We start from the raw sequence: 144,179 nt of genomic DNA, 5'->3' as shown, positions 1-144,179 counted from the left end.
AACAATGTATCCAACTTAACGCTAGTCTGTGTAAGGACTCAGATATCGATACTAACAATCTCAGAGAGAAACATCGGAGCGTGACTCTAAGCATCGTTGTGAGACGAGGTCTGTCTGCGATAGTGGAAGTACTAGTGTCAGTCTACAGGTGGGAGACAGAAGACGCGTCACGGAATTCAAGGTACAAGTCGCAGGCAATACGCAAAAGCAACTGCAGGGTTAGGATAGTGATTGGGGACGAGTTTGCAATAATCACATGTTTTGCTTGTCAGTGAAAGAATCCCCCTGATCCACCCAAATAATAATGATTATTCTCCACATCTAATTAACATATAACTGCCTTGGTTATGAAATGTTAATGTAAATTTGAAACTGAAAACATTTTGTTAATCTGGAACTCAACCATTATTGGTACCACGTCTCTGTAATTGTCAATGTCTATTATTTGTTATGGGTTATGATGATTCTGAAGTTTCAAATAGACTTAATTTATGAAATGCCTTCTCACAAGTTATTTAGTAGGTAACAGGGCCCGAACAAACTGTTTTTCATTGAATTAATTCTTAGTTACAATACGCGTTAGCCACTGCTGTTGCATGCAGCTTCGAATTTCTGTTAACCATATGGAAAAAGGCAGTCATCTAAAGCGGTGTGTGCAAAACTTAGGACCAGAACAGAGACACTGACAAACCACAACATGTCATGTACTCTAATTCACTAAATTCCGTTGTACTCGTACATGCCAGATTCTGTAGCACTTGTAAATTCTTTTTTAAATCGCAGTCAAACATTGGCTGCACATACGTTACAACAGCCAATCACAGAGTTGCGGCAAGACGATGCACGTCGAAATAATGTGTCAAGACACTAGGTTACATGATTCAGATTGTTGTTATGCTGAATGATTATAATATTTACACAGAATTTTCGATCAATTTCCCATAAAATATGCATTATTTTTGCGTAAAAAGTAATTAAACTCCAAGATTTAGTGATGTATTGTAAACTCTGTTACTCGCTGAAGCTATGGAGACGTCGCAGGGTAGGAGTTAGATGGCACAATACCTGTTTTATAGAAGTATTACCGGAAGTTACTAGTGTTTCTCCCTACAACTTGCAAACATATTAGTTGTTTAGCATTGGAAAACACATAACAACTTTTAAGTAACAATGGAAACGAATTGCGTGAAGACTGATAGTGGCAGATTTCCGTTACTGTCTCTTTGGTCTTCAAAAATAATCGAGAAATAAGAAAAGTGAAAACTGCATTCCATGGCGATTGAGACGGAAGTACCGTAACAGAACAATAAGTTGCAGAATTGTCTTAAAACCAAGGGAATCAGGAACGGATTATTTTCTTGGACAGTGCAGAAAAGGTTTTCCAGGGCGACTTGTGAAAGCCTTCAAGCAGTTTTCTGTTCCTCCAGGACATTAATTTAACCAGAGGAAAATTATGCCTCTTTAAGTATGCAGCTGACGCAGTAGAACCTTCAGGTACCTGTTATTCTACTGCATACTTAACAGCTGCTGAAACACTATAATTCAAAAGTGCTACGGAGTGAGGTGGTACAGTGGCTTGCACGCTGGACTCCCCTTCGGAAGGACGACGGTTCACACCCCTGATGTAGGTTTTTAGTGCTATTCCTAAATCGCTTCAGCAAATGCCGGAATGGTTACTTTGAAGCCCGCCGGGGTGGCAGAGCGGTTCTAGGCGCAACAGTCTGGAACCGCGCGACCGCTACGGTCGCAGGTTCGAATCCTGCCTCGGGCATGGATGTGTGTGATGTCCTTAGGTTAGTTAGGTTTAATTAGTTCTAAGTTATAGGCGACTGATGACCACAGATGTTAAGTCGCACAGTGCTCAGAGCCATTTGAACCAGTTTTTTTTGGTTCCTTTGAAAGGGCACGACCCATTCTCTTCCCCATTCTTCCCGCATCCGATGGGGCCGATCTCCTCGCTGTTTTGTTCCCATCCCAAATAAGCCAACGAATAAAATTTTATGAAATTTTCTCGTAGGTTGCAAACAATGATCAAGCGTTCTCCGCCAAATTGATACAGCTTCACAACATGCTAAGTGAAGATAGTAGGAAGAGGCAAATTTCGGCTGTAACGACTTGTTTGAAATGAATAATATGGTCGGAAGTGTTAATTTTTTTTATTTTTTTTTTACTTTTTCTCAGTAAGAGCTATATCATTCTTGAAGTACAGTTTCTTAACAGCCTCGCTGTGATTCATCACAAATTGATCAAGTGTAAAGTGAAACTAATAAATGAAACCTCATATTAAAACTAAAAATATTATAGAATTTAAAGCTCTTACATAACTGTGTTGCGAATAAAGTAAACTTTAGAAGACAGCAGTATTAAGCGAAGAGCAGAGGATGGAAAAAGAAAAGAAAGAAACTCTTATGAATGAGAACCTATCTTGAGAACATTGTATTAGAGATCCAGCAGCCATACCTATTACGTTATAAGCGTCAACATGTTCATTTGGAAGTTTTACTTACATCACAATTATTCTCTCACAAATAAATACACGTAGTGACCGCTAAATCATTTGTATCTAGACAAAGGAGGTGCAACGACATTTTACTCATCTTCTCGTTTTTTGGAAAACAAAAATTGTTCAAATGGCTCTGAGCACTATGCGACTTATTTTCTAAGGTCATCAGTCGCCTAGAACTTAGAACTAATTAAACCTAAGTAACCTAAGGACATCACACACATCCATTCCAGAGGCTGAATTCGAACCTGCGACCGTAGCGGTCGCTCGACTGCAGACTGTAGCGCCTAGAACTGCACGGCCACTCCGGCCGGCTTTGGAAGACAGGAAAATAATTTTTCCTGAGTGTTTATAAATGTATTTGTACAACTTGGCACTACGCTCCATTTGTAACCCCTATATTGAAACGTAAATTCGAAAGCATTATATTAACGTCACATTTGCAATAGTGAGAGAAGCCTGCTAACCGGTGACATCACAGGCATTTCATGACTCAAATGGAGCATTTTAGCGGTGTTACAAATACAGTGGATTTAATTTTTTTTTAAATATACTGAAATTGATGATGAAAAGGATATTACACGCATAAAGCGACGCAATAAACATTTATGACGATTTACAGAAAACAGTTAAATGCCTGTTGTGTCATATCTGCGGTGATAAAATAACAATGTGCATTGTGTACTGGAACACAAAGAAAATAAATAGCAGGCTTATTCACAAATGTTAATGAGATAAATGAAGTAAATGTATGGCACCTTATACGTAGCCGAACTTTGATACGGGAAAGGAACTATGTCTCACATAATGTGCGAGCTCTGTCTTGTGAATTCCATTGTCATAAATAATAAATTGTCTCTTTCAGTTCACGAAATATTATGTATTAATGTAACCTGTGCGTGCTTTACGCCATAGATCAGTCTACCACCACAGTTTTGATTGTAAGAAAACCTAGACACATCGAGCAATACTGATTCACTTTACTCTCATTAGAGATCACAGCAGTTTGAATCAGCGTCTGGCTAACCAAATCCTAGTTTCCAGTGGTTTCCCTGGATCGCTAAAGCAATGCCGGGTTCGATGCTTGGAAATAGACATGATCGACTTCCCTCCTCGATCCGAGCTTGTGCTCAGTGTCTAAAGAACACCTCGTCGACGGTAAACTGCACTCTAAACTTTCTTAAGCATTTTCCTAATCCAGACATCGGGACATGCAAAAAATCAGTCTGTTCCCGTCGCCTGTATTCGAAAGGAAAAGTAATATAAATATGAGACACGCGAAGAACGTGTAATGGTTCCATTTTTTACTTCCGAGATACATCGCCTCTTTTCTCATAGCTTATGGGTTATCAAAATTTATCGTCTAATTGTTTACATAAAACTGACATGTTGCTGACATATGTAATGTAGAAAAAAATCACTGTTACGACATTGCCTCTCTTTAGGCTTTCAGCACTATGTAACCTTACGTGAAAAATATGACTTGTTGTCTTCTAGCAGGTATTTAAATTTGTGATGACTGTATAGTGTCACGTCTCCACCTCAAATTCTGTAAATTATTTTTGACCACGTATCAGCAATTCTGTATTTGTTTCCTGGTTTGCCTCATTTAAGACGGACTAGGATGAGACCCATGTCTTCACCAGAAATTGTCGTAATTTGGTTATTCAAACAGCCAACAAAAATATTATTGTATTGCGACGCTTGGTTAAGTTCTGTGAATAGCTGGGTTTCTTTCAGTGTAATTCAAAGAAGAAATTTAAAGTTTTCCATGTTAAGAAGCTGTTGTGCGCTGGGGGCGTCCACTTTGATGAAAATCTCGTTGCCAGTGAATGAAACTAATAAAGCAGTCTTGCAGGGACGGATGCTTGGGTTCTAGGGGAACACACAAACAATGAAAGTAACACAAAACAGTGAACAGTAAAATACATTCCTCAGGTTTGGTATCTCTGGTTACAGCAATTGCAGGATGCTGGTTTAGCCTGTCTGTCCTGCGTTGGTTACAGTTCCATGAACACAAAATAATTTTCTCTCAACTAATGTCTGGAGGAAACTAATCTTCTGTCCTGATTTACTATTCGATGAAGATCTCCGGACTAGCAGTACTTAGTTAAATCTGTAGACAGACTGTCGTTGTCCATACACGATAATTCTATTCAGTGTTCTGTTTGTACTGAATAAAAACCACTGTCTATCTATCGACCACTGCTTCTGTCCCAATCGACGAGCTGAAGACTTGAAGACACGGCGCACGTTGTGCAGGAACTCCCTAGCGAAACTCTGACTTGCGTAAGACTTTTTCTCATTCACTGTTTCTTAAGCGCGCCTCTCTGTCCCTGGTGCCGCACCTACTCCAGGGGGCGAGCAGTGGGGTTCGTGCGACGGACGGAGGTCCACGGGAGTTCTGGTAACCGTTGTCACAATCTCTTCTTGTGTGGTGTCGCAAAAAGTGGCTCTGAGCACTATGCGACCTAACTTCTGCGGTCATCAGTCGCCTAGAACTTGGAACTAATTAAACCTAACTAACCATTAGGACATCACACACATCCATGCCCGAGACAGGATTCGAACCTGCAACCATAGTGGTCGGTCGGCTCCAGACTGTAGCGCCTAGAACAGCACGGCCGCTCCGGCCGGCTGTGGTGTCGCAGTATGGTTCAAATGGTTTTGAGCACTATGGGACTTAACATCTGAGGTCATCAATCCCCTAGAACTTACAACTCCTTAAACCTAACTAACCTAAGGACATCACACACGTCCATGCCCGGGGTAGGATTCGAACCTGTTAACGTAGCAGCAGCGCGGTTCCTAGAACAGCTCGTCCGTAGCGTCCGGCCGGTGTCGCAGTAGAGCACACAATTAAAAGCTCACTTTGTTCTAAAACCAAACACCGTTTTGCAAAAAGCAGTGGTGCTTCGCAGCATGAAAGTTTCACGTCTCTCAAGCAGGACTTGGGCGATACGTTGCCCGGTCTTGTGTAACCATGTGCACGAACAAGATGCGCCCTGTTCCAGTGTCGGTAGTGAATGACAGCCGCTACATCGAGCATCGTCCGGGTGTGAATAATCCGATTTTACACGTGTATATTTCTCAAACTAATAAACATATACAATGAATTTTGTTTTTTTGATGAACCGGAAACTCAAAAACCTTTTTCATACCTTTTCATTGGTGTTCAATATGCCCCACCCCCTTTGAACACACGGTATAGGTCAAAGCGGTATTCAAGTCGTTCGCACACTCCAGCGAGTATGTCTTGAGTTACAGCTTCCAAGCTGCTGATATGCGATGCCTCAGTTCATTTATAGCCGGCCACTGTGACCAGCGGTTCTAGGAGCTCCAGTCTGGAACCGTGCGACGGCTACGGTCGCAGGTTCGAATCCTGCCTCGGGCACTGATGTGTGTGGTATCATTAGGTTATTTAGGCTTAAGTAGTTCGAAGTTCTAGGGTGACCTCAGATGTTAAGTCCCACAGTGCTCAGAGCCATTTGAGCCATTCTAAATGGCGTCCAATGATCGAAATGGTGGAGGCGGAACTGAACCTGCGTAATTCTTTGTTACATTACTTGATTTCCCTACTGCTCGCGGTTTTATTCTGCTTGAAGCAGTTATTTTGTACAGGGCAATATTTCTTTTGTTAGACGACTCTGAAACTACACAAGCATCGTAACTTATTGTCCACCACTGAGAACCATTTTCACACCAATATTCAGTTATATTAAAGTACACCATGTGCAGTGAGGCCCAGCTATTTGAGACTCTAAGACCGACAGAAAACAAATACAAAAGAAAAAAAAAACATTGTTTCAAATATGACGCTCCGATCTGGAAATAGTTAGACTCTTTTTCCTACTTCTGCTGACTCTTTGTTGCTGTTAGCGGCGGGTTTCATATGCATGGTTACAAGTTAATTGTCACTGCAGTTCTTTTGTGACCGACCGGTTCTAGGCCCTTCAGTCTGGAACAGCCCGACCCCTACGGTCGCAGGTTCGAATTCTGTCTCGGGCATGGGTCTGAGTGATGACCTTAGGTTCGTTAGGTTTAAGTAAGTCTAAGTTCTAGGGGACTGATGATCTCATATGTTAAGTACCACAGTGCTCAGAGCCATTTTTTGAGTTCATTCATTGTTGTTGGTAACAGAGGCGCATAAACAGAATCTTTTATAAACCCCAATAAGAAATAATCACACTCAGTCAGGTCCTGTGAACTTGGAGGCCAGTAATGTAAGTCTGAATCATTTGGTCCGGTACGACAGATCCACAGTTCAGTAATTCATTGATTAAAAAATTCCAGCTCTTCCAGATGCCAGTGTGGCGGTTGCCCATCTTGTTGGTAAATTAAGTCTTTCTAATCAGTCTCCAACTGTAGGAAAAGAAAGTTCTCAAGCATATCGATATACCAGTATGTGCTTCCTGTAACAGTGTTCTCGGCAAAGAAAAATGGACCACACAACTTTTTCCGTGAAACTACACGAAACAAATGAAATTTTGGAGAGTCCCCTTGATATTGTACAACTTCATGTGGTTGGTCCGTACCCCATACTCTCACATTATATTTGTTCACCTTTTCATTTAAACTGAATGTTGCCTCGTCACTAAACGCTAAGCGTGGAAGGGAACTGCCATCTTCCTTCTTGCCAAGAACGAAATTATAGACGCACACACGCCAGACAGACATCGGGCGTGTTGAGTTGTAGAGCTGCACGGGGAACGAATTTGTGCGGACTCCTTGTGAAACTAGGGCATATGCGTTTGAAGCAAAGCAAGCGCTGTATCATGTATAAGATACAGAGGCGAGCGAGTGCACGGGACTTACCCTAGTTCACTGCTAGTAGCGTCACGTCATCGTAACGCGCCTGCATATAGTATTGCACCACATTTAACATAAAAGTAAAAATTAAGATTTGTGTGTAAAACTTTGTTAAAGTATAGTTCTATGTAATAATGTTTCAGGTAACAAATCTTAATGTTATAAAATTAGTAGTTTACGTAAAATTCACGTTTTGAAAGAAAAATAGGAGGCGCTAAATAATGACGCTAGGAAGCCAAAATTTGGTGAGAAGGTGCAGTAAGAAGTCATTAATGAGTGGTGCTGGTTTCCAAAACCATAAAACTAAAATTGACTCCAGAATCCGCGTTTTTCGGAAAAATCAGAGGCGCGAAATAATAGAGCTACAATATTGAAAATTGGTAGGATGCTTCAGTTCACCCTAATAATAATAATGGAAATACCACAATCAGTTACCTCTTCTAGTTTTTTAGTAATTTAGTAAAAACTACTTTTGTGAGTAAAATGTACATAAGCATTATAGATTAAGTACTTTAAATTTTAATGATAAAACAAATTCTTTAAGACCAATGATCAGAAAGGACAATTAACAAAGCTACACCAAGTTTTAGTCTTGTAGCATAATTAACAGCTGATACAAGTCTTGATAAAGCTATGGTTCAGAGGTAACAATCTACCATTAGTTCCATTGTAAAAATTCTAGAGAGTAAAGTTTTAATTTTAGCGGGCTGAGATTTTCTACGTGCTTCTGTACTGCTCAGATGTATGTATACAAAAATTGAGAAGTTTGTAAAGCTATTATTAAATGTGATATTTAAGATTATGTGCCTGAGATAGCGATCATTTGGAGGCTGCAGGCATCTGCATAGGAACGGAAAGAACAGATGCTCTCTTGGCGGTACGCGCCGGAGCTATATAAAAAGAGCGGCAGAGGCAGTAGTAAGCTCACTCCGCATTAGACCAACGCCTAGTCCACGCGAGCTTAACGTCCGATCGCGCCTCGCCTCCGGTGACGTCATAGCGGGCTGTGACATGCGCGTACTTAGCTATGTAAACGGACATTGAAAATCGCGAGGACTGTACACCGTCCTGGATCGTTTAGACTTCGGTAACAAACTGTTATTGTGCCGTCTGTGTGAAGTATAATTCCGCGTGGCAAGTGGTGACTAACTCCACTTTTAAGGCGAGCATTAATTTTTTTTTTTTTAACATTATTGCGAACTATTAATAGAGCACCGTTAGTTAGAGTAATGAACTATTCGGGAGGAACTTGCTGTAGAAGTCGCCTCTGAACTATTAAACGATTGGCTGAATTAACAATATTTAATGTCTTTAGCATTTTCAGAAGTTTCGAGTAATGTGTGTGAGCCTTTAAGATAATAAAATCTTGTTTGGAACTTTAAATTTTATTGAAGCAGCCCTAATCCCGTGAAGAACTATGGATATTTTTCGTTTAGCTGGGCTGTACAGGAATGTGGCCGTGCAGACTGGGAACTAAGGTCAGTAAGTTTCCCTTCGCTTTCTGACTGGCCACCAAATTAGTTGCCAGGCTCGCGTGATTTAAGGTGGCAATGTTCAACTTTCATTCAACATTAAACAACGACTTCTTCGCCGTCCCACATATGTTGCATCGGCAATAGTCTGTTACGTGAAATGAACATTCAAACAACTCATTCGACAACTTCTTCGCCGCCCCACATATGGTGCTTATCGGCCGGGAAATTTTGAATTAAAAGCAAATAAAAGTGCTCGATGTGTGAAAGCGATTGGTATAAATTAACGAACTCGGTAGGCAATAACAGGACACTGAATTGAACTAGTGTGGGAACAGTGTTACCAGTAAAGGCGGGTGTAGTGTATAAACAATAAGTGTCTACCGCTGTACGTTGGTTAGTGACGATGGTGAGGAAGGCGACGATGCTGGATCGCGGCTGCCGACGGCGCTGAGACTAAAGGAAGACGGTGCGTCATCGCGGAGCTGCGCTGATCAGCGAGACAGCTGCCGGCTGCGCCGAGCGGTCAACGGTGCCTTGCTGCCCCCCCCCCCCCCCCCCCTGGAGCTATTGCAGTAGGCGATTCCTGTGGCGGTACTCGACGCTACGGCTGCTGCTGCTGCCTTCAATACGTCGCGACGCGTCGCATCACGATTGCTGGTACACCGCGACGACATCATTCGTCGAAATCAAGCATTTAAGTTAAGTCAAAGACTTTTAAAATATTTATTAACTGCTGCTAACAAACTAAAAGATATGGAAAGTAGTGTACATTTCAGAAGGGAACCGGTCTCTGACCAAGAATCCTCAGGATCAGGAATTGAGTTTAATGAGGATGGTTCCATTAATCCCTCAAATATTGAACTAGAACGTAATTTGTCACCAGTAAATTATGACTTTAATTTAAATGAGAGTGCAGGGATGCAATCAATAAGTGAAATAGAAGTCAAAAGGGAGCCAGTAGAGTTGCTAACTTTGTCAGGTAGTGAAACTGAGCTCAATATATATCCAGCTCAGTCAAGTCAAGAGATACAAAGTATCAAGGTAGAAGCTCCGGATTGGATGCAAATACTGTTTGCCAAACTCGAATCAAATCAAAATAAAATTGAGGCTAAAATTGAAAATAGTAATAAAGAGTTGGAGAATAAAATTGAGGCTAAAATTGAGGATAGTAATAAAGAACTAAAAGAAGAACTGCAATCAAAATGGAATAGTTTGAATTATAAGATAGATGCTATTCATCATGACGTTCAAGTAAAAGTAGGGCAACAGTTAACTAAAATGCATAGTACTTTCAAATGTGAAATAGATCAAATTCAAAAAAATTATCAAGAGGCAGATGAACTTTTGGAAGTGAGGTTGTCCGAAAGATTGAGCAACGAGTCCAAACTTTGCTCTGACAAAGTTAAAGAGGTACAAATTAAAGTAGATACTTGTCAGAAAAACATTGAGAAAGTAAAAGAAACCTGTACCGAAATTCGTGGTGCAGTGGAACAAAGATGTTCTGCCAGGATAGAAGCAGTAGAGTCACAAGTAGAGGAATTAAATACTAACATTGCTAACCTAGAAAATAGAGTAACCTCTGTTAATTCTAGTCATTCTACTGTACAGCATGTGACTTCAGTTGACGCCGCTTTTATAGGGTGTCGACAGTTTTTGCGCTTTGATCCTGATAAGTACATTCACCCTCTTGAATTTTGGAATGACTTTGAGGATGTTCTCCCCAACACTTGGTCAGAAAGAGAAAAAATTTCATTTATAAGAAGTCATTTGTCAGGTGATGCTTTGCGATGGTCAGCGGATGTAATGATCAAATGTAAAACTTTATCTGAATTTAAGTCTGCATTTCTCAACGAATACTGGTCACATAACAAACAAAATGATGTGTTAAGGGAATTCTGGAGTGGTAAGAAGTTTTTCCCAGGGCGTGAATCAGTAAAGGATTTCGCTAGGAAGTGGGTTTCAAGACTGTCACATTTGACAGAAAAGATGAAGCCAGATATGATCATTATGGGTTTAGAAGGTAAGCTGCCGTGGTACTGGCAGAAGAGGATCATTTCCGCCCCTAGAGATAATATAGACAAATTTATTGAATATCTGGAAAGAGTGGAAAGAGTAGCTGCTGCTGAGGAGCAGGTGCAGCAGAATAACAAATCTTCTAACAATCACGTACAAAATAATGGAAACGTGAACGTTAGAAATATGGAAGTTAGGCACACCAAAACAAACTATCGAAACCAAAGCCGTGGCAGAGGAAGAGGGGGTAGATACTCACCACGCTTTCGTAACAACTACTATGACGAAAGTGGAGAAGTAAATACTATGCCATTAAGACAAGAAGGGAGTCATGATGCTACTATATCTAGTGGTGTCACAGATGAACACAACAGGCCGCGTGTGGGAAACTAAATCCCGTCTATGAGGAAACTGGCGCTCACCAGGCGGTAACAGTAACACAGCCAGTAACGGAAACACAGACAATCAGCCAACATACACAGACAGACAACATGGATGACGAAATAAATACAGATAATACCAGTGATGTGTTAAGCCACTCTCACAAAATAGTGGATAGTATTTTGGATACACTAGAAAAATGGGTCAAGGAAGAACAGGAACTCAAGGTAGATAATGGGGAAGAAATAGATAATGGGTTTGAGTCTGATGGGAATAATGATGAAGTAAAAGCTTACATCTTCGATGAAAATGGCAATCTAAAAGCTGAAGTAGAAGTAGCAGAAGTAGAATCAGTACTGCAAAACTTTAGAGAGGAGGAAATGATGAATGAAGGGGGTAGAAATAGTAACGAGGTGAAAGAATCTAGTAGCTGTGTAAACGTGCCACAAATGGTTGAAGGTGACAACATTCTTATGAACAGCAATATTGCGCAGGGACGCAGTTGCTCAGAGGTAGAGGATAGTTTGGCTGATGTGCAGCAAACAAAAGTAGAAAAAGTCGTCAGATGCTTCGATTTAAAGTTAGTGGACAGATTAGAGAAAGCAGCTAAGATTATAGAGCATGATGAGCCCCAGGATGTAAATGTAAATGTAATTGCAACTGATCAGAATTACTTTAGCTGGAAGAACATAGAACGAGATTTATTAGACGAGGTGTGTGAGCAACCTGTTCAATGTAAAATAACTCACCCTGTTATCAAAGTAAACATATCAGGAGTCACTGTGCGTTGTCTGCTTGACAGTGGCAGTGAAGCAAGTGCTTTATCACAAACATTTTTTGACACCATACCCAATAAAGAGAAGTTAACAGTTATGAAAGTAAGTGGCTTAAAGATTATAGGTGCTACTGGAAAAGTCTCTAGACCAGTTCAACACGAAGCTTTGATACCCATTGGTATAAATGACGTAGTAATAGATCATCCTTGTTTGATTGTGCTAGGCTTAAGTGTTGATATGTTGATTGGTACTGATTTCTTATCAAAGTACCAGGGAAAGATCAATTTTGATCAGAACAACTTAATTTTAACTTTACCTGACTCTAAAGTGATAAGAGAGTCTTTTATAGGAAGTCATATAGGCGGTAGTAATGAAACTTGGGAACTGCCTATTAGAGTAATAAAGAATAAAGGATACTTGCAGGAAAATTTGGTTTTCAGTGAGAATGAGGAAAGTGCTAAGGTTGAAGAAGAGATAATTAATAATCTGAAACACGATGCCACAGGTTTTGCTCCATGTGAGCTGATGTTCAATCAGGAACCACATAATATCATTCCGAGTATGATTGACTTTCCAGTTCTAAGTCAGAGTACATTGGATGAGAAGAAAGCACAGGCCAGGGCAAATATACGCAAAAGAGCTTTAGATAGGAAAAAGAGGCATGATGCAAGGGCTTCCCCCACTAGTTTTAAAATTGGTGAGCTAGTGCTGGTCAAAACAAAAGAAAAATCAAAGAAAATTTCTGCAGAAACTAAAAAGTTTATGCATGTATATCATGGACCATTTAGAATAGTAAGTAAACCTCATGCAAATGCCTATCGTTTGGAATATCCAAAGAGTAAGAGAGAACTAGGTCTAAGAAATATTGTGGATCTAAAGGAATTTAAAATTAACAGTAATTAATTACTGTAGGGAGTCTGCCACTCTTTGGCGGATACACGGTTTGGCGTACCGTGCAGTCCCAGCTGGGTGAAACTTTATTTCCTTTTCAAGTTTCATTCCCTTCTTCTGGTCTATCATAACAGGTAAGAATCACATATGTCTTCATGTTGTATATATGCTATTAGGTTTTAAGTATTCTTAGTAAGGATCTACCTAGTGAATGGCAAAAAAAAGTCTGAGTACCAATAAGAGGCAAACATGGCTAAAATAAATAAATTAAAATATTTCATGTAATTGTAAAGGGTTAGAAACTATAACTAAGAGAGACACTTTGCAGTATACAAAGTACAGTATGAATATGAATAATCCATGAGATTATGCAGAAGGTAGTATGTTGCTAGAAATAAGGTTGTCTGAAGGAAAACAGCGTAAGAAGGTAATGCTCATAGAGGCAAGCAATGGCGTTTTAGAATTAAATAAATGGAGATGTGTGGAAGTGGTGTGAGGATCGCACCAAATATATAGAAACAGGACGTCAATAGGCTGACAAAAGGAAAAGGGAGAAATGAAGTATTTTGAATCTGGAAGAAAAGGGAGAAAATGAATAGGTGAAGAAGTGAAGTAAGTAAATTGAAGTAAATGATGTAGGATTAAAGAATAATTCCCTCTCGTCTCGTGAAATGGTGAAAAACGCTAAATCTTGCTTGAGGCAAATAAATAGTTAAACAGACAACAGAAACACACAAATATTGGAAAATGCAGAAATTTGGAATCGGTATACTGAAAATAACTAATTTCTTTAGTAATTCATACAATAAAGCAAAGTGCTGGTCAGCAAATGACTTCTTTGATGAACTAATCCATACGATAATTAAGCCAGAGTACATTAAAACTAAAAGGTTACTCAATTTTCTAAGTTGAAGCAAGATCTTAATATATTAATTTGCTAAAAGAATTTTCACTATTTAGGAACCTAAAAGATTATTTATGAAAGAAGAAAGTAGGAGCTATTGTATCAGATACGACTTAGTGCTAAATGTCTTTCTGACAACTTCACAATTAGTAAAATAGTGCCAGAATATAAACTATAAAATGTACTTTGTCCTACCTTAGATATAAGTTGAAAACAGAAACTTAGACTGTATTGTCTGTTTCTGAGGGACATGCAGGCTGCATGAATGACTGACGACAAGCGGTAGGGAGATTGGAAGTAGAGACGCAAACCACAGTGAATACAATTTCCTCCCACAATTTTGTCAATCAGTGAAGTTAAATGAGTGTTACAATAGGACACCCACCACAGTGCCGAGTATTATAGTAAAAGAAAAATGTGAGTGCGTTGCAGTGATAAAAGTCGTGTGTATTTTCTTTTTCAGGAAGAGACTGATTTTAAAGAAAAAAAAATAACTATTTTGTAACCATTGAAAAATTTATATTTCCATGTAAATGTATGTAAATAATTTGTGAATGTCTTCTGTACTAGGTTTTCTATGTGTATATGAGTATGGTTATTTTGTGTATGTAGTAATAAGGAATTTCCTAAGAAGAAGCAACTTAAGTTGAAAGAGGTATACTAAAGTAATCCATCGCTTGATTGTTCTTTTAGAAATTTAATTTTGTTCAAAAATAGATTTTCACGAAAATTAAAAAGGGGGTGATGAAGCAAAGCAAGCGCTGTATCATGTATAAGATACAGAGGCGAGCGAGTGCACGGGACTTACCCTAGTTCACTGCTAGTAGCGTCACGTCATCGTAACGCGCCTGCATATAGTATTGCACCACATTTAACATAAAAGTAAAAATTAAGATTTGTGTGTAAAACTTTGTTAAAGTATAGTTCTATGTAATAATGTTTCAGGTAACAAATCTTAATGTTATAAAATTAGTAGTTTACGTAAAATTCACGTTTTGAAAGAAAAATAGGAGGCGCTAAATAATGACGCTAGGAAGCCAAAATTTGGTGAGAAGGTGCAGTAAGAAGTCATTAATGAGTGGTGCTGGTTTCCAAAACCATAAAACTAAAATTGACTCCAGAATCCGCGTTTTTCGGAAAAATCAGAGGCGCGAAATAATAGAGCTACAATATTGAAAATTGGTAGGATGCTTCAGTTCACCCTAATAATAATAATGGAAATACCACAATCAGTTACCTCTTCTAGTTTTTTAGTAATTTAGTAAAAACTACTTTTGTGAGTAAAATGTACATAAGCATTATAGATTAAGTACTTTAAATTTTAATGATAAAACAAATTCTTTAAGACCAATGATCAGAAAGGACAATTAACAAAGCTACACCAAGTTTTAGTCTTGTAGCATAATTAACAGCTGATACAAGTCTTGATAAAGCTATGGTTCAGAGGTAACAATCTACCATTAGTTCCATTGTAAAAATTCTAGAGAGTAAAGTTTTAATTTTAGCGGGCTGAGATTTTCTACGTGCTTCTGTACTGCTCAGATGTATGTATACAAAAATTGAGAAGTTTGTAAAGCTATTATTAAATGTGATATTTAAGATTATGTGCCTGAGATAGCGATCATTTGGAGGCTGCAGGCATCTGCATAGGAACGGAAAGAACAGATGCTCTCTTGGCGGTACGCGCCGGAGCTATATAAAAAGAGCGGCAGAGGCAGTAGTAAGCTCACTCCGCATTAGACCAACGCCTAGTCCACGCGAGCTTAACGTCCGATCGCGCCTCGCCTCGGGTGACGTCATAGCGGGCTGTGACATGCGCGTACTTAGCTATGTAAACGGACATTGAAAATCGCGAGGACTGTACACCGTCCTGGATCGTTTAGACTTCGGTAACAAACTGTTATTGTGCCGTCTGTGTGAAGTATAATTCCGCGTGGCAAGTGGTGACTAACTCCACTTTTAAGGCGAGCATTAATTTTTTTTTTTTTAACATTATTGCGAACTATTAATAGAGCACCGTTAGTTAGAGTAATGAACTATTCGGGAGGAACTTGCTGTAGAAGTCGCCTCTGAACTATTAAACGATTGGCTGAATTAACAATATTTAATGTCTTTAGCATTTTCAGAAGTTTCGAGTAATGTGTGTGAGCCTTTAAGATAATAAAATCTTGTTTGGAACTTTAAATTTTATTGAAGCAGCCCTAATCCCGTGAAGAACTATGGATATTTTTCGTTTAGCTGGGCTGTACAGGAATGTGGCCGTGCAGACTGGGAACTAAGGTCAGTAAGTTTCCCTTCGCTTTCTGACTGGCCACCAAATTAGTTGCCAGGCTCGCGTGATTTAAGGTGGCAATGTTCAACTTTCATTCAACATTAAACAACGACTTCTTCGCCGTCCCACATATGTTGCATCGGCAATAGTCTGTTACGTGAAATGAACATTCAAACAACTCATTCGACAACTTCTTCGCCGCCCCACATATGGTGCTTATCGGCCGGGAAATTTTGAATTAAAAGCAAATAAAAGTGCTCGATGTGTGAAAGCGATTGGTATAGATTAACGAACTCGGTAGGCAATAACAGGACACTGAATTGAACTAGTGTGGGAACAGTGTTACCAGTAAAGGCGGGTGTAGTGTATAAACAATAAGTGTCTACCGCTGTACGTTGGTTAGTGACGATGGTGAGGAAGGCGACGATGCTGGATCGCGGCTGCCGACGGCGCTGAGACTAAAGGAAGACGGTGCGTCATCGCGGAGCTGCGCTGATCAGCGAGACAGCTGCCGGCTGCGCCGAGCGGTCAACGGTGCCTTGCTGCCCCCCCCCCCCCCCTGGAGCTATTGCAGTAGGCGATTCCTGTGGCGGTACTCGACGCTACGGCTGCTGCTGCTGCCTTCAATACGTCGCGACGCGTCGCATCACGATTGCTGGTACACCGCGACGACATCATTCGTCGAAATCAAGCATTTAAGTTAAGTCAAAGACTTTTAAAATATTTATTAACTGCTGCTAACAAACTAAAAGATATGGAAAGTAGTGTACATTTCAGAAGGGAACCGGTCTCTGACCAAGAATCCTCAGGATCAGGAATTGAGTTTAATGAGGATGGTTCCATTAATCCCTCAAATATTGAACTAGAACGTAATTTGTCACCAGTAAATTATGACTTTAATTTAAATGAGAGTGCAGGGATGCAATCAATAAGTGAAATAGAAGTCAAAAGGGAGCCAGTAGAGTTGCTAACTTTGTCAGGTAGTGAAACTGAGCTCAATATATATCCAGCTCAGTCAAGTCAAGAGATACAAAGTATCAAGGTAGAAGCTCCGGATTGGATGCAAATACTGTTTGCCAAACTCGAATCAAATCAAAATAAAATTGAGGCTAAAATTGAAAATAGTAATAAAGAGTTGGAGAATAAAATTGAGGCTAAAATTGAGGATAGTAATAAAGAACTAAAAGAAGAACTGCAATCAAAATGGAATAGTTTGAATTATAAGATAGATGCTATTCATCATGACGTTCAAGTAAAAGTAGGGCAACAGTTAACTAAAATGCATAGTACTTTCAAATGTGAAATAGATCAAATTCAAAAAAATTATCAAGAGGCAGATGAACTTTTGGAAGTGAGGTTGTCCGAAAGATTGAGCAACGAGTCCAAACTTTGCTCTGACAAAGTTAAAGAGGTACAAATTAAAGTAGATACTTGTCAGAAAAACATTGAGAAAGTAAAAGAAACCTGTACCGAAATTCGTGGTGCAGTGGAACAAAGATGTTCTGCCAGGATAGAAGCAGTAGAGTCACAAGTAGAGGAATTAAATACTAACATTGCTAACCTAGAAAATAGAGTAACCTCTGTTAATTCTAGTCATTCTACTGTACAGCATGTGACTTCAGTTGACGCCGCTTTTATAGGGTGTCGACAGTTTTTGCGCTTTGATCCTGATAAGTACATTCACCCTCTTGAATTTTGGAATGACTTTGAGGATGTTCTCCCCAACACTTGGTCAGAAAGAGAAAAAATTTCATTTATAAGAAGTCATTTGTCAGGTGATGCTTTGCGATGGTCAGCGGATGTAATGATCAAATGTAAAACTTTATCTGAATTTAAGTCTGCATTTCTCAACGAATACTGGTCACATAACAAACAAAATGATGTGTTAAGGGAATTCTGGAGTGGTAAGAAGTTTTTCCCAGGGCGTGAATCAGTAAAGGATTTCGCTAGGAAGTGGGTTTCAAGACTGTCACATTTGACAGAAAAGATGAAGCCAGATATGATCATTATGGGTTTAGAAGGTAAGCTGCCGTGGTACTGGCAGAAGAGGATCATTTCCGCCCCTAGAGATAATATAGACAAATTTATTGAATATCTGGAAAGAGTGGAAAGAGTAGCTGCTGCTGAGGAGCAGGTGCAGCAGAATAACAAATCTTCTAACAATCACGTACAAAATAATGGAAACGTGAACGTTAGAAATATGGAAGTTAGGCACACCAAAACAAACTATCGAAACCAAAGCCGTGGCAGAGGAAGAGGGGGTAGATACTCACCACGCTTTCGTAACAACTACTATGACGAAAGTGGAGAAGTAAATACTATGCCATTAAGACAAGAAGGGAGTCATGATGCTACTATATCTAGTGGTGTCACAGATGAACACAACAGGCCGCGTGTGGGAAACTAAATCCCGTCTATGAGGAAACTGGCGCTCACCAGGCGGTAACAGTAACACAGCCAGTAACGGAAACACAGACAATCAGCCAACATACACAGACAGACAACATGGATGACGAAATAAATACAGATAATACCAGTGATGTGTTAAGCCACTCTCACAAAATAGTGGATAGTATTTTGGATACACTAGAAAAATGGGTCAAGGAAGAACAGGAACTCAAGGTAGATAATGGGGAAGAAATAGATAATGGGTTTGAGTCTGATGGGAATAATGATGAAGTAAAAGCTTACATCTTCGATGAAAATGGCAATCTAAAAGCTGAAGTAGAAGTAGCAGAAGTAGAATCAGTACTGCAAAACTTTAGAGAGGAGGAAATGATGAATGAAGGGGGTAGAAATAGTAACGAGGTGAAAGAATCTAGTAGCTGTGTAAACGTGCCACAAATGGTTGAAGGTGACAACATTCTTATGAACAGCAATATTGCGCAGGGACGCAGTTGCTCAGAGGTAGAGGATAGTTTGGCTGATGTGCAGCAAACAAAAGTAGAAAAAGTCGTCAGATGCTTCGATTTAAAGTTAGTGGACAGATTAGAGAAAGCAGCTAAGATTATAGAGCATGATGAGCCCCAGGATGTAAATGTAAATGTAATTGCAACTGATCAGAATTACTTTAGCTGGAAGAACATAGAACGAGATTTATTAGACGAGGTGTGTGAGCAACCTGTTCAATGTAAAATAACTCACCCTGTTATCAAAGTAAACATATCAGGAGTCACTGTGCGTTGTCTGCTTGACAGTGGCAGTGAAGCAAGTGCTTTATCACAAACATTTTTTGACACCATACCCAATAAAGAGAAGTTAACAGTTATGAAAGTAAGTGGCTTAAAGATTATAGGTGCTACTGGAAAAGTCTCTAGACCAGTTCAACACGAAGCTTTGATACCCATTGGTATAAATGACGTAGTAATAGATCATCCTTGTTTGATTGTGCTAGGCTTAAGTGTTGATATGTTGATTGGTACTGATTTCTTATCAAAGTACCAGGGAAAGATCAATTTTGATCAGAACAACTTAATTTTAACTTTACCTGACTCTAAAGTGATAAGAGAGTCTTTTATAGGAAGTCATATAGGCGGTAGTAATGAAACTTGGGAACTGCCTATTAGAGTAATAAAGAATAAAGGATACTTGCAGGAAAATTTGGTTTTCAGTGAGAATGAGGAAAGTGCTAAGGTTGAAGAAGAGATAATTAATAATCTGAAACACGATGCCACAGGTTTTGCTCCATGTGAGCTGATGTTCAATCAGGAACCACATAATATCATTCCGAGTATGATTGACTTTCCAGTTCTAAGTCAGAGTACATTGGATGAGAAGAAAGCACAGGCCAGGGCAAATATACGCAAAAGAGCTTTAGATAGGAAAAAGAGGCATGATGCAAGGGCTTCCCCCACTAGTTTTAAAATTGGTGAGCTAGTGCTGGTCAAAACAAAAGAAAAATCAAAGAAAATTTCTGCAGAAACTAAAAAGTTTATGCATGTATATCATGGACCATTTAGAATAGTAAGTAAACCTCATGCAAATGCCTATCGTTTGGAATATCCAAAGAGTAAGAGAGAACTAGGTCTAAGAAATATTGTGGATCTAAAGGAATTTAAAATTAACAGTAATTAATTACTGTAGGGAGTCTGCCACTCTTTGGCGGATACACGGTTTGGCGTACCGTGCAGTCCCAGCTGGGTGAAACTTTATTTCCTTTTCAAGTTTCATTCCCTTCTTCTGGTCTATCATAACAGGTAAGAATCACATATGTCTTCATGTTGTATATATGCTATTAGGTTTTAAGTATTCTTAGTAAGGATCTACCTAGTGAATGGCAAAAAAAAGTCTGAGTACCAATAAGAGGCAAACATGGCTAAAATAAATAAATTAAAATATTTCATGTAATTGTAAAGGGTTAGAAACTATAACTAAGAGAGACACTTTGCAGTATACAAAGTACAGTATGAATATGAATAATCCATGAGATTATGCAGAAGGTAGTATGTTGCTAGAAATAAGGTTGTCTGAAGGAAAACAGCGTAAGAAGGTAATGCTCATAGAGGCAAGCAATGGCGTTTTAGAATTAAATAAATGGAGATGTGTGGAAGTGGTGTGAGGATCGCACCAAATATATAGAAACAGGACGTCAATAGGCTGACAAAAGGAAAAGGGAGAAATGAAGTATTTTGAATCTGGAAGAAAAGGGAGAAAATGAATAGGTGAAGAAGTGAAGTAAGTAAATTGAAGTAAATGATGTAGGATTAAAGAATAATTCCCTCACGTCTCGTGAAATGGTGAAAAACGCTAAATCTTGCTTGAGGCAAATAAATAGTTAAACAGACAACAGAAACACACAAATATTGGAAAATGCAGAAATTTGGAATCGGTATACTGAAAATAACTAATTTCTGTAGTAATTCATACAATAAAGCAAAGTGCTGGTCAGCAAATGACTTCTTTGATGAACTAATCCATACGATAATTAAGCCAGAGTACATTAAAACTAAAAGGTTACTCAATTTTCTAAGTTGAAGCAAGATCTTAATATATTAATTTGCTAAAAGAATTTTCACTATTTAGGAACCTAAAAGATTATTTATGAAAGAAGAAAGTAGGAGCTATTGTATCAGATACGACTTAGTGCTAAATGTCTTTCTGACAACTTCACAATTAGTAAAATAGTGCCAGAATATAAACTATAAAATGTACTTTGTCCTACCTTAGATATAAGTTGAAAACAGAAACTTAGACTGTATTGTCTGTTTCTGAGGGACATGCAGGCTGCATGAATGACTGACGACAAGCGGTAGGGAGATTGGAAGTAGAGACGCAAACCACAGTGAATACAATTTCCTCCCACAATTTTGTCAATCAGTGAAGTTAAATGAGTGTTACAATAGGACACCCACCACAGTGCCGAGTATTATAGTAAAAGAAAAATGTGAGTGCGTTGCAGTGATAAAAGTCGTGTGTATTTTCTTTTTCAGGAAGAGACTGATTTTAAAGAAAAAAAAATAACTATTTTGTAACCATTGAATAATTTATATTTCCATGTAAATGTATGTAAATAATTTGTGAATGTCTTCTGTACTAGGTTTTCTATGTGTATATGAGTATGGTTATTTTGTGTATGTAGTAATAAGGAATTTCCTAAGAAGAAGCAACTTAAGTTGAAAGAGGTATACTAAAGTAATCCATCGCTTGATTGTTCTTTTAGAAATTTAATTTTGTTCAAAAATAGATTTTCACGAAAATTAAAAAGGGGGTGATGAAGCAAAGCAAGCGCTGTATCATGTATAAGATACAGAGGCGAGCGAGTGCACGGGACTTACCCTAGTTCACTGCTAGTAGCGTCACGTCATCGTAACGCGCCTGCATATAGTATTGCACCACATTTAACATAAAAGTAAAAATTAAGATTTGTGTGTAAAACTTTGTTAAAGTATAGTTCTATGTAATAATGTTTCAGGTAACAAATCTTAATGTTATAAAATTAGTAGTTTACGTAAAATTCACGTTTTGAAAGAAAAATAGGAGGCGCTAAATAATGACGCTAGGAAGCCAAAATTTGGTGAGAAGGTGCAGTAAGAAGTCATTAATGAGTGGTGCTGGTTTCCAAAACCATAAAACTAAAATTGACTCCAGAATCCGCGTTTTTCGGAAAAATCAGAGGCGCGAAATAATAGAGCTACAATATTGAAAATTGGTAGGATGCTTCAGTTCACCCTAATAATAATAATGGAAATACCACAATCAGTTACCTCTTCTAGTGTTTTAGTAATTTAGTAAAAACTACTTTTGTGAGTAAAATGTACATAAGCATTATAGATTAAGTACTTTAAATTTTAATGATAAAACAAATTCTTTAAGACCAATGATCAGATAGGACAATTAACAAAGCTACACCAAGTTTTAGTCTTGTAGCATAATTAACAGCTGATACAAGTCTTGATAAAGCTATGGTTCAGAGGTAACAATCTACCGTTAGTTCCATTGTAAAAATTCTAGAGAGTAAAGTTTTAATTTTAGCGGGCTGAGATTTTCTACGTGCTTCTGTACTGCTCAGATGTATGTATCCAAAAATTGAGAAGTTTGTAAAGCTATTATTAAATGTGATATTTAAGATTATGTGCCTGAGATAGCGATCATTTGGAGGCTGCAGGCATCTGCATAGGAACGGAAAGAACAGATGCTCTCTTGGCGGTACGCGCCGGAGCTATATAAAAAGAGCGGCAGAGGCAGTAGTAAGCTCACTCCGCATTAGACCAATGCCTAGTCCACGCGAGCTTAACGTCCGATCGCGCCTCGCCTCGGGTGACGTCATAGCGGGCTGTGACATGCGCGTACTTAGCTATGTAAACGGACATTGAAAATCGCGAGGACTGTACACCGTCCTGGATCGTTTAGACTTCGGTAACAAACTGTTATTGTGCCGTCCGTGTGAAGTATAATTCCGCGTGGCAAGTGGTGACTAACTCCACTTTTAAGGCGAGCATTAATTTTTTTTTTTAACATTATTGCGAACTATTAATAGAGCACCGTTAGTTAGAGTAATGAACTATTCGGGAGGAACTTGCTGTAGAAGTCGCCTCTGAACTATTAAACGATTGGCTGAATTAACAATATTTAATGTCTTTAGCATTTTCAGAAGTTTCGAGTAATTTGTGTGAGCCTTTAAGATAATAAAATCTTGTTTGGAACTTTAAATTTTATTGAAGCAGCCCTAATCCCGTGAAGAACTATGGATATTTTTCGTTTAGCTGGGCTGTACAGGAATGTGGCCGTGCAGACTGGGAACTAAGGTCAGTAAGTTTCCCTTCGCTTTGTGACTGGCCACCAAATTAGTTGCCAGGCTCGCGTGATTTAAGGTGGCAATGTTCAACTTTCATTCAACATTAAACAACGACTTCTTCGCCGTCCCACATATGTTGCATCGGCAATAGTCTGTTACGTGAAATGAACATTCAAACAACTCATTCGACAACTTCTTCGCCGCCCCACACGTTCGACGTCTGTGTCAGACACTTGGAGAAGGACCGGCAATTTGTCTTTACACGAACAATCTGTTTCTCGAAACTGTTCATGCCATCGTTCAAATGGCTCTGAGCACTATGGGACTTAACTTCTAAGGTCATCAATCCACTAGAACTACTTAAACCTAACTAACCTAATGACATCACACACATCCATGCTCGAGGCGGGATTCGAACCTGCTACCGTAGCGTTTGCGCGGTTCCAGACTGTAGCGCCTTTAACCGCTTGGCCACCCCGGCCGGTCATGTCATCGTCTAATGCTCTGTACTGTAGCAGGATCCACATCGTACCTAGTATGCAAGTCACGCTGAACTATTCCTACAGATCAGCACCGCGCAAAACATAGAACACATAACGCTTTATATTGTCCTGACCATATTTACTAGAACTGAAGTGGGCGCTCACTGCTGCTACCTATCTGAAACTATGTAAAACTCGAGATTTTGCTCTTTTCAACAGTACAGTCGTCCACATATCTCCAAGGACGTAATAGTTATGATTTTTTTTCAAATCGGATGCCCCCCGTATGTGGGTGAACTGTTTAAAAATAGTGCGATAATTTCTCACATTTGTCATTTCACACAATTTCAATACTTTTTCGATTATATACTTCCTCAAAAAATACCTCAGAAATTATACTTCTTCCATACAAACACTAGGAAATATTGATAACTAAGTCATTATCTTTGTCTTTACAATAATTTCAGTTGGACTTATTTATCACCAGAGATTACATTATGATGCCACAATCAACATTAGCTCACCCTGAAAGCCAGGAAGATACTACAAATTGGGAGACGCACTTAAGGAATAAAAAATTAAAATTTTATCCATCCAAGACGCAAGATTTTCAGATGAGAACACTGGATATTGGAAACTAAAGACTGTAGAAAAGTTAAACAGACAAATGGGACCTCAAATGTACATCATATCTCATTTCCACAAGAATTTATGAGTTCCACAACGTCTGTAACGGAGATAAAACCTGTAAACAATAGACTGGTGACAATTTACTTAAAATGCACAAATAAAATGTACTAAGTGATTAATGCACGTATGGTTTCAAGGTCGGCCGAAGTGGCCGAGTGTTTCTAGGCCCTACCATCATGGTTTCAAGTAAGAAAATAAAAACGTCATGGAATGCGATACGAAATAAACTATATAAATTCCACAAAAATTTAGAAAATTTCTAATGGGTGATTTTCATGTACAGTTAACGAAGCGTGAAAACTCAGGAGAACTTAGGAAAATGAACAATGTACCATTCAGAGAGGAAAGAGACTAATAGAGCTGTATAGAAATTTCAGCACCAAAATTATGTCAACACATTTAAAGAACGAACGTGGTAATCATCCAAAGAGAGTACAGATGAATTCCAAATTGATCATATAACAGTCTCGTATCCGCATCACATAATTGTAAAATTGTGGGCAGGTCTTATGGTTCCAAACTGCTGAGGTCATCGGTCCCTAAGCTTACGCACTGCTTAATCTAACTTACGCGAAGGGCAACACACACTGATGCCCGAGGGTGGACTCGAACCTTCGACGAGGGGAGCCGCCCGCACGGCGACAAGACGGCTCAGACCGCTCGGCTACCCCACGCGGCCCGCATCACAAGCTCATTCTAAATCTTCATGTACGCAAAAGAGGTAATACTGGCCGAGACGCCTGTAAAAGAACTTAATAAAGTTGTTTCCGCGCTTCTAACTGCCTGTTGTACAGCAGTGACCTCTCTATCTGCGTTACGCCATCGCCATCGAGGGAGAAGGTGGCGTTAGCTATTCGCCGCACCTTTGCCACAGCAGTAAGAGGACGGATTCGCCCAGAAACAGCTCGTAAGATAATTAAACGTTCGCTGACACTTACAGCTAATATGTTATCTACAACATTCTTTCTACGTTTCTATGGAATACACAGTTCAAAATAAGTTCAAATTAATTTTATTTCTTATAACTACCGCAAAAGTGCGAAATATTGATGCAGTGGTCCAAAAATACTTTTTTTTATGCACCAAAAACATACAAGTAAAGACGACATATGACAACCCTGTGAGTCACAGAAGTTATTAAAAGTCCTTAGAAAACACTGGGCCGGTATCAGAAATGAATTAGGTCTAATATCAGTACATTTCGAGGAGTGCCACGCATATAAATCAAACGTCGAAACGGTGAAGAGGGAAACTGATAATATACTACTGATTGAAACTTGAGAGTGTCGTCATGGTGGTAGAATGGAAATTGCAGTGCTGCGGACAGTAATTTTCTCTCTTAGGTTTCTGTGAAAAGCCTTTCAGTGAAATTCTCTGTCTAGCAGCTGAAGTATGTTCGTTGTCCGGCTGGAATGTGCGCTTTACCTACTTCTTTGTCAGGAAGAGCTCAAAATACAAGTGTTAATGAATCAGAGCTTTTATGACCTGGCCGTGAATCTAGAACGAGAAGAGATCTTTTCCGGAAGAACAGAAGCAAGAATACATAAAAATTGTAACGTTTTCATTTCCACTTTTCCTGACTGCGATGCGTCTACCGCAAAATTGTCTGCGTAGAACATTGTTCTACTAACACGTGATCCCAAACGTCCCGTTGATTTTTGAAGACATAGTTTAGACAGTAATGAACCATCCAGAGTAATTATGTGCATTATAGTGGCTGAATGTGTTATTGTAGTCATGGCCTGCGCAGTCACCTTGTATATTTTTGACCTTTGAATGACAGTGTTCTTTTAGAACGCATTTCTTTCTGAAAACCGGACTGATCTGCATTGTAAAATTAATATTAACTGGAAATATAAAACTTAAGCTATACATTCTTAATAAAATCTTCTATTACTTAGATTAGAATCACTCCATTTTCCGACTAGTGCCTAGATACAAATTTGTTATTGTTCTTGCCACAATTGTATGTGATCTCTTGGAGCGACAAATCCAGCTTTGAGAAGCTGTAAATTTTTGAGCGCCAATCGCGTTGGCAATATCTGACACCCAATCACGTAAAGTTGTATCACTGACCCTAAATGACTTTTGTCTAGCTTTGGTAAATAGCTCAAAAAGTCGCGCATTTAACTCCATCGGAATTCCCAGTCTACTCTTATGTTGTCCAGCGGCTTCCTTTTTCCATATTCACGTTCAGAACGGACAAAGCGATATTTATTTATTTCATTCATCGCTTTTCCTTTGCCTGATAAGGTAATTTTAATTCCTGGTGTTACATTCAGAGAGTATTGATGATTATATGTGGCACTATCACGGGAAGAGCTTAAGAGTACAACTTTCTTCAGTTTCTTCACCGTCTGTGGATTCGCAGTCTGCAGTATCAAATGTTTCAGTCGTTTCTGGGCACATATCAGCACTGTTTACATACTCGTCTAGAAGTTTAACTATCATTTCGCACATGTCAATGTTTTCATGGATGTTTTCTGTTGATAGCTTCATTTAGCGTCTGCCGTTTATCTCCACAGCAAGCAGCCAAACATTGACAGCATTCGCCATCACCTGTGAGGGGAGACTGAATGCTCAGAATACAATGGCTTGCGGAGTACAGATGCAGATGTATAGAATGTGGTTCACAACCCGGTCTATGGTCATGACAATATGTTCGAAATAGGTACCACCAATCAAAAGAAAGTGCATCCCAATGAAACGAATATTAGTTTCCCTTTATAATGAAAACCTTGCAGCGATTTTAGTACTTCAGTGAACGCTGCGATAAGACGGCCACATTTCTTCATCACTCTCGCAGCACTCGCTATACTAACATCTCTTTAATAGCGGTTTTAAGGGTTGGCCAGCCTTCACTGCAAGCGCTAAGCAAGAAAACAGAGCCGTTTTCGTGATATTCTTAGGTAACATCCAGTCCATGTCAGCAGCTACTATTTTGCGTGCTGACTTTTCTCGCAGTTAACTGTCAACGTTTCAAAAATCAATACATGTTTCGGCATGACAAGTCTGATAATTCCCTTGTTAGAGAGACACAAAGAAATAATGATAATGAGTACGGCTAAATGGGCAACAGGCGTATGAGCGACTTATAGCGATGGTGGTAATTAGGTACATTTATGGGGGTGACAAGTGAGTTGCATTTTAAAAAGAGTGCGAATATGGTCGCATGTCACAATTTTTGGCAACATTTTTAAAGGCACCGAGGGAAGTGGGATAACGCAGCTGGACCCCACTTTGCTGTCAGTGTCTTCTAAAGTGGGGCATGTTCACCTTTCTTGTACTCCGATAGGAACATTTTCTCACTGGTATGTAACATGTATACACTTATTCGCGATTCATCCTGTTAGTGCGTTAGTCCTTTCAAAGCCACAATGAGAAACTGAGGACATGGTTTATCACTAGTTCTTGTTATACTAGATTCCAAATTACTTTTATTGCAATTGAACATTATTAAAGGCGTAACATAACAACTATTTATAGTTTTCTGAATTAATATATGCTACGAAATTAAACATCTTTCTTAATAAAGCAGTGTCCAGTAATGTGTACTGGGATAGAGGACACTGTGTAGGAGACTCATGACCTCAGAAGATAAGTCGAATATTGCTCAGAGGCATTTTTTGACACTGTGTGCCGATAAATTAAGGATAATGCTGATACATGGTGAAACAACGCTCTGGTGGGCGGTTTGAGGGGTTTAAATCTCCTCCGGGTATGACCATGATGTGCATTTGACCTACGGTCGTCGCACGGTGGCTCTTGCATCAATCCACATAATCAGAGGTGTGTTGATACACGTCAAAGTAAGGTGCAGCAAGTAAGTGTGCAGACGTTTTCACACGTGCTAATAGTGACTGTGTGTTGAAAATGGCTCAAAGAACACATATTGATGATAGAAGGGGTAGAATAGTAGGGCCACTGCGGACTGGTCAAACAGAGCAGGTCGCAGCACGGGCCCTCCGTGTGCCACAAATTGTACTCTCAAGGTTATGGCAACGATTCCAGCAGACAGGAAACGTCTCCAGGCCCTACAGAACGGAACGTGCACAGTGTACAACACCACAAGAAGACCGATATCTCATCATCAGTGCCCGCAGACGGTCACAGAGTACTGCAGGGAGCCTTGCTCGGGACCTCACCGCAGCAACTGGAACAGTTGTCGTCAGACACACAGTCTACAGACGACAGAACAGACATGGTTTATTCTCCTGGAGACCTGCAAGGTGCCATCCACTGACCTCTGGTCTTAGGAGAACTCGTAAAGCCTGGTGTCAAGAACACAGTACATGATCATTGGAACAGAGGTTCCAGGCTATGTTTACGGACGAGTCCAAGTATAGTCTGAACAGTGATTCTCGCCGGGCTTTCATCTGGCGTGAACCAGGAACCAGATACCAACCCCTTAATGCCCTTGAAAGCAACCTGCATGTCTTTTACAGAGGAACTGTAACAGGTCAGGTGTATCGGGACGTCATTTTGCACCAGTATGTCCGCCTTTTCAGGGATGCAGTGGGCCCCACCTTCCTCCTGATGGATGATAACGTACGGCCCCACCGAGCTGCCAGCGCGGAGGAGTACCTTGAAACAGAAGATATCAGGAGAATGGAGTGGCCTGCGTGTTCTCCAGACCTAAACCCCGTCGAGCACGTCTGGGATAGTCTCGGTCGACGTATCGCTGCACGTCTTCAAACCCCTACGACACTTCAGGAGCTCTGACAGACACTGGTGCAAGAATGAGAGGCTATACCCCAGCAGGTGCTCGACTACCTGATCCAGAGTATGCCAACCCGTTGAGCGGCCTGTGTACCTGTGCATGGTGATGATATCCCAGATTGATGTCGGGGTACATGCGTAGGAAACAGTGGAGTTTTGTACCACATGTGTTTCGGAAAGGTTTTCTGAACTTATCACCAATACTGTGGACTTACCGATCTGTGTCATGTGTGTTCCTATGTGGCTATGCTATTAGCGCCAGTTTTGTGTATTGCCAAGTTGTGGGGCACCACATTCTGCAATTATCCTTAATTTATGAGCATGAGTGTAGCAGTAAGAGCTGGACGTAATTCACTGCAAAACGAGTGTGAAATAGAGAGCACGATCGTAGCCGTGGCACATCACACAAGTGTGCTACTAGCTGTTTTCTTTCTACAAAATTACGAAAATTTAATCTAATCAGAATTGCAACTGCAGTTTTTCGAATTCTAATTAAAAATTTGTATGGAAGTCAGATACGCGAGTTCAAAAAATGTGCTTAGAAAAAAATACTGGAGGCAGGAAATGTAATATTTAGTTCAATTCCGTAATTTGGAAGGGCGTATTTCCGTACTTTCATAGAAAAACAAAGTTACGTATTTTAATACGCTAAACGAAGCAAACAAATTTAAGGAAGATGTTGTGAGATTTTTAGCAACTTTAGTGGTGCACTGTTTCCATGGTAAGAGTAACAGCTGAAACAAAAGCATCTACAATCTGAGTGATGGACACTGGCCTTTGTATGGAAAACGATGCATGTATTATTGATAAGTAATGTTTTTGTTCACGTCCTTTCAGACATCAGAAAATTAGGAATTGTTACTCTAATAGACCTGCACATAAACCTTCTGCTGTGTATCAGAATGCTTCGTAGATTTATTCGGGGGAGTCTGCCTTCATAAAGACACTGCAGTGACATCACACAGTCTGTATAATTTACTCGAATGTTCATAGGCTCTGTAATACAGGAGAACAAAATGGTTCAAATGGCTCTGAGCACTATGGGACTCAACTGCTGTGGTCATTAGTCCCCTATAACTTAGAACTACTTAAACCTAACTAACCTAAGGACATCACACACACCCATGCCCGAGGCAGGATTCGAACCTGCGACCGTAGCAGTCGCACGGTTCCGGACTGCGCGCCTAGAATTGCGAGACTACAGGACAACACTGCATCCAATATATCCAGCATGCAAACGAACATAGCGGTCTTAACAATGGCTCAGTCGTACACGTGTGTAGAAGATCGTCTGTTGTTATTCAATAGATTACGCAATGAACAACTGTTGCTTCTCTCGAATACCGCTGTTACTATCTCGTGTCATAGTATAAACTGTATTTGTGATGTCATGGGGCCCAATCGCACATCCTGCCTTTTGTCCAGTCCTGGCCGTCAGCGTGGATGGTCATGGCTGTTGCACGCGTTACTTGGCATGCTCGAGCACACTCAAATCCTCCTCACAACCCTGCTCTGCGCAATCCTGACCATCGTAGGGGACTGGTACCAGACTCCTGCTCCACGGGTAAGTTCAACCAATGTGGATTTGAGGCTGTTACACTGCAGTGTGGGGAGTAACTAATTGTTATTTATATGTTTCATGTCTTCGGTCAATATATTTCTGACTGATGTTCATCTGTAAAGGAGACCACTTATAAAACACTAATACGACCTATTCTTGAGTACTGCTCGAGCGTTTGGGAGTACATAGAAGAAATTCAGAGGCGGGCTGCTAGGCTTGTTACTGGTAGGTTTGATGACCACACGAGTGTTACGGAGATGTTTCAGGAACTCGGGTGGGAGTCTCTAGAGGAACGGAGGCGCTCCTTTCGTGAATCGCTAGTGAGGAAATTTACAGAGCCAGCATTTGAGACTGACTGCAGTCCAATTTCACCGCCGCCAACTTACATTTCGCGGAAAGACCACAAAGATAAGATAAGAGAGATTAGGGCTCGTACAGAGGCATATAGGCAGTCATTTTTCCATCGCTCTGTTTGTGAGCGGAACAGGGAGTGAAGATGCTAGTTTGCTAGTTGTGGTACGAGGTACCCCCCCCCCCCCCCACCACCACCACCACCACGTGCCGTATGGTGGATTGCGGAGTTTGCGGAGTATGCATGTAGATGTAGATGTAGACCAGACGTTTTCAGTTTGTGAGAGATCTGGAGACTCTGCTGGCCAGGGCAGCATTCGAACATTTTCTGTATCCAGAAAGGCCCGTTCAGGACCTGCACCATGCGGTCGTGCATTATCCTGCTGAAATGTAGGGTTCCGCAGGGATCGAATGAAGGGTAGAGCCACGGGTCTTAACATATCTGAAATGTAACGTCCGCTGTTCAAAGTCTCGTCAATGCGAACAATAGGTGACCGAGACGTGTAACCAATGCCACCCCATACCATCACGCCAGGTGATACGCCAGTATGGCGATGACGAATACACGCTTCCAATGTGCGTTCACTGCTATGTCGCCAAACACGGGTACGTCCATCATGATACTGTAAACAGAACCTGGATTCATTAAAAAAATGACGTTTTGCCATTCATGCACCCAGGTTCGTCGATGAGTACACCATCTCCGGCGCTCCTGTCTGTGATGCAGCGTCAAGGGTAACCGCAGCCATGGTCTCCGAGCTGATAGTCCATAATGCTGCAAACGTCGTCGAACTGTTCGTGCAGATGGTTGTTGTCTTGCAAACTTCCCCATCTGTTGACTTTGGGATCGAGACGTGGCTGCAAGATCCGTTACAACCATGCGGATAAGATGCCTGTCATCTCGACTGCTAGTGATTCGAGGCCGTTGGGATCCAGCACGGCATTCCGTGTTACCCTCCTGAACCCACCGATTCCATATTCGGCTAACAGTCATTGGATCTCGACTAAAGCGAGCAGCAATGTCACGATACGATAAACCGCATTCGCGATAGGCTACAATCCGACCTTTATCAAAGTCGGAAACATGATGGTACTCATTTCTTCTCCTTAAACGAGGCATCACAACAACGTTTTACCAGGCTACGTCGGTCAACTGCTGTTTGTGTATGAGAAATCGGTTGGAAACTTACCTCATGTCAGTACGTTGTAGGTGTCGCCACCGGCGCCAAACTTGTGTGAGTACTCTGAAAAGTTAATCATTTGCATATCACAGCATCTTCTTCCTGTCGGTTAAATTTCACGTCTGTAACACGTCATCTTGGTGTAGCAATTTTAATGACCAGTAGTGCATTATCGCTATCTATCTTTTTCTTCATCTATGATGTTTGTCCTCTACAGATCTTCTCCTTGTCAGTGTTTTCCACATATTCCGTTGCTCTCCGTTTCCGTGCCGAAGCTCCTCATTCCATACCTTGTCAGTCCACCTAATTTTCGACATTCGCATGAGTCTCACATCTCAAATGCTTGGGATCTCCTCTTTCTCTGATTTCTCTTAGTCCATATTTCACTACCATAAAATGATGTGCTCCAAAAGTAAATTCTCAAAAATTGCTTCCTCAAATTAAGGTCTATGTTTCATGCAAGTAGACTTCCCCTGACCAGAAATTCCCTGTCTGCCAGAGCTAATCTGCTTTTGATGTCCTCCTTTGTCCGTCGAGTGTTATTTTTCCGCCTAGGTAGCAGGATTCCGTAAGTCCATCTACTTCGTGTTCACCTGTCGTGCTGTTTAGTTTGCTGCTTCTCATTACTGTCGTCTTTCTTCAATTTACTCTCAATCCATATTTTGTACTGATTTCATTCAGCAGATTCTGTAATTCTTGTTCACTTTCACTGAGGATAGCAATGTCATCGCCGAATCTTATTATTATATCCTTCCACCTTGAATTTTAATTCCACTGTTGACGCTATTTTTTATTTGCTTCATTGCTTCTTCGACGTGTAGACTGAACAGTAGGGGCGAAAGAGTACTTCCTGCCTTACATCCTTTTTAATATGAGCACTACGTACTTCATCTTCCAATCTTATCATTCCTACTTGGTTCTTGTACATATTGTATTTTATCCGTTCATCCGTGTAGGATCTCCCGCATTTTTGTCAAAATTTCGAACATCTTACACCATTTCACATTGTCGAACACTTTTACAAACCCTATGAAATTTTCATGATTTTTCTTTCGTTTTACTTCCTTTAGTAACCGCAACGTCAGAACTGCCATTCTGGTGCCTTTACTTTCCTCAAAGCCAAACAGGTCGTCATCTGACACATCTTCAATTCTCTTTTCCATTCTTCCGTATATTATTCTTTTCAGCAACTTGAATGCAGGAGCTGTTAAGCTGAATGTGCGGTAATTCTCGCTCTTGTTAGGTCTTGCAATCTTCGCAGTTGTGTGGATGAAATTTTTGTCTTAAGTGAAATGGTATATCGACAGAGTCCAAAATTCTACGGACTAACGTGAAGAGTTGTTTAGTTGCCCCTTGAAACGTCCCCTTAAAACAATTATACATGACTGTGCTTAAACTGACACACAATATATTTAGCGCAACGCAATCTGACTTTCAATAATCCCTACTTCAAAACTCCGCCATCTCTCTCCCCACGTCCACCACTGCCGGCCGGTCACCTCCAACTGCGCAACGCTACGCACTGTTAGCATCCAGCTGCCACTGCCCAACACTACAATGGCAGACAATAATGCAAACCAGCCACTGACTGCACACAGTACAGCCAGTGATTTTTCATACAGAGCGCTATGTGGCGTTACCAATATGAAAAACCTTAACAGCCTTGTTACATAACCCCCATGCTCCCAACAAAAAAATTAAAAATTGTTTTGGGCAGTGGCCAATACAGATTTGAAAATTTTTTTCATAATTACAATAACAAAGAAATGAAATCCACACACTTATCGATACAATGTTGGTCAAAAACTAAAATTTTCTCACAGTCCATAAAGACAGTCCTGATCATTCATCAAAGTAAAATTGCAGTGTTTTTCTCAAAATCTGACTAGTAAAGGAAAATGCATATGGCAGTAGTGGATTTCCATGCAGTCTTGAAGAAGTAGTGTTGTCCTTCCAACGGAAAGACAGTACTGAGTCTTGACATTCAAACAGGTAATGGGCCACAACAGAGCAAACCCACAGCAGAGTCAGTCGAAGTTTTAAAGAATATTGGTAGGCAGGTCGTCACAGAGTAGACCCATTGTAGTCTTGGTAGAGATTACGATATTGGTGGGCCACCAGAGGTGCAGACCCACGGCAGTCCTTGTAGAAATAATGGTCTTGGTGGGTCATCCTTGTAGAGATGGCTAGCAGCCAACTGTTGCGACTGTGCAGGTGCACAATCACCATCGAAGAGTCTTATGGACAATATAGCAAGTTCATAACCACCACTTGTGCACTCACAAAAATTGTTTTTGAAATGTCCTTAGAATGAGCAATGCTGTTAACCAGTCAGTTACTGAATTATCAACACATGTGCAAACACTAACAGTCCCTACTTCTCACTTATTGTCCATATACTATGACCAACAGAAACGTGTGCAGTGAAATGTAACTTACAAATTACTTAACTTAATCAACTAGTGTCAATTACAATTTAAAAAATAAGAATACAATAAAAAAGGTACAAAATACATCATTAAAGAACATAACAATACAGATAACATTTGTAGTAATATAGGCTTTACAAAAGAATCGAAATAACAAATACATCAGTGTTACAAAAATTATGACATAAGTACGTACATAAAAGATCAGAATAACTTTTGAAACATCAACTTCACACATTAGCATTAGAACAAAACAGAATAAATAATGTGTAAACATCTTTACAAAGTAAATAACATGTTATTAATGCAAATTATATATGAGGATAATAGTATTCCTCATCATAGTGAATGTAGCTTAGTATTAGAAGAGAAAAAATTCTGTGAAACAGTACACAGAGACAGGAAGAAAATAAATACACAAGGGCACACAAACACATAGTGGGATAACACAAAAGGAAATGACAGGGTTTGTTTTCAGGGTAACATTGGTACTGCAGTCCAACCCAAGACTTCATGCCATCGATCGTCCCTCTTTTGTCAACATTTGCTCCAGCCAAAAAAAAATCCTATCCAAGCATGCTTTCTGTATTCTCTTCACATCCTCTTTCAAAAAACCTACTGAGCTCAGATGCTAAACTAAGAGACGACGCAATGTAGCAGCACAAAACAATTAAAACAAACAGCAATGAAAAAAAATGCGAGTTGTCAAAGCAAGCAGCAATATCACAACTAATATAAGGCAATGCGCAGCAAACAAGAAAAATAAATCCGTAGTAAAACCGGTTTAATAGAGTAATACAAAGTCCAATTCAGTAGCACTATGCCTGGCAAACAGCAGCAGCAAATGCCATAACTTATATCTAAACATGCCATAGCTCAAGCAGAAAAAATATTACAGTAAAAACAACAATGCAGATAAGGGAAATGTCTATTCACATCTTAATGTCTATATAATTAAAGTGGTGCACCACAAAAACTTATTCTATGAAATAAATTACCAAGTACTTGAAAAGAAAATTATGAATGCAGTTACTGTTACTAGTCGCATCTTATTGTTCTTTCCTTTCCAAGTGCTCCTTTTTTTGAAAAATATGGATCATAAAATTATTATTTAACAGATCTGTTGACAGAAAGTTTTCACATTAGCAAATGCCTTTAATTTTATTTTATAAAACCAATGCTGTAACTCAGTTGGAAAACAGATATCAAATGAAATAAGCAACTATGAAAGGCAAAGCATAAAAATATTATTCAATAGTCATGTGACATTTCATAAGTTAGTCCAAATTCTCTCAACTCTCGTAGAAAGACGCTTGTCATTATCAGGTGTGCATATGTAAGTAAATATCTTTTCCAAGTAATGAGCGTGTCGTTTATGCCATGCTTTCTACAAAGGACTGTCAACAGCGAGGATAATGGCCTCTTTCTTTTTTCACCTAATGGCTTTCTTTTGTCATGTGGCTGTCACGCAGCTGGGTGCCCATGACGCATTACTTACAGGTGGTCACTTAACTGTCTTACCGAAACATTTACGACACCAGTTTCTGCTACAAGTCTCATATAAAAAATTTCACAGGTCAAGAATTTGCGTTACACATCTGTAGAAACAAAATTCTATAAATATAATAGTGTCCAAAAAATGTTTGTCGGCATTGTGGTACATTCATGCATTTACGTACATTTCATAACTCTTAAAGCACGATTCTCGGTTTCCAACATCCTTTTTCACGAACCAGAGTCCCTAACCACTACTCATTATTCCTTACCTTATTCGTTGACACGTCTTCAATATTCCATCAAAACAGATACGTAGCATAATCAAATAACTCACACAGCATCAGCTTATTAATCATAAACATACCGCAACAGCGTAATACACATCGTCATCATAACATCATAAAACCTCAGGCTAATCTCAAAATCGTCGTAGCTTCCTCCAATAATTTCAAAACGTAAAAAAATTCTCTGCTCATGTCAAAAGTGTCATCTACCTCAAACGTACTTTAAAAATCATGATCCCATACCAAATATGTCATTCAAAGCTCTCATAGTATCACAATGGTTCCGAAAAAATATGAACATTTCACAAAGTACAGACAAAATACAATTTCGTAAGTGTGAAGTTATCCAACTGTGTAATTACTTAAACATCTGTCACTGATGTAGTAATATGAATGTTTGTCTCTCCCAGTTAAATGATCAGATAGCTGTGTAATTTATATGTTAGAGAAATATGGTACCGATGTGTAAAGTTGTATAAGCAAATACCATATTAGCTAGGGCTCCTTGTGCTTGCCAAACACATGGTACACAAAGTAAGCGTGTACCTCCCTGAAGATTAATGTAATTATATCCCCAGGTGTTACAGATTACAGCAATGGAATGACATGTATGACGGAAAACTTTCTTTCTAATTCAAATATGTTGAAAAATAAATGGTTTAAGTACAAACTTAATCACTCAAATGCGTGTCCTGTAGCGCTAAATGTGCGTCTTGCTGTTAGACAATCTCTGTGGAAGTGTCGTAGTTATTGTCCTCCGAAAGCTAAGTTCTGCAGAAGTGAATGTACTTACCTCATGATAAATGAAAGTGAAATGCTTTGCGCATAGATATCTTCGTTATTACGCTTATTCCCGTGATGAAGTAAGTACTGTACCTTACGTATTGTTGTGCTACAGAAAAGGCTGTCTCATTGTAGCTATACCACAAACGTTACTACTAAAACATGTTTTACTTTCCAGAATAATACAGAAAAACTGTTCAGATATAAAACAGATACAGTGCAAAAGCAACATTGTAAATTGTCACTTATTAGTAGCGTCGTGATAAAATCGTGTAGCTACCAAAGAAACCAAATGCTAGGTCATCTTTAATCTCACAGAAAGTACTTCAAATAAAGAATGTCTTTTCAACTAAACCAAAATGTTGCATTAAAATCTCATTAACAGTATATTTTCTAAGTATGTAAGCCTTATAGTCGTTACGTAATCGTGCAACTAACAAGCAAGAATGTACAAACAACAACACTGTATCGTCTGTTCACTATAACAATGCATTCGTAATTTCTGTTTAAAAATGTTCCCTAGGTTCTAGACTGGATAGTAAACTTCAAAACATTGTTGCATGTTAACAGTTTCTCAGTGTGACACAGCATACTAGTAACGTGAAGTGAAAAGTTATATAGCAAAGACAAAGTTAAAAAAAAAGAAAAAAAAACAGATTATCTTTCAATGAACGGTTTTACATGTGAAATGTAGTACAGTCCTTTACTCTTCCTAGTGCTCAGAGTTAACTTGAACGCAATTATCATGCGGTATACATCGGTAAAGAATACTGGAATTTTTTTCAAGGTTAGCGTCTATGTTATTTTTCTCTGAGCCAGCCGGCGCACGCGACTGCCTGCGGTGCGAGTCATTGTCTGTCTCTTTGTTGGCGCGCGCCGTTATTGGGATTAGGAGACCTAACTACTACAAATTCGCCTTGCCGAGAAGGCCCAGTTCTGTTTGAATCCCGACAGTTCTGATGAAATTCCGGTCTGTCGTTATGATTATATCGTCTGTCGTCATGTCGGTAGTTCCTGTAGTTTCTTTCTGGTCGGTTAAGTGGTGGAGAACTTCTCCCTGAATTATCACTGCGCGGTGGACCCTTGCGTCTGAAATTATTCTGTCTCTCGTGATAATAATAGTTCTGGTTGCCATATTGTCTGCTTCAATGATTTTCTGTGTAATATTCATTACTACGGAAATGCGATCTTTCTCTGTAACTATTACTCTGCCACTGGTTGTCATATGGGTGGTGTCTGTTTTGGTCACGATTTGTGTTGTGAGAATAGCCTTGTCGTGTCCATTTATTATTTCTTACACCGCGGAATTGCAACGGATGTGACCTGTAGTAGTGATTGTTTTCCTGTTTTCGCATCCCGCGACTGTCTGTGTCAATTTCTAATTCTTGTAAGAGTCCCTGAAAAGCTTCAATCTCGTCTTTGCAACGCCCTGCCAAAATAATATTCCTTAAATGTTCCGGCAATTTCATTAAGCAAATGCAGATGAGTTCTGAAGGGCTGTATGGGTTTGAAAGATATTTATTCTTATGCAACATGTCTTCAAAATATTTGAGAAGACTGGACAATTCAGATTGTTCGAAATGTTTCATCATGATGATGCTATGTTTTACTCGGTCTTGTGTAGCTTGAGACCAATATGCTGAGAGGAAGGCATGACAAAATTCTCCTTCACTGTGGCAATCGTGAATGACCTTTCGCATTCTTACAGCTGGTTCATTCTCTAAGTAGCCACACATAAATTCTAATCTGTGTTCTAATGACCAGTTGGGAGGAAAATAATGAGAGAATTGATGAAGCCACGCTTGTGGATGAATGTCGTTGCCAGAATTCTTAAATGTTTTGAATATACATGCAGTAATGAACAGCTTATAGTCAAAATCATCATGTCGTCGAGTCGCATGTCGGTCATTGTTACGTCGTTTCGGCGGTTCCATTTCTAAATTCAGTGTACCTTGCCAATTTCTTTCATGATTTCCAAAATGCCCTGTGTTATTATTTTGTGGTTGTTCTGTATTTCCCCTCTTCCCGTACTGGGGCGCGAGTGTCCTCTGAAATATGTAATTCTTGTATTACTTGAGCCAACTGATCTTGTACTTCCCGCATTTCTCTTTTTTACTGTGTGTTAATTTGATTTTGATTCTGTTTGAATTTTCTAATTTGTTCGTACTCTTCAGTGTCAGTGAAGGCTACAGGTTTTGTGTCATTCATATCATCATCTACCTTTGTAGATAAGTTAGTGAACTGATCTGTAAGTTCGGCTACTTTATCCGATAGTGAAATTATTTCCTCTGTGTGTCTTTCTGAACCAATTTTCAGAGTATCTACTGTGTCCTTTAAGTTTTCCTGAGTTCTTGCTTGTTGAGTAACCGAATCGGTGGATGCAACTGCATCATCTTCACGTGTTTGTTCAAGTGTGGTGTCTAACTTTTGAAGCTTTTGGTGTGTTTGTCTCTGATTTTGTTCCATTGTGTCTAACTGTTGCTGTGTTTGTCTCTGGTGTTGTTCCATTGTGTCCAACTTTTGAAGATTTTGTTCCATTGTGTCTAACTGTTGCTGTGTTTGTCTCTGGTTTTGTTTCATTTGTTGCATTAATTGCAATAATAATGCATTAGTGTCAGGAATCTGTTCCTCTATGCTTTTTGGCAGTGCATTTGCACCAGCAACATTCACATTTTGACAAGCAGCAAATGTGTCTTGACTTATTTGAGAAAACGGTGAGGTCGCAAAACCTGAATGTACAGTATTTCCTAGATTGTGTCCTGTCATTTCGGATTCCTGACGCGAGCTGTTGCCGACCGATCGATCGATAATGCTTCCCTGTTCACTAGTTGTTTCACTGTCTACAACATTTTTTGCAGCCCGCTCCATTTTATGCACTATTACCAAATTACTACTTTGACCATTAGTTAATTCATTACATGGTGGCACTAACATACTGCTTTCGTCTTCACTGTCATTTCTCAGTTTACTTTGGAGCCCAGTATTACGTTTTTCACACGCCATTATTGTCACAATATTTCACACGACAACAAAGAAAAACACAATTTGATGAGCAAAAATAAGAGAACACATTAACATAGCACTGAAAATAATATCTAGTTAATTGCAAGCGCTGCTGCGAAATACTTGGTGCAAACCTACATGCTTGCCACAATGTTTTACTGTACCACAATGAAAGACTACAACTACAAAGGAGATTCTCTCTACAATTATGCACTAGCAATAAACAATATCTACACTAATTACACAAACTGCAAGAAAAAATTAGAAGATTCCAGTGAGGTATCCTCGGCTAAGGGTCGACGTATGAAACGTCCCCTTAGAAAAATTATACAAGACTTTGCTTAAACTGACACACAATATTTTTAGCACAACGCAATCTGACTTTCAATAATCCCTACAAAAGAATGGCCCTGACTAACATTAACCTATACCTTTCACAAATCACTTACCTCACCAAAAATCTTCGTTACTTGAACTACTGCAATACAGCGAGCGCCATTACTGCCAGCTAAGTAAAAGATTCAAACCACAGAAGGCACTAACTACTGATAGGCATAGTTAGCAAATGAAAGATTTTAATAGAGGACAAACAATGTATTTACCTTAATAGTCATATTATATATATATATATATATATATATATATATATATATATATATATATATATATATATCTCAGTTCATGACATCAATTCTTTCATATTTCAAAAGTCCGCCATCTCTCTCCCCACGTCCACCACTGCCGGCGGCTCACCTCCAACTGCGCAACGCTACGCGCTGTTAGCATCCAGCTGCCGCTGCCCAACACTACAATGGCAGACAACAATGCAAACCAGCCACTGATTGCACACAGCACAGCCAGTGATTTTTCATACAGAGCGCTATGTGGCGTTACCAATAAAAAAAAAAAAAACTTAACAGCCTTCTTACACCCTTCCCCCAAACGCTTTTAGAAATTCTGATGGAATGTTATCCATCCCTTCTGACTTACTTGATTAAGACTTCCAGAGCCCTTTTTATTTTGATTCTAGTATTCGATCTCCTGTCTCTTCTAAATCGACACCTGTTCTCTCTTCTATCATAAATATCACACAGATCTTCCCCCACATAGAGGCCTCCAGTGTACTCTTTCCACAAATCCGCTCTGTCTTCTGCATTTAACAGTTGCATTTCCGTTTCACTCTTAATCTTACCGCCTTTGCTTTTGAGTTTCAGAGAAGGTTATTTGACTTTCATATACGCTGAGGCAGTCTTTTCGACAGTCATTACGTTTTCGATTTCTTCAAACATTTAATGCAACCACTTCGGGTTAGCTTCCCTGCACTTACTACTTACTTCGTTCCTCAATGACTTGTAGTTGAGGTCTCAAGTTATAGATACTGAGATAAGGATTAGCTCAGTAGGCACTTCAGTTAAAGAGGAATATCTCTAAAATGGGGCATTCACAGAAGTTGAAAAAAAAAAGTCGGTATGAAGAAGGTACTGCCAAGAAACCAGGGAAAGCAGAAGACATACTTTAGTTGATTGATGAAAGAACAAGAATTTTCTAGAACAATGCTGTAGTTCCTTCTTTCATCTGTCAACTGAAGTATAGTCTGGGAACACTTCAAGCATATTTCTTCATTGTTTAGTACTGACATATCCCAGTTCTTTGCGCGTTGATTCTTCCAAACTAATCTCTTAGACTTCAGCGTGCTCTTCATCGCTAATGTATTGTTATCTGAGTCTATAGCTGCTCCTAGGTAGGCCTTACAATCCAGTTTCAGATTTCGGAATCTCTGTCTGTCTATAGTGTAATCTAACGGAATTCTTTCCGTATATATAATAACCCTTTCCAAGTATACCTCCTCCTCAAGCCATTTTTGAACAGAGTAAACTCAATTACTCACTGAAATTTTTTGCTGATCTCAATTAATATTTCTTCTCATTTACAGCACCAAGTCCATATTCCTCTACTCCTTCCCCTACAACCGCATTTAGGCGCTACAGTCTGGGACCGCGTGACCGCTACGGTCGCAGGTTCGAATCCTGCCTCGGGCATGGATGTGTGTGATGTCCTTAGGTTAGTTAGGTTTAAGTAGTTCTAAGTTTTAGGGGACTGATGACCACAACAGTTAAGTCCCATAGTGCTCAGAGCCATTTGAACCATTTCGAACCTACAACCGCATCCCAGTTCCCCAGATTTTCATCTTCCTTTACATGCTGAATTACAAGTTCAGTATCCTCAAAATTTCTGTATCTCTTCATCTTCGACATGAGACGTTGGCATGTATACCTGAAGAATCGTTGTCCATGTTGGTTGCTTGTCGATTCTGATGAGAGCCATCCTGTCACTCAACTGCACACAGTATCTCGCTCTCGGTCCTACTTCCCCATTCATAACGAATCCTACTCTTGTTATACCATATTGTGCCGCTGTTAATATTAACCTGTGCTCATCTGACCAGAAATCCTTGTCTTCTTTCCATTTCACTTCACTGAACCGAACTATATCTAGGTTTTGCCTTTCTGATTGTCTAGCTTCCCTTACAGATTCAGTCTAGTAACATTCCATGCCCCGACTTATAAAACGTTAGCCGTACGTTGGTTATTCAATCTTTTTCTCATGCTCACATCCTCATAGACAGTCCCCTTTCGGAAAGATCATCAAGGCCCTTTTCCAGTTAGAGGCCACATGTCCTGTCGATACACTTTATGTCTCTTTAATGCAGTGGTTTCCATTGCCTTCTGCATCCTCATGGCGTTGATCACTGTTGTTTCTTCCGCCTTCAGGGCAGTTTCCCACACCATGAGAAAGAGAGTGCCCTGAACCTCTGTCCGTTCCTCTGCCCTCTTTGAAAATACTGTTGGTTGCTTGAGGGGTGACTTATGCCGCAAGCCTTCGGCCGCCACTGCTGTTGTTTTTTTATTCATAATTTAATTGGTGGCGTGTTTCGAAGCCTGGACCAAGCAAGTTTTTATTGCTAATCAGAGATGCTATCCCGCTATACCACAGGTATATCTGCAGCCAGTGGAATGTCAGTATTGCCAAGTACCAGCGGAGTTGTAGAAGGCTTGGTCACGAGGTACATCGTTGCACATAGTCTGGCTGGCACATGATGCACAGTGCAGTTTAAGTGCACTTTATTCATATTTGTTTATCGTGTGTGGTCTTTCCGTATATTTCTTGTATAACGAAACGTGGAGGTTACAAAAATGCCTGACACACAGGAGCCGACTTTGATCGAAATGATGGAAGCCCTGGTTCAAATGGCTCTGAGCACTATGGGACTCAACTGCTGTGGTCATTAGTCCCCTAGAACTTAGAACTACTTAAACCTAACTAACCTAAGGACATCACACACATCCGTGCCCGAGGCAGGATTCGAACCTGCGACCGTAGCAGTCGCTCGGTTCCGGACTGTGCGCCTAGAACCGCAAGACCACCGCGGCCGGCTGGAAGCCCTGAATGGACAAACAGCCATGTTGTTGGAGACTGCAGACCTACATAAATAATTTAACAATGCTTTGAGTTTAAGGGTAGAGGAATCAGAATCCACTGGTGGGAAGCAGAAAAGAGCGTCTCAGAGACCAAGCTACGAAAGTCTGAAACCACTTGGTGAGCTGAACACATGAGAAAACTAGTACGTATGTCATTGCTACCCTTATAGCACGTGAGTACACAGGAATCCCTAGCATAAATAGCGTACCTTCCGAAATGAATGATCTCAGTTGCTGCTGACCAGTGCATCATGGGGTCTGTGGCCCTAAGCATTTACACTACTGGCCTTTAAAATTGCTACACTAAGAAGATATACAGGTGATAAACGGGTATTCATTGGACAAATATGTTATACTAGAACTCACATGTGATTATATTTTCACGCAATTTGGGTGCATAGATTCTGAGAAATCAGTACTCACAACAACCACCTGTGGCCGTAATAACGGCCTTGATACGCCTGGGCATTGAGTCAAACAGAGCTAGTATGGCGTGTACTGGTACAGCTGCCCATGCAGCTTCAATACGATACCACAATTCAACAAAAGTAATAACTGGCGTATGGCATCGAGCCAGTTGCTCGGCCAACATTGATCAGACGTTTTCAATTGGTGAGAGATCTGGAGAATTTGCTGACCAGGGCAGCAGTCGAACATTCTCTTTATCCAGATAGGCCCGTACAGGACCTGCAACATGCGGTTGAGAATTATCCTGATGAAATGTAAGTTTTCGCAGGGATCGAATGAAGGGAAAGCCACGGGTCGTAACACATCTGAAATGTAACGTCCACTGTTCAAAGTGCCGTCAATGCGAACAAGAGGTGACCGAGACGAGTAACCAATGCCACCCCATACCATCACATCCGGTGATACACCAGTATGGCGATTACGAATACACCCTTCCAATGTGTTTTCACCGAGATGTCGCCAAACACGAATGCGACCATCATGATGCTGTAAACAGAACCGTGATTCATCCGAAAAATTGACGTTTCGCCATTCGTGCACCCAGGTTCGTCGGTGACTACACCATCGCAGGCGCTCCTGTCTGTGATGCAGCGTCAAGGGTAATCGCTGCCATGGTCTCCGAGCTGATAGTCCATGCTGCTGCAAACGTCGCCGAACTGTTCGTGCAGATTGTTGTTCTCTTGCAAACGTTCCCATCTCTTGACTAAGGGATCGAGACGTGGCAGCACGATCCGTTATAGCCTAGCGGATAAGATGCCTGTCATCTCGACTGCTAGTGATACGAGGCCGTTGGGATCCAGCACGGCGTTCCTTATTACCCTCCTGAACCCACCGATTCCATATTCTTCTAGCAGTCATTGGATCTCGACCAACGCGAGCAGAAATATGGCGACACGATAAACCGCAATCGCAATAGGCTACAGTCCTACCCTTATCAAAGTCGGAAACATGATTGTACGCATTTCTCCTCCTTACACGAGGCATCACAACAACGTTTCACGAGGCAACGCCGGTAAACTGCTGTTTGTGTATGATAAATCGGTTAGAAACTTCCCTCATGTCAGCACGTTGTAGATGTCGCCACCGGCGAAAACCTTTTGTGAATGCTCTGAAATGCTACTGATTTGCATATCACAGCATCTTCTTCCGGTCGGTTAAATTTCTCGTCTGTAGCACGTAATCTTCGTGGTGTAGCAATTTTAATGTACAGTAGTGTACAATCTTCTATTGAGTTGCAAGTGTCTCTGGAGGGACTTTGCCACACTGCATCGCGCGACATATTGGACGGAAAATGCTCACCATAGGCGAAAGTAACATCGAACGTACTACAAAGAAGCTTAGTAATACGTCTAATGTTCTCATTATACGCAGATCAAAAAAAGTTTTGAACCACCTCGGTTCTCAGAACTCCTGAAGATAAACGTTGACTGTGGATATTGTATCACCGACACAGTCCCTTTGACTGTTCAGAGATGTCACTAAATCCGCCCAAAGATGTAAACAACCAGGCATGAGCAGCGCCTATTGGACGGAGAGAGTCCGGCAGCCGATCAGCTCCAGTCATTCCACCAAGAAAGAGGTACACGGCTCGTGTTTGCAGTTCAACCATGCCATGTCAATACCGCGGTTCGATCACGTCCCCTTTGTTACTTTCTGCCAGGAAGGGCTCTTACCAAGGGAAGTGTCCAGACGTCTCGGAGTGAACCAAGGCGATTTTGTTCGGACATGGAGGAGATACAGAGACACAGGAAATGTCGATGACATGCCTCGCTCAGGCCGCCCAAGTGTTACTACTGCAGTGGATGACCGCTACCTACAGATTATGGCTTGAAGCAATGCTGACAGCAACGCCACCATGCTAAATAATACTTTTCGTGCAGCCACAGGACATCGTGTTTCGACTCAAACTGTGCGCAGTAGGCTGCATGATGCGCAACTTCACTCCCGACGCCCATGGCGAGGTCCACCTTTGCAACCACGATACCATGTAGCGCGGTAAAGATGGGCGCAACAACATGCCGAATGTACCGTTTACGACTGGCATCCCGTTCTCTTCACCGATGAGTGTCGCATATGCCTTCAACCAGACAATGGTCGGAGATGTGTTGGAGGAAACCCGGTCAGGCTGAACGCCTTAGGCACACTGTCCATTGAGTGCAGCAAGGTGGAGGTTCCCTGCTCTTTTGGGGTGGCATTATGTGGGGCCGACGTATGTCGCTGATGATCATGGAAGGTGCCGAAACGCCTGTACGATACGTGAAATCTATCCTCCGACCGATAGCACAACCATATCGGCAGCATATTGGCGAGGCATTCGTCTTCATGGACGACTATTCGCACCCCCATCGTGCACATCTTGTGAATGACTTTCTTCAGGATAACGACATCACTCGACCAGAGTGGCCAGCATGTTCTCAAGACATGAACGCTATCGAACATGGCTGGGATAGAGTTTATTGACGACGTGACCCAACAACCACTCTGACGAATCTACTCCGAATAGCCATTGAGGAGTGGGACAATCTGGACAAACAGAGCCTTGATGAACTTGCAGATAGTATGCCGCGAGGAATACAGGCATGCATCAGTGCAAGAGGATGTGCTGCTGTGTATTAGAGATATCGATGTGTACAGATATGTAGACCACCGCCTCTGAAGGTCTCTCTGTATGGTGGTACAACAAGCAGCGTGTTGTTTTTGTGAGTAATAAAAAGGGCGAAATGATGTTTATGTTGATCTCTATTCCAGTTTTCTGTACGGGTTCCGGAACTCTCGGAACCGATGTAAAAGGGTATGGAGAAAAATTTTCATTTGTTTGAATGAATGGCAACTGTCTTTAAATGTGGATAAATATATGATGTTGCCCATGACAAAGAGAGAGAACCAGGTAGTATCTGATAACCATATTAAAGCGAGAACGTTTTGAGCAGGTGACATCGTGTAGACACACAAGATTTTAAGGCACTGCTAGCCCTTAGCACGCTTCCAATCGTGACATAAGACATCTACTAGTCTCAATCCTTTTCATCCTGTACCCTATGATGCAGATGCAAGGGGACCCCATGACCTTTCGGTCACAAACCTGTTAAGCATGGGAAAACGCTAGCAAATGAGTACTGTGGAAATTAATTACTAGTTCTTAATGGCAGTAATGAGTAAGCTGTGGTGAACGGCAAGGGGTTCTATAATAATGTAGGTGAAATAAAACTACTGAATGAAAACCATGATACAGATTCTCATCTTTTGTTCTACTAAATGATTCAAAATTGGGGGTCGCCACAAGAGTCACAGGCGCTTGAATGACGAATCAGTCTGAAAGGCTTAATGAAAGGCGTCCGCAGCTCTTGGTCTCGTGGTAGCGTTCTCGCATCCCGAGCGCGAGGTTCTGGGTTCGATTCCCGGCAGGTCAGGGATTTTAACCTGCCTCAAGATGACTGTGTGTCGTTGTGTTGTCTTCATCATCATAATTCATCCTCATTTACGGTCGGAGGAAGGCAATGGCAAACCACCTCCACCAGGACCTTGCCCGGTACGGCGGTGTGGGTGTTCCGCATCGTTCCCCTACGGTCTGACAAGTAGTATGGGACTTCATCATCATATCAGCTTCACAACCGTGTGAATAGCTACCAGTTGACAGGGATTCGTAACTAGCACACAAAAGACTGAGGATGAACTAAGAAAATGAAACTGTTTGGTGGCTCTAAGCGTCACGCCACACGATCTCTCAAGTCTAAGTCATTAAATGAGTGACTACGCATCTCTGACACAGTAAGGAAGGAAAGAAATAACTTCCCTGACTAGACTCTGTTTCCCACTCTACCCGTATTACACCGCATACGGCAGACCTAATCGTGACTGCCTCGCTGATTACAGCAGCCGGCATCGGACTGCGACTGCAACTCTCGCCTTCCTCTCACGCGCCGGTAGACGAAACTTCGTGCCCCAACAGCCAGCCTCCGGCGTTCAGTGAACGCCTGAGCATAAATTTGCACCTACACGTGTACACAGAGTTCGACCTCTCCCAAAGCCCCTGGCAAAATGGATTTACATTCAAGACTGCTCTTCTCCGCTAGGCGTTCTCGACTAGCCTCCCATCAATCGCTCGGCAGACATGAGATGCAGCTTCTAGTTAGAAAATTTGCAATAAAATTTAAGCCCCTACGTGCGTCTGCAAGAGGAAAGATCCAATCAGATTCACCCTCGCCTAAGGCAGGGAGCGCGTCCAAAAACTACCCATCCAGCGACACACCAGCAGCAGCCTCCTCTCTCACAAGAATTCAGACAAATACCAACCATGTTATTCTATGTTGCTTATCTGATCTCCCGAGGACGGAGAAGACCCGATCAAGCCCTTAAGGTTCTGCTGCTTCCATTGTTCTGTCCTGGGTCAGACTCGAAAATAGCTTTAACTAGCGCCTACCCATCCAGCCTCTACAACTGAAAGCTAAAGTTAATGTCCCAGTTAATCAATTCAGCACTCTCAATGCTTGTGTCTAAGATAAGTTCTGGAAGTCGGATCGGCCGACCAGAAACAAAACAATGTACCCCGTTGCCTGCGAGGCTCTCGGCAACGCTGGGGCTGATGCCAACTTACACGGCTCGTTTCCGCATGCCCGCATGGCGTTACTTTTCGGGACATCTGCCAAAAAAGAGAATCAGTTTCCTGTTTGTCTCGCATGACAGAGCTAAGTATTAAAAATGCTGGCCAGAGAGCTACTGCTGACTAACAATTGCGCTGTCGAAATCTTTACTCCAACGCAAAGTTATGAAAGGAAATTGGTAAAGGAACATTTCGCCTGAGCCTCGCAGCTACTCATTTAATGATCGAAAACAAAAGTGAAACTAAAATTGTAACAAAAGTTCATAAACACGAATGTTTTTAACATGAATATTGCATTTAATGGAAGGAAGAGCCCGATTATTGGAATGTGGCAATCACTTCAAATCATTGTTAGGGAAGAAAACTAGGTGATCTGATTTGTTGGAAGGATTGTGCAGAAGTACAATGTATCTGTAAAATAAATCGCATAAAATATGCTAGGCCGACCAGTTCTAACCATTCCTTTGTTTTGAGTTTTTGTCAATAAAACGTGACAACAGGCATGGACCGAACAGAGGAACTGAGGGAAACACTGTCCCACCAGGATAGCCGAGAGCGCTAAGAAGCTGCTTCCTAGACTCGGATCGAATTCGCCCGGCGGATTAACGATGAGGGCCAGTGTGCTGGCCGGCCTGCATGTGGTTTTTAGGCGGTTTTCCACATCCCACTAGGTGAATATCGGGCTGGTCCTCACATTCCGCCTCAGTTACACGCGTCGCAGACATTGGAAACACGTCCGCACTATTTCACGATTTACACTAGACGCACACAGTTGGGGTACACTGATTCCGTCCTGTGGGGTACGGGGTGGCGGCAGGAAGGGCATCAGACCATCCCTAACACTAACATTGCCAAATCCGTTGTAACTACGCCGACCCTGCGATCGCTGCGGGACTATGGCGTAAAAAAGAAAGAAAGACCATACGATAGTTTAAAAGGTATGTTCAGAGGAGTCACATGGGAATCTCTGGAGGAAAGACGACAGTTGCTCGCAAAATGTAGTTAGAAAGATGTAAAGAATCTGCATTATAAACAGAATATGCAACTATTATACTGCCAACATCGTATATCTCGCAAACGGATCGTGGCAACAAGATAAGAGAGTTGAGAGTACGTAAAACGCATACAGGCCGTCGTTTTTCTCTCGTTCAGCACGGGAATGGAACAGGACAGATAGTCGATAGTACTGAATAAACGTACCCTCAGCCATGCACTGTCGGAGTATACAGGCTGTTTCAGCAGAGGTGTGTTTCTCTGCAACTTGCAGAATAATAGATTGAAGGAATATTTATTTAAACAACCACAGTTGCTAACCCGGCCGACCGCCTGCCCGCGCACCCGCCAGGTCGCTTACATAAACGCAAAGTAATCGCTGGTTGTGTTGGTCTTATTTACCGCAGCTCAATAACCGTCGGAGACCGAACCTCGTATCTTCGTGTGCTCCGAACAGTGTTCGCTAGCGTAGTCTACAGTCTAAGAGAACATAGCTTGAAACAATGGTTCGAGGAAGATTGTTGCTCCAGGACCGAAATGAGAGAAACTCTGTTAGGACAATACGTCGGTATAGACCATACGATAGTTTAGCAGGTATGTTCGGAGAAAATAAATGGGAATCTCAGGGTGAAAGACGTTTATCACAAAATTCAGTTGGGATTATGTAAAGAATCTGTATTAGAAGCAGGACTGTCTGTATCCTCTCCACAGGCAAGTTGGTCCACAACTTCTGTAGCTGATTCTTGATATACTTGCACTAGGACGGAGTTGACATCTGAACTAGTTCCACACGTTTTCAGACGGTGACAGACCTGGGGATGTTGCTAGCCTCAAGAGTACCTCAGCATCTCACAGACAGTTCATAGAGATAATAGCCGTGTATGGACGAGCAACGTCCTGTCGAAAAATGGCACCACGGTACTATGGAGCGAGAGGTAACATGTGACGTCATAGGATGTGCGTGAAGTGGAGTCCCGGCCATGTCATTTAGTCACACGCTTGGCTTCCCACGTCACGAAGCCAGGATAACACCGCTGTTTCTGGGAAAGACACAAATGAAATGAAATGTCGTGTGACGAGGGCCTCCCGTCGGGTTCGCCTGGTGCAAGTCTTTCGATTTGACGCCACTTCGGCAATCTGCGCGTCGATGGGGATGAAATATGATGATTAGGACACCACAACACCCACTCCCTGAGTGGAGAAAATCTCCGACCCAGCCGGGAATCGAACCCGGGCCCTTCGGATTGACAGTCTGTCGTGCTGACCACTCAGCTGCCGGGGGCGGAATGGCCAAGACATAAGAAGAATGAAATCTCTTACCACGTCGCCGCCGTACTAACCGTGAAAGATCATCGATTCGTCACTGAACACCATCCGATGGCATTCGTCAGGAGTCAACACTTTCCGGCGGCGACAATCTCTCAAACACAGCTGCTTGTGTTGTGGTGTTAACGGCAGCCTTCGCATGGGACAGTAATTCCCCACGACACCTTCTCCAGCTCTCCGAACTATAGTGTAGTATGAAACAGAATGTTGCGGCGAGACCGTTGCCTGTTCTCTAATGGCTGAGGCAAGTGTGGAGACGTTACGACGTGACTGGTGCTCAACACTGCGATGGTCCCTTGCGGTGGTCATCCGTCGTCGAGCCTATAGTTGACGACGAGCATGCCTGACCTCACGTTTCCATGCAAACACTGGGCCAATGTGACGCCCGAAAGCCCCACAAAACTGCAAATTCGACGGTTAGAAGAGTCGCCGAAATGCAAGCTCCCCAGTGAGAGCATTTTCACCGTGTCTCAGATGTTGACAACACTGTCTCACACAAATGTGCGACATCTCACCCTCGACTGCTGTGATCACTCAACATATGAAACTGTTAACAGCCCCTGTAAAGCCAACCGGGGCTGATAATTGCAGCAAACCAGAACAACACGTGTTTTGGCTACACTTGCTGCGGAGGAGGTTACATTGACATCTGACCCTGTCTTCCGTGTGCTTCACATTTTTTGTCATGGAGTGTAACCAAATAAACTACACTATGGGCCATTAAAATTGCTACAACAAGAAGAAATGTAGATGATAAACGGGTATTCATTGGACAAATAGATTACACTATAACTGACATGTGGTTACATTTTCACGCAATTTGGGTGCATAGATACTGAGAAATCAGTACCCACAACAACCACCTCTAGCCGTAATAACGGCCTTGATACGCCTGAGCCTTGAGTCAAACACAGCTTGGATAGCGTGTACAGGTACAGCTGCCAGTGAAGCTTCAACACGACGTCACAGTTCTTCAAGAGTAGTGACTGGCGTATTGTGACAAGCCAGTTGCTCGGTCACCATTCACCAGACGTTTTCAGCTGGTGAGAGATCTGAAGAATGTGCTGACTAGGGCAGCAGTTGAAAATTTTCTGTATTCAGAAAGGCCCGTACAGGACCTGCAACATGCGGTTGTGCATTATCCTGCTGAAATGTAGGGTTTCGCAGGGATCGAATGAACGGTAGAGGCACGGGTCGTAACATGTCTGAAGTGTAACGTCCATGGTTCTAAGTGCCGTCAATGCGAACAAGACGTGACCGAGACGTCTAACCAATGGCACACCATACAGTTACGCCGGGTAATACACCAGTATGGCGATGACGAATAGACACTTCCAACGTGCGTTCATCGCAATGTCGCCAAACACGGATGCGACCATCATGATACTGTAAACAGAACCTGGATTCATCCGAAAAAATGACGTTTTGCCATTCGCACACCCAGGTTCGTCGTAGAGTACACCATCGCAGGCGCTCCTGTCTGTCATGGAGCATCAAGCGTAACCGCAGCCATGGTCTCCGAGCTGATAGTCCATGGTGCTGCAAACGTCGTGGAACTGTTCGTGAAGATGGTTGTTGTCTTGCAAATTACCCCATCTGTTGACTCAGAGATCGAGACGTGGCTGCACGATCCGTTACAGCCATGCGGAGAAGATGCCTGTCACCTCGACTCCTAATGATACGAGGCCTTTGGGATCCAGCACGGCGTTCCGTGTTACCCTCCTGAACCCACCGATTCCTTATTCTGCTAACAGTCATTGGATCTCGACCAACGAGAGCAGCAATGTGGCGATACGATAAACGGCAATCGCAATAGGCTACAATCCGACCTTTATCAAAGTCGGACACGTAATGGTACGCATTTCTCCTCCTTACACGAGGCATCACGAGGCAACGCCGGTCAACTGCTGTTTGTGTATGGTAAATCGGTTAGAAACTTTCCTCATGTCAGTACGTTGTAGGTGTCGCCACCGGCGCCAACCTTGTGTGAATGCTCTGAAAAGTTAATGATTTGCATATCACAGCATTTTCTTCCTGTCGGTTAAATTTCGCGTCTTTAGAGCTTCATCTTCGTGGTGTAGCAATTTTAATGGCCAGTAGTGTATGTCCATAACTCCACAGAAAGTATAACGTTTGTTATGTTAACCTACCTCAACAGATACGCCTTTCACAGTATATATTTTCAGTTACAGATAAAAAAAACCTTATCTGAAACATCCTATATATAGATATATTCACACATCTAAGTTCGCAGAGTAGGTGTAGTGACACTCGTCGTTACATCTACTCACGGCGTACCTGGCCGGTCACTGTTTGCTAGTGCGAGGCGTCTTCAAAGCGCGTCACGAGTATTTATAGCCCGGGGCGGACTGCAGCGTCTGGCGACCTAGCGAGCGAGGAAAAAAGAAGGAAGGCGCAGCCAGAGACGTGGCAAGGCCAGGCGGGCCGCCCGGCTCACCAGCTGTGGCTGTGGCGCTGCGGTGGCGCAGCGCCGAGATACGGCCGCGATAAAAGCGGCGGTCGGCGGCCGAGATAACGAGTCGCTAGTGGCGCACCGCACCAGCGCGGACAACACGCCGGCGCTACTAGCATGGCGTCCGCGGCGACGGGGCACCTCTGCGCTGGCCACGCCGAGTTGGAGGACCAGGTGAGCGCTGCGCTGCCGCCAAGCACGCTGGGGCGACGAAGGTCATGGCACAGTGCCGCATAATCGGCATATTAAAGGGCAGTGCATTGCTGGAGCTGTCATTTGTACTCAGGTAACTCGTGTGAAATAGTTTCCAAAGTCATTATCGGCGCACGAAATTAACAACTTTAAACAGGAAACGATAGTTGGAGCTGGACTCCTTGGACATTCGATTTCGAAATTCGTTAGGGCAGGTCTTCCCAACCTGTGGTCCACGGACCCCTTAGGAGTCCACCGGCTCTTTCTAGCAGGTCCGCGGCCACCTTTCACCAAATAGTGTAAAATAATGAGTAAAATGATTGAATAAATATGTGAAAATCAAATTCATCACTATTGTTTTTTTCGTGTGAAAAACATTTGTACTTTTACTTCAGATCGTATCCCCAAGAGACTGCATACACAGTTTATTGCCGGAGAATGCGGCTTCTCTGATCGACTGTTTAGCAACAATATGTGTGTCGTTTGTGCGCCGGCTCACTGCGCTACATGCCCTCAAAACCTTTTACGCATGCGCGGAGCGAGCTTTGTCGACCAATCACAGCGCTCGCTGGCACGTTTGCGGCCCCAGGCATCATTAAATGTTAAAGTTGCCTTGTCAGTGCACTACCTGTTTCATGAGTCAATTTTTGACCAGTTTATTACTTCCAACATGTCAGGGTCATTGAAGAAGGCTGCAGTTTCTCCATCGCCTTCACAACAAGGGAAGTTTCCAGTTGAAATGAATGAGGAGGGAGGACGACCAAAGGAAGACTACATACATTTGAACATTTTTCTTCGGATTTCACGAAAAACCACACACACACACACACACACACACACACACATACAAGCGCGCGCACGCGCGCCTGCTACGAAATATGCATGCTCCTTACACAACAGTAGCCAAATAGTGGAAGTGAACGGACCATAAGCAACAGCTTGTCAACAGCGAACATTTTGGACGTGACGTTGATTGCTCTTGGAGGAAGGAAGCTCCATTGTGTGAAATTTCAATTACCAAGTAATTTTAATCAGGCTATAGTGTATTGAACAAAGGGAGTAAATCCACTAGTAAGTGTCTGGATACAGTGTGCATTCAAATTGGATCGTTAATAACAAGTTGTTTTCATTCATCTCTAAACCAAAAACTATTGATACTGGGGGAGGGGGTCATTGGGAACATGGCACCTGCATTAAGAAACTTTCAGTTCCCATGGGTTTCGCTCTGAAATTTGAAGTTACTATGCTCTTGACTGACTAGGGGTCCGTCATGGATTTTCGACTGACGAAGGGGTCCGGCATCTGAAAAGGTTGGGAAGCCCTGCGTTAGGTAATTCAGTATTCTGAGATCCACAGTGTCACGTGTGTGCCAAAAATACCAAACAGGCATTACCTATCACCACACACAACACAGTGGCCGAAGGCCTCCTCTTAACGACCGATAGTGACGGTGTTTGTGAGGAATTGTCAGAGCTAACAGACAAGCAATGCCGGCCGGAGTGGCCTTGCGGTTCTAGGCGCTACAGTCTGGAGCCGAGCGACCGCTGCGGTCGCAGTTTCGAATCCTGCCTCGGGCATGCATGTGTGTGATGTCCTTAGGTTAGTTAGGCTTAAGTGGCTTTAAGTTCTAGAGGACTGATGACCACAGATGTTAAGTCCCATAGTTCTCAGAGCCATTTGAACCATTTGAACCCAAGTTGTTAACGAGGCACTGTGCAAGCTGGTGTTGGCTCCATAGAGGTGTGGGCTGTGTTTCCATGGAATGGACTGCGTCCTACGGTCCAAATGAGCCAATGATTGACTGGAAATAGTTATGGTCGACTACTTGGAGACCATTTTCAGTCACCCATGGATTTCATGTTCCCAAACATATCACTGGGCCACACATCATCACGACTGGTTTGAGGAACATTCTGGACATTCCGAGCGAAAGATTTCGCCACCTACATCGCCCGACATTAGTCTCATCGAAAATTTATAGGATGTAATCCCGAGGTCTGTTTGTGCACAAAATCCTGCACGGGCAAAGCTTTCGCAATTATGGGCGACTATAGAGGCAGCATGACCCAGTATTTCTGCAGGGGGATTTACGACGACTTGTTGAGTCCCTGCCATGTCGAGTTACTGCACTGCGCCAGGGAAAGGGAGGTTGGTCACGATACATCTACGTCTACGTGATTACTGTGCTATTAACAATAAAGTGCCTGGCAGAGGTTTCGATGAACCACCTTCGTGCTGTCTCTCCACCGTTCCACTCTTGAAAGGCACGCGCGAAAAATAGCGCTTTCTGTGCGAGCCCTGATTTCTCTTATTTTACTGTGATGATCATTTTTCCCTGTGTAGGTGGGTGCCAACAGAATGTTTTCGCAATCGGAGGAGAAAAATGGTGATTGAAATTTCATAAGATGATCCCGTCGCAACGAAAAACGCCTTTGTTTTAAGGATTGCCACTCCAGTTCACGTATCATGTCTGTGACACTATCTCCCCTATTTCACGATAATACAAAACGAGCTGCCCTTCTTTGTACTTTTTCGATGTCATCCCTCAGTCCCACCTCATGCGAATCCCACACCACACAGCAATACTCCAGAATAGGCTGGGCAAGCGTGGTGTAAGCACTCCTTTTGCTCCTTCTAAGCGTTCTGCCAATGAATCGCAGTCTTTGGTTTGCTCTACCCACAATATTATCTATTTTATCGTTCCAATTTAGGTTATTTGTAATTATAATCCCTAAGTCTTTAGCTGAATTTACAGCCTTCGGATTTGTGTGGCTTACCACGTAATCGAAATTTAGTTGATTTCTTTTAGTACTCATGTGAATAACTTCACACTTTTCTTTATTCAGGGTCAATTCCCACTTTTAGCACCTTACAGATATCTTATCTAAATCATTTTGCAAGTCGTTCTGATCATTTGATGACTTTACAAGACGGTAAATGACAACATCATCTGCAAACAATCTAAGACGGCTACTCAGATTGTCTCTTTTGTCGTTAATATAGATCAGGGACAACAGGGAGCCTATAACACTTCCTTGGGGAACGCCGGATATTACTTATGTTTTACTCGATGACGTTCCGTCTATTACTACGAACTGTGACCTTTCTGACAGTGGCACAACTGAGGCGATATTCCGTAGGCACGCAATTTGGTTAGAAGACGCTTGTGAGGAACGGTGTCGAAAGACTTCTGGAAATCTAAAAATATGGCAACAATTTGACATCCCCTGTCTATAGCACTCATTACTTCACGAGTATAAAGAGCTAGTTGTGTTTCATAAGAACGATATTTTCTGAATCCGTGACGGCTATATGTCAATAAATCGCTTTCTTCGATGTACTTCATAATGTTCGAATACAGTATATGTTCTAAGACCCTACTGCTAATCGACGTTAGTGATACAGGCCTGTAAATCAGCGGATTACTCCTACTGACCATAATCCCCATCAATCAATCAAGCAGCTCCGTAATCTGAATTGTTTCGATTTCGTCCTTCAATCCGGCGTGGTGCAGTTCCGAGACACTCGACCAGCACTCAAAAATGGGTTGAACCAGTGTCCTACATGCGGTCTCCTTTACACGTGAGCCACACTTTACTAAAATTATCCCAATAAATCGAAGTATACCGTTCGCCTTCCCTACCACATTTCATTTCATACCGCTTTGCAGAGCTACGCCCTGGTATTGACGGTGTCAAGCAGCACACTGCTGATGCTGTATTCGAACACTACAGGTTCGTAATCTGCATTCATCATACCAATTAGAAATTACGATTAAGTGATCCTGTATCCTACAGCCATTTAACTACGACACCTTCCCCTAAACAACAGCACCATCAGAACAGCATCATCAGCAAACAGCCGCAGATTGCCGCTCACCATGTCCGCCAAATCATTGACATGTATAGACACGGTGGTCCTATTAAACGTCCATCGTTTCTCATAAACGCTCGTCGTCTTGCACGCTGTAGTGGGTGTTGTTATTTAGGAATTCCTCGACCCACTATCTATATCCGGGAATCTTCTCTGTATGCTCGTACCTTCGCCAAAGGTTTCCACTGAGGCACCGTGTCAAACGTTATTAGGAAATTCATAAATATGCAATTTTCCTGTTGCTCTTCATTCATGCTTCGTACGATATCATTTGAGAAAAGGGCCAATTGAGTTTCGCATGAGCGATGTTCTCTAAAACCGTCCTCAATCGTGGTACGAAGCTTTTCTGTATCGAGTAAATTAATTATATTTGACCTGAGAGCCTGTCAAAGATTTCTGCAGCAAACCGACATTAAGGATATTCTTCCGTACTTTGAGTGTTCATTCTTTTTTCCTTCTGATATACAGGAGTCACCTGCGCGTTTCTCCTATCGCTTGGGCCTTTGCGCTGGGCGAGGCATTCTCGATAAAAGCCGGCTGTGTACAGGAGTCTGTTCAGGGGTCAAACGACGGTATGTTTGTACGATTCTCATGCGTGAATGATTTCTTAAATGCTATATTTAAAACTTCGGCTTTCCTTTTGCTGTCTTTTTACTGCCACACCAGACTGGTCAACGAGTAACTGGATAGAAGCCTTAGGCCCGCTTAGGGATGTCACGAATGACTAGGCGATGAGTGCAGAACCCCCTTTGACGTTCCTTAAAATATTCATAAGCGAAATTGTCAAATACGGCCTGATTCCTTCTGCCTATACCCATACTGGTCGCCGTGAAATCTGTTGGTGCTGTACGATTATCGTTGCTATGTCGGCGCGAGTGTAGCGAAATGGTGACTGACTTTGCGAGCACGCGGGGATGTTACTCGCTCGTTTGTATCGGGCCTTAGGGTCTAAATTAAGTCATGGCACAGAGCACTTTGAGATAAGGTATTAATGGTTATGAATGGATATTTGGATTTCTTATGAGGTAAACAACTTACATCTTATAGCAACAACTTAACTCTCATTAACTATTCAGACTATGTATTGGATTCGCAACAGGCGTATTACTATAAAAACTGTTTACCGAAATGTACTCAGGATTTGAAATCGTTTGGACCTTTTTGTAATAAAACTGCAATTCCTGCCCAACCACAACCCTCCACGCTGTGTTCTTCGAAGAGCAGAGTGACGGACAATGTGATGGCTGGATATTGATAAATGTTCTGCTATATAACTCAAAAACCATTCCCTTAGAGTCTAAAGAGGAAACAGTTCTTTCTGTGGCTTCAATGACAGTTCCTCGTTCGAATGTGCATTTAAAAATAAAAAGGAAGATTAGGTTTCCACTTACGATTAACAACTTACGTTCAACGACTGGGTCATTGGAGACGCAGCACAGGCTATCAGCCGTGTCACTTTCAAAGAAAGCTTCCTTTATTTGCGTTAAATACTTTGCAGAAACCATGGGAGACATAAACATTTAATGGCGAATAGGGTTTGAACCTCCATCCTCCCGTTTGCGTGTCCAGTGTCTTAACTTGTTCCACATTCAACAAGACCTTTCTGTTTATGATCTGTTGAGGGGCGCTAGCATATCAGTTTTTACTTACAGATATTTATAATCTATTCTTGTTATACGAGGGACGTTCGAAAGTAACTTTCGTCATTGTTTTTCACATGGAAAGTTTATTGCCAAAAGCAAATACACAGTGGCATCATGAACTACATATCTTGCGCCATTTTCGACATAGTGGCCACTGACATTCAGACATTTATCGTAGCGTGCAGTCATTTTGGAGAAATCGCTCTGGCAAAAGTCGGTGCCCTTCGATGCAAAGAACTAGTGCACAGACTACTCCACCTCAACACAATTTTGGAAGTGACGTCCTAAGACTGCGGCTTTCAGTGCAGGGAACAACTAAAAGCCCTTCTCTCAACACGCAACACCAGCGACCAACCATTTGACAAGACATGACGTCTTCATCATACACGGACGGTAGGCGTCGATGGATAACGAAAACAATAGTTCAACAATAGTCTTTCGGTCCAGATGGTATACCAATCAGGTTCCTTTCAGAGAATGCAGACACAATAGCGCTTTTCTTAGCAATCATATACAACCGCTCACCTGACGAATGGTCTGTTCCTAAAGACTGGAAAGTAGCACAGGTCACATCAATATTGAAGAAAGGGAATATGAGTAACCCACTGAATTACAGTCTCATATAACTGACCTCAATTTGCAGCAGGATTTTGGAGCATATACTGTACTCGAACATTATGAATCATCTTGAAGATAATGACTCATTGATATATAACCAACACGGATTCAGAAAATATCGTTCTTGTGCAACACAGCTAGTTCTTTGTTCTCATGAAGTAATGATGCCGTCGACAAGGGGTCGCAGATCGATTCCATATTACTAGATTTCCAGAAGGCTTTTGATACCGTTCCTCAAGGGCGACTATTAATCTAATTGCGTGCATATGGAGTATCGTCTGAGTTGTGTGACTGAATTCGTGATTTCCTCTCAGAGAGGTCACAGTTCATAGTGACGGACTGTAAATTATCGAGTAGAACAGAAGTGATATCTGGCGTTCCACAAGGTGGTGTCATAGGCCCTCTGACGTTCCTTTTTACAGAAATGATCTAGGCGATAATCTGACCAGCCCCCTTAGACTGATTGCAGATGACGCTGTAATTTACCGTCTAGTAAAATCATCAGACAATCAATTCCAGTTACAAAATTGATCTAGAGAGAACTTCTGTATTGTGCGAAAAGTGGCAATTGGCACTAAACAAAGAACAGTGCGAGGTCATCAACATTGGTACTAAAAGAAAAAGATACAGTTTAGGTATACGATAAATCACAGAAATCTAAGGGCTGTCAATTCGACTAAATACCTAGGAATTAAAATTAGGAGAAACTTAAATTGGAAAGACAACATAGATAAATTTGTGGGGAAGGCGAAACGAAGACTGCGCTTTGTTGGCAGAACGCTTACAAGATGCTACCAACCCACTAAAAAGGCAGCCTACATTACACATGGCCGTCCTCTGCTGCAAAATTGCTGCGCGGTGTGGGATCCTTACCATGTAGGATTGACGGAGGACATCGAAAAAGTGCAAAGAAGGGCAGCTCGTTTCATGTTATAGGGGTGCGAGTGTCACTGATAGGATACGCGAATTGGGGTGGAAGTCACTGAAACAAAGGCGGTTTTCTGTGCGGCGAGATCTATTTACGAAATTTCAATCACCAACTTTCTCTTCCGAATGCGAAAATATATTGCTGACACCGACCTACGTACGGAGAAATGATCATCTTAATAAAATAAGGGAAATCAGAGCTGGAACGGAAAGATTTAGGTGTTCCTTTTTCTCACGCGCCATTCGAGAGTGGACTGAGAGAGAAGTAGTATGAAAATGGTTCTAAGAACACTCTGTCAACTGTGAATTGCAGAGTAACCATGTAGATGTAAATGCAGATGTACCTTTGTTTCCTCTGGGTGCAAAGCTTTCAGTATTCCTGAGTGTAAGTATGATCTGATTGCTTCCTTGCACATCCGTTCCTTAGACAAATGTTGGTGAGTCCGTGTTGATACTCCAACATACGAGGGAACTCCATTCACGGTGTGTCGTCATGGGCACATTCTTTGAGTTAACTCCTTCCTGCCTTGTCACGTGTACAGGTCGGCGGGTCTTACTGCGCTGTTCCCACACGACTGGACGGCACGTACGCAACACTTAACTGTCATTACCTACGTTAGCACCGCAACGTCACACGAACGCATGGTACCAGTTTACACAACCGACAGCTCTCCAAAGCGGCCACCAGTGTGCTCTCCTAAGAGGAAGAATCATATTTGTATTAAGAGAAGCAGAACTCTCACTGAGAACCTGTTGACATGAAACATCAGAGCTGCGTCACGACAAAGCAAATAGTGAACTGCGTTTCGTACCTCACATTCTGAGTAGAAAGCGTGTAAATTCGTTGCATAGTGTCTGCAGATAAACATAGTGGATGAGCAGAAAAGGTCCCTTCGTAGTGCGTTCTCTGTTCCCCATATTAATATCTACGTTTCAAACGTTTAATAATGTCAGCGAATTTAGGAGGATAGCTACCACACTGTTCCCTCTAAGGAAACATTTATCGCCTGGCTCTTATTACCATCTTTTACAGTACCTGAATTCTCTAATGTGCTCACTTACCTCATTTCCCTGATTTAGATATCACAATTATTGCCTTCTCTACAACTGCAACCAATCCAAATTATTCCGTCGATAATTTAAGACAGACCCCATGAAACACGACCGGAGAAAGCAGTCATGTGCGTGAGGTGTGCTTGTTTGCCTGAATATGTGCGTGTGTTCCTTTTCAAAGGCAACGGCCTTGCCGCCGTGGTAGCACCGGTTCCCGTCGGAGCACAGAAGTAAAGCGCTGTCGGGCTGGGCTAGCACTTGGAAGGCTGAGCATCCGCTCTGCTGAGCGCTGTTGACAAGAAGGGTGCACTCAGCCCTTATGAGAAAAACATAGGAGCTACTTGATTGAGTAGTAGCGACTCTGGCCTCGTAGACTGGCATACCGTTGGGAGAGTTGTGTGCTGACACATGTCTCTCCATATCCGTATCCAGTGGGGCAAGTGGGCTGAGGATGGTACGGTGGTCGGACGCTACCTTTAGGCCTTCATGGCCTGATAGGCCGGAGTTCCGTTTTTCCATGAAACTGTGCTCCGTGATTTCTATAAACTTCCCGTGCCTATTACACCTACTACTCTCCTTTGCCTACAAAGTAGCATAGTACACGCGAACATGTCCGAAGAAAGTTTACTGAAAGGTCAAGCTGTTGAACACTAAGGCACTTCACTTCTTTGACATTACTACAGGCTTTAACAGAAATGATTCAGATGGAGTATGTCTAATGACGACAAGTATATTTCTGCCTGACACGTTTCATCTATGCTTGAGAAATGATACATTGCAATTGAAAAGTCTCCAAAGCTGCAATTGCAGTTGCGAGTATAATATTGCTCGTTGGAGTCAAATGGCGAACATTTTGTCATTTAGGAACTTTTGGATGACAGTGTCCATATACAAGTTGTGGCTATGAAATAATGGGACTGTTGCTATAAAACATTTTATATCAAAACCATACATATTTACTGATCGACACCCTTAATATGCTTGACTCCACTATCTATACAACGCCCCATGCCAATTTTCCGTTGGTGCAAACAGGGCTGGAAATCTTCCTCTATGAGCTCCTTGATTACGCGTGCCGATTATCCTTCCACTGATTGATCGGTATGAAATCTTTTTCCTTTGAATGTAGGTTTGACCTTGAGAAACAGATCAAAGTTATAAAACGTTACGTCGGGCGAATACGGTGGGTAGTGTTCCACGGGATGCTGTACTTTGCCAGAAACCTCTTAACAGACAATGTTGCATGAGTGCCTTGGTGCACAACGCATGACTTATTCTCCCATAGTCTGGGTTGATTTTCCTTATGTCCTCATGGAGTCGAGCACGAACCTCAAGATAGCAATGTCTGACCTTCAGGAACCGAGGGAAGATACGCAGTTCCATCAATATGTATGAAGTCGAGACCTTCCCATGTATGGATTGGCATTAGTTCCTGGATCATAAGTTCCAAACCAGATTCGCTGCATGTTATCACTACTTCCAAGAAATAAAGGTTATTTTCAACAGTATTCAAGGTGTCAGTACAAACATTTTCGTGAGCTTGTTTTTGTTCAATCTTTCGCCAACAGTTCCGCACACACTTTTCTCGTGTTAAGTTTGTTATGCGCCACATTCGACTCAGAAGACTTAACGCTTCGGCCGGCCGCGGTGGTCTCGCGGTTCTAGGCGCACAGTCAGGAACCGTGAGAACTGCTACGGTCGCAGGTTCGAATCCTGCCTCGGGCATGGATGTGTGTGATGTCCTTAGGTTAGTTAGGTTTAAGTGGTTCTAAGTTCTATGCGACTGATGACCTCAGTAGTTAAGTCGCATAGTGCTCAGAGCCATTTGAACCATTTTTTTTAACTTAACGCTTCACAGCTATTGGTCGTTGATCTTCGGCGCTTGCATACTTACTCTGTGACAGCATCAGTTCAGGTTATTTTACAGCGACACCTTGCCTAGATGGTTGCTGTCTAGAGGTATTATAATTATACGTAACAGCCAGCAGAGTAAGTAAATGGAAATATACGTAACCGCGAGTAGAACGTTGCGCAACTGCTTTCGAGGAAGTCGGAGCCTTACACTGCGCTATCATTCCGAGTCTTTTCCCTCTGCTCGTTACGCGGCAGACACCTGCGAGCGTCAAATGAAGAAGGTGTCATAAGCGTGCCTGGGACTGAAGGCCGCACAGTCATGTTTTATGCACGAGCACGGCGCAGCCAAATAGGTTCCCACGACTGCTGACTGAGTGCAATCCACTGAGCCACAAGCAAGTTTAACAGAGAGCAAAAATGTGGATCACATAACGCTGCAACTGTCGACGGTGCAGAAACGTCAATAATTCAAAGCAGAGACCCGTCCTCTTTCCACTACACAGTAATTTATAACACGGACATAAATTAAATGCCATGTCTGTGGCAGCGCATCCGTAACAATTGATATGTACTGACAGCTAGTTTGAGAGGATAAATCACTTAGCTATCGGTAACGTCACACTTAATGTATTGAATGGACTAATGTTTATTGACGGTTTTGGAATAACTTGAAGACAGACCCAAAATAAATTTCTTAATAAGCGAATTCAGTTTGTTGTACCAGAGAAAGCTTGCACAGATGAGCGAATTGAAGAAGAACGGAGAACTGACTCAGATTTAAATATTATTGTTAATTCTTCTCTTCAAGTTTGAGTCCCGCCAAACAATGATTATTTAAAAACCATAGTCTAAGAGTGATTCGAAATTTAAATGTAAAATCACTGGCTACGTTTTTTATTTGGCGTTAACATTTCAAAATGCAGTTAATTAATGACCTTTTGACTGTCTCTTTAGCTGGTGCTTGCCCTCGCCAGCGACAGCTTCAACGTTGCACGGCCTCCCGCCAACAATTCGTGCTTCAGATACGCTGTAATATTTTCCGCTTTGGATACATCGACTTCATAGGAAGGGCAATGCAAGGCTTCTCAATAAAAAAAAATTTAAAAAAAGGCTTGAAATCTCTTTCCTCAAGCAGAATTATACTATCCAAGCTGACCTTCCTACCACGAGCCACATAGCATTCTTAATCATTTCAAGAATTTCATTCGTTAATCTACTCAGATTCACATCACACCTTGGCTCAAACTTGCAGGCTACCTTCACATGTTAAACTCCGCTGTTTAGACGCTACTCAATTGGCTTGACAAACACCAATGAGAGAAAGAGCGATGAGGAAAATTTGAAAAATATTCTTAATGATTTGTGTCTCACAAAGCAACGTATGGCAGCTATTTTAATTTTAAATCTCGATGACATAACAGATGTTCGTCTATGCAGCAGTAGATTTTAGTATGTTACTGCACATACCGGTAACAAAAAGTGAATGACGTACAGCACAGCACGTTTCTGTCGGAAGAAGTAAACTCCAAAGGAAAAGAAGCAACGCCTGGCAACATACCTCAGCTGCAGTCGTTTTCTTCTTGTACGGAGATAGTCACTATTTATGTGTGAATCTGCTAATAAGGCATGTATATTTTCAACAACGAAGGTCAAACAGTTATTTCAAACATCAAACGGTGATTTGGCATAATGAGCTGTTAACTCATTAATTCAGTGATAAAGCCATTACGATAGTTTCAAAAACTAAACGCTTAAGACACGAATGCGTACACAAAGAGCGCGCTAATGATCTATACAGTAGAAAATTGCTGGAGCATAGGAAAAAAATAACGTCAAAGGAAGAATGAAGTATTTGATTTAAAATTTTAGATAATTAATAGTACATATTTGGAAGAGAGCACACGTGTCTCAAAACAATTCTCTTATAAATATATTATATGAATGTTGACGAAAGGAAAGAAAGCCATTATACGGGAAGTGCATTTTACAAATAATAGAAAAATTTAAGGAAATTAATTTAAATAGAAAGAACAAAACATACTTATACTTCTATCGCTTATCGGTGAAATTCAAACGGCTTAAGGAGAAAAGAAAATGAAAATATCCAATGGAATATGAAGACGAGTTGCTTAGTTCATAAGTTAGTTTCCAGTTCCATGGATCATTTGGACCATAAATCGTCATGGTAGGTTACGAGCTATTTCACAGTCAATAACAAAATAATTTGTAAACACAGCCACATGATGATCTTTTTCTTCTTTCAGTATACAGATGTGAGTTAGTAATTGCTCCCAACCACCTTCACACATTAAATAACTGAAATAGTTGTATGGAACAGAAAGTATTGTCAAGTAGAAACTTCTTCAGTTTGCTGACAAATTTTACTTTGCTGTCCGTCAGACATTTTACATCACTAGGCAAGTCACCAAAATTTTTGGTTGCAGTACGGTGCACCGCTCTTTGTTCTAAATATAGCCTTAATGTAAAGTAATGAGTGTAATTGTTATTCTTCATGATATTGTAATTATGTATATCATTGTTTCTTTTGAACTGCACTGGGTTATTTACAACATATTACACGAGGTAATAAGTACACTATGAAACAGTAGTCAAAGCGCCTAACTTCTTACACAGATTTCTACAAAATGACTGTGTGTGAACTCAATATGTTATTCTCGCATCACATTTTGGACCTGTGAAGACTTCCTTCTTAAAGATGAGTAACCCCAGAACATTACAATATGTAACATAATTGAATGAAAAATTCCAAAATAGTAAACTTTTTAATTAGTCTGCCCTGCGAAAAAGGAATATTCTTTTCGATGATGGAAGGAAACATACATTCTCAAAACTGTTCAAATGTTCAAAAGTGTTCAACTGTGTGTGAAATCTTATGGCACGTAACTGCTAAGGTCGTCAGCCCCTAAGCTTACACACTACTTAACCTAAATTATTCTAAGGACAAAGACGCACACACATGCCCGAGGGAGGACTCGAACCTCCGCCAGGATCAACCGCACAGTCCATCACTGCAGCGCTCCAGACCGTTTGGCTAATCCCGTGCGGCGAACATACGTTCTAACCATGTTTATTCGCAATATGATCACGATTCCGTCAGAAGATGCGAAGATAGAGTATACTTTCTGTTTACTAGCTAAGACAGGGAACCGTTTATAGTACCGGCACGCGAGGAAGGTATTAAACCGAGCTAATTGGCTCGGCGGTTTAAGGTGCCATGAGACGGATTGCGCGGCCTTTCTCACCGGAGATATGAGTCCTCCCTCGGGCGTGAGTGTGTGTTGTTCTTAGCATCAGTTAGTTGAAGTAATGTGTAAGTCTAGGGTCCGATGACCGCAGCAGTTTGGTCCCTTACGAATTTGCACACAGTTGAAAATATTAATATGAAAACAACAAAGATGGTAAGAAAATCCAGATTCGCTTCAGCTTTTCATTTATAATTTTTTCGGCACTATTTTCATACAGGTTCGATCTAAAGGCTCCGTTGCGTTACGTTAACCCTCTGCTAGGGTTTTAAAAGTACCGTCCATATATTAATACCGATAGAATTCTTACCTTGTGGTCATTAAATAGTTTCGCCTACATTTTTACCGAGTATATGATGAATACAATTTCTTTTGCTACTTTTAGATACGTTCGGTGATTACTTTTCATCTCCCACACCCCTCAGCACTTCCTCGTCTGGCAGTCTGTCTGCATACTTCATTTTTTCCTAATCTCTGCTAAGTGTACATTTCAAAAGCGCACAGCACATTCTTGACTGCCCTGCACATTGTCATAGCTTCGACAACGCACAGTGGGGAACTCAAGACAAAACTCTTTATTAACTCTTTCGTTAGTAATATTTCCATTGTTTTGAGTCATCAGTCCTATGCCCCTGTACGGTTAAATGATGTTGGCATCCTCTGAGGTAAATTATTCGTAAGGTAAAACTTTCCACCTTACGGATCTCCGGGCAGGAGCTATTTAGGAGGATGTCGTTACCAGAAGAAACATAACTAGAATATATGGTTCGGAGCGTATGACATCAGATCTCTTAATCATGTAGGTAAGGTAGAGAATTTAAATAGCGAAATGGATAGCTTAATGTCAGATATAGTGTTAATTAGTGACGTTCTGTGTCAGCATTAACAGAGCTTTAGGTCACGTCAGTACAGGGTTATAAGTGCAAAATAAAGTATGGGTAATGCAGGAGTAGGTCTAACAATGAAAGAGAAAATAGCAATGATGGTACGCAACTGTGAACTGCACAGTCATCCCATTATCGTTTTCAAGACAGTCGTGAATCCAACACCCACCACATTACTAGAAGTCTGCATGCCAACTTTGTAAGCAGATAATGAACAGAGTGAAAAATTTAAGAGGAAACTAAGGAAATTTTAATCGTGATGGAAAATGAAATACGGTAGCAGGATAAGGAGTAGAAGGAAAAATAGTAGGAGACCACGAAGTGCGGTAACGGAATGAAAGATGAAGGCGTCCAGCAGAATTTTAAACATAATTTAATTACCTCTGTTAAAAAAACTGCAGAAGTGTGGGACATTAAGGAGATGGGAAATGGATAAGTTGAAAGTAGCAAAGCATGTTGAGAGTTTCAAAACGAGTATTAGTAACGAGAGACGAAGGTAAGGAGCACAACTCTAAGCAAATTAACCTTGAGAGATGAAATAGTGAATAGACTGGAGAACCCAATAGGCAGACAGACATTCCTGGAATAACACAACAGATACTAGATCCAAATGAGGAGTGGGTAAACACAAAAATGCAGCAAATGAAGCTGGCAAAAGGGAATACAGGCGTGTAAAACGCTGAAATTGGCAGGAAATGGAAAATTGGAAAACAGGGCACGCAAGTATGTAGAAGCATGGAGAACGAGGGCAAAAATGGGTGAAGTATGTAGAAAAATTAAGGGATCTTTGGGGATAAATACAAGAATTGTACGAATCTCAAGAATTCAAAGGGCAAGCGACTACTAAGAAGGGAAGGAAAAGTTGAAGGGTGCAAGGAATTTAATAAACTGGCATACAAGGGAAATGAAGATGAGGGAAATATTGTAGAAAAGAAAGAGGAAGTAGACGAAGATGAGTTTCAAGATAAGATATTGTAACAAAAATTGTACAGAGCACTGAAAGACCGACGAAACTAGGTGCCTGAAATATTTCTGCGGCATTATTGCGTCCCTTAGGAGAGCCAGCCATGACAAAACTATTCCACTTGGTGCGCAGGATATAGAAGACAGAAGAAATGGCGTCAGAATAATGCAGAAAGTAATAATGCCAGCTGGCGCTAACAAGTGTGACTATTACCAAATTATCATTTAATAGGTCATGGTTGCAAAATATTGACATGTTTTTACGGAGGAATGGAAATACTGATAGTATGATATGAGCCTGGGTTCCGGAGAAGCGTGGGAATTCGTGAGAAATTGCTGACCCTACAACTCATCTTGAAAAAGCAGGAAACATATGCTTATATACAACTTGTACAGACGCCATACTGTGGTTATAATAGGAATGAAGGAAAGTTCTAGTTGCGAGAGGACTGAGCCTGTTGTACACCAACCACTGTATACTGAAAAAGGGGTAAAGTAAACCAAGAAGAAATCAGGAGATGGAATTAAAGTTCAGGGAGAAGAACTAAAGCTTTTGAAGTTTACTAGTGACACTGTAATCCAACCAGAGATAGCAAAGTCTTGGATGAAAAACCTGAGTGGTGTGGATAATGTTTTGAAAAGATGTTATGAGCTGGAATATAGCAAAAGTGAAACAAGGTGATGAAATACAGTCGAATTACATCAGGTGATCGTAAGAAATGAGATTAGGAAATGAGATACTAAATGTAGTAGATGACTTTTACTGTTTGGGCAGCAGAATAATTGATGATGGCCAAGGTCGAGAGGACAGAAAATGTAGACGGGCTACAGCACGATAACAATTTAGAAAAATAGGACTTCGTTAGCTTCCAACACAGATTCAACAGTTAGGAAGTTGTTCCTGAAGATATTTTTCTCGAGTGTAGCGTTGTACGAAAGTGAACATATAAGATTATCTATTCAGACAATAGGAGTATGCAAACTTTTGAAATGTTTAGCTGTAGATGAACGATGAGAAGGTTATAGCGATTAACTAATGAGGAGGTAGTGAATCGGGAAAAACTAAACGTCACTTATGGCGCTAGGTGACTAAAAGAAAGTAGCAGTTGATAGGATATTTCTGGGTGCGAAGGGACCGTCATTTTGTTTATGGAAAGAGGCCGGGAAGAATGCCGTGGGTAACAATTGGAGACTAAGGAATGAATACTGTAAACAAGTACAACTGACATAAGTTGCACTTTTTGAGTCAACAGTGTTCTGATAGCTTCGATGAGGCCCGCCACGAATTCCTGTCCTGCGCTAACCTCTTCATCTCAGAGTAGCACTTGCAGATTACGTCTTTAGTTATTTTTTGGATGTATCCCAATCTCTGTATTCCCCTAGTATTGTTAATTTTTACAGCCCCGTCTATTACCTTGGCGATTATTCCATGACGTCAGAACGCAAGTCCCGTCATCCTACTCCTACTTCTTGTCAGAGTCTCCCATATGTTCCTATCCTCGCTGATTCTTCGGAGAACGTCCTGATTCCTTACCTTACCTTACCTAACTTTCAACATCTTCTATAGCACCACTTCTCAAATGCTTCGAGTACTCTGATCCGATTTTTTCACTGCCCATGATTCACTATCATACGGCGCTGTGCTACAGAAGTAAATTCTAAGACATTCCTTCCTCAGTTTAAGGCCTATGTTTGATATCAGCAGACTTCTGTTGGCCTGGGATGCCTTGTTTGCTTGTGCTAATATCCTATTTATGTCCTCCTTACTTGGTCCGTCACGGGTAATTTTGCCCCCAAGGTATCAGAACTCTTTATCTTCGTCTGCTTAGTGATCACCAATTTTGATGCTGAGTATCTCGCTACTCTTATTTCTGTTAATTTTCATTATAACTGTCTCTTTCCCGTTCACTCTCAATCCATATACTGTATTCGTTAGACTGTTCATCTCATAGTAGTATTTAAACGGAACGAACTCAACTAATTGTTACATGTGTTACAATCTGCGTCTTCCTCCACAACTCTTGCATTCTGTGGTTCCATCTCGCACCACAAAAGTTGTTTCTTGTTGTGCTAACACGAGTTCCATCACCCTTATCCGTTCTCCTATTTCCCACACTTCCTTTTCCTGAATGAATTTACGAACAAAACCTTTTAATTCTACAACGCTAAAAAAAAAACCGGGAACACCTATTTTGCCATTGCTATGATCGATGTCCTGTTGTTGCTACACTTCTAACTATTTTTACTCAACTCCTGACATGCTTAAAGCATTGCAAACATTGCAGTTTCTCTCCATTGGGCACCATTTTTATTCTTTCATTATTTCCTGTTATTATTTTCGTTTTCTCTATCGTATTGTCCTCACATAATAGTTTGGTGTAGCTTCAATCTTCTCGACCATTCCTTGGAACTTTCTCGTCCTTGCCTAGTACCGAGCGAGGTGGTGCAGTGGTTAACACACTGGACTCACATTCGGGAGGACGACGGTTCAATCCCTCGACCGGCCATCCTGATTTAGGTTTTCCGTGATTTCAGTAAATCGCTCCAGGAAAATTCTGGGATAGTTCTTTTGGAAGGGCACGGTCGACTTCCTTCCCCGTCCATCCCTAATCCGATGAGACCGATGACCTCGCAGATTGGTCTCTCTGCCCAAACACCCCAGCCCCCTGCCTAGTGTTGTAACGAGACGAGAATACTTTCATCTGGTCGTAACTTCCGTTTCTGCTCTGGGAGAAGATACATCAAACTAGTTTACTTTGTTACATTACTGAATAAAATAATTACTTAACTTCCACATACTTCATTGTCACAGGTGTACTGGACAATTTACAACTATTATGGAATAGCAAAGCGTAGCTTGATACACTGATTAACGAACTTTACTCGTGAATTACAGTGTTCACCATTTTCTAAAGAGCCACTTCATCAGAAACTTTGATAACTTGGTGGTCCTACACTGTGATTTTGACTGCTTCGGCCGGCCGGTGTGGACAAGCGGTTCTAGGCGCTTCAGTCTGGAACCAGGCGACCGCTACGGCTCAGGTTCGAATCCTGACTCGGGCATGGATATGTGTCATGTCCTTAGGTTAGGCAGGTTTAAGTGGTTCTACGTTTTACGCGACTGATGACCTCCGATGTTAAGTCCCATAGTACTCAGAGCCATATGAACCATTTTCTGACTGCTTCGGACGAGGTACTGCATGCACGACACAGTATTGACCTCAACGTGAGGGTGCTGATACGCTGAGTGGGAGGGCGTGTCTTCTGGAGTGCCTCCCACTGATTCTTGCGGACTGCAGCGAACCCCCGCTAATCTCTGTGGTATTTATTTACGTTGCTGATTTTTGTATGGCACCGCGATTTCTGGACGATAGTTTACGCACAATACCATATTTGTTGAACTGTGAGATTGTGTCACATGGTCCTTTCGATAGCAACGCTGAATCGCAGCTTCTAAATATATAGATAAGGGTGATGATGATGATGTTTGGTTTGTCGGGTGCTCAAATGCGCTGTCGTCAGTGCCCGTACAGTCCCAATTTTTAACAGTCGAGTTTTTACACAATCCAATCAAACTACTGTCACGAATGATGATGATGATGATGATGATGATGAGTAGGAGGAGGAGGACAACACAAAAACTCTGTTTCTGGGCAGAGGAAATTCCCAACCCGGTCGAGAATCGAAGTTGGGCAGCAACGCTAGCCACTTTTTTTTTTTTTTAATAACTGACAATGCACCAGTTCCCAAGCGCACACATCACCCAACCAAAACTATCCCAAGGACAAACACACATACTCATGCCCGAGGGAGGAGTCTAAGAACCGTCACAGGTACCAGACTCACAGTCCATGACTGCAGCGCCTTTTTTTTTCTTCTTTGACACCAAAAAATTCTCGTTTTTTCCAAAAAACTTACTGAAGGCAATCAATTAAAATAACACAAAAGAAGTCATTTCGACAAAACCTAAAGAGTGAAATACAGAAAAAGGTATAGGAAGGAATTTTAACGTTCACATACATTCTTTATCCGTCACTTCTACATCGTGGAAGCTCTAAATCGATAGAAATGTCTACAAAAATAAAAATAAAAAATAAAAAAGGGGGGCATGGTAACTCATCCAACCCCTTGGCGATAAAAAACAAGATACAACATATTAGAAAAAAAATTCACGATAACGGGGCATCCGGAGCCACGTCCAATGTGCGGTGGCCATATAGTGGGAAAAGCCACACGGATCTGCGTCATATCCACTCACCATCCCGTAGTGGTCATAATGGCCAACAAGCCACATGAAGGTATTGTTCTTCGACCGAGGAAAGAAGGTTGAATCGGGACGCACGAGAATCTCTCCCGAGGTAGCCGCCTCCGACCTCCTGAGGAGAAAAGCCAGTTGTCGGCGAAACCATCTCCAATGGTCATGACCGCAGGAATTCAACCGATGAGATAATGTATCAGTTTCAGGGCAACGATTGCAGCGATCCGTTATACTGAGGCCAATACGAAAAAGTCGCACGTTGGTAGGTACACCACTAGTCCACGAGCTGCGGACAGAGAACAGTGCACAAGATAATGACAATACTTTAAATCTATCCCTTATGCTATCACTCTGTTTTATCGGAGCCTTTTGATTGAGTTGTAGTTAGTTATGCACATGTCTTTCAAACCAGTTGTTTACCTTGCAATGTTTTCTCAACAATCTTCTCCCAGTTTACATTGTGAAAAGCGATCAGAGCAACAAAAATTTCGACGTTAACGGTTGTAAAGCCTCGGGCTCAGAATGCACGTTGACAGAGGGCACTCCTTCCCCTGTGCAGAGCACCACCAGCAGACACCGAGTGAGTTCGCTGCATGCGGCGGCGCGGCGCGGGGACTGCGAGGCGCTGCGTCACCTGCTGCAGCAGGGCGCCTCGACGCACCAGAGGGACTCACTGGGCCGGACCGCCCTACACTTCGCTGCGGCTGAGGTGAGGACAAACCCTGCTCTCTCTCTCTACCGCTCCTGTGCAATTTGCCGTTTCTATTTACATACCTGTGTTACCTCATTATCTGCTGTAAAGATGACACGTTGAGTAGGAGATAGGAACTACGAAAAGGCTGCTACACGACCGGAGAAAGCAGTTATGTGCTTGAGGTGTGCTTGCTTGCGTGAATATGTGTGTGTGTGTTTCTTTCCAAAGCCAGCGCCCTTACCGCAATGGTAACACCGGTTCCCGTCAGATCACCGAAGGTAAGCGATGTGGGGCTGGGCTAGAACTTGGATGGGTGACCCTCCGGTCTGCCGAGCGCTGTTGGCAAGCGGGGTGCGCTCAGTCCTTGTGAGGGAAACTGAGGAGCTACTTGATTGAAAAGTAGCAGCTCATGTCTCGGAAACTGACATACGGCCGGGAGAGCGGTTTGCTGACCTACTGCCCTCCATACCCACATCCGGTGACGCCTGTGGGCTAAGGATGATACGGCGGCCGGTCGGTACCGCTGGGTGCGCCAGGGCCTGTGAACGGAGTTTTGCGTTTACGTTCCTTTCCAAAGAAGGCTTTGGTCGAATGCTCATATGTCACAGTCGTTTCGTCGTTTCTCTCTCCAGCTCAACGTGCCATCTTTGTGGTGAATAGGATTCTATCCTTTTTCATAATATTGGTGATACGACAACGTTGGCTTCCCTTTATTTAACCTCTACATCTGCAGTACATAAAAAAGTTCTATATGGTCTCAAAGATGTCCGTTTTGAAGTTGCCAGCAATGTAGCTAATAGAATATAAAAGTTTGTTTAGTGGGTAATCCTTCCTACGTGTTGGAGAATGGATCTGCACGAACTTGACACCTGAATGTGGGTTTTCTATCTATTCTCCCAGAACCGTTGTTCACAGTGAATATTTTTTGAGTTGAACTTGCATGAAACAGACACTGTAATTGGTTCCAGCCATGTTCCTAGTGGTTTAAATGAACGTTTGAGTTGTAATTGTCATACACAATGTGTTACTAATAAGAGTATAAATGCAGATATTTCGATTGCTGTCTGAGGACGGTGTACTGAACTGCGTTACATCAGTGTTTATTTCATTTGGTGATGGTGCTGGAGGTAATAATTGTAGCTATTAGGAGTATTATGTTTTTAACTTCTTAGGACTTGCAAGTAGGAGTGACAAGAAGAAGCCTTTAATTATTATTTTTCCGCTGGCCAGCAGGTCAGGTGTTAAACTTTGGACTCGTGGACGCAAAACGGTGAGACTAAACTCATAAGCGAAGTCCACCTAATGGTGCAGTTACGACCGTGCAGAAAACATCAGGTACTAAATTATGTGACGTGTTTGCGTGAAGACTATTGACGTAGAGAATTAACAACAAACACACGTAAGTGGATAACTGTTAACGTACAAATGATCATAATATCTGCACTTATACCCCTAGCGCTCTTTATGCTTTACATGTTATGAACCACAACGGAATGACTGGGTAAAAGTATTTCATGGTAAAACAGAAATAGTCAGATGTCTGTTTCATGCCCGAATGTCAGGAAAGTGGCAGTGTCCAAAAGTAATTACCAACACCTTAATTCATTTTTCCATTGACAACAGCAACGAAAGGAAACATTCATCAGCAGAGCGTCACACTCTCTCTGAAGAAATTCACTGTCATTGCAAAATACTCACTCCCAAGCACACTCGTCATTTTGCTGCATCGACGACTGCGTGTAATGGCTTCGTACATCTTCCACATACTAAAAATGCGATCGATTCAAACCATTTCGCGTTTTTTCACTTTTTATAAGTGAATATAGGCAGCAGAGCAACCAGAAAAACAGACTTATATTGCTTCTTTCAGAGATTGTCCTACTACTGATATGTGAAACTGAGCTGTAGTTTGTTTTCTAAAATATGTGATGGCAGTGTTTGTAGTCTGTTTCATGCTCTAGTTTAGTATTTCACCTGTTCTGGGAATAGTTTCGTTTATGCTATATTGTGGTTTTACAAAGGGACCCCAATACATAGTACGAAAACATCTCGCTGGACTATGATGCCACAGTAGACTCCACTAGTGCGACATTGTCTATGCAGTATGGGCACGCGGAGTGACCGCGTGGTTTAGGCGCTATGTCACGGACTATGCAGCCGCTCCGGCCGGGCATGGGTGTGTGTGTTGTTCTTAGCATAATTTGGTTTAAGTAGTGTGTAAGTCTAGGGACCGATGACCTCGGCAGTTTCGTCCTTTAGGAATTCACACACATTGGACGTTTATATGCAATGTGAACCACCACGTGGCAGGTCAACAAGGTAGAGCACATAGGAGAGCAGACGCAGCAATGTGACCGAAGGCATGCATGAAGAGTTTCTAGATTCTGCGAGAGTAATGGTAAGCTTTTCATTATTGTGAAGTGCTCTTAGAGGAAACGATGTTGCCAAATGTGCACTATTAGTGTAGGGAAATACACTCCTGGAAATTGAAATAAGAACAGCGTGAATTCATTGTCCCAGGAAGGGGTCAGATACATCACATGATCACACTGACAGAACCACAGGCACATAGACACAGGCAACGGAGCATGCACAATGTCGGCACTAGTGCAGTGTATATCCACCTTTCGCAGGCTGCTATTCTCCACTGGAGACGATCGTAGAGATGCTGGATGTAGTCCTGTGGAACGGCTTGCCATGCCATTTCCACCTGGCGCCTCAGTTGGACCAGCGTTCGTGCTGGACGTGCAGACTGCGTGAGACGACGATTCATCCAGTCCCAAACATGCTCAATGGGGGACAGATCCGGAGATCTTGCTGGCCAGGGTAGTTGACTTACACCTTCTAGAGCACGTTGGGTGGCACGGGATACATGCGGACGTGCATTGTCCTGTTGGAACAGCAAGTTCCCTTGCCGGTCTAGGAATGGTAGAACGATGGGTTCGATGACGGTTTGGATGTACCGTGCACTATTCAATGTCCCCTCGACGATCACCAGAGGTGTACGGCCAGTGTAGGAGATCGCTCCCCACACCATGATGCAGGGTGTTGGCCCTGTGTGCCTCGGTCGTATGCAGTCCTGATTGTGGCGCTCACCTGCACGGCGTCAAACACGCATACGACCATCATAGGCACCAAGGCAGAAGCGACTCTCATCGCTGAAGACGACACGTCTCCATTCGTCCCTCCGTTCTCGCCTGTCGCGACACCACAGGAGGCGGGCTGCACGATGTTGGGGCGTGAGCGGAAGACGGCCTAACGGTGTGCGGGACCGTAGCCCAGCTTCATGGAGACGGTTGCGAATGGTCCTCGCCGATACCCCAGGAGCAACAGTGTCCCTAATTTGCTGGGAAGTAGCGGTGCGGTCCCCTACGGCACTGCGAAGGATCCTACGGTCTTGGCGTGCATCCGTGCGTCGCTGCGGTCCGGTCCCAGGTCTACGGGCACGTGCACCTTCCGCCGACCACTGGCAACAACATCGATGTACTGTGGAGACCTCACGCCCCACATGTTGAGCAATTCGGCGGTACGTCCACCCGGCCTCCCGCATGCCCACTATACGCCCTCGCTCAAAGTCCGTCAACTGCACATACGGTTCTCGTCCACGCTGTCGCGGCATGCTACCAGTGTTAAAGACTGCGATGGAGCTCCGTATGCCACGGCAAACTGGCTGACACTGGCGGCGGCGGTGCACAAATGCTGCGCAGCTAGCACCATTAGACGGCCAACACCGCGGTTCCTGGTGTGTCCGCTGTGCCGTGCGTGTGATCATTGCTTGTACAGCCCTCTCGCAGTGTCCGGAGCAAGTATGGTGGGTCTGACACACCGGTGTCAATGTGTTCTTTTTCCCATTTCCAGGAGTGTAGAAACAGATGTTGCTAGAAGGCCGGCCGGTGTAGCCGTGCGGTTCTAGGCGCTTCAGTCTGGAACCGCGTGACCGCTACGGTCGCAGGTTCGAATCATGCCTCGGGCATGGATGTGTGTGATGTCCTTAGGTTAGTTAGGTTTAAGTAGTTCTAAGTTCTAGAGGACTGATGACCATAGATGTTAAGTCCCATAGTGCTCAGAGCCATTTGAACCATTTGTTGCTAGGAAATAATTCGGTGGGAGGACGAAGGATCTTAGCTGGCCAAAGAAATGTAATTCCCCACAAAACTCGTTTTTTTTCAGATTTCGTGTGGAGAGACGAGAAAAGAAGGTATTCTGCTGTTGCACTCCTCTCTGCAGCACGTACTTTGAGGCACTTTAACTACTGCAGGAAGGTCGCCCGAGACTTTGGCACTGAGTGTAAGGAATGGCAGTCGACCATGCTCATTGCCGTATAAAACCTGATTCAGTGTGATCCGGCCACAGTCACATATACAACAGTTGCTTCCCAGAATTGCGATCTTACATGCCATTGGTCTTCAGATACAGCCTCATAACGATACGCACAAAATCACTCCGGTAAAATTCTACCTGTTACACTTCGCGATGTCTAGGTGCCTAAGTGAGGTTTCCACTTGACTAACAATGGATGCTGCTCTTGCCACTCCAGCGAAATATCTCTGAGTGGACGTTGGACCGTGCGGAATTCTAGCTTTGAACTGACTTATTCACTGACACATTCTGATAGAAAATTGCCGCTGAGTTGTCTCTGGACTCTGATTTTTCTGAAACTGTGAGTGCATTAACAGAGGAGTGAATTAAGTTATAAAGCGTTGAAGGATTTTTATTTTTCCAGCAGAATAAGGTACAGGTCCACCACATTGACATCTGACATTTGTTGCTTTCTCTGCTGTCGGCAGTAGATGAGCTGGTAGTTTTCAAAAAGTGTGTCATTGCCACAGAATCATACGAGCTTCGAGAGTTGTTTCACATATAATGCCTTTATAGAAAATTTCCTCCCATTTGTCTAATCAGCTATTAGTTTTAACACAACTGATATCGTATTATGATACCACAAGTAAACAAAAACCGTGCCGTAATAACACCTGGACTTATTTTGTTTACTGAAAGTAGAGCTGTTCTCAAGACTTACTGTTATTCGTTGGATTACAAAGACTTTTGTTTCTAGTTCTGGCTGTGAAATGGTTCGCAGACTGTTCTGTTGTTGCGGTTTCTCACGGCAAACTAGCACATATTTGACTTGGTGCTGATCGCAGACTGGTGCAACCAACTCACCCCTACTCTACATTTGTTACTGACTCTTCTGACCGCAGTCTCCCAGTCCTCAATGTATTTAGCCCCAGCAACTGCTACTGAAGTGGTCAGCTTGACAGTTGTGTCTGTACGGCAGCATAAAATCTGATAATCTATTCAGTGGTGACACTACCAGGTTCTCGTGAGACGAATGATTATATCACGAGAACAGCTGGCGTATCACGCCATCTTAGGTTTAATCTTAGTAAGCTGAATTTGGTAAATCAGTTTTAGAGTTAGATCTTCGTCTCTGTTTCCTTTCGCAAGATGTTCTACGATTACTGAGCTTGTGTACAGGAAAAGGTAAATATTTTCTTGTACTGAGCGCCACATACGTACAGATACGTTTTATCTGAGACCAGGACGCCTTACTGGATCACGCGACGTGATATTTGTTTCAGAAGTTTTTGATAATACATTGCTGAGAGATAGTTATTCGTTACGAAACACATTGAGGATTCTTAGAAACGTCCTCAACATGTGTGCGATATCAGCACATGAACATTTGATAGACGATACCGTACCACTTTACTCTTCAGTGGAATAATACAGATTACATTCGTCATAGGGGAGCAGCAGTAGAGAATCAGTCAAATGTGAAATAGATGTTTACTCGTAAGAGGCGTGAAAGACTGACAGGAGCTATTTGTAATGTATTTCAGGAAAAATACGTTCCCAACATAAATCTTAATTCGTATCATGTGTGTGTGTATTCGTTAGTGTGTAACAGAGTAAATTGACTACTTACATGACATATTTAGCTACATACTGTACTTCAGGTATTCTTTTGTGTATGTGTGTGTGTGTGTGTGTGTGTGTGTGTGTGTGTGTGTGTGTGTGTGTGTGTGTGTGTGTGTGTCCCGGGGGGGGGGGGGAGGGCTGTGTGTGTGATTGTGTGATTTTGGCTGTAGTTTTGATTTATTGCTAACATTAGTCATACAACAGTTTAACTGTTAACGTTTGGAATTTATAAACCACATCAGATAAGACCGACTAAGTTTTCATTCGTATCAAGTAATTATTACAAGGAATAGCTATTTCTCGATATACATTACTGGCCATATCTACCTACAGACATCAATGAAATATACAATTAAATCTACAGAAGAGGGCAAAATCTTGACTTAGGTTAAGGAGGTCTAACAATTTTAGGAAACGAACGTAAAGAAGAAGCTTAGCCTGTAATAAATTAATAGAACCCTTCAAGTATATTTTCGAAAGTGCTCTCATAACAAGAGCTTCGAGAGAGTACACGTTGAGCAATACATTGAGTCAATGCAGAAATATCGCTTGGAGCGCAAATGATAATTGAGACTTCGAATACCATCATTAAATAAACATTTAATTAACACTAACAACCAAAGGTATATGATGTGATTACACAGTTACTCTCAGCTTGTTTACACTACTGGCCATTAAAATTGCTACACCACGAAGATGACGTGCTACAGACGCGAAATTTAACCGATAGGAAGAAGATGCTGTGATATGCAAATCATTAGCTTTTCAGACCATTCACACAAATGGTTCAAATGGCTCTGAGCACAATGGGACTCAACATCTAAGTCATAAGTCCCCTAGAACTTAGAACTACTTAAACCTAACTAACCTAAGGACATCACACACACCCATGCCCGAGGCAGGATTCGAACCTGCGACCGTAGCAGCCCCGCGGTTCCGGACTGCAGCGCCAGAACCGCACGGCCACCGCGACGGGCCATTCACACAACGTTGGCGCCGGTGGTGATACCTAAGACGTGCTGACATGAGGAAAGTTTCCAACCGATTTCTCATACACAAACAGCAGCTAACCGGCATTGCCTGGTGAAACGTTGTTGTGATGCCTTGTTTAAGGAGGAGAAATGCGTACCATAACGTTCCCGACTTTGATAAAGGTCGGATTATAGCCTATCGCGATTGCCGTTTATCGTATCGCGACATTGCTGCTCGCGTAGGTCGAGATCCAATGACTGTTAGCACAATATGGAATCGGTGGATTTAGGGGAGTAATACGGAACTCCGTGCTCGATCCCAGCGGTCTCGTGTCAGTAGCAGTCGAAATGACAGGCATCTTATCCGCATGGCTGTAACGGATCGTGCAACCACGTTTCGATCGCTCAGTCAAAAGATGGGGACGTTTGCAAGACAACAACCATCTGCACGAACAGTTCGACGACGTTTGCAGCAGCTTGGAGTATCAGCTCGGAGACCATGGCTGCGGTTACCCTTGACGCTACATCACAGACAGGAGCGCCTACGATGGTGTAGTCACCGACGAACCTGAGCGCACGAATGACGAAACGTCATTTTTTCGGATGAATCCAAGTTCTGTTTAGAGCATCATGATGGTCGCATTCGTGTTCGGCGACATCTCGGTGAACTCACACTGGAAGGCTGTATTCGTAATCGCCATACTGGCGTATCACCGGATGTGGTGGTATGGGGTGCCATTGGTTACGCGTCTCGGTCACCTCTTGTTCGCATTGACGGCACTTTGAACAGTGGACGTTACATTTCAGATGTATTACGACGCGTGGCTCTCCCTTTATTCGATCCCTGCGAAAACCTACATTTCATCAGGATAATTCTCAACCGCATGTTGTAGGTCCTGTACGGGCCTATCTCGATAAAGAGAATGTTCGACTGCTGCCCTGGCCAGCAAATTCTCCAGATCTCTCACCAATTGAAAACGTCTGATCCATGTTGGCCGAGCAACTGGCTTGTCGCAATACGTTAGTCAGTGCTCTTGTTGAACTGTGGTATCGTGTTGAAGCTGTATGGGCAACTGTACCTCTACACGCCATCCAAGCTCTGTTTGACTCAATGCCCAGGAGTATCAAGGCCGTTATTACGGCCAGAGGTGGTTCTGGGTACTGATTTCTCACGATCTATACTCTCAAATTGTGTGAAAATGTAATCACATGTCAGTTCTAGAATAATATATTTGTCCAATGAATACCCGTTAATCATCTTCATTTCTTCTTGGTGTAGCCATTTTAAGTGTCAGTAGCGTATTTATCGAACAGTTCACGAGTGTACAGCTGACTCATATTGTCCAACGGGCACAATGTTTCGGCCATCAGACGTGTCTGCATCGTCAAGTGCGCTGACGAGCTAGGACGAACTGAGCTCCTGAGGGCGCGCGGCCGACTAATAACCACTGTCCCCGCGAGTCACTCCGTCCTTGACCCACTCCGGCGGCCGCGAATCGGCTGCTACTGAGACGCTAGCGTCGCGTCTGTGATAACATTGAAGTAGGTGCTCTGTTCGCACTGGTCACTAGATCGTTTTGTTTGCTGCGAGCGCACCATGTCCCGAACAGCGGCCCTCTCTCTGCTGATAATGTTCGACTTCGAACAGTTAATTCTCATCAGACCACAGCATCCCACACGACGTACTTCTTCAGCTTCTTCAGGCGGTATTCGCGCCGCAGCCCGTTCAATTTCGCTGACGATGTCCACGACAGAACTGAGGGGTGGGAGCGAAGCACCTCACTCTCGCCTATGATTGTGAATTTGTATATCTAGTACTTCCTTGGAAATAACTCAGCCTGTGTGATTTCCGAGGTAACGCTTCCTCGTTCCTCTCTGCTGTGTCCAAGATTTTCAGATTTTCCGAAGTATTACAAGCTTATACTTCCGACCCCACAACAATACCAGCAAGCCGCCGCTGCAATGTCAGCGCACAGGTGTCCCGACCGTCGATCTTGGCTACTTCCGCATAAAACCTGTCAGATGACTGATGACTCAAAAAAATGGTAATCAAGCAGGCCAAGACAATATGTCGACACCGTGTACAGAGTGTTGCGGTCTGGGGGCGAGCGTTATCCTGTTGGAAAAAAACAGCCTGGAATTCTGTCCATGACTGGCAGCATACCAGACAGGCGCACAAAATTGCAATCAGGTTGTGTGGGATAACCACGAGGGTGCTCCTGCTGTCATACGAAATCGCACCCCAGACCTCAACCCCATGTGTAGTTCCAGTACCTCCTGCACGCAGGCTGATTGGTTGCAGGTCTTCAACTAGCTCCCTTCTAACCACCAGTCGTAACGAGGCAGAACGAGCTCTCGTCAGAAAACGTAAGAGACGTCCACCATGCTCTCCAGTGAACTCTTGCTTAACACTACTGAAGTCGGAAATCACGGTGGTTTGGGGTTGGCTGAATGCACACTACATAGGGTCTGTCTCGGAGCTGTCCTTGAAGTAATAGATGTGTAACAGATCTTCGTGTCACTGTTGTTCCAATGGCTGCTCAAGTTGCTGCTGGGGATGGAGTACGATACGCCCAAGCCATACTCCGAAGACGATGGTCTTCCCTAAGGTCATTGGCCATGAGGAGCCCTCTGTTCTTATGGGCGTACAGTATCGTGACACCGCTGCCAGCTATCAAATACCGTAGCTAGATTCCTGCCAAGACTTTCTGCAGGACCACAGAAAGAAACATCCAGCTTGTCATAGTCCTATTACAAGACGTTATTCGGTAAGGTGTTAACAATGACGTTTTGGCACCTTAAAGGCGTTCTCGAGTAGCATCAACATACCATGTCGAGTCTAAAAGGTACACTACTGGACATTAAAACTGCTACACCAAGAAGAAATGCAGATCATAAACGGGTATTCATTGGACAAATACATCATACTAGAACTGACACGTGATTACATTTTCACGTAATTTGGGTGCATAGATCCTGAGAAATTAGTACTCAGAACAACCACCTCTGGCCGTAATAATGGTCTTGACACGCCTGGGCATTGAGTTGAACAGAGCTTGGATGACGTGTACGGGTACAGCTGACATGCAGCTTCAACACGATCCCACAGTTCATCAAGGGTAGTGACTGGCGTATTGTGACGAGCCTGTTGCTCGGCCACCATCGACCAGACGTTTTCAGTTGGTGTGAGATCTGGAGAATGTGCTGACCAGGGTAGCAGTTGAACATTTTCTGTGTCCAGAAAAGCCCGTACACGACCTGTAACTTGCGGTCGTGCATTATCCTGCTGGAGTGTACGGTTTCACAGGGATCGAATGAAGTGTACAGCCATGACTCGCAACACATCTGAAATGTACGTCCACTGTTCAAAGTACCGTCCATGCGAACAAGCGGTGGCAGAGACGTGTAACCAATGGCACCCCATACCATCACGCTGGGTGGTACACCAATATGTTGATGATGAATAGACGCTTTCCATGTGCGTTCACTACGATATCGCCAAACAGGGATGCGACCATCATGATGCTGTAAACAGAACCTCGATTCATCCGAAAAAATGACGTTTTGCCATTCATGTACCCAGGTTCGTCGTCGAGTATACCATCGCAGGCGCTCCTGTCTGTGATGCCGCGTCAAGGGTAACCACAGCCATGGTTTCCGAACTGAAAGTCCATGCTGGTGCATACGTCGTCGAACAGTTCGTGCAGATGGTTGTTGTCTTGGAAAGGTACTGATGTGTTGACTCAGGGATCGAGATGTTGCTGCACGATCCGTTACAGACATGGGTATAAGATACCTGTCATCTCGACTGCAAGTGATATGAGGCCGTTGGGATCCAGCACGGCGTTCCGTATTACCCTCCTGAACCCACCGATTCAATATTCTGCTAACAGTCATTGGATCTCGACCAACGCGAGCAGCAATGTCGCGATACCATAAACCGCAATCGCGATCGGAGCTTCATCAAAGTCGGAAATGTGATAGTAGGCATTTCTCATTGTTACACGAAGCATCACAACAAAGTTTCACCAGGCAACGCCGGTCAACTGCTGTTTGTGTATCAGAAATCGGATGGAAACTTTGCTCATGTCAGCACGTTGTAGGTGTCGCCACTGGCGCCAAACTTGTGTGAATGCTCTGAAAATCTAATCATTTACATATCACAACATCTTCTTCCTGTCAGATACATTACCCGTGTGTAGCACGTCATATTTGTGTTATAGCAATTTTAATGGCCAGTAGTGTAACTATCGCTCATGGGCTTTAGCGCAAACACTTGAAGGAAATCCGATTTGCATCGTCATGGTAGCGCTATTGGAGCTACTGTTATATGCCTGGCGCGAAGTTAGAATAAACGTCTTTCAGATGCTCAAACTTACATGCCAACTTTCGTCTATGCCCCACAACTTGTTCTTGGTGTTCCGTTTTTTTTTTTTTTTTTTTTTTTTTTTTGGCCCTGTATCATGTGCTACATTCATGCCAGTTGATCTACATCATTCTGACAGTTGTTGTATGTACATAACGGAGTAAAAGGAAATAGGAATATGTGAGTGTTGGCAAAATATCGCGATAGCAACACAACTGTAAACCTAAAAGTGTTCTAGCCTCCAATTTTTTCTGACAGTGGCTCTAGCATCTCAGGGTAATTTATTTATTTATTGTTCCGTCGGATCAAATTAAGGAGAAATCTCCATTGTCAATGCATGAAATTATAACACGATAATAGAAACAGAGAAAAGGAAATATAAGTAACATATTCAGGCGCGAATTCGTAAGTTTAAATAAAGAAAATCAACAATGTAACACTGGAATTTGCTTAATTTTTCAGCTCTTCCAGGAGCTCCTCGACAGAATAGAAGGAGTGCACCATGAGGAAAGTCTTCAGTTTAGACTTAAAAGTGTTTGGGATACTGCTAAGATTTTTGAGTTCTTGTGGTAGTTTATTGAGAATGGATGCAGCAGAATACTGCAATCATTTCGGCACAAGAGTCAAGGAAGAGCATTCCATATGCAGATTTGATTTCTGCCTAGTATTAACTGAGTGGAAGCTGCTAACTCTTAAGAATAAGCTAATATTGCTAACAACAAACAACATTAAAGAAAATATATACTGTGAGGGCAATGTCAGAATTCCCAGGCTAATGAATAGAGGTCGACAAGAGGTTCTCGAACTTACACCACACATAGCTTGAACAGCCCTTTTTTGAGCCAAAAATACCCTTCTTGAATAAGAAGAATTACCCCAAAAAAATAATACCATATGACATAAGCGTATGAAAATATGCGAAGCGGACTACTTTTCTTGTTGAACTGTCACTTATTTCAGATACTGTTCTAATGGTAAATAAAGCAGCATTTAGTTTCTGAACATAATCCTGAACATGGGCTTTCGACAACAGCTTACTATCTATCCGAACTCCTAGGAACTTGAACTGTTCCGTCTCGCTTATAATATGCCCGTTGTCTTATCAAAATATCGGTTCTTGTTAAATTGTGAGGTAGAAACTGTCGAAACTGAGTCTTACTGTGATTTTGGATCAAATTATTTTCCACAAGCCACGAACTTATTTTATGAACTACATTATTTGATGTTGTTTGAATATTACACACAAGATCCTCAACTATCAAGCTGGTGTCATCAGCAAACAGAAATATCTTCGGATCACCCGTAATACTAGAAGGCATCATATTCATATAAATAAGAAACAACAGTGGCCCCAGCGCTGACCCTTGGGGAATGCCCCAATTAACAGTGTTCCATTGGAACTTTTAATATTGCGGAGAATTACCTTCTGATTTCTGTTCTTAAAGTAAGAGGCGAACCAATTGTAAGCTACTCGCCTTAATCCATAATGGTCCAACTTCTGCAGTAATATTTTGTGCTCAACACAGTCAAAAGCCTTTGTTAAATCAAAGAAACACCTAGCGTTTGCAACCTTTTATTTAATCCGTCCAAAACCTCACAGAGAAAAGAGAATATAGTATTCTCAGTTGTTAACCCATTTCTAAAAACAAACTGTACATTTGACAGCAAACTACGTGAATTTAAATGCTCCAGTAACCTTGTATGTACAACCTTCTCGATAAGTTTAACAGACACCGATGGCATAGAAATAGGTCTATAATTCTCAACATTATCCCTGTCTCCCTTTTTATAAAGTGGCTTCACTACATGTAATGGCGCACAACAGATACCAGCATCGAGTATAGCCCTCGCATCCAGGTGAGCTTCTCCTCCCTGTCCTCTGCCGGTAGTAGACTCAGGGTGAGTGGCGTCCGTTTGCAGAACCACGAGCCGGCCTGTGCGCTGCTGCTGGAGTCCGGAGCGGAGCCGGACGCGCGCGACCACCACGGCCGCACTGCTCTGCACGCGGCGGCGCGGCTGGGCCACGAGGGAGTGGCGCGGCTGCTGCTGGCAGCGGGGGCCGACGCCGGCGCCGCCGACGAGCTGGGCGCCTCGCCGCTGCACGCCGCCTCCAGGGAGGGCCGCCGCCAAGTGGCCCGCCTCCTCGTGGAGCGCGGCGCTCCCGTCTCCGCACACGACGCTTTGTGGCAGGTAGGCATTATGGATCGACTGTTTTCACGTCCCCGATCTTCAGAAAGAGCTCCCCAAATTTAGCAAGTCACACGCGTTAGTCCACCCCTGGCCCTAATGCAAACAGTTATTCGGTCTGACATTCATTGACACAGTTGTTGGATGCCTTCCTGCGTGATATCGTGCCGAATTCTGTCCATTTGGCGTGTTAGATCATCCAAATAGAGAGGTGCATGGAGGGCTGTGCCCATAATGCTCCAAACGTCGTCATCTCGTGGAAAATGTAGTGACTTGCTTGCCAAGACAGGGTTTGGCAAGCACGAAGACAAATAGCAGAACCTCTCACCGTGTGTGGGCTGGCATTATCTTGCTAAAATACAATCCCAGGTTGGCTTGCCTTGAAGGGCAACCAAACAGGGCGTAGAATATCGCCAGCGTACCGTTGTGTTCTAAGGTGCCACGGATGACAACGAGAGTAGTCTTGCTATGCAAAGAAACTGCACCCCGGATCGTCACTACCACTTGTCGGGCTGTATACCAGGCGACAGTCAGGTTAGTATTAAACCGCTCTCTGGGGTATCCCCAGGCACGTCTTCTCTCCGCGTTGGGGCTCATGTCGAAGTGGATGTCATCAGTGACGAAAATTCTACTCCAGTCATTGCGACTCCAGGACGAAGACGTCTCTGCAGAAACCCCAGACTGTAGAGAGGTACCAGCTTGAGTGTGGCTTGCCATACTGCCCGATAAGTATGACTGATGGGCTGGAGTGTCATTTCTTTTCATAGTAGCACACGTTTGGTTGTCATCTGCAGTACCCTTACTGCACAACGCAACGTTGACGATATTCTACGTCCCGTGCCTTTGATGGCAAGCCATCCTGGGCTTACATTTCAACAAGAACGTGCTCGCCAACAAACAGCGTAAGTTTCCACTGCCTCTCTTCCTACCTTCCGAGCTGTATTATGGTCAGCAATAATGCCGAATTCTCACCAGCTGAGAACATTCGAAGCATTATGGATAGGGCCCTGCAACCATCTCGGGTTTCGACCTCACCCAAAAATTGTAAAGAATTTGGGACGATAGGCCTCAGAAGGACGTCCAACAGCTCTGTAAGTCAATGCCGAGTCATAAAATTGCTTGCGTAAGGACCAAATGTGGACCAATGAGTTGTTGACTTGCTCAGTTTGTGAAGCTCTTTCTCAAAAATAAACCGTCCAATATTTTTGAACAATTTGTTTGTCTGTACATGTAAATCATAACTAGGATATCCGTTCTACAGTATTCAGGTAATGCTATCGTGGTGCGTCTGGTTTTTGACTTAGAGTGTATTATGGTCTCATACATTAGGACCAGTGGATACAGTACCTTCTACAGCATAACGCCGATGTATTTCCATAATGTTGCTAGAGGTATTTAGCAGCAGTTAGAGGTGATTAGAGTGTCTTGCTCCGAAGTTCCTGCTCATTTTAACCAGTTGACCAACGAGACCGCAAGGTTACTTGCAGCTTTTTTCGTCGTATTGTGATTCTGTGGACGAGAATGGGCTCTGCGTTGCTGTGAATGTCCATCTGGTTGACACTTTCTTTGACTGTTATGCGCATTGAAACCAGGCTCCTGAGGCCAAGGTGGCTTTGTGATTGGTCGTTTGCTGGAGGCATCCCCCCCCTAAGGTGCCAAAAGTTTCTGCTCCACATGAAGAACGCCGTGTCGCCTTTTTCATGCAGTGTGGACAAAATGTCATCTGCAATTGGCATGTTCGCCGTGAAATATGTAAATAGAATAGACTTCAGAAATGACATTTGTGCGACACCAGCATTGACGTCAGCGAGCATTCCGTTCCGGATGTTCTCACTGAGTTTATGTGCTAAGGGATGAAGAAGGACAATTGGAAGACTTATGGGTGCTAGTGAATGCTAATATGATAAACATGAAGTTTGACTACACCTCTAAAGTCCTTACACATTCTACACAGACTTTTAGCAGTACAAATGAGCCCATTCAGGGTCTTATTTGGCTACGAATGCGTTCGCGCCTACCCTAAAAACAATGGGAAGACTGCTTACCGTAATGGTCACAGAGACGTCAACGTACAACACAAATATTTCCTGCTGAGAGTAGGCGTTGCTCCATATGCAGCGCGTTTCACAATTCCTGTTATAGCCCATTTCGAGCTTGTACAGCGGCCTTAGTATATAAAGTTTTGTTAAGAAACCCATACCCGAAAATGTACCATTTAGAAATGAAAGAAGTCTGAACATCGAATCGCCTTCAGATCTCTCCTCTCAGGGTATGTACACAAAATGAAAAGAGTGCGCTCTTGTCAGTTGCCACTGTAATTAAGACATCACATATTATTTTCGCCAGACTAAAACAACGGCTGCCACTAACTAGTACGGTCACAGTAAGGAGCAGTGACTGTGGCACTCCATGGACGCACTGCTAACCTCTGAATAGGACGTCCTTCGTCTCATAAAAGAGAACTCGACAGCGAATAATCGAAACACTAATCGTGTCGTGTGTTCCTGTACAGCACACATATCAGAGCTAATTGTTTTCGCTGTATGGACACCGGGAAGACATTTGAAAGTGACCCGATCATGAAATTTATTTTCCGTCCAAATGGCACTTTTCCGAACACGACTTCCGTGTCAAATGTTTATCTAATATGTCCTCTACAACGTCCAGAAGCTGGTAATTGGATTTTTAAAACTCTGTGTATTTGGTATATTGGAAAACAAGAGAACAAACCGACAGTACAACTTGTCCCATGACTACAGACGTGTAGCCAGATCTTGCACTGGCCATCCGCATGACACTCCAGCGCAGGATGAACATACATGTGATATCGGTTAGACCGTCAGCGAGGGCGCATCGTTACTTCCTGCTACTAATAAGGCGAGTACACCGTTCGCTTGTTGCATATTTTTACGAGCTTGAAACAGGAGCGACTTATTTTCAGTTATATGTGCACTTACTGTGGCGTCACCGCCAGACACCACACTTGCTAGGTGGTAGCCTTTAAATCGGCCGCGGTCCAGTAGTATACGTCGGACCCGCGTGTCGCCACTATCAGTGATTGCACACCGAGCGCCGCCACACGGAAGGTCTAGAAAGACTTCCTAGCACTCGCCCCAGTTGTACAGCCGACTTTGCTAACGATGGTTCACTGACTTCTACGCTCTCATTTGCCGAGACAATAGTTAGCATAACCTTCAGCTACGTTATTTGCTACGACCTAGCAAGGCGCCAGTATCCGTACTATTGATATTGTGAATCATGTACCATAAAGAGCGACGTTCTCCATGAATGGATTAAAGCTAAGTATTGCACCAGCTACGTCCGTTTTTCTCAATTCTAATTCCCTTGTCATGTTCCAGACCTCACGCCAGCCTGCGTGAGCTAGAACGCGTGCATTTCCGCCACCTTTAGAAAAACACAGTTGGCTCTCCTGCTAACCACAACAGTTACCATTTAATTTTTGTAATTTATTGCATGTTCGAGTGCTTATTAGGCACAACTTTTTATTTAAATAACAGTGTAGTTTATAGTACCGCCGTTGCTATCGACCATTGTATCGACCCTCATATCGTACAGGCTTCTGTTTGTTTGGTTAGAACAGCTCAGTGTCAGTTACTCTGTCAGTGAGAGATCACTTCGGTTTCCCACTGTTAATAATGCTAGTACACTGTTCGTATGTTGCATATTTTTACGAGCTTAACACAGGAGCGGCTGCAGTAATAGATAGGAACTGTGATTGTTGTGTAAAGATGCGAACTCAGTTGGCGACCCTTCACTCACAGCTCCAGGCTGCGTTGGCTTCTGTCACACAGCTTGACGCTACTGCCAAGGGGCGTCACTGTGGGGGATCGGACACGGGAATTCGAGGGACGTCAAGCATGTCCATCGTTTCCTCTGATCGGTCCACTGCTGTGACCGCCCTGGGTACTGCCTGCACTAAGGCTGACCCCACACCCATGGTCTAGTGGGACATCATTCCATAGTCTGGCAGGCAGTGAAAAGCTTTCTGAGTGGCCAATCGTATGCCCTCCCCAGTCCGTTTGACGAACGGGTTTCGGGTGTTATCTGTGGCTGACGATGTCTCTGAGCTGGATGCGATCGTCCACCCTGTTCCAGAGGAAGCTTCTGGGTCCACAAGGTCTGGGCATTAGCAGAAGGTGGGTTAGCTGGTAGTTGGGAGCTCCAGTGTTAGGTGTATAATGGGGCCCCTTAGGAACATGGCTGCAAAGGAGGGGAAGGAAGCCAGTGTGCACTCCGTGTGTATTTCGGGAGGAGTCATTCGGAATGTGGAAAGGGTGCTTCCGGATGCCATTAAGAGTACAAGGTGCAGCCACCTGCAGGCGGTGTCTGATGTCAGTACCAATGACGTGTGTCGCTTTGGATTGGAGCAGATTGTCTGACTTTGGGCGGCTAGCAGAAATGGTAAGGACTGCCAGTCTTGCTTCAGACATTAAGACAGAGCTCACCATCTGCAGCATCGTCGATAGAATAGACTGTGGTCCTTTGGTGCAGAGCCGAATGGAGGGTCTGAGTCAGAGGCTCAGGCGGTCCTGTGACCGTGTAGGCTGCAGATTCATTGACATGCGCCATCGGGTGGTGAGTATCCGTGTTCCGCTTAATAGGAGTCCACTACACACAGGAGGCGGCCACACGTGTAGCGGGGACTGTGTGGAAGGGACTGGGCGGTTTTTTTTGTAGGGTAGAGGATCTCAGGGAACCACAGATGAGACATCCGTTCAAAAGTGGGCAGGTAAAACACAGTAAGGTAGTTGTTGAAACGATTGGAATTGTAGTTGTAAATTGTTGTAGCTGTGTTGGGAAAGAACCAAGTCCTCATAGAAAGCACTGAAGCTCAAATAGTTGTAGGTACAGAGAGCTGGCTACAGCCGGAAATAAGTTCAGCCGATTTTTTTTCAAACGATCTAACAGTGTTAAGAAAGGATAGATTAAATACAGTCGGTGGTGGAGTATTTATTGCTGTCAGAGGTAGTTTGCCTTGTAGCGAAATTGAAGTTGATAGTTCGTGTGAAATAGTATGGATAGAGCTTATACCTGGTAATCGGACTAAACTATTAATTTGATCGATTTACCGACCCTCCGACTCAGAAGATATAATTTCAGAACAGTTCAAAGAAAACTTGAGTCTTATTTCAAATAAGTACCCCGCTCGTACAATTATAGTCGGTGGTGACTTCAATCTACCCTCGATATGCTGAAAAAATTATTCCTTAAAACCCGGCGGCAGGCATAAACGTCACCCGAAATTGTACTGAATGCTTTCTAGAAAATTATTTTGAACAATTAGTTCATGAGCACACTCGAAGCGTAAATGTTTCTGAAGCATACTTGACCGTTTAGCAACAAATTATTCTGGACAAATAGTGAGTATTGTGACGAATACAGGGATTAGCGACCATAAGATAGTTGCTGCTAGGCTGAACATCTATAACCATCAAAAAGAAAAGCAAACTACATCTATTTAAAAAAAGGTGATAAAAATGCTCTTAACGGTTTTTTAAGAGACAGTCTTCATTCCTTCCGATCTGCTCATGTAAGTGTAGAAAAGTTGTGGAATGTATTTAAAGAGATAGTATCGACAGCAATTGAGAGATATATACCACATAAATTAACAAGTGATGTTACTGATTCCCCATGGTACATAAAACTGGTCAGATCGTTCTTGCAGAAGCAACGAAAAAAGCATGCCAAATTCAAAAGAAAGCAAAATCCCCAAGATTGGCAAAGATTTGCCGAAGTTCGAAATATAGCGCTTACTGCAATGCGAGATGCTTTTAATAATTTCCACAACGAAAAATCCCAAAGAGATTCTGGTCATACATAAAGCACACCAATGCAAGACGCAATAAATACCTTCACTGCGCGATAACAACGGTGAAGTCACTGATGACACTGCCACTAAAGCAGAGTTATTAATCGCGGTTTTCCGAAGCTCCTTCACCAAAGAAGACGAAGTAAATATTCCTGAATTCCAATAAAGAACAACTGCCAAGATGAGAAACATAGAAGTAGATATCTTCGGTGTAACAAAGCAGCTTAAATCACTTAATAAAGGCAAGGCCTCCGGTCCAGGTTGTATACCAGTCAGATTCCTCTCGGAGTATGCTGATAAAATAGCTCCATATTTAGCAATTACATACGACCACTCTCTCACAGAGAGATCCGTACCTTAAGACTGGTAAATTGCTAAAGTCACATCAATACCCAAAAAGGGAAGTAGGAATAATCCGCTGAATTACTGGCCTATATCACTAACGTCGATTGGCAGTAGGGTTTTGGAACATATACTGCATTCGAACATTTTGAAGTACCTCGAAGAAAACGATTTATTGACATATAGTCAGCACAGATTCAGAAAATATCGTTTTTGTAAAACACAACTATCTCCTTATACTCATAATGAGTGCTATCGACCGGGGATGTTAATTGATTCCATATTTTTAGATTTCCAGAAGTCTTTCGACACCGTTCCTCTTAAGCGTCTTCTAACCAAATTGCGTGCCTACGGAATATCGCCTCAGTTGTGCCACTCTATTCGTGATTTCCTGTCAGAAATGTCACAGTTCGTAGTAATAGACGGAAAGTCATCGAGTAAAACATAAGTAATATCCGGCGTTCCCCAAGGAAGTGTTATAGGCTCTCTGTTGCTCCTGATCTATATTAACGACATAGGAGACAATCTGAGTAGCCGTTTTAGATTGTTTGCATATGATGTTCTCATCTACCGTCTTGTAAAGTCATCAGATGATCAAAACGACTTGCAAAATGATGTAGGTAAGATATCTGTATGGTGCGAAAAGTGGCAATAGCCCCTGAATAAAGAAAAGTGTGAAGTTAGTCACATGAGTACTAAAAGAAATCAGCTAAATTTCGATTACGCGGTAAGTCACACAAATCTGAAGGCTGTAAATTCAGCTAAATACTTACGGATTACAATTACAAATAAGCTAAATTTGAACGATACCATAGATAATATTGTGGGTAGAGCAAACCAAATACTACGATTCATTGGCAGAACACTTAGAAGGTGCAAAAGGACTGCTTACACCACGCTGCCCACCCTATTCTGGAGTACTGATGTGAGGTGTGGGATCCGCATCAGGTGGGACTGACGGATGACATCGAAATAGTGCACAGAAGGGCAAATCGTTTTGTATTATCGCGAAATAGTGGAGGTAGTTTCACAGACATGATGCGTGAATTGGAGTGGCAATCATTAAAACGACGGCGTTTTTCGTTGCGACGGGATCTTCTCATGAAATTTCCGTCACCAGTTATCTCCTCCGATTGCGAAAACATTCTGTTGGCACCCACCTACATAGGGAGATATGATCATCACCATAAAATAAGGGAAATCAGGGCTCGCAATGAAAAAATTAAGTGCTCGTTTTTCCCACGTCCCTTTCGAGAGTGCAACTGTACAGAGACAGCTAGAAGGTGGTTCATTGAACCCTCTGCCAGGCACTTTATTGTGAATAGCAGAGTAGTCACCTAGAATTAGATGTAGTTGTAGATATCGTTTCGTAACAGTGTGGTCACGGACACCGATACAAGCCATCTCGAAGGACATGAACGTTTTACAATTACAACATACCGTCGTGCCTAGTGTGTGGCAAGTTATCTTGGTGAATACTTATGAAATTTCTTTGAATTGGTACGAAGGCACAATGGTCCATGAAAACGTTCATATAACTCAATACATACACAGTACGAAAGACATTTTACAGTGTTTTCGCGTATTAAACGGAAACGTTGTATATAGATCTTTATTTGTTGATTAGCAAAGGTTGCTTTGTATATCGTCCTTTTCAACACTGTACTAGATTTTGCGCAAGGTGATTAACTGTATCAGTTGCGCGGAGGAAACTGAGATACTGCAGATAAGGTCACCATCTCCAGAATGAAGCTGAATGATTGACAGGTGTCCAGTTTCACATCTCGTGATAATGGGAACATCAGTGAGACGTGAGCCAGCAGATTTATTTGGCGGACAAAAAACATGTAGATCACGTGACGTCATACAGACAACTTTCTTAGAAGATATTTGAAGTAAGATTTAGAGTACGTTGATCTAAATAATGAAACACTCCACCAGCTACGTGCAGTTAATGATACAGACATTCGGAAAATCTAGACGACTAATTTAGGTTACGCTTTCTTCAGCATTTTGTGTGTCAAACTGAACAATTTTTGTGGCTGCTGTGGTAGTTTTGTAATGAGTGGGCGTCTTGTTGTACTAAAACAATGTTGAGAAGCAGAGAAAGGAAGAAGGAAGAAAGATTATGGCATAGTTTAGAAGAAATCAGAGACTATAATTGTAGAAGGACTAAGAAGGAATTACAGCAACCTTTTAAAGTATCTAGCCTGGCCCCGGCCCAACGTAATTTACGAAAACCGTGACAAAGTCGTATATCGATGGTAGGATGAGTTGCTAAGCTCGACTCCTTTCTAATGTTCCTTAGTCTGACACAGATGAAACAAAGAAGAGTTGTTCGTTTCGTCATATGTTCGTTCATTAAGACGGAAAGCGTTAACGTAACTCTAGTGGCACAAGCTTCAAGAAACGTTTGTGCATCGGAATAGGGTTTACTGTTAAAACTGCGAGAACGTGCGTCCCCAGAAAAGTCAACCAATGTATTGGATGTGGAGGTAGAAAAGCGACTCCTGTGCCTTACATACGCCACCAGGTCACTCGGTAATACTGTTCAAGTATTTACAGAGAACATAAACACCGTTCCACTGGCTGCAGCGAGGTTTCGCTGCCAGATTTGATTTGATTAAACTCATCCTGTATTTGTGTATAATTTTGGTGTAAGATACATGGTGTTTCAAAGAAATTGTTCTTGATTAGACAAACTGTACGACGCGGTTGAGTAAAAATAGAAACTTGCAAAATTTAAATTACGCATAGAACTACAATGTTTTTATGGTCATATAACCATATCATGATACAAGAGTATATATTTTACATGCACCTACATACAACCTTCACGTGTCTTTTACAATTAGGTTCAGGATAAAAGTTTTCGTTTACGTTTCACAAATGTACGATGCGCCCTTCACACGACGCTAGGCTAACTTTCAGACACTATCCAAATTCGTCCCATACTTTCGCGAGTGTGTCTGGAGTTATTGCACGCAGTGCAGTTTATACAAGGCGTCACGCTTCGCCCATCGATGTTGGAGGGGTAGAAGCCCAGACGGAATACCGTGAGATTAGGCGATCTTCTAGGCCTGTGGCTCAGTGCGATAACAATACGCCCTTACGGTCAGTCCATCTTTGGCGTTGCTCATTATTTAGAAATCTCTTATATTTTTGTATAGAAATCTCTCATATTTCGGTGCTACTGTGATGGTGCTCGGTCTAGTTGAAAATGAAATTTTCAGCATGTTCTCGTGACTGTCGAAGAAGCTATAATGAACAAACGAGCAACCCTTACAACTGGCACCAGGGTAAACAATCCTACGCCTAAGTTGAAATTTATCACAAGCTTATGTTTTCGTTCACTTAGCAGATATAGTCTTGATAAACTGGAATCTTTTTGAAACACTTTGTACGTGGAATGGCCTTAGAAAGAATTTATCCTTATTTCATATCGTAGCGGTACGTTTTATTCCTTATTTCTAATATGAATAAATGTATCCAGAGTAGCTGCGAGTGTCTTCTGATCAGGAGTCACTTCTAACGTTCAAACCGAAGTATTGTGCTTGAAAGAAAGCGCTAATACTACGATGCTAACATTAAAGTACAATAGGACAATAGCTATCACGTAGGTATGTCGGAGGATACGAGGTACTTAGGGGACCTTAATGTACGAGGTGTGTGTGCTGTGCTTTGGAAAGAACTTCTTTACGACAGGCGATGTGTGGTTGCACTTTCTCTTGCTTATATAAGAAATCCTGGATAAATATCTCGTAAGTCTGAACTCTGGAAGAGCGGGATTTACCGAGAACGATAGAGAGTGAAAGTGTGTGTGTGTGTGTGTGTGAGAGAGAGAGAGAGAGAGAGAGAGAGAGAGAGAGAGAGAGAGAGAGAGAGATAGAGAAAGGGGGAGAGAGAATTTTGAGTTTACACATTTTTCCTGGTGTTAAATTCGGTTTCTCATAACTATAAATTTTGTTTTACTATTCATAATTTTACTGCAATGACTACGAAATACTGCAAACTAAACGCATTTCGATCGAGTCTGCTGATATTAAATGTGTTTCTTACATACCAAATTAATTTAAATGAAACATTGAGGGAATAGCAGTATTTTTTAGAAATTGTTTAACACATATAAGCATGTTTCACCATATCGTTAGGGCGACTCCACATCAAGACCACGATATACGTAAAGTAAAATTGATGTACGCGTCTGCTTAACTTTTAGAAGTGTTATAATATTTTGTAGAATTGTATAAGCGTTATATTAGCTCTCGGAAACTAAAGGACTACCCCAATCATAAAAAGAGGTTCACTGAAGTCTAGTTTCACGTACGTCATCGCTGCTGAATCTGCAAATATTAAATGGAGATAGAGACAGAAATATCAGCATTCCCTGGCTTACTCTGCAAACGTTAGTTATTAGTCATCATGTATGACAATATGGCTTGTGGGAGTTAATGTTCCTATTTGACTAATTTACAAATAGTACTTATGATACTGAATAATTAGCTGTCCTCTTTTAATAATGACAATTTGTAATTCAATACAGATGTGAAAATATATGTCTCAGTAAAGGTTAATGTACACCATAATTATGTTAGCTACAATGAAAATGTTAGGATACTACACCTGAAAGATATTCGGAGCCTCTAAATCCCGTTAACTTATTGAAATTATTTGTTCGAGTTAAACACGTTTTAATCAAGTAATTTTAGCTATTGAATATTAACAATCATTCATGTAGAAAAACTGTCTGAATAGCCTATGTTATATAATTTGGTTACGTCTGCATCAGGACAAAGGGCGTTCGTGCTCGCAGCTTGTAGATCCCAGGACGTTGTTAGCACTATCACTGTAAATCATCAGTCATTCGAATTCTCAGAGATAGTCGCCCCCTGTTTGGCGAATAATTGTCTTGATATGAAATCTCGAATACTACTTACATAAGAATCAAAGTATGCCTTCGCTAATCACACAAATTTCCTTGTGTAATGCAGGTGACGAACTCGTCATTTGTAATATCTTAAGTGACAAGCCATATCTCGAGAATCCGCAGGCGACAGAATTCTCAGCATCTTACGTAAAAGATAAATTTCTTTGTGTCAGTTTTAACGATTTATGTACAACTAGATAATTTCAAACGGGAATTTTACATATAAGTAAAAATGCATTTTCCGCCATAATATGCATACCGCAGTGGTATTAACACTCCGCTAATTTATCATGGGTACGTAGAGTATCGATATTCGTTTCTCGAAATCTCATTGCGCACCCGCTGCTCGCTAACCTCCTCTAAAGATGGTTAAAATACTGCAATTACTTGGATGACAATCAAAATTCATTAAGTAAGTTACATTTTATAAAAGACGTTTGTTTCTGCAGGTATATTTATGGGAATATTAACGGCTGTTAACAATTACCAAATGTAATTGTAAGTTTAATCATATCCCAGAAATTATGAAACGACACTGTTCTCAATCCAGTACCAGGAAACTGATTAAACAAAGAAGAGAAATAGATACAAAAGATTGTCGGAGAAAGTCTGCTAAGACCTATAAAACGAATAGGTGCAGCACTCACCTTGAAGTCTTGGATAAAATACGGAGAAAAGAAATCAGTACGGCTACACATGGATGAGAATGCCCTAAAAAGTGAGTCCAGTGTCCTGTCCCTTGCTTTTGCTCAATCAAGGACGAAATTCGGGCATGGGCAGAACAAAGTCAACACTGAGAAATAATATTGGCTTTCCTCTTACTGAAATACTTGTTTTCTAAGGTTTCAGTGCACCGCGCGACCGCTACGGTCGCAGGTTCGAATCCTGCCTCTGGCATGGATGTGTGTGATGTCCTTAGGTTAGTTAGGTTTAAGTAGTTCGAAGTTCAAGGGGACTGATGACCTCAGATGTTAAGTCCCATAGTGCTCAGAGCCATTTGAACCATTTTGAAGGTTGCAGTGCATCGGAAATACGGGACAGCATATATTAAAGTGTACTCGTAGTTTCAATACTTACCTACTTAGAAATGTAGGGGGCCAATCTTTGTATCTGAACTTGTATAGAACACAGTGTGAAGTTCGATGAACCGTTATGGATTAATGTCTGAGTTACACTAATTGAAGGAAGTGTTATTTGAAGTTGTCTCAGCAAAAAATCGTCTTGAGCAATTGAAGCAAAGAATAATTATGGCCATAGCTACAGCTGCCTTGATTTTATAGATGAGTCAATATGATAAGCATATGACTAACATGTGATTACATCTTTCACTTTAAGGTATGGTTGAACGCATCATTAACAGATCTCAACAACTCTCTGAGAACAATAACCAGGTTACTGAAACATGAATAGAAGAATTGTGGCTAAATTTTCTGTGGCGTTTCGAGAGCTCTGTATACTGCAGACTGTCTACAGCCCTTGTTAATGCTCGTTGCTCTACTCCCTTATACATGCTGCCCCCGCTCTACCTTTCCTTACACCACAAAATTTCTCTTCTCTATCTACCTCTGGTTCCGCTGTCTAATTTGATTCTCAACTCTACCATCTTCCTCGTAACCTTTCCCGTCTTCAGCCCCATTCGCCTAGGCTTTCTTTTCGTGCTCGTCACTCTGCCCATCTCCTCTATTTCCTTATCTAATCTGCCTCCACTGTCCTTCTACCTTAATTTCCTTCACAAGTAGTAAGATTTGTAAAGTAATCTCAAAACTTACACAATCACAGTTGCAGTAAAAGCAGTCATCTCTGTTCATCTCTGCAGTGGGGGATCGTTTCTTCGGAAAGGGTACGGTTGCTTCTCGTCTCTAACTACGACCAGTCCGGTTTTGTGTTTCGTGCAGATGACAACGGTGTCGATGGGAGGGTCTGCATCTACCTATTTACTCCATGAGCCGTATGCTGCGTGGTGGAAGGTAGCCTGTACCCCAACTAGCCATATCCTTTCATGTTCCACTCGCAAATAGCACATACGCCTTCTTACGAACCCTGATTTCTCTTATTTTATCTTCGTGGTCCTTACGCGGAATGTACCTTGCCGGTCGTAGAATCGATCCGCAACCGGCTTCAAATGCTGGTTCTCTAAATTTTCTGAGAAGTGCTTCTAGAAAAGAAAGCCGCCTACCTTCCATGGATTCCTATTTGAGTTCCCAAGGGATGCATGATATTCGAAATCACCGGTAAAAGATCTAGCCACTTGGCTCTGAATTGCTTCGATCTTCCTTTCATCCGACTTCATGCAGATCCCAAACGTTCGAGAAATACTCAAGAATGGGTGTCAATAGTGTCCTAAATGCGGTCGCCTTTACAGATGAACCACACATTCCTAATGTTCTCCCAATACACTGAAGACGACTATTCGCCTTCCCTGTTACAATCCGAACATGCTCGTTTCATTTCGTGTCTCTCTGCTATATTACGCCTTTATATTTAATCGGTGTGGCTGTGTCAAGGGGCACACTGCTAACGCTGTATTCGACATTAGGAGCATAGCATATTACTGCTCACCTTGCCAGCCAGATCATTTGCAAGTATAGAAAGTAACAGCGGTCCTGTCACACTTCCAAGGGGCACTGCTGACGATACCCACGTCTTTGGTGAACACTCACCGCCGATTACAACATACCGTGTTCCCTTACTTAAGAAGTCTTCGACCCACTAATATATCTGTAAATGTATTCGATATGTTCTTATCTCCCTCAGTAGTCTGCACTGGTGCACTCTCTCAAATGATTTCTGGAAATCTAGGAATATCTAAAAAATGAGATCTACAGGAAGTGCAAAATGGCTAAGCAGGGACGGGTAGAGGGCAAATGTAAGGATGTAGAGGCATATATCACTAGGGGTAATGTAGATACTGCCTAGAGAAAAATTAAAGAGACCTTTGGAGAAAAGAGAACCACTTGTATGAATATCAAGAGCTCAGATGGAAACCCAGTTCTCAGCAGTGAAGAGAAAGCAGAAAGGTGGAAGGAGTATATAGAGGGTCTGTACCAGGGTAATGACAATATTATGGAAATGGAAGAGGATGTAGATGAAGATGAAATGGGAGTGAAGAGTTTGTCAGAGCACTGAAAGTTCTAAGTCGAAACAAGGCCCTGGGAGTAGACAGCATTCTCTTAAAACTACTGATAGCTTTGGGAGAGCCAGGCCTGACAAAACTCTACCATCTGGTAAGGAAGATGTGCCAGACAGGATAAATCCCTCAGACTTCAGGAAGAATATAATTATTCCAATCCCAAAGAAAGCAGGTGTTGACAGATGTGAAAATTACCGAACTATCAGTTTAATAAATCGCGGCTGCAAAACACGTAAACGAATTTTTCACAGATGAATGGAAGAACTGGTAGAAGACAACCTCGAAGGAGATCCGTTTGGGATCCGAAGAAATGTTGGAACACGTGATGGAACACTATCCCTACAACTTATCTTATAAGATAGATTAAAGGAAAGCAAACCTACTTTTCTATCATTTGTAGACTTAGCGAAAGCTTTTGATACTGTTGACAGGAATACTCTCAAATACTGAAGGTGGCAGGGGTAAAACACAGGGAGCGGATGGCAATTTACAATTTGTACAGAAACCAGATGGCAGTTATAAGTATGGAGGGGCTTGAAAAGGAAGCAATGGTTGGGAAGGGAGTGAGACAGGGTTGTAGCCTATCCTCGATGCTATTCGATCTGTGTACTGAGCAAGCAGTAAGGGAAACAAAAGAAAAATTCAGAGTAGGAATTTAAATCGATGGGGACGAAATAAAAACTTTGAGATTCGCCGACGACACTGTAATTCTGTCAGAGACCACAAAGGACCTGGAAGCGCAGCTGAACGGAATGGAGAGTGTCTTGAAAGGAGGACAGAAGATAAAGATAAACAAAACCAAAACGAGGATAATGGAATGTAGTCGAATTAAATCGGGTGATGCTGAGGGAATTAGATTAGAAAATGAGATCACTTAAGGTACTAGATGACTTTTGCTATTTGGGGAGCAAAATAACTGATGATGGTCGAAGTAGAGAGGGCATAAAATGTAAAATGGCAGTGGCAAGTGAACCGTTGCTGAAGAAGAGAAATTTGTTACATTTAGAATAGATTTAAGTGTCAGGAAGTCGTTTCTGAAAGTATTTGTATCAAGTGTAGCCATGTATGGAAGTGAAACGTCGACGATAAACAGTTTAGACAAGAACAGAATAGAAGCTTTCGAAATGTGGTGCTACAGAAGAATGCTGAAGACTAGATGGGTAGATCACGTAACTAGTGAGCAAGTATTGAATAGAATTGGGGAGAAGAGATATTTGTGGCACAACGTGAGTAGAACAAAGGATCAGATGCTAGGACATGTTCTGAGACACCAAGGGATCACCAATTTAATTTTGGAGGGTAAAAACCGTAGAGGGAGGCAAATAGATGAATATACTAAGCAGATTCAGAAGGATGTAGATTGCAGTAGGTACTGGGAGATGAAGAAGCTTACACAGCATAGAGTAGCATGGAGAGCTGTATCAAACCAGTCTCTGGACAGAAGACCACAACAAGAACAGGAATATGGAAGGCGACAAGTATCCTTCCTTCTACTGCGAACGTAAATATACACTGTTTAAATTAAATAAGGATGGGGCCACTCTACGCCCACACCAACGTGGTGACCAAACCAAAAGTTCTACTGTCACCTCCGTAAACATGTTAGTTTTTTGAATCAGGCGTCACAGGATGCGGGCTGTGATGTAGTCCATGCATCTGGGTAAGATTACTCATTAACATGGTCCATCAGGAGATAGAAGTGGTCGAAAACGATTGAAGGGTAGCGGTTGTAAGGGCAGAGGAAAAAAAAGTATCAAAGCAAGAGCTAAGGGGAAAAAAAACCCTGCGACAGTAGGACGGTAAATGTGGCATACTGAGAGAAGTTGTGCAACGTAAAAGATAGTTGATAGGCGTGTTCTAACATCTGAAACGTTATGTCTACTCACATGTCACACCAGTTGCACAAGCGTGGCACTAATATCGCCGCTATGAAGTTGCAAATCAGGTTTGCCTTAAACACACGCAGTAACGGTCGTGAGTGTTAGTTATCTTTGAGATCGGACGTGGTAAGTTGACGTCAGTCAAGAATGTCTATAAGGCGACAAAGACGCCTTTATCAGGACCTCACTGAGTTTGAACGAGGTCACGTAATAGGGCTACCAGAAGCAGCATGTTCCTTCTGCGATACTGCAGAAACACTTGCCAGGAATGTAGGTGATAGCTGGCAGCTGTCTCACGAGAATGTACGGTCGTAAGGAGACCGGACTGTGCATGGCCGCATGACGCCACCGAAGGGGAGGATGATCGTGTTCGGCGTATGGCTCCGGCGCATCGTACTGCATCCGCAGCAGCAACTTGAGGAACAGTTGTAACCACCGTGACACAAAGATCTGTAGGCAATCGGTTACTTCAAAGACAGCTCCGAGACAGATGCCGTGTAGCGTGCATTCAGCTAACCCCAAACCACCGTCATTTGTGACTTCAGTGGTGCCAAGCGAGTGCTCATTGAGGGTAATGTGTAGGTCTGTTGTGTTTTCTGATGAAAGCTGGTGTCAGTGATGGCTGTGTGCTGTTTAGGAGGAGGCCAGCCGAGTGTCCGCGTGTTAGATGAACTGAACCTACACCTAGAGGTACGGCGTGGGGTGCGCTTTGGTAAGCCAGCAGTAGTACTCTCGTGGTCATCCCGCGCACCCTGATAGCAAATAAGTACGTCCGTCTGGTGATTCGACCTGTTGTGCTGCCATTAATGAACGGCATTTCAGGATAACGCTTGCGTACATACCGCTTGAGGCGTAGCGCCGTATAAAGATCCTGCCTTGGAGGTGGTTAAGTGGGAGATGTGTCCCAGAGCTGGATAGTGACAGATGCTGACGCTAGACTGGACGAGCACGTAGTTTACTTATTCGCCGATAGAGAACAATATTGGATAGGGGGACTGTGATTTTAGTTTCGATTGTGGCCACTAGAATGTACTAAAGTAATATAATGTTTTTCATAAACTGTTCTAGTATTTTCATAAAGTGTTATTATGTCTTTTTGTGTTTAAGGTTAATATGAAGATAATTGTTTAACGAGTTATGTAGTAGGATTTAGTGTGGGAACATTTCGAAGAAGTATGGGTATGGACAAAGGGGATGTTTGAAAAATGACCGGTATATTTCAAACGGCAATAAAAACTAAACGAGCAGCGATAGAAATACACCGTTTGTTGCAATATGTTTGGGACAACAGTACATTTTCAGGCGGACAAACTTTCGAAATTACAGTAGTTACAATTTTCAACAACAGATGGCGCTGCAAGTGATGTGAAAAATATAGAAGACAACGCAGTCTGTGGGTGCGCCATTCTGTACGTCGTCTTTCTGCTGTAAGCGTGTGCTGTTCACAACGCGCAAGTGTGCTGTGGACAACATGGTTTATTCCTTAGAACAGAGGATTTTTCTGGTGTTGGAATTCCACCGCCTAGAACACAGTGTTGTTGCAACAAGAGGAAGTTTTCAACGGAGGTTTAATGTAACCAAAGGATCGAATGGCGATACAATAAAGGATCTGTTTGAAAAATTTCAACGGACTGGGAACGTGACGGATGAACGTGCTGGAAAGGTAGGGCGACCGCGTACGGCAACCACAGAGGGCAAAGCGCAGCTAGTGCAGCAGGTGATCCAACAGCGGCCTCGGGTTTCCTCCCGTTCGCCGTGTTGCAGCTGCGGTCCAAATGACGCCAACGTCCACGTGTCGTCTCATGCGCCAGAGTTTACACCTCTATCCATACAAAATTCAAATGCGGCAACCCCTCAGCGACGCTACCATTGCTGCACGAGAGACATTCGCTAACGATATAGTGCACAGGATTGATGACGGCGATATGCATGTGGGCAGCATTTGGTATACTGACGAAGCTTATTTTTACCTGTACAGCTTCGTCAATAAACAGAACTGGGGAACCGAAAAGCCCCATGTTGCAGTCCCATCGTCCCTGCATCCTCAAAAAGTACTGGTCTGGGCCGCCATTTCTTCCAAAGGAATCATAGGCCCATTTCTCAGATCCGAAACGATTACTGCCTCACGCTATCTGGACATTCTTCTTGAATTTGTGGTGGTACTAACTCTGCCTTAGACGACACTGCGAACACCTCGTAGTTTATGCAAGATGGTGCCCGGCCACATCGCACGGCCGACATCTTTAATTTCCTGAATGAATATTTCGATGATCGTGTGATTGCTTTGGACTATCCGAAACATACAGGAGGCGGCGTGGATTGGCCTCCCTATTCGCCAGACATGAACCCCTGTGACTTCTTTCTGTGGGGACACTTGAAAGACCAGGTGTACCGCCAGAATCCAGAAACAATTGAACAGCAGAAGCAGTACATCACATCTGCATGTGAAGCCATTTCGCCAGACACGTTGTCAAAGGTTTCGGGTAATTTCATTCAGAGACTACGCCATATTAGTGCTACGCATGGTGGATATGTGGAAAATATCGTACTATAGAGTTTCCCAGACCGCGGCGCCATCTGTTGTTGACAATTGTAACTACTGTAATTTCGAAAGTTTGTCTGCCTGAAAATGTACTGTTGTCCCAAGCATATTGCAACAAACGGTGTATTTCTATCGCTGCTCGTTTAGTTTGTATTGCCGTTTCAAATATACCGCTCATTTTTGAAACACCCTGTAGTTACGTCGGTAAGAAGTGCAGACGTAAGGTTTACTACTTTGCGATTGGTTATTGACGAAAAGCGTGGATTGACGTGGGAGAAAGTTGTTTTTCTATTGGCTGTTGAGTAAACTGACCAATGGAAAAGGAATATTCTTCGCGCGCCTTCCTCTGCTGGTTTAGAAGACTTAGAGTAATCTAGAGAAGAGTGGGAGCCTAGCCACAGTTCGGACGTGTGCAGTAGTAGTTCCGATGGAAATGATAAGTGGCCGTATCTGGGAGTGTTTCATACATCAAAAGTGTGGTAAAGTGACGGCATGATTATTCCGATGGGCTCGTAGAAATTTCGGAATTTTTAAGTGAGTTTTGTGACGAGGAAAGACATATATTCCGCGTGGCGTATTGAGCAGCTCGGTGGCTAAAAACTGTGACTCCATTTGGTACCGACAGACTTAATATTTGGCGAGCATTCTCAATCAAAAACAATCAGTATATTTGCAGCTATTACGTTTTCGGGAAATGCAACACCATAAACTTGATAACGTGAGTGAAAGGCATTATGACTGACTGTGTTAAGACTAACACGGGCTTGTCAGTGATACTTGTTCACCCAAGTTTCAGAATACATTAATTGAGGACAAAACTTACAACCTTTCATTTCGTGTGAATACTTTCTCCCGAAACGTAGATTAGTGACTTTAATTGCAGCCTGGTTCACGTCGACGTACAGTAGGTTTCACTCGGCTTCCCTACTGATGATCTGCTGAGACAATGCTCATAGCCAGGTGCAGGTTCGTCGTAAAGGGACGGAAAGAACCGATCCGCCGAACGCTGTCATAACCCAACATACTCTACATAGTGTCGACATCTTTCCTCGGCCTGCTAAACGCGAGCGCATCGGACAACTCCAGCGTCGTCCATAATCAGTAAAAACCGTCCCTATATGGAGCGACCCAGTGGAACAGGTATGGTACTCCATCCCACAAACTGGCATCCGGCACTTTTCATTCAAGATTGTGATCGTTACACCGATTACTAATGTAGCAGAATTTCTGATTTTCAATGGCTTATTCCGCGCTTACATCAAACTGTCATCTTTCGATCTTAACCACTAAAATATATTACCTGGAGGAATTTCTTTACTTTATATTCATTATCTTTCGGTGCTGCGATTCTTTTCCCGTCAATGTAATTTAGCATTTTTGGAATCATGGGAGGATTAATCGAGTTAGGGAAATGGCTCGAAACTGTATGTCGAGAAAGAATTCACAGCATATCGAGGACATGTCAACTTCCGCCACTACCATTGGTCCACTTACGACAGCAGCAATGAAACGGCTCCTGTTTTCTGGTGGGATTCTACTACTCGTGGAACGTAGGGACGAGTCGTACGGTATAGGCCAGATTATGTTTTATGACTCTGCAATTAATTTTGGTGCTTAATCAAAATATTAATAGACTATTTTCTCAGCTCTAGACATGTTCATTTCTTATTTATAGTACTTAATGACATCAAAAGTGAAAGAGCTACAATTGCAAGGCTTCTAGAAACTGCCCTGCAGTATCGGCCACTGTGTCTTCTGTGATATCAATCGTTGGTGATACACTACACTGACTATTATTGAATAATAATAGAACGAATACGAATGGGAACTTACTGTTATTTCAGCTCAGTTCACGAATATTTAGCTCATCGTTTTACAGAGGTCGCAAATGAAACACAAAGTGCTCTCCTGACCCACAGATCCAGCGTTTACCCAGCTTATACACTTGGTGCAATGGCCCTGCTGCAGTGGTAACACGTGTTCCCGTCAGATCACCGAAGTTAAGTGCTGTCTGGCAGCTCTAGCACTTGGATGGGTGACCACCATATCTACCGAGCGCTGTTGGCAAGCGGGGTACACTCAGCCCTTGTGAAGCAAACTGAGGAGCTACTTGATTGAGAAGTAGCGGCTCCGGTCTCGGAAACTGACATACGGCTGGGAGAGCGGTGTGCTGAGCACATGCCCCTCCATATCCACATCCATTGTCGCCTGTGGGCTAATGGTGACACTGCAGCTGCTCTGCACCGTTGCGCCTTCCAAGGCCTGTTCAGGAGTAGTTTAGTTTAGTTTATGCACTTAGTACAGAGCACTCAGTCTTCTTCAAATAACTCCAAATACATCATGCACTTTTCAGTCCCTGCTCTTAACCCTTTACCTCCAGTAAATTCCAGTTTCTTTCCTTGCATTATAATTGGTTTTCGATGGGCACCCTTTGCGTGTTTATTTTATTTTGCAGCACCCGACTTAAGTTCAGCTTTCTTCAACTATATTTTAGTTTGTATTTTTGATGCTTTTACTAACTACTCTTCGATGACGATCTTTTTCTATTCCAGGGGTTAAAAACGCTTAAGCTCCTACTGCGAGGACCTTTCGTTAGACATAACATTGCTCGCAGTCATTTCCGTGCACTCTTCAGTTTATTTTCCATGTACTCTTTTCCCATTTTCCACCTTTTCAATCTGAGTGGAAGTAAGAAGAAGGAAACATAATTTAAAAACTTATATTACTTTTAGCAAATACTGAACGACAGTCAGGTAACGACAAACTCGAAGATGGATCTAGACATACTGTACGTTCTTTTAAATAAATTATGAAATATTTTGTGAATGTTATTCCTCACGTAATATACATAACTGAGATATATCAGTGAAATGAATCACTTACCCTAAAAAGGAGCACCTACCCTCAAAATTGTTCCCTGCGCTAGGAGCCACAGCAACACCATCAAGCACTCAGAGCGGAAAAAGCACTGAAGAGATATTCGACTCCAATCCACGTGCTTACACAAATTTGCTTCTGCTCACTGCATTCTTCCACCATTTGGGAGCGGAAAGTGAGATCACAGCAGCAGCCGGCTGGTATTGCACGACTCTCAGCTATGCACACAGAGGATTTCGCTCTTACCGACCCCCTCACTATCTGACGGTGTAGACAACTCGATATGCGACCACGGAAATTAGCTTGCACCCCCTGTACAGATCAACTGGTCCCAAGGTAGCCGCTGTTGTGGCAGGCGACGCCGCTGCACCGCGCCGCGGCCGGCGGTCACGTGAGCACTGCGGAGGCGCTGCTGGAGGCGGGCGCAGACGCGGGGGCGGCGGACGCGGACGGATGGACGCCGCTGCACGGCGCCGCCGCCGCCGGCCACTACGAGGTGGTCCGCCTGCTGCTCGACGCCTCCGGGACGGACCCGCGAGACCGCCTGGGGCGCACACCGCTCTACCTGGCGGCGGAGGCGGGCTACTCGGCGGCGGTGCGCCTGCTGCTGGGGGCGGGCGCCGCCGCCTCCGCCGCCGACTGGCGCTGGGGACAGACGCCGCTGCACCGCGCCGCCGACAGGGGCTGGGCCGGCGCCGCGCGGGAGCTGCTCTCCGCCAGCGACGCCGCCCCCGACGCCAAGGACGGCCGCTGGGGGCAGACGGCGCTGCACCTCGCCACCGAGGGCGGCCACCAGGCGGCGCTGCGGGCGCTGCTCTCGGCCGGTGCCGACCCCGACGCGGAAGACAGGTGAGGCTCTCCTTCCGTGATATTAATGAAATACTTATCCGGAATTTGTCCACTGTACGCTACTGCTAGCAGCGTTGGTCACGGGTATGTACGGTGGCAAGACGACAGAGCTCTGGAAGACCATTGTGTTCGGCGTATGGCTCTGGCGCATCGTACTGCGCCTGCACCAGCAATTCGAGCAGCAGTTTGCACCACAGTGACACAATGAACTGTTACAAATCGGTTACTTGATGGACAGCTCCGGGCCTGGAGCACTATACCGTGCATTCCATTGACCCAAAACCACCACCACTAGCGCTGTCGCTGGTGTCTGGCGAGAACTCGTTCGGATGTGATGTGAACGTTGAGCTGTGTTGTATTTCCTGATGAAAGCCTGTCCTGCCTCGTAGCCACTGAGCGCCATGTGTTGGTTAACAGCAGGCCAGATGGTCACCTGTAGTCAACCTGTCTTCGGCCTAGACGCAATGGATCTACATCTGGGGTTATGATCGAGGGTGTGATTTTGTATAAAGGCAGGAGCACTCTCGCGGTTATCCCACGCACTTTGCCTGCAAATCTGTGAGTCAGTGTGGTGACTCGATCTGTTTTGCTGGCATTCGCAAACAGAATTATAGGGTGTTTTCTGCAACAGGATAACGCTCGTCCACATACCACCGTCTTAACACTACGTGAGCTACAAGGTGGTGTCATGTTGACTTGGCCTGCTCTATCGCAAGATCAGTCTCCAATCAAACACGAGCTCAAGTATTGCCCACAACCAGTATTAACTGTCACTGTACTTACCGGCGAAGTGCAACAGGCATGTAACTCCGTCCCACAAACTGACATACGGCACCTGTATGGTAGAATGCACGCACGTTGACATGCTAGCATCCAACATTTTGGCAGTTACACCTGTTATTAACGCACCAGCATTTCTGATCTGCAATGGCTTATATCGCTTACATTAACCTGTGATCTAAAAATCAGAATCATTTAAATATATTACCTAGACAAATACATTCCCGAAATTTCATTATTCTAGATTATTTCTTGGTGTTGCCATTATTTCCGTCAGTGTGTTCAAAGAAGGCAGAGTGTTGACAAGCGAATGTAATACACAGAGCAATATTCACTGTCCTCTTAGTGTAACAGAAGTCTTGTTTTCTTTTAGTGTTCAAGCTTCAGGTTGGTTTGCAGCACAGCACCAATCCTCTCTTCTGTCTGCCTTCCTCTTCATTTCCACGTATGTGTTATATCCAACGTCACTCATGATCTGTTGCATCTTTGATATCCTTGGTCACCCCCGCCGATTCCTTCCCTCTATAGCTCCTTCTGCTATTGTCCCAATGATGTTGTTGTGTCGTAGGATGTGCCTCCACAGAGATCTGGTTTCCTGTACTCTTCTAAGCACCTCTTCATTTGTTACCTTGTCTCTCCAGCTGATCTTCATCATCCTTCTATAGCACCATACCTCCAGGGCCTGTAGCCGTCTTCTCTCTTCTCTTCCAATTGTCCAAGTTCCACATCCGTATAGGGCCACAATCCAAATGAAATCTTCCATGATACATTTCCTTATTTTCAGACTGATGTTGTTGCTGGTGAGTAAATTCCTTCTCCGATTAAATGCAATTTTGGCCTTTTGTATTCTGGTCGCAATTTCTTTCCGGCTTCTACTATCTCTTCTGATTTTGTTTCCCAGGTAAGTAAACTCGTCTATCACTTCCAGCTCCTCTCTTCCAATTCTCATTCTCAGTGGTTCATATTCTGCTCCTCTACTGCATACCATCACTTTAGTCTTTTTCGTGTTTATTCTCATTCCATACTGATTGCATAGAATTTTTTCCATCGTTCTGAGTACTTCCTCTAGATCTTCTTTTGTTGGGTTGTGGTTGGGTTGTTTGGGGGAAGAGACGAAACAGCGAGGTCATCTGCCTCATCGGATTAGGGAAGGAAGTCGGCTGTGCCTTTTCAAAAGAAACATTCTGCCATTTGCCTGGAGCGATTTAGGGAAATCTTCTTTTGTCTCTGTGACTATAGGAATACCATCTGCATAACTTAGCATGTCTATCTTCTGCCCATTAATTTTGATCCCCACCTCAGTAGCTTCTCGAACTTGATCTATAGCTTCCTAGATGTAAGCGTTGAATATAAGTGGTAAGAGGGGACATCCTTGCCTTACCCCTTTTCTAATATTTACTTCTTGTTCATGGTGACAGTTCCTAATCACTGTCACCTCATTCTTATTGAAGCTGAGTATCACACGGATGTCTTTGTACTCTATTCTACTTTTCCTCAGCACTCTGAACATCTCTTGCCAGATAACTTTATCAAATGTCTTTTCCATGTCTACAAAGGCAATATAACTTGCTTTATGTTTCTGTAATTGCTTTTCAATAAGGAGTCTCAGTGCCAGAATCGCCTCTCTTGTTCGCAATCACCTTCTGAAACCAAACTAATCTTCACTCAGCATATCCTCCACCCTCTCTTCAATTCTCTTCAGAACAATTTTTGTGAGAATTTTTGATGCATGTGATATTAGGCTTAGAGTTCGGTACTGTTCGCATTTTGTAGCTGCTGCCTTCGTTGGTATAGGAACAATGATACATTTCTGGAAGTCTGACGGTATCTCTCCTGTGTTACAGATGGATTTAATAAGTTTAAGCAGCATCATTTTCATGTTGTCACCAGCATTCTTTATTAGTTCTGCACGGTTGCCATCCATACCCGTTGGTATGTTGTCCCGTAGACCCTGTAGAACACTGTTAAATTCTTCTTGCAGAATGTGATCTCACTTGTCATCTTCGTCTACTTGCTCTTCCCTTCCTATTACTTCCTCCGAAAGACGTGTTCCGGCATACAACTCCTCTATGTATTCTTTCCATCTCTTCACCATGGTTTCACCAAACACCATTTTCCCGTCTTCATTTTCTATTCTACATCTACATCAACATTTATACTCCGCAAGCCACCCAACAGTATGTGGTGGAGGGCACTTTACGTGCCATTGTCATTACCTCCCTTTCCTGTTCGAGTCGCGTATGGTTCGCGGGGAGAATGACTGCCAGACAGCCTCCTCGGGAGGTATAAGTAGGGGCAAGCAGTAAATTCGATACCTCATCCAGAAACGCACCTTTCCGAAACCTGGACAGCAAGCTACACCGCGTTGCTGAGCGCCTCTCTTGCACAGTCTGCCACTTGAGTTTGCTAAACATTTCCGTATCGCTATCACGCTTACCAAATAACCCTGTGACGAAACGCGCCGCTCTTCTTTGGATCTTTTTTATCTCCTCCGTCAACCCGACCTGGTACGGATCCCACACTGATGAGCAATATTCAAGTATATGTCGAACGAGTGGTTTGTAAGCCATCTCCTTTATTGATGGACTATATTTTCTAAGGACTCTCCCAATGAATCTCAACCTGATTCCCGCCTTACCAACAATATTTTCAGATGATCATTCCACTTCAAATCGTTCCGCACGCATACTCCCAGATATTTTACAGAAGTAACTGCTACCAGTGTTTGTTCCGCTATCATATAATCATACAATAACGGAACCTTCTTTCTATGTATTCGCATTACATTACATTTGTGTATGTTAATGGTCAGATGCGACTCCCTGCACCAAGTGTCTATCCGCTGCTGACCTTCCTGCATTTCACCGCAATTTTCTAATGCTGCGACTTATGTGGATACTACAGCATCATCCGCGAAAAGCAGCATGGAACTTCCGACACTATCTACTAGGTCATTTATATATGTATTGTGAAAAGCAATGGCCCACAACACTCCCCTGTGGCACACCAGAGGTTACTTTAACGTCTCCACTGAGAACAACATGCTGTGTTCTGTTTTCTAAAAACTCTTCAATCCAGCCACACAGCTGGTCTGATATTCCTTAGGCTATTCCTTTGTTTATCAGGTGACAGTGTGGAACTGTATCGACGCCTTTCGCAAGTCGAGGAAAATGGCATCTACCTGGGAGCCTGTATCTAATATTTTCTGGGTCTCGTGAACAAATAAAGTGAGTTGGATCTCACACGATCGCTGTTTCCGGAATCCATGTTCATTCCTACAGAGTAGATTCTGGCTTTCCAGAAACGACATGATACTCGAGCAAAAAACATGTTCTAAAATTCTACAACAGGTCGACGTCAGAAATATAGGCCTATAGTTTTGCGCATCTGCTCGACGACCCTTCTTGAAGACTGGGACTACCTATGCTCTTTTACAATCATTTGTAACCGTCCGTTCCTCTAGAGACTTGCGGTACACGGCTGTTAGAAGGGGGGCAAGTTCTTTCGCGAGCTCTGTGTAGAATCGAATTGGTATCCCGTCAGGTCCAGTGGACTTTCCTCTGTTGAGTGATTTCAGTTTCTTTTCTATTCCTTGGACACTTATTTCAATGTCAGCCTTTTTTTTTTCTCTTGGCATTTTGTACACATTTCTTCAAGAAAATTTTCTTTTGCTTTCCGACCTTCTCTATTAACTAAATTCCTTAGTCTTCTGTAACAGAAGTCCTCTGTAAAAGAAGTATTAGGAGAAAAATATTAGCAAAAAGAAGGCTTCCATTCTACTTGCACATCTTCATCTAGATGATTACTCTGCAATTCGCATTTAAGTGCTTGGCAGAGGGTTCATCGAACCACAATCATACTATCTCTCTACCATTCCACTCCCGAACAGCGCGGGAAAAACAAACACCCAAACCTTTCTGTTCACGCTCTGATTTTTCTTATTTTATTTTGATGAGCATTCCTGCCTATGAAAGTTGGGCTCAAAAAAATATTTTCGCATTCGTAAGAGAAAGTTGGTGACTGAAATTTCGTAAATAGATCTCGCCGCGATGAAAAACGTCTTTGCTTTAATGACTTCCATCCCAACTCGCGTATCGTATCTGCCACACTATCTCCCCTATTATGTGATAATACAAAACGAGCTGCCCTTTTTTGCACCCTTTCGATGTCCCCCGTCAATCCCACCTTGTAAGGATCCCACACTGCGCAACAGTATTCTAACATTGGACGAACGAGTGTAGTGTAAGCTATCTCTTTAGTGGACTTGTTGCATCTTCTAAGTGTTCGTAATTTTAACACCCAGGTACTTAGTTGAATTGACAGCCTTGAGAATTGTACTATCTATCGAGTAATCGAATTCCAACGGATTTCTTTTGGAACTCGTGTGGATCACATCACACTTTTCGTTATTTAGCGTCAACTGCCACCTGCCACTTCATAGAGCAATCTTTTCTAAATCGCTTTGCAACTGACACTGGTCTTCGGATGACCTTACAAGACGGTAAACTACAGCATCACCTGCGAACAACCTAAGAGAACTGCTCAGATTGTGACCCAGGTCTTTATATAGATCAGGAACAGCAGAGGTCTCAGGATGCTTCCTTGGGAAACACCTGATATCACTTCAGTTGTAATCGATGATTTGCCGTGTATTACTACGAACTGCGACCGTCCTGACAGGAAATCACGAGTCCAGTCGCTCAACTGAGACGATACCCCATAGGCCCGCAGCTTGATTAGAAGTAGCTTGTGAGGAACGGTATCAAAAGCTTTCCGGAAATCTAGAAATATGGAATCAACTTGAGATCCCATGTTGATAGCGACCATTACTTCATGCGAATAAAGAGCTAGCTGCGTTGCACAAGAACGATGTTTTCTGAAACCATGTTGATTACGTATCAATAGACCGTTCCCTTCGAGGTGATTCATAATGTTTGAGTACAGTATTTGCTGCAAAACCCTAGTGCAAACCGACGTTAATGATATAGGTCTGTAGCTCGATGGATTACTCCTACTACCCTTCTTAAACACTGGTGCGACCTGCGCAATTTTCCAATCTGTGCGTACAGACCTATCGGTGAGCGAACGGTTGTATACGATTGCTAAGTAGGGAGCTATTGTGTCAGCGCAATCTGAAAGGAGCCTAATCGGTATACAATGTGGACCAGAAAACTTGCCCGTATAAAGTGATTTGAATTGCTTCGCAACCTATAAGTTGTCTACTTCTAAGAAACTCATGCAAGCAGCTGTTCGTGTTTCAAATCCTGGAATATTCCATTCGTCTTCCCTGGTGAAGGAATTTCGGAAAACTGCGTTCAATAACTCCGCTTTAGCGGCACAGTCGTCAGTAACAGTACCGCCGGCAATGCGCAGCGAAGGTATTGACTGCGTGTTGCCGCTTGTGTACTTTACAACGAGCAGTAGCGATGGTATCCATGATGCGCAGGTTCGGCATGACGAGCCTGCACCGCGCGGCCGAATGGGACCAGGCCGAGGTGGCGCGGCTGCTGGTGGGAGCCGGCGGGTCCGTGGACCGCCGGGAGCCGCTGTTCCAGAGGACTCCCCTGCACGTGGCGGCAGCGGAGGGACACGTGGACGTCGCGCGCGTGCTCGTCGGCGCCGGGGCAGGTGAGCTGTGTGCTCTGCGGCTCAGCTTATCTCCGGATACCGAGGCTCCAGGGCGATTATCACGCATGTCTTAGGTGACCACACCCATGATCCACCTCGATGTTGCAATGAACCGTTGTGCAAGTGCTTGCCTCACCCGTCCAACACCAATCTCTTAATGTGCGCTAATAGCGCCTGGTGATTCTACCATGAACTCTGCATTTCGGTGTAAGGTGCATGGCAGAAGGGCGTTTCTATGGTGCGACACATTAAGGTTTGGAAGAAGAACACACGAGCACCACCTAGTTGCAGTAGGATGTTCTTTGTTGGCTCTGATCACTATGGCTCTGATCACTATGGCTCTGAGCACTATGGCTCTGGCACTGGGACTTAACATCTGAGGTCATCAGTCCCCTAGAACTTAAAACTACTCACACCAAACTAACCTAAGGACATCACACACATCCATGCCCAAGGCAGGATTCCAGCCTGCGACCGTAGTTTTCTTTGTTCATGGCTGACTAATTTCCATGCTGAATGGTAGCAATGGCGCGGCCCGTCAATCTACTGTGATATATTTACGTTTGCTAGAAGGGAAAAACTGGTAGAAACCGACCTCGGGGAGATCAGTTTAGATTCCGTAGAAATGTTGGAACACGTGAGGCAATACTGACCCTTCGGCTTATCTTAGAAGCTAGATTAAGAAAAGGCAAACCTTCTTTTCTAGCATTTGTAGACTTAGAGAAAGATTTTGAGAATGTTGATGGAATACTCTCTTTCAAATTCTGAAGGTTGGTTTGTAGGTTCTTGGGAAGGGGACCAAACTGCGAGGTCATCTGTCTCATCGGGTTAGGGAAGGATGGAGATGGAAGACGGCCATGCCCTTTCTAAGGAACCATCATGGCATTTGCCTGAAGCGATTTAGGGAAATCACGGAAAATCTAAATCAGGATAGCCGGACGCGATATTGAACCGTCGTCCTCTCGAATGCGAGTCCAGTAAATTCTGAAGGTGGCAAGGGTAAAATACATCGAGCGAAAGGCTGTTTACAGTTTGTACAGAAACCAGATGGCAGATATAGGAGTCCAGGGACATGAAAGGGAAGCAGTGGTTGAGAAGGGAGTGAGACAGGGTTGTAGCCTCTCCCCGACGCTATTCAATCTCTATATTGAGCAAGCAGTGAAGGAAACAGAAGAAAAATTCGGAGTAGGTGTTAAAATCCATGGAGAAGAAATAGAAACTTGAAGGTGCGCCGATGACATTGTAATTCTGTCAGAGACAGCTAAGCACTTGCATGAGTAGTTGAACGGAATGGACAGTGTCATGAAAGGAGGATATAAGATGAACATCAACAAAAGCAAAACGAGGATAATGGAATGTAGTGGAATTAAGTTGGGTGATGCTGAGGGAATGAGATACTTAAAGTAGTAAATGAGTTTCGCTATTTGGGGAGAAAAATAACTGATGATGGTCGAAGTAGAGACGATATAAAATGTAGACTGGCAATGGCAAGGAAAGCGTTTCTGAACAAGAAGAATTTTTTAACGTCGAGTATAGATTTAAGTGTCACGAAGTCGTTTCTGTAAGTATGGAAGTAAAATATGGACGATAAATAGTTTAGACAAGAAGAGAATAGAAGTTTTTGAAATGTGGTGCTACAGAAGAATGCTGAAGATTGATGGATAGATCACATAACTAATGAGGAGGTACCGAATAAAATTGGGGAGAAGAGGAGTTTGTGGCACAACTTGACTAGAAGAAGGGATCGGTTTGTAGGACATGTTCTGAGGCATCAAGGAATCACGAATTTAGTATTGGAGGGCAGCGTGGAGGCTAAAAGTCGCAGAGGGAGACGAAGAGATGAATAAACTAAGCGGATTCAGAAGGATGTAGGTTGCAGTAAGTACTGGGAGATGAAGCAGCTTGCACAGGATAGAGTAGCATGGAGACCTGCATCGAACCAAACTCAGGACTGCAGACCACAACAACGACAACAGAAGATGACAATGTTATGGATATTAGTCATTGAATAACTATAGCAACATAGAAACTTACAGACGGTCATGTCTTCTTTATTCAAATACTTAGCCGCTGTAGAACATCACATGCGAATAATGCACTGAGCTATCTCCGCGTTTTATTCAAAGACAGAGCGTGGTAGTAGAGACTGCTTCTACACCTCTGTTCTGAATCTTATTTCCTCGAATATAATCATCGCGACTACATGATATCCGATACGTTATGAGCCGGACACTAACCGAAGTTTCTATTCTGTAAGAGGTGCCCTATAGTCTGCAGATTTTCGTGTCTCTCTAGGAGTACCTGCGACTTGAGATCTTATAACATTTTTATCGCTCTCTATTACCAAACAAAGAATACTGTGAGCATTCGTACTGCCTTCGTTCTGTACGGTCGATTTCTCCTTTTAGGCGATCCTCATAGGCGTTACTGTGGACAAAATCATTGTTTTCTCATACTCCATTGAATGTTCAGTAGAAACACAATGATCAGCAATAGCGGACTTGCTTTGCTGCAAAGGCGGTGTAACGCCGATGTTCAGTGCAGCGTTCTTTCACGGTCTGTGTGGTTTGACCAATGTAAGTTATACTACATTGGCACTGTATCTTCTAAATACCGGCCTTTCGTAGTAACAGATTGTCCTCAACTGATCCCACAAGGTCCATAATCTTCGATGGTGGGCGGAAAATCACTTTCACCTGAAATTTTCGAAGGATTCTTGTTATTTCAAAAGAAGTGTTGCCAACGAAAAGAAGAAAAGCTAAAGATTGTTCCGGCATGTTCTCCTCTTTATTGACTTCCTGCTTCATAGTTTTAACTGTTAGGGCCCTGCTCATCTGCCGGACGGAAGACCCATTTTCGCTGAATACTGTCTTTAGATGGGAGAGTTCTTGAGGTAAGCTATCTAGATCTGAGACAGTATGAGCTCTATGAACAAGTGTTTTAAGCAAACTCATGGTCTGCGATGGGTGACGGCAGCTCGACGCTTGCAGGTACAAACCAGTATGAGTGGGTTTTCGGTAAACCGCTCGTTATTTGCAAAGTAGTGCCAGCAATCCAATTAGCACAGTAATTGTGCGCAGGGAGTCAAAAGGAACGAGGGGCCATGGTCTGCCAGCTCCTCATAAGCCACACAGTTGTCTAACCAGCGCCAAGCGACGCTAGATGTTGTGTACAGAGACAAACCGATGCAAGGGTTTACCTGTGATAATGTGCAGCTCCAACAGCGAAGTACGGAGGTGATAGTAAAGTAGTGGGGTTATTTTCATCGTTTGTTTGTGGTCTCCTTACTGAGCTTAAGAAAACACTAAATGCCAAAAGAGAGGAACAGGTCTGTAAGCTTTCTGTTCTGAGAGAAGTAGAACTTTCCTGTATTATTCTGTATTACAGGACAATAGAACTTGAGAAGGCACATTTGTCGACTGCTACAATAAAATATTTTGTTATTTCTTTAAATGGTGTGGTCTGCTTGAAGTCGAGACCTCAACCTAATGTAAAATCTTTGGGATGTTTTAAAAGGTCGACTGAACTCGTGGCCTTGGGGTTGCCGGCAGGGTAGCTCAGCGTGTACGGTTGAAGAGCCGCTATCCACTGTAATAATAAAAAAAGACTGAGTAAACGATTCAATGGTGAACTTAAACGGGTCTTAAATGAAGTCAAGTCGTCCAAACGAAATGCAACGAACAGCCACGAAGAAAATGAAAAATAAGGGCGTACTGTCTTTGATTAGTATTCAGAACGTCCGGGGTTGCGGATGCGAACACCGCTACCACTTACATTTTGAGTAAAAATCACGAGCAATGGCGGCCGAAGACTTTCGGCATAAGCAGCCGCCTTAATTCAGCCAACGGCCTTGTCAAAGAGGGCGGAGGTGTTGACAGAGGTTCAGGGCACACTCTTGAACTTGGGGTGGGATACGGCCTCCAAAAGGCGGGGGAATCAACAGTGATCAACGGCGAGAGGGTGCAGAAGGCAGTGGAAACCAATGCATTAAAGGCGCGCAACGTTCATCCACAGAAAATGTGGCTTGTAACTGAACAATTCACGATGCTCTCTCCACTGTCAAAAATTCCTCTCTAATCCCCATTCAGATCTGCGGGAGAAAACTGCCAAGGGTGAGGTGACCATGAGAAAAAGATTGAATAACCAGCGACAGGATAACGTTCCTTAGTAGGGATGTGGAATTTCATATGCTTGACCGTGGTGGGGAAGCTACAAAATCTGAACAGGAAAATGCAAAGGCTCAGTTGGATGTCAGTGAGGTGAAATTGAAAGAAGGAAAGGGATTATGGTCGAATGAGTACAGGGTTATTTCAACAGCAGCAGAAATGATATAACGAGAGTAGGATTTTCTGTATCCCGCCCGGTAGGCGTCGCGTGGGTTTGCTCCTGTAAACTGAAGGGTAGGCCGAATATAGGAAGTGAGTAGGAGTAGGAGCAGGAGAAGAAAAAGGTGAAATGCTTCGGTACTGCTTATAAGTTATGACTCTTTTTCTGGTCTGTGAACAGATACAACTGACAATACTTAGCTTTGGCTGAGATGAGCACGTAGGCGGAAACCGTACATCAATCAACGGTAACAGCTACTAGTAGTTGGACAAACATTGAAGTAACTGAAGTAACATATTCTGTGCAGCAGAAACAATGTTGCTAGGTCGTCTCCTCGGAATCAAATGCGCAGAATCCGGAGCGGCGCTTGTAGAGTTGCACTGCGCCGGCTAGAGGGCGCTGTCGTCTATGTCACTATCGTATTGACAACCTACGAACTTGCACCTACGCCGTGGCATCGTAGCTATCTATACCACAGGATTCATTATGAATAGGAAAATAGGCCAGAGAGTGAGTTACTTTGTGCAGTTCACAAGTTGATTGAGAAAATCATGGGGAATTGGAATTAAGATGTAGGGGAAGGACTGGAATAAAGGATCACTGGAGAATGTGGACCTTTGCTAGGAATGAGAGAAGAGAAAGACTAATTCAATTCTGTAATAAATTTAAGCTAGTTACAGCCATTACTCTGTACAAGAATCACAAGAGGAGAAGGTATACTTGGAAAAGGCCGGGAGATACGGGACGATTTCAGTTACATTACATCATGGTCAGACAGAGATTCTGAAATCGGATACTGGGAAGTAAGGCGTACCCAGGAGCAGATGTAGACTGAGATCACAATTTAATACTGATGAAGTTCTCTTTATCAAGTTCAAGATACTAGTCAGGAAGAATCAATGCGCAATGAAATGGCATACGGAAGTGCTAAGGAATGAAGAGATAAGTTTGAAGTGCTCTGAGGCTATAGATGTTCCGATGAGAAATAGTTTAGTAGGCATTTCAGATGAAGAGGAATGGTAATCCTTCAAGAGGTCAGTTACAGAACTTGGAAAGAAAATCATAGCTACAAAGAAGATGAATACGAGGAAACCTTGGGTAACAGAAGAAATATTTCAGCTGATAGATGAAAGAAGGAAGTACGAAAATGTTCATGGAAATACGGAAATATAGAAATACAAGTCACTTAGGAATGAAATAAATAGGGAGTTCAGGAATGCTAATGCGAAATGGCTTCCGGAAAAATGTGAAGGAATCGAAAAAGAAATTACTGTTGGAAGAACTGACTTGGGGTATAGAAATGTGAAATAGCCATTGGCAAAATTGAAAGCAAGGGTGGTAACCTTAAGAGTGCGACGGGAATTCTACTGCTGAATGCAGAGGAGAAAGCAGATAGATAAGAAGAGTACATACAAGGCCTCTATGATCGGGAGCACTTGTCTGATGACGTCATAGAGAAAGAAACAAGAGTCGATAGAGAAGAGATGGGGGATCCAATACTGGAATTAGAACTGAAAAGAGCTATGGAAGACTTAAGATTGAGTAAAGCATAACAATAGATCGGAATATCCAAAATCATTCGGGGAACTGGCAGCGATACGCTTGTGTACAAAATGTGTGAGTGTGGGGATATATCATCTAACTTTAGGAAAAACGTCTTCCACACGATTCCGAAGATTGCAAGAGCCGTAGTGCGAGAAGTAACGCGCAGTCAGCAGTCAGCTTAACAGCTCATGCATTCATGCTGATGAAAAGAAATATATATATATATATATATATATATATATATATATATATATATATATATATATATATTTATATATATATATATATATACAGAAGAATTTAGATGACGATCAGTTGGGCTTTAGGTAAGGTAAAGCTAACAGAGAGGCAGTTCAGATGTTGTGACTGATAATGGAAGCAAGCCTAAAGAGAAATGAAGACCAGTTCTTAGGATTTGTCGACCCGGAAAAACCGCTCGTCAGGGTAAAATGGTTCAAGGTGACAAGATATCAATGATAAGACTTGCTATGCTCAGTGAAAGTGAAGAAGGATCACAGGATTTGCTGAATGGAATGAACAATATAATTAGTACAGAATATGGATTGAGAGTATATCGAAAAAGACGAAAGAGATGAGAAGTAGCAAAAATGAGAACAGTGAGAAATTTAACATCAGGCTTGGTGATCATGAAGTAGATAAATTTAAGGAATTATGCTTTTTAGGTAGCAAAATAACCAATGACGGACGGAGCAAGGAGGACGTAGCAAGCAGGCTAGCCATGGAAAAACGGCATTCCTGGGCAAGAGAAGTCTGTTAGTATCAAACATAAGCCTTAATTTGAGGAGCATAGCATTGTATAGTAGTGAAACCTGGGCGGTGGGAAAAGTGGAAAAGAAGAGATCAGAAGCATTTGAGATGTGATGCTGCAGAAAAACGTTGAAAATTACGTGGACTGTTAAATTAAGCAACGAGGAGATTCTCCGGAGAATCGTCGAGGAACAGAGTACATGGACAAGAATGGAAAACGAGGGATAGGATGGTAGGACATCTGTTAAGACATCACTGAATAACTTCCATGGTACTAGAGGCAGCTGTAGAGGATAGAAACTGTAGAGGAAAACACAGATTGGATTACGAACCAACAAATTATTGAGGACGTCAGTTGGAAGTGCTACTCTGAAATGAAAAGTCTGGCACAGTAAAAGAATTCGTGGTGGGCTTCCAACATTACCGCGTTGTCTGGTTTCGGTTCAGGCACCAAATTGAAGGTATATCCAAAAGAGTTCAAGCCACCGTAAAGGCGAAGGCTGGACACACCCCATATTAACAGGCACTAATAGGGATACACATGCATTTGATCAGATAGTGTTTGTTGCAGCATGTCGTTGTTCGGGCAGCACAAGAGTTTCTTGTGTATTATCTTTTCTTGATAAAGCCCAGTTTTTCGGTATCTTACACTTGAATCGTAGTCTGCCATTTGTTTTACCTACAACCAAGTTGTGGTCTATTAATTTTATGATAAAGGATACTTTTGCGTTTCGTGACGTGGTAAGACTTTGCATTTCTCTACATTAAGAGCCAAGTGCCGATCACTGCATTAGGCTTAAGTTTTGTGCAGATCAAACTGGATACTACTGCCGTTTGGGCTGGATGCAGTTTGCTCGTAGACATAAATGCTTTGATACTGCAGTAATTACTCATTCCGTATAACGTGAACAGTAATTGACCCATTACTCTTTCCCAATGGCACATATGGTGTTAGTTCCGTATCAGCCGAAAGTATTCAAACAGGTGTTCATCCAGTCCGTCAGAATAATTACTATCAAGTACCAAATCTGGTTACACAGCCCACATGGACGTATTTTCCTTCGAAGTCGTCGATGTGGTGCTGAATCAAAAGTTTTCCAAAAGTCTACAAATACCAAATCAAACTGCTTTCTGATACCCATGGTATTGATGTTATCGTGACTGAGGAACGTGAGCTGAGTTTTATGTGATCGACACTAGTGAGCTCTCTCAGGCACATAGCCATCAGCTTCTGCTAACTCTTACTGCCGTGCGCTCATCCCACCATCCGCCATCACTTTCAGCCAACAAAGTGTGGGAACACGAACAAGTTCTGAAGAACTCCTGCATATTACTTGTTACAGTGCCTATACAACCATAATACTTAATACGTTTATAATAAGAGTAGGTGTTTTTTCCTTGGTTTTGCCTCATGGTTACAATAAGATTTCGTAAACTACAAAGAGAACCAGTCAAGTACATTACTTGAAATTCATGCATCAGGCAGCGTTTCGTTTGCAGTTAATGGATGTCATCACAGATAGCCAACGATAATGACGCTGGCACTTCTTTCTTCAGATTATAGATTTTAGTTAGTTTCGTACAATGATTATTCGGAGACGCGAGTATTTTTTCTGACTGTTCCAAAATCTAAGCGTGTTTCATTCATCGAGAATGCCAGATGGAGGCCACATAACATTACAGCTTTACGGAATTACGACACACATTCTTGTGCGGAAATTTGCACGGTTGGAGCCACTTCTAACAAATTTTGATTGTGAAAACTTTTCGAAAATTGTAGTATATCGCTGTGATTAGAATGTTAGCATCAAAACTAGAGTTTCCAGTACTGCGACAGTGAATATCCAAAATCATTCGGGGAACTGGCAGCGAAACGCTTGTGTACAAAATGTGTATCTTTTATTCTGCCATTCAACCTGAGTTCTACAAAACTGGTGTATTTTTTTTGTCTGTTAACGGGGTGTTCCACCAGATTTTTCATCCTTAAGTACATATTCAATCAGTGCTAGGTGACAGGTTAAAGTACCATTCCGTAAATCATGCTCTAAAATAGGAGTATCGCAAACACATCTAATTATCTGTGCAGTTTCTGGATTTGGAAGACGACACTTTACGAACTGATGGATTTTATCTGTTTAGCAGTTTCAAATGGTTTTCACACACTCATTTATTGTTTCTGTGATTACGAGATGCCTTTTACTTTGTGTTTTACATCGGACAATGAAGGCGTACTTCAAATCAGTCAGAAGGCGGGGGAAGATATCGTGTGGTTATACACTACATATTATGTTGTAATCCATTTCTTAGAGAACAAGTGCACTGACACAATAAATTTATGACGATGTTTTTCCAGACTATGAGGAATCTCTGAATTACAAGGCGAAAAAGTCACTGGTGGTAACAAAAGGCAAATCTACGAGTAACTACACATAAGCAGTTATATACACTTGCTCCTCTGCTACTGAAGTATCAAAATGTACACGTTGTCATGTGCAAATTAAGTATGAGAATGCACTGAGAAGGAAAGATCGCCAGGAATATCATTTGCTCTGGAACCAAATAAAGGAAAAAAGGTGAAGTAGCACATGCAAAGTAGTTAATGAAGAAGTGTTAAACAACAGAGATGATTGGCAGAAATAATAAATATCACAGAGAATTTTGTTCTGAGAGATTCGGGTGGAATGTAGCACTAAAGGGCTACAGAATAGTCTTGGTGATGGATAAACAAAGCGTAAAACAAAAGAAAGGCAACAAAGAGTTATTTAAAATTATAACCAAAAAGAAATATTCGACACCCCAAAAGTAGACGAGAACCCATTTCCTACATTCAGAGATATTTCTTACCTCTAGACGCCACTAAGGTTGTTAACATTATCATGGGATTAAGGCACTTACATTCAGTCCACAATAGCATCAAAACCTAATATTGCCTTGGGGGATTGAGTTCAGTGCAAGGACGCAGAAATGCTAATACTATTATGGGATTTATGGAGTTAAATTCAACCAAGACAGTGTGAATAGCATTTCTCTTTCACAACATTTCCTCTTTGGAAATGATAATCATCATAAATGTGAGAATGTCAGTATATCATCTTACTTTTGTAAAATACTTTGATGAAAGAATGGACGATAAGTATTTCAACACTAGGAATACTAAATGTTTCACAATAACTTATAAGGAAAAATATAGAAAAATTATGCAGCGATGTAGACATTTGTAAGACTATGCCTTTGAATATCTGTTGCACAAAAACAGTATTTTTAGTAGACTAACCTATTAAGTACGGAAACAAATAAATAATTTACAAAACATTCAAAATGAACTGGTGACATAAAAATTCGGGTATGAGGAGATTACGTATGTTGGAAGTTCACAATGCAATTCGTTGGCACTGTAATTTACTAAAGTGAAGACTAAGACTGAAGAAGAAATTGAACATGTACTAATGATAACTTTTTCAGGTGGAATAATCCTTGTGATTGAAATAGACATATGAGAATTTTTAATGTCAATGACAGCCAAACATAGCGTTATGAATAAAGAAATCACAGCCTTTTGTGATAAACAGACATAATGAAACAGTGAGGAAGAAATTATATTAGGAAAAATTAATCACAGCAAGAAAATTAGCTGCTGTTTGTTAAGGGAAATTGACATAAAATGCACGAAACAAGGTAAAAAAATTGGACGAAATGGATAGTTGTTCAAGGAACTTAATTTTTCACCCCACATTTCTCGTAAAAATATACTTAGTTCCTCTAAGGATATGTATTTGCGAAATAACCATAATGAGGAAAATCAAGGTCGATGAGAAGTAATTGAGCAGATCATGTACGAAATCATCATGATAAGGAAGTATTATAGAGATATTTATAGCTGTACTATGCGCGGGAGACTTTCCAGAAGAAGTTGAAGATTAATTGGGAAATGAACGACCGTAAAATGTGACTTGTCAACTTGTTAACAGAGGGACATGAAAGAGAGCTATCTGGAGATATTAGAACATGTACTACTTGCTTCTGAATGTCAATGTGGCAAGAATGATGCAATCAGGAGATTGTCAGAAACCAGGAGTGGAAAGAAAATGGGAGATATAATTTACGACCAAGGTCCGTGAGGAATATTTTGGACGCTTATTCGTGTGATATATTCGTAAATATATTTGGTAATTTTAATACCACTCGCTGAAAACACGTAGCCCATCTTCTACAAGTTCTATTGTCATAGTACAATGTGACAGGTGCCACATGACTGTGTATTTGTGTCCTGTGTAGTTTCCACGTGAGACTGGCACGAGACACCGAAGTTTATTCAGATAACGATAACAGATAAGGCGATTGAGTGCTGTGGCCGGTATCTCACTGTGCAAATACGCTCCCGTTCTATTGATCTCGTGGTCCCTCGTTCGCATTCATAGCGTATTACCTTTAAACGGACACATAACGCACATAAACTCTACAGAAAACCTAACGAATCCGCTAATTTGGCATCATATGTATTTATAATCTTTTGTTCAGACTATGACACTGATGTTGAAAACAGAGGGAGGTTGTAGGTATTTGTATCAGTAGTACATTTTCTTAAAGATTTTACTTTATCGTACAGTAAATCTTCTCGGATTTATGGTTCTCTCTTTGTTTATTGATACTTGTGGCTTTTTGTTGGCTGAAAAATATTCTTTATTGTATTTTATTTTACTCTCCTGTTGCAATTTAACCTACATTTTGTCAATCCAACTTTTTTTCTTTTGCTGTATAGCTTGTATGGATGTGGTAAATGAACGAAACGTGTGGTATCACCGCCAGATACCACACTTGCTCGGTGGTAGCCTTTAAATCGGCCGCGGTCCGTTAGTATACGTCGGACCCGCTTGTCCCCACTATCAGTAATTGCAGACCGAGCGCCGCCACACGACAGGTCTATTCTAGAGAGACGCCCCAGCACTCGCCCTAGCTGTACAGACGACTTTGCTAGCGATGGTGCACTGCCTACATACGCTCTCATTTGCAGAGACGACAGTGTAGCCTAGCCTTCACCTACGTCATTTGCTACGACCTAGCAAGGCACCATATTCTTCAAGAATGTATTCTATACATATAATATTGTGAATCATGTACCGAGCTACGACGTTCATCATTAATGGATTAAAATTAAGTATCAAACTAATTATGTCCGCTTTCTGAATTCTCATTCCTTGTCATGTTCCAGACCTCACGTCAGTATAGTTCTTCCCTCCTCACGCCAGCCTGCGTGAGCTAATACGCGTGCATTTCGGCCTCCATTCGTAACACGGTGTTGGCTCTTCAGCCAACACAACAATACGTACTACAAAAAGGAAGAGAGTTGAAGCTTTTAAAACAGGATATTGGAGAAGTACGTTGAAGGTTGAGTGGGTAGATCGAGTACCTAATAATAGGTTCTGTGTGGAAGTGACGAGAGAAGAGCTTGATCGCACAACTTAGTTAAAAACTGGATAGTATTATAGGTAATAGCCTGAAGGATGCAAAAATACTAAATCTGGGAGTGGAAGGAAGTGATGAGTAAGAAAAATGTTGAGGTAAACCAAGACTTCATTACAGTTAGCTGGTTCAATTGAGTGGGGGATGCTGTAGTTATAAAGAGTTCATTGCATGCTGAGCTTGTAATGGTACTCGAATTACGTAACCATTACGGCACCTGAACCTAGCATCTCGATACCAGCAACATTCTACTGTGTTTCTACAAGTAGTTGACATATTTCTGACACAACATTCAGATGTGATTTCATTAATGTAGAGGTTCTTTGATACATCGATATGTTTATGTTGCAATGATATTATTCTCATGTGTATTCTTTCTTTTGTCACTATGATCTTTGAAGTACTTGTAACTCTTGATTTTTTGGCGCGTAAGCGATCATTAGTTAGTTAGAGTTGTTAGAGAGTCGGACCTTGAGAAAGTCACATCTTGGAAGTCATGTTGAAAAGACGTAAACTGCAGACAGCTTATAAAATGTGAACTTTAACAGTGAGGAAGATGTTTTCAAGTATGTTTTGTATTGTGAAGTGATTTTTGTGTGTTACGTGATATTGCAACAAAAGCAATAAAAAGGAAGTGTAACTTAAATTCGGAGTGCTGATTACTTTTTTACATCACCATTGTGCTAACTTTCAAAGCTTCAATCTTCAAGAATGGTTTGTGAAACACATCTATAAAACTTTTGAATATCGTATAATAAAACCTAGGCCTCTTTGCATCCGAGATTGGAATCATCACCACCTAGATTTTCGACGATTGAGCCACGATTTTACAACGAGACCAGCTTGGGAAACACGAAAAAATTAGTGCCTAGTTTGTTCATTATTACATGAATTGACTTTATTAAGTGTGCTCTAATGACACCTGCCATATAATAACTTTGTTGTTGCCCGAAAATGCAGTGTTTAGCAGCGTGGGCTACACCACAATCATTATTAAAATTTTGACCTTTGTTGTGGTGGGGTTGTTAGAAGCTGCTCCAAGTCGGTCCTTGAACCGATGTCTACGACGACAAAAATTGCCACCATAATCTTGAACCGTTAAGTTGGCAGTCACCTCCTCACGATTCAGCGCACTAAATTCGGCTGTTTTTTGACCTATATGGAAGCCCATCAATCAATAGTGGACTCGTTAATGGAAAGAAGTGGCTGGGCTCAATTGGCTCTGAGCACTGAGGGACTTAACATCTGAGGTCATCAGTCCCCTCGGACTTAGAACTACTTAAACCTAACTAACCTAAGGACATCAAGCATATCCATGCCCGAGGCAGGATTTGATCCTGCTGCCGTAGCGGTTACGCAGTTCCAGACTGAAGCGCCTAGAACCGCTCGGCCAAACCAGCCGGCTGGAAAGAAGTGGTGTGGGTTTAATTGTAAGGGGAGTCCAAGATCTGAGCTCAATAATCAGGTTCAAATGGATGAAGTAGGGAGCTGTAGTTATGCAAAATGAAATATCTACATGGTTCACTGGAGTGCGGAGCTGCGTCAAAACTGGCGTCCATGTGATGACTATTAGTAAAGCAACAACTCTCTGCTTAATTTTGACCATAATGGTTTGCGGCCCCCTGTTTGGCTACTAAAGTGGGTTCTCATTTCTTTTTGTTGACAGACGTGGAGGCTCGCGATAGCGACGGCCGCACCGCGCTGCAGGTGGCGGCGGCGAGCGGCGGATCCGACGTCGTGGCCCTTCTGTCGCCGGCAGCCGCTGGCCTGCCGCAGGAGGAACCGGCGGCGCATGGCTGCGGCGACTCGCTGCTCGACGGCCCGGCCAAGGCCGCGCCGCAGCTGCTCGCCTGATGACGTCACACAGCAGAGCAGCGTCTCGGCGGCAGCGAACTGCCCGCCGCGCGTGATGTCACCGCGGCCAGGTTTTGCGTCACGAGGGTGCGGCCAGGGGCCACTTGCCCAACAGCTGGCCTCAATACCAGGACGGTGTTTACTCCAGACCTCGAGTGCGTGTGTTCTCTAAACGGTCCGTTGAGCAGCGGAAGATCTGTCCTGTTATAAACATCACTTGCAAGCAACAATACGGTACCTTTTTTTGAGAACGATAACCGGTTTCTTTGAATTATAGAACATCCTTGGATCATAGAGGCTACAGAGAAACCAGTCTGTTCAGGTGCTATGTAGAGCATGCCTCAGCCCCTAAGTGCGACGTTAGACGATAGCGAAAGACATTTCAACAGTCCAGTGGCCATAGATCACTCCACACATCGTTATGTGATGTTTTAAGTGCTGTTAAGGACTACGTGTTTGTTACATCTTTAACACAAAAACTGAAAACTGATCTGCAACAATCTGACTTTCAAACAATCACAGAATACAGTGTTAAGAATGCTTTGTAGTTTCATAGAGACGTTGTTGATGGTAGTAGGAATATTATTGAACCACTTCAATTATGTACTATGCACGATCAATGCTAGTATTGCTTCATGTGAACGGAATAATCTGTATTAGTGGTTAATGCAAGAAACATGTATGTGAATAAATTTGATTACCGGTTATTATAATTTATTTAAACCTTGTAAGAATGAAAATCAGCTACCCAGTTTAAAAATGGTTCAAATGGCTCTGAGCACAATGGGACTTAACATCTGAGGTCATCAGTCCCCTAGAACTTAGTACTACTTAAACCTAACTAACCTAAGGACATCACACGCATCCCTCACGACCTCTGCTCCCGGCTTTAATTCTGTAAACACTTCTCTTCCATTTTACAAAACTTTATAGAAACTCTGCTATATGCTCTGTTGGAGTAATACTTCTGAGAGATACGATAGAACGAAGAAACTGGGTTAGTCATAACCTGGGCAGATGTTTCCTTAATGAATCGGTCACCCTAATGTGCAATTTTGAAACTTAGTGACAGATAAAAGCTGTTACAAGAACTGAGGCTCTAAGGGAAAGTTCAGAGACCGTGTTCACGAACAGATCTTAGTTTTCACGTGTCGGAATGTTTCAAAATAGTTTAAGAATTTCAAAAAAGTGTGACAGAGTCATTCAAGAATGCTTTTTCACCCAATAACCAATCATCATCAAAACCGGAAGCTGAAGTATCACATGATATAGGACTGCCATGATGCATATATGTAGCTTCATGAACGATAAATATTGTCTCACAGTAGTAGTGAAGTTATGCGTATGCTTGAATCACAGTACATTTGGAATAATAACCTACGATTTTAACAAAACGGTTATTTGCTTTGAAAGGAGTCAGCATATTTAGCTGCATATCCATGAACATCCAAAGAAACAAGAAAATTGATTTTCAAATCGAAAAAGATTAACATGAATGTTTATTAACACATTCTGCATTTCTTTGTTATATTTTCTGCTATTCTTATCTTCCCAACTTCAAGGTAGCTGATTAACTGCATAGTTAAGGTGCAAACTCAGATTAAATTCCTTGCAAGGGTATGTAAAGTTCGGAAAAACATAACCTGACTTGCTATGATCATCTACGAATTTGCTACCTGTGTTGCCATTAGTATTAGCATTATCATCACCCTTTCACGTGTTAGGTCCAGTAATTTGTTATTGTCTCTTTTCAACACTTGTATGGCTGACTCATTTGTCCCTATCGTCTGGGGACGTATTTTAGAATTTTTCATGGTAGTTTGAAACGTTTCAGCCTTGTAACATAACCGGCCGCTGTGGCCGTACGGTTCTAGGCACTACACTCTGGAACCGCGTGAATCCTGCCTCGGGCATGGATGTGTGTGCTGTCCTTAGGTTTGTTAGGTTTAAGTATTCTGAGTTTTAGGGGACTGATGACCTCAGATGTTAAGTCCCATAGAGCTCAGAGCTACTTGAACCTTGCAACATACTGCAAACTATTTTGTGTTCTTGGAGATAGTTATAGGTGTTATGTCGACTACTTCTCCTACGGTTTCATTACGTTATATCCAGTACTTTTTCTCTGAAATTTCATACCAAAAGCTGTCAGCTGCTTCCTGTATGGATTCCAAACGGTCAACGCTTTCCTTCCGTTACAGAGAATTAGTCGTGTTTAATTTATGCAAGCCGTTAATTTTCTTTGATTTCGAACTACCTGTTTCAAAACCTTTGTTAGCGACTTTGAATGTTCACTCTTAGAGTTGCGTGTAATACAGTATGCTCTCATGCATACAACAAAACGTGTAGCATAAGTATTTAAATGAATTGATTTCCTATGTTTCTGAATAGTTTCCACAAACATGAATTGTCATTAATGTTTTCGTTTTGTAGACTGTGCAATAAACTTTTTCCAGAGGCAATGCAATAGTTACATACCTCTGGTTCAGTGGGACATAAATAAAGAAAAAAATTGCAGCATGCGCCGATAACAGTTCGAACACTAACTCATTTCATTCTAATGAACACATTTATTTTATGCTATTAAATTGAGCATTCTCTCATATATCTGCCATTAACACGAAATTTGTACCGCAGAAGACGGAACAGTGTAACTGATATGTCCATCAAATGGTTCAAATGGCTCTGAGCACTATGGGACTTAACATCTGTGGTCATCAGTCCCCTAGGACTTAGAACTACTTAAACCTAACTAATGTAAAGACATCACACACATCCATGCCCGAGACAGGATTCGAACCTGCGACCGTAGCGGTCACGCGGTTCCAGACTGAAGCGCCTAGAACCGCACGGCCACTTCGGCCGGCTATGTCCATCATTTCTGTACTGTAATGTAGTGTAACATACTGTATTCCTCAGAGGTGAACTGCGGGGTGTCCATAAATTGCCTTTACTACTTCAGATTTTAATAACTTTAAAACTACACTACATAACAAGTTGCTTTCTACAAGATAACTCTTCATATATTGTCAAGTTGTGCACCTGCAGTGGCACAGAGGACATTTAAGGAAAGGTGGTATGCTGCCCATTCTGCTGGAGTATGATGTCAGGTTTCTCGTATTCTATTAGTTGAACAGCAAACTATTGTATCGTGTTCACATAAACATCACAGTTAACGTTAGACGCACTAGAGGCGGGTGGACTAATGATGTATTTCTTCTTAAGTGCCCACCGCCCACTGCTTCTGGGATTGTCTCTTTCCATTTCACATGTAACTTGAGGACACTCTGACCCGCATATACGATCGTTAGGACGTTCACTTTTATGCTTGCATGAAAATTTGACTCATTGTAGAATCAAATCATTTCCAAAATTCAATCTTGCCTATCATATTCATAGTAAACTATTCGAGCTGACTTTTGTTCTTTCACTTGAAACCTAAAGCAGCTGAAGCTTGTAGCTTTTAGAACATAATGTGTTATTCAAAACTTCGTGCGCTGTTGGTTATGGCGTTTCAAACTCTTTGGATGCGATAAACTCTGACTCCATGGAATCCCCTGGGGCGACGGCCCCTATTTAAGAAAAACAACTTGCGTAAACAAACTACGACTGTCAGATCCGGATATTTGGTACTCTTTATCCAAAAGATTCGTTGCATTTGGGTATCGGACTTCATCTTAATGAACCAGGCTCCACACTGAGCTTTCTACTGTAATGTCCACATATTTCTTCATATCTGTGGTACCTCGATAATGAAACGTAAGTATTTTTTATTTATGCTATCAGATGTTGAAAACCAGGTGGTGTTATCTAGTCCAACGTTACGATTATTATAGACTAAAATTTAGTAGACAGTTTATGGATCCTGTAGCATATAATTTTCCTTTATGCATAGAATAAAACTCCAATGACTTTTGCAACGTCCGCCAGGTTTGCTGGGTGGCAACGGTAGGTCAACGTGCTCGGTCAGAGGGTTAGCTACCCTCTGTAACAAAAAACTGAGTGAACGGATCAACGAAGAACCTGAACGGGTGTCATCGGTCGTCCGCCCCGAACAAATTCAACGAAGAAAAAGGTGGTAACGTGCTTGCCTCTCATGCACTGGGCCCGGGTTCGATTCCCGACCGGGTTGGAGATTTTCTCCGCTCGTGGACTGGCTGTTGTGTTGACCTCATCATCGGCAGCAAGCAGTCCAGTGTGGCGCGGAACGAAATAAGACTTCCAAAAGAAGAAAGTGAAATCCCCAAGACTGGCTAAGTTTCACGGATGTTCGAAATTTAGTGCGGACGTCAATGCGAGATGTTTTCAATAGTTTCCACAATGAAATATTGTCTCAGAATATGTTAGAAAACCCAAAGAGATTCTGGTCCTACGTAAAGCACACCAGTGGCAAAAACAGTCAATACCGTCACTGCGCTTTAGAGATGGAAATGTTACCGATGATGGTGCCACTGGCGCGGAGCTACTAAATACAGTCCTCCGTAATTCTTTCACGAAAGAAGACGAAGTAAATATTCCAGAATTCGAAACCAGAACAGCTGTTAGCATTAGTGACATAAAAGTAGATATCTTAGGTGTTGGAAACAACTCAAATCACTTAAGAAAGACGAGTCTTCCGGTCTAGTTGGTATACCAATCAGGTTCCTCTCAGAGTATGCAGACACAATAGCGCCTTTCTTAGCAGTCATATACAACCGCTCACTTGACGAAAGGTCTGTTTCTAAAGACTAGAAAGTTGCACATGTCACACCAGTAATCAAGAAAGGAAATAGGAGTAACCCATTGAACTACAGACCCATATCACTGACCTCAATTTGCAGTAGGATTTTGGAGCATAAACTGTGCTCGAACATTATGAATCACCTTGAATAAATTGACTTATTGATGCATAACCAACACGAATTCAGAAAATATCGTTCTTGTGCAACACAGATAGCTCTTATATTTCTAAATTTCCAGAAGTCTTTCGATACCGTTCCTCACAAGTGACTATTAATCAAATTGCGTGCATATGGAGTATCGTCTCAGTTGTGTGACTCGATTTGTGATTTCCTCTCAGAGAGGTCACAGTCCGTAGTGATGGACGGTAAAACATCGAGTAGAACAGACGCTGTATCTAGCATTCCGCAATGTAGTGTCATAGGCCCTCTGCTGTTCCCGATTTACATAAATGATGTAGGTAATAATCTGAGCAGCCCCCTTAGACTGTTTGCAGATGGCACTGTAATTTACCATGTAGCAAAATCATTAGACGATCAATTCCAGTTACAAAATGATCTAGATAGAATTTCTGTATGGTACGAAAAGTGGCAATTGGCAGTAAACAAAGAAAAGTGCGAGTCATCCACGTCGGTACTAAAAGAAACCTGTAAAATTTTCGGTATACGATAAATCGCACAAATCCAAGGGGCTGTCAATTCGACTCAATGCCGTTGTCACATTTGATTCCGTCCATATAACACTTTCTGCGCCGTTTATTTTCAGTATTTTTCTACTAAATCTCACAGAAGGACTCAGCAGTGGAGTTGATGAAATACAGTGATTATCTGATATTAAACGGGAGCAACTTGTGCTATGCAACAGTATATCAGTACTTCATGTGGTTCACTTATTTCCCGTGTACAATCCACACCCACCCATGTATGACCTTCCTTTACGTCACATTGTATGTGCTAGAATGTAAGTGAATGGGTTTTACCATGTTTTCGGGTTTGTTCTGTGTTTATTAATTGAGTTGATTTTCGTCTGCTAGGAACACAAGTTAACTAGCCTTGTATATCGCATTTGGGCAAATAGGCCTATCCCTTTTGTTCGAGTGTTGTCTGTTTGTTAGATTGTGGTGGTAATGTTCCCTCTGGTAGTGTCCGTTTCACGCGTGGGTTTTCAGTATGCTTTAAGCGAAGCGATACTCTGCGATTGCCGGCCGCGGTGGTCTAGCGGTTCTAGGCGCTCAGTCCGGAACCGCGAGACTGCTACGGTCGCAGGTTCGAATCCTGCCTCGGGCATGGATGTGTGTGATGTCCTTAGGTTAGCTAGGTTTAAGTAGTTCTAAGATCTAGGGGACTGATGACCACAGATGTTAAGTCCCGTAGTGCTCAGAGCCATTTGAACTCTGTGATTAGCTGTTGATGACTGTGGTTCACAGACATTAGGTAAACCGTAAGCTAACAGCGATGAGATATTCCGTAGCGTTAACCGTGGTCTTCAGGTGTGAAGTCGTTCGGAACAAATAAGTTCTTCAGCCGAACTGAAGTGTTCTGATTAATTTTGCAGGATGTGTTGTCAATGCTGATGATGCATGAGTTCCCCCGGTTTTATCACTGTTTGATGCTTACTTTCTTCTTTTGGAACACTGCGTTGTGTTGTGGAGTTGCTCCACGGAATAAAGTTAGGCTGCGTGAGGGTGCCTTTAAACCTGTGTGAATTCAAGAGTAATTGTGACTTTGTGGGTGTGTGAAGTTCTTTTCATTTTTTGTACTTTTCCACTCACCTGTTTTAGTGCTTCCATTATTCTAGTATCGTCCCATGTGTTCTTTATTCTGTGAGACTTGAGCTCCGTTGGTCCATCTCTATGCTTGTCCCTTCTAGTTTAACTGATCAGTGCTGGGAGCGTTCATTTGGTAACTGCCTTTGTTTACTGGCGACCACTGGGCTCTTCGAGTCTTCTGGTTTTGGTATCATTTCACGGCGATTCGTAGTCTATTCGTTCTTGTAGTCGTGTTTCCTCATTGGTTCTATACATTTCGTTATTTTCTTCTATTTCTGTTGGGAATGGATAAATGTGTGACTTTGTTCACCACGTGAACAATTCGGTTTATTGTGTTTTGGGTGCGTGAATTCTTGAGTATTGTGTTTGCGCTAACAAGATGTGTCATCTGCAAACAGTCTAAGGGGGCTGCTCAGATTACTACCTACATCATTTTTGTAAATCAGGAACAGCAGAGGGCCTATGACACTACCTAGATACAACTTGTGTTCTACTCGATGGAAAGCGGTATAGACCTCTTTTCTGTTAGTGGTTTGTCCCTGTGAACCTCGTCTTTTTTGGTGTGAATTGAGACTGTATGAGTAAAGTCGTATGTTTCCTATTCCTTTTCCTCTCTTTTTATGTCATGTGTGTCTAATTAAATTGTGTAACGTCAGTTTATTTTATCAAAGCACAGCAATTTCTTAAGAATGTTGATAGGATGCCCACGCAACATTCTTTGTGGATATCTGGCAATAAATATGTTTAGTAAGAGCTCATATCGTGTGTATTGTTTCCTCCTTTATAGCTCATCAAATAACTATCTAATTAGCAAGTTAATGCTTTCACAGCATTTGTTCTTTAAAATATTATAGTGGTTTCAGATGATACACAAGGACAAGTTTTTGATTAATTATTGGGTTTATTTAGCAATATTACGTACCCCCAGTTTTATGCAGTTCACTAAAGTTGAAATTTTATTACTTTTTCGTAACAAATAGTCTAATAATTTATAGTTCAGTCTTTTCCCGTATATTAAGAAAGGCTCGTTCTGTTGGTGACCTTGTGATATGATTGAAAAGTAATGTTTTGTAGGTGGGTTAACCACTGTTTGCGCATATAAGTAAAGTGTACATGCAAACTGGTACTTAACATATATCGATTTAGCCAAGTACCAGCAGAACGATAGACAGGTGTAGCCTATACTCCCTCTAGTTCAGTACTGGAGTAGACTCCTAAGGTGACAGTTTAGGAGCCAAGACTCCGTAATGGCAACAAAACCTGCTGTAGAGTCACATGAGATGCAATCTGCCTCCTCTATTCAGGAAGCCGTAGGAACCTAATTATAGCAGTCTACGTGTGATGCTGAATTTCAGAAGAGCACGTGGACTGCGTCCGTTCGAAAGCCTCTCGGAACAGCGAGCAGACGAGACGCCCGTGAACTTGCCGCGTCGTGTCTTCTGGAAGACGCGAGAACACGGGGACTGTAGCGACCCAGCCAGCCTTAGGCCTGCCCCAGGGCGGCGGGCTCTCGATTACTGCCGGTAGCGCATGCCTTTTGCGAGAAGTTATTCTGTTAAGGAATGGAAAGTTTAATTGGAAAAGTTCACTGCGAAAGGATTCTTCTCCAAATTAAAAATAGTGAAATTTCTGTCTTGCGTTTCAGTGTTCGTCGTTCAGCTAACTGAGAATGTCCACGTTTTGATTAAAGGAACAATCTAGAGTTAGAAAAAGTTCCCTCTTGACGCTGTGTCACAGGTGGAATTGCAGACCGGTTGCTGAATCTGTTCCGTAGGCCAAAGTAGTGAACGGTGAGCACTGTTAACGGAGTGAGGTGCAAATCAACTCATTTAGGATCTTCAGCTTATTCCACGAAGTCTCGGAACAGAGACTATGAAACGTCCCCTTAGAAAAGTTATACGAGATTGTGCTTAAACTGACACACAATAGTTTTGGCGCAACGCAATCTGACTTCCAAAAATCCCTACGAAAGAATGGCCCTGACTAACATTAACCTATACGTTTCACAAATCACTTACCTCACAAAAATCTTCGTTACTCAAGCTACTGCAATACAGCGAGCGCCACTACTGCCAGCTAAATAAAAGATTCAAACTACTGACGGCACTAACTACTGATAGGCATAGTTAGCAAATGAAAGATTTTAATAGAGAACAAACAATGTATTTACCTTAGTAGTCATAATATATATATCACTTCATGACACCAATTCTTACAAATTTCAAAACTCCGCCATCTCTCTCCCCACGTCCACCACCGCTGGTGGCTCACCTCCAACTGCGCAACGCTACGCGCTGGTAACATCCAGCTGCCCAACACTACAATGGCGAGTGTTACAACAATGCCAACCAGCCACTGACTGCACACAGCACAGCCAGTGATTTTCATACAGAGCGCTACGTGGCGTTACCAATATAAAAAACCTAAACAGCCTACTTACAACTATAGTTTTCAGTTTCAAGTAAGTTACAGCGACGAAAGTATCAAATATACAATTTGTTGTGGAAATTTAGTAACCAGCAGGTCGTACCCCGGTTGAGAAAGACTACATTTGGATTTCCAGTTGGACTACACTTACGTATCAATTGCAGGCTATATAGTGTCGAAGAAAGACTCTCTTCTTAAAAACATGCAGAAGCAGAAATAGACAAAAAAGTAATCATTGGTAATCTCTTTACATCGATCGAAATAAACATTTCGGCTTTTTGTGTGGAAAAAGGACTTCCAAGCACTCACAGGGCAGAAACCGATTTCTCTGTACAGTAGCAACGACACAGAGCCCCTGTACACTGCGCCCTCAAATACAGACGATACTTGGAAGAACAGAACGGATACCCACGTTTCGTCTAATGGAACACTAGGGTCTCATGAACTGACTGCGCTTGATTTTTACGACTGAGCTGCGCAAAAGGCAATATCTTTTTCTTTCCTTTTAATTAATCTTTAGTCTTTCAAGTTGTTTTACATCTCTCGCTGTCTTCCCCACCTCTATAAAACTGCGACACCTGACAACCTCTCTAACCTGTTTTCTTATTTCAGCCTTTATCCACTCCTACTACTTTTCTCCTTTACTGCTCCTTCCTGTGCCCCCAGTCACACACACACACACACACACACACACACACACACACACACACACACACATTGTCGTTCTGGTTCTCTCCAATCGCAAATCTACGCGTGGTCGCAAGTGGTCGGTTTTTAATGTTATCCATATTCTGGATACGGGGTAGCAGTTATTGTATTTTATCGGTAATAACTGATAGCACCCAACTTCCTTAATCGCACTTTGATGTGGTTCGGGCCCACAGCTTTCATATAATTATTTGACAAGGTCGTTTCCGCTCACTTCGGACAAAAATATATTTTCTTTTGTTTACTACAAGTTAACTTTCTAGTATTACTCATTTTAAGACTGAAAACTAGAAAGCAAATATACACAGAGATATAAATACGTTCGCTAGTCTAAGAACCCAGTGAATACGAACGCTGTCCAAGCCATGGACCATTTTTACATTTATTTCTCTACGCTATAGTTATACTCAGGTTTTATATTAATTTCTGCAGTCAAGGTGACTTGCATGCCATTCGTAATCGCTTGGTATTTTGACTAGCGGCAGTATGTACGTCTGAATTGTATATTTTCATTTAAGATTTCTGCCTGAAGAACTCGAAGTGGAAATCGTAATAAAAAAAAGTAATTTTTGACAGGTGTAAATGTAACTGACCATGTTCACCACTTTGAACAGAACCTCAAGAAATTCAACAACGCGTTTTGAGAGACAATACCCCAATCGCCACTTTGTCATCAAGCTAATCATGTCGTTAAATCGGTAAACACTAGAAATGTGCTTGCGGCGTTCAAAAAATAAAATAAAAACACGTTGGACTATGGTTCCCTGTCTCACATCAAAAACATCCACTTCCCGTCCTTTACAGTTCCACTAGACACAGTAACTAATTGTAGAAATATTAAAATTTCCGTCTTGGAACTAGAAAAATTTAATGAAGTGCTGTGGTTTGAAACAGATATGTATGCCTGTGCAACGTAGACGCTGGGTAAGACAGAAGTGCATCGCCTTCGAAATATACTGCTGCAGGAAACGGATAAATATATGGTGGAATGATCGAGTAAGGAAGGATGACTCCACTCTACATACGTCAAAGTATACATGTGGTTACATTGGGATGGCCGGCCAGTGTGGCCGAGCGGTTCTAGGCGCTTCAGGCTGGAACCACGCGACCGCAACGGTTGCAGGTTCGAATCCTGCCTCGGCCATGGATGTGTGTGATGTCCTTGGGTTAGTTAGGTTTAAGTAGTTCTAAGTTCTAGGGGACTGATGACCTCAGATGTTAAGTCCCAAAGTGCTCAGAGCCATTTGAACCATTTTGAACATTGGGATGCAGGTAGTGTTTTATATCTACTAATATTTAAGGTAAAAACCAGTATTGGCAGTAACGGTCTGTTGGTAATGTACAATAAATGGTATGGGTTACTTCCTCAAATGCCTGTGATTGTCTGCCCATGCTAGACTACCAATGTCTACGCAAAATAAGTGTGGAGTTTGGTTTCAGTTGAGCAAAATTTTGTTAGGTCAAATTAATTTTAAAAGTATTGAAGATTTTATCGTATTAAACACCTGGACGGCCTAATCTAACCTCCGGACAGGGATTCGATCACAGATCACTACCTCTCTTGGACACTGCCTGGCGGTTCAGCATTCCGAGCCTTACTCAGGGACTGTGTGACATCTATGGCCACTGAATCTTATCTCTGTTTAATTCTCTGTGCCACCGGTGTAGAGTCTAGGGAAGAAACAAAAAGATTGAGAACTGATTAAGAGTCGTTCCTGATTTTCATCTCATCCAACCCCTCCGCCTTAATGGTTACTTGCAGCAACTTCACATGTTTCGCATGTCGTACTTAAACGATTCTTTCGTCCTTAAGCACAGGCTAAGCGGCGTGGTGCAAAGCCTCACTAGTAGGCACTCGAAGAATCCACATATACCTTACTGAGTGTTAAGCGCTTTAGAAATAAATGTTGTTCATTTACCCGGAAGCGTTTACAAGCGAACCACGATTAATACTCTGCACTGCTACACTTATGAAATCAAGTGTTTTCTTCATGCTGTTAGCAAAAAACAAAAGGTTCAAATGGCTCTGAGCACCATGGGACGTAACTGCTATGGTCATCAGTCCCCTAGAACGTAGAACTACTTAAACCTAACTAACCTAAGGACACACATCCATGCTCGAGGCAGGAATCGAGTCTGCAACCGTAGCGGTCACGTGGTTCAAGAATGCAGCGCCTAGAACCGCTCGGCCACTCCCGCAGGCTGCTGTTAGTAGCAGTGGATATATGTTTCAGGAAACTAATGAGGCAAGGCTTCAGTAGAGCAACTTATTGGCTACCGGTTTCGGTCTAAGAAAATCGTATGGGTCGAAAAATTGGCGAATACAAAATATATGTCACTCATGTAGAAACATAAACTCACAGCAACTATCACGTTCATTAAAATAGCAAGGTAGACAATTATTTTTTCTCGTCAGAAAGCATCTTCATATATCAAATTTCTTGTTGCATAAATTGATTAGCTGATAGTCTCACACTTTGTTGGTGCTGATTTCTACTGTCGTGGCATGATAATATAGTGAGAGAGATTGCTCAGTGGATGTAGTAACGAGTCTTAACGCAAGATTTAGGTCTTCCTGCATCTTCTACACGCCCACCAGAAATGGCTCCCGAGGTAAGGACGTCTTCCTATGCAGTAAATGATGAATAGTCCTCTGCGACTCCATCACCTGTACTCGTATGTTCCTCACGCTCTTAGCCAGTGGCCAGAAAAGTTTCCATACAGCCAACCTTTCATCTGCAACATTCAAACGGGTCCTTATGATGTACAGGTCCCGGTTTAATATACCAGCAACCGTTTTTGCCTATGCCGTTAACTCCCATGTTAGCTCCCCAAGCATATAGATGTTATTCAGTACGCTGCCTTCCCGGTTTACCAATTGCATGGCGTGCAATTCTATTACAGCTTTGCTAATATATGCTACCTCTTTCACTCACTCAAGAGTATTATTTTGCTGTCACATATCGTCGGCATCTACAGTCCCGAATACCATCTTCCGCACATTCCCTCCTGCATCCGGCCACAATCTCTTACACAGTAGTAATATACGTGGTAGTATCGCATGGCGCAACTGTTTATACATACGCTCGTATTACTCACGTGACCTTTGATATTCTCCTCTTTTACTCCCTGCTTCAAATTTGAAAAAGGAAATAAAATTTTCGAGCTTTCGATGGCGATCCCCGCCTACGTTGTCTGGAGTAAAACGACTGACGTGTGGTTTTCCTCTTATATAGCGTGTTACAAAAAGGTACGGCCAAACTTTCAGGAAACATTCCTCACACACAAAGAAAGAAAATATGTTATGTGGACATGTGTCCGGAAACGCTGACTTTCCATGTTAGAGCTCATTTTATTACTTCTCTTCGAATCACATTAATCATGGAATGGAAACACACAGCAACAGGACGTACCAGCGTGACTTCAAACACTTTGGTACAGGAAATGTTCAAAATGTCCTCCGTTAGCGAGGGTACATGCATTTACCCTCCGTCGCATGGAATCCCAGATGCGCTAATGCAGACCTGGAGAATGCAGTATTGTATGACAGCAGTCCACAATACGAGCACGAAGAGTCTCTACATTTGGTACCGGGGTTGCGTAGACAAGAGCTTTCAAAAGCCCTCATAAATGAAAGTCAAGAGGGTTGAGGTCAGGAGAGCGTGGAGGTCATGGAACTGGTCCGCCTCTACCAATCCATCGGTCACCGAATCTGTTGCTGAGAAGCGTACGAACACTTCGACTGAAATGTGCAAGAGCTCCATCGTGCATGAACCACACGTTGTGTCGTACTTGTTATAGCAGCACAGGTAGAGTATCCAGTATGAAATCATGATAAGGTGCTCCATTGAGCGTAGGTGGAAGAACATAGGTCCCAATCAAGACATCACCAACAATGCCTGCCCAAACGTTCACAGAAAATCTGTGTTGTTGACGTGATTGCACAATTGCATGCGGATTCTCTTCAGCCCAAACATGTTGATTGCGAAAATTTACAATTTGAACACTTTAGAATGAAGCCTCATCCGTAAAGAGAACATTTGCACTGAAATGAGGACTGACACATTTTTGGGTGAACCATTCGCAGAAATGTATCCGTGGAAACAACTGGTTCTCCCGTAGCCCTCTCCATACAGTGACGTGGTCAACGTTACCTTGTACAGCAGCAACTTCTCTGACGCTGACATTAGGGTTATCGTCAACTGCACGAAGAATTGCCTCGTTCATTGCAGGTGTCCTCGCCGTTCTAGGTCTTCCCCAGTCGCGAGTCAAAGGCTGGAATCTTCCGTGCTCCCTAAGACGCCGATCAATTGCTTCCAACGTCTTCCTGTCGGGACACCTTCGTTCTGGAAATCTGTCTCGATACAAACGTACCTCGCCACGGCTATTGCCCCGTGCTAATCCATACATCAAATGGGCATCTGCCAACTCCGCATTTGCAAACATTGCACTGACTGTAAAACCACGTTCGTGATGAACACTAAGCTGTTGATGCTACGTACTGATGTGTTTGATGCTACTACTGTAAAGTAATGAGTCGCATGTCAACACAAGCACCGAAGTCAACATTACCTTCC

At 42.5% G+C, this 144,179-nt stretch overlaps 1 protein-coding gene and 1 pseudogene across 2 annotated transcripts; both read left to right on the top strand.

The window, feature by feature from the left end:
- Positions 1 to 53,486: 53,486 nt before the first annotated feature.
- Positions 53,487 to 130,690, top strand: LOC126278357 (ankyrin repeat domain-containing protein 65-like). Of its 2 annotated transcripts, XM_049978413.1 has the most exons (6): positions 53,487 to 53,751; positions 73,665 to 73,814; positions 86,979 to 87,248; positions 109,129 to 109,622; positions 115,849 to 116,030; positions 129,796 to 130,690. In XM_049978413.1, the coding sequence occupies exons 1-6, from the start codon at positions 53,695 to 53,697 to the stop codon at positions 129,981 to 129,983; spliced, it is 1,341 nt and encodes a 446-aa protein (XP_049834370.1). In that variant the 5' UTR covers positions 53,487 to 53,694; the 3' UTR covers positions 129,984 to 130,690. The 2 variants fall into 2 exon arrangements, with proteins under 2 accessions (XP_049834370.1, XP_049834373.1); XM_049978416.1 differs by lacking the exon at positions 73,665 to 73,814 and having other exon boundaries at positions 53,578 to 53,751.
- Positions 74,027 to 74,144, top strand: LOC126279203 (5S ribosomal RNA; annotated as a pseudogene).
- Positions 130,691 to 144,179: the final 13,489 nt, after the last annotated feature.

Source organism: Schistocerca gregaria, chromosome 6, assembly GCF_023897955.1.
Source record: "Schistocerca gregaria isolate iqSchGreg1 chromosome 6, iqSchGreg1.2, whole genome shotgun sequence".
Lineage (NCBI taxonomy): Eukaryota > Metazoa > Arthropoda > Insecta > Orthoptera > Acrididae > Schistocerca > Schistocerca gregaria.
Note: the sequence above shows the minus strand (reverse complement) of the source record. Positions and strands in the feature narration are given on the sequence as shown.

Excerpts from the sequence above, each read along its gene's own strand:
- LOC126278357 (XM_049978413.1), top strand. The coding sequence starts at position 53,695 with ATGGCGTCCGCGGCGACGGGGCACCTCTGCGCTGGCCACGCCGAGTTG. Across the intron at positions 53,752-73,664 it reads ACGCCGAGTTGGAGGACCAG|AGCACCACCAGCAGACACCG; the intron begins GTGAGCGCTGCG and ends TCCCCTGTGCAG. Across the intron at positions 116,031-129,795 it reads GCTCGTCGGCGCCGGGGCAG|ACGTGGAGGCTCGCGATAGC; the intron begins GTGAGCTGTGTG and ends TTTTGTTGACAG.